The 144179-nt window shown below is 41.0% G+C and overlaps 1 protein-coding gene, 1 non-coding gene and 1 pseudogene across 9 annotated transcripts; 2 read left to right on the top strand and 1 right to left on the bottom strand.

The window, feature by feature from the left end:
- The first annotated feature begins 31198 nt into the window (after nt 1-31198).
- Nucleotides 31199-122555, top strand: LOC106022288. 8 transcript variants are annotated; one of them, XM_040755170.1, is made up of 14 exons: nt 31529-31692; nt 31884-31953; nt 32034-32087; nt 76687-76760; nt 77588-77612; nt 83868-83938; nt 84623-84647; nt 87611-87681; nt 88370-88394; nt 90714-90827; nt 91626-91696; nt 92472-92496; nt 95665-95778; nt 121767-122555. In XM_040755170.1, exons 2-14 carry the CDS (start codon nt 31950-31952, stop codon nt 121814-121816), a joined length of 723 nt encoding a protein of 240 aa, XP_040611104.1. In that variant the 5' UTR covers nt 31529-31692; nt 31884-31949; the 3' UTR covers nt 121817-122555. The 8 variants fall into 8 exon arrangements, with proteins under 8 accessions (XP_040611103.1, XP_040611101.1, XP_040611102.1 ...); XM_040755173.1 differs by having other exon boundaries at nt 31864-31953; XM_040755167.1 differs by lacking the exons at nt 31529-31692; nt 31884-31953 and adding an exon at nt 31201-31516.
- LOC121143380 lies at nt 32637-32708 on the top strand. The gene has a single exon (XR_005880583.1). It is a non-coding gene; the product is annotated as a small nucleolar RNA SNORD50 (small nucleolar RNA).
- A 10650-nt stretch (nt 122556-133205) lies between the features above and the next one.
- LOC101832670 lies at nt 133206-141123 on the bottom strand (annotated as a pseudogene).
- Between the last annotated feature and the right edge of the window lie 3056 nt (nt 141124-144179).

The following is a 144179-nucleotide window of genomic DNA, read 5'->3' as shown; positions in this document are numbered from 1 at the left end:
AGAGATTATGCCTTTGTTTTAGTTTTGGCAGGTGGTGTTGCCTACATGCTGAGTTTTAGTCTGAATGGTACTTCCATCATGGAGTGAGTTGTGCTATGGTCTCAGGGCCTACTAAGGTCTGAGGCTCTGTTGCAATACCTTCTGTGGGCTGTTCAGAGCACTGCTGAATACTTAGTGTTCCCCAAACCTATGAACCACTTCTAACATCACCAGTAAATGGCCAATTCAGCATTCTGATTATACCATTACAGTAATTTTCAAAATTCATGTTGAAATAGAACCACCATTTTGGACCTCTTGATAGAAGGAAATACCAAGAAACTCTGTAGATGGACAAGAGACAAAAGTCAGGGTATTTCCTTTAAGTTGCCAATAAAGTACAGGGGTAATGGGAATTTGAAATTAAAAACAAAAAAATCACTTCCCAGCCCGGCGGTAGTGACACACACCTTTAGTCCCAGCACTTGGGAGGCAGAGACAAGGGGATCTCTGTGAGTTACAAACCAGCCTGGTCTACAAGAGCTAGTTCCAGGACAGACTCCAAAGCCACAGAGAAACCCTGGCTCAAAAAAAAAAAACTAAAACAAAACAAAAAAAACAAAAAAATCACTTCCTGCTGGGCAGTGGTAGTGTATGACTTTAATTCCAGCACTCAGAGGTAGAGTTCAAGGCCAGACTGGTCTACAGAGAGAATTCCAAGACAGCCAGGGCTTCACAGAGAAACCCTAATTCAAAAAATTCACTTCCTAAAATTAAAAAGACTTTCAAAAACTCTTCAAAAGTGAACTAATAAAAGCTGGGGGTGATGGCACCCATTTTTAATCCCAGCAGAGAGATTAAGGGAGGCAAAAGGAGGCAGATCTCTGAGTTCTAAGTCATTCTGGTTTACAGAGCAAGTTCTACAACAGCCAGAACTACATAGAGAAAAGCTACTTCAAAAAAAAAAAAAGGAGAAAGAGGATGCAGAGAAGAAAGAGAACTCAGTAAACCAGACAAACTTGTGAGACAAATCAAACAGAATCTAAAAAATGTAGACATTCCTTGCTCAGAGTTGATTTGATAGATTCCACATTACTAAGATGAATTTTCAACATACTGTAATCTTAATAAAGCTCCCGTGAAAGTGATTCTGTCTGTAAAGTGAAAGACATATGGCCTCAAACTCACAGGGATCCACCTGCCTCTGCCTTCCCAGTGCTAGGATTAAAGCTGAAAGCCACCACCCACTTACCCAGCCAGCACTGCCATTTTAAGGAGCCACATCTGACCTAACAGAGAGCAATCAAGGAAGACACCTGACATAGCTTCTGCCCTCCATACTCATGAGCACTGGCAGCACATATGAACACATATACCCACATGCATACACACACCACACACATACACAAATAGAAAAAATTAAATGAATTGATACAATATGTAAATAAGTAAATTTTCTTGTCCAAACAATGGATGTCTAGTAATGTTTATTAGTTAGTATGATAAATAATTAGTAACTTGATTTCAATAATTATATGATCAATAAAATGGTAATTGAACTTTATTTGTATTTGTTTGTTTGAGACAGGGTCTCTGCATAGCCCTAGTTATACTAGAACTCATGTTTACCAAACTGGCTTCAAGCTGAGAGATCTGCCTGCCTCTGTGCCCTGAGTGCTGGGATTAAAGTCCTATGCCAACATGATCTGCAGGTAATTGAACTTCAAATTATAGAAGCTCTAGAATGATTTACCATAAAGAAAGAAATTGCATTTTGTATAATCTTTAAAAATCCTTTTATAACAAGACATGGCAGGCAGATCTCTGAGTTCAAGGCAGCCTGGTCTATAGAGTGAGTTAGTTCCAGGACTACATAGGGCTATGCAGAAAAACCCTCTTTCCAAAGCCCTAAATAAATAAATAGCCTTTTATGAAATTAATAAATTTGCACAAACAGAACTTCCAGTGCTGTCAAATAATAACTGTCTATTTAACTCCAAATTCATCCTGTGGGTCCAAATCATTCCTCTAGTGTTAATACTTGTTAAATTTCAAACTCCGAACATATCGAAGCAGTGCTGGCCACCAGGTTTTCACAGAATACATCTCTGAGTCCCTACCTGTTACAGGGTATGGCTAGCATCCCCTGGCCTCTAGCCCAGGGACTGGATTGCCATCCCCCACAGCTCTTCCCATACAATGCAGACACGCTTGTTACCTGCCCTTCTTGTGCCTTTGGACTCTTTTCTGCTGCTCTGGGCCCTTTCCTCCTCCCCATGGCCCAGCTCACTCTGGGCTCTTTGAGATGTCCCTGCCCATGCCTCTACCTAGCTCTCCCTTTTATCTACCACAAGCTTTCTACCATACACAGCCAGTAGCCTCATGTCCTGTCCTGTCCTGTCCTGTTCTGTCCTGTCCTGCCCTGTCCTGTTCTGTCCTGTCCTGTCCTGTCCTGTTCTGTACTGTCCTGTCCTGCCCTGTCCTATCCTGTCCTGTCCTGTTCTGTACTATTCTTTCCTGTCCTGTCCTGTCCTGCCCTGTCCTGCCCTGCCCTGTCCTGTCCTGCCCTGTCCTGTCCTGTTCTTTCCTGTCCTGTCCTGTTCTTTCCTGTCCTGTCCTGTCCTGCCCTGTCCTGACCTGCCCTGTCCTGTCCTCCCTGCCCTGTCCTGACCTGCCCTGTCCTGTCCTCCCTGCCCTGTCCTGACCTGTTCTTTCCTGTTCTGTCCTGTCCTGCCCTGTCCTGTCCTGTCCTGTCCTGTCCTGACCTGTTCTTTCCTGTTCTGTCCTGTCCTGCCCTGTCCTGCCCTGTCCTGTCCTGTCCTGTCCTGTCCTGACCTGTTCTTTCCTGTTCTGTCCTGTCCTGCCCTGTCCTGACCTGCCCTGTCCTGTCCTGCCCTGTCCTGTCCTGTCCTGTCCTGTCCTGTTCTTTCCTGTCCTGTCCTGTCCTGTCCTGTCCTGTCCTGCCCTGTCCTGACCTGCCCTGTCCTGTCCTCCCTGCCCTGTCCTGACCTGTTCTTTCCTGTTCTGTCCTGTCCTGCCCTGTCCTGTCCTGTCCTGTCCTGTCCTGCCCTGTCCTGACCTGCCCTGTCCTGTCCTCCCTGCCCTGTCCTGACCTGTTCTTTCCTGTCCTGTCCTCCCTGTCCTGTCCTGACCTGTTCTTTCCTGTTCTGTCCTGTCCTGTCCTTTTTTCCATTCCCTACCCAGAATGGGGCAAGAGTGCCCTCTTGTGGCAGGCTAGGTACATACATCTGTCTGTAATTTTCAGTGTGTGTGAGACAGTTTGAAATCAAATCATTTCACAAACATAAAATGCTCTCCACTGCTAAATCAATTTGTACCAGTACTTTTAACTAAAGGAAGGTCAAAGTCTCAGAGGACCTGCTAGTGTGAACACACAATATGAGTAATTCACAATAAAATGTTCTTCCTTAAATTATTCTGATAGCTCAACCTCAGAATTTTAATAAAAGCATTCACCAAAGTAAAAATATTCACAAAACATCAATTTGTGTATATATACTACAATAAGATGAAATCATTTAGACACTAATTATCTCTTGAATTTCTTCTCCAGGAAAATTTTGATTCATCAACACTGAAAGGTGTTTTAGAGAGAGATTAAAATATGCATGGACAGTGACTATGTCCAGATTCTAAATTAATTTGGGTCCATGTGACCCAAAAGTTTGACTCTCACAAAAGGTCATACAGTAGCATCTGTCACTAACATGTGGAAATATTTGAATTTTTAGATGCATTATGAGGGAGGCACATACCTGGAGTAGTACAGTCTCAAGGGTGGCAGGCTTGCGTACCCTTACCCACAAGCTCACTGGCCCTTTATGAGCATTTGATGCCTGAAAGCACATTATTCTTTGTTTGCCACTACGGGGAGTTGAACCTGGGAGCACGCATGAGTTAAGCACTCTACCACAGAGCTATATCCCTCAGCTGCACTGCAGTGATATTTCTGGTCTCAATGAAACATTCTGGAAGGTTACTTTCTGAATCCTCACCAAAAGAGGGCACCCTATGACTGTGTTAAACAAATCCAAAAGCCTGATCTGCAAGATGGAGCACTGGTCTTCTGGTCAACAAGGTAAGGGATCCTCTGCCTCATTTTTCCACACAGCCAGCCATCTAACTATTTCTGGGGGATTATGACTCTAATGAGTTCAGTGACTGCAAATGACCAATATTTCTCTGAATTACAGCATTTCAAGGGTGTTTTTGTTTTTGTTTTTGTTTTGTTTTGTTTAGTTTTGGGGAGTGCTGTTTGTTTTGGTTTTTGTTTTTTGGAGTTTTTGTTTTGATTTGTTTTTTTTTCTTTCTTTTTTTTTTGGAGACAGGGTTTCTCTGGGTAACAGCCCTAGCTCTCCTGGAACTTGTTTTGTAAACCAGGCTGGCCTTGAACTCACAGAAATCTGCCTGCCTCTGCCTCCTGAGTGCGGGGATTAAAGGCGTGCACCACCACTCTCAACTACATTTAAAGTTTTGAATAGTTACAAAGCTCCTTTCTCCTCCAAATTGATACAGGAGCCTCAGAAATTATCACATTAATTAGCAATTTTTGTTTGTTTGTTTGTTTGTTTTGAGACAGGGTTTCTCTGTGGCTTTAGAGGCTGTCCTGGAACTAGCTCTTATAGACCAGGCTGGTCTTGAACTCACAGAAATCTGCCTGCCTCTGCCTCCCGAGTGCTGGGGATTAAAGGCGTGCACCACCACTGCATGGCAATTAGCAGATTTTTATATGTAACTATCCTTTAGATTCCATGAGACACCGTAAATTGCTAAATTACCAGAATACGTGTATCCAGACATAATTTATTAATAACAATAGGCATCTCCTGCTAGCCAAACCATGAATAAAAATTTAAAAATCCACAAATAGAAAATGAGAGAGGTGAGTGAGAACTATTGGATTGTTGTGCCCAAGTTGCGAAGATCCCCAGGGACCACCAGGGAGACAGACCCACTAAACAGTAAAAGAAAGATTTTAATTGCATTGATTGTTCATCCAACCATGACAGGGATCCCAACTAGCAAGCTGTCACAGCAGCCTACAGAGGGAGTGAAGTTCCCTGTCTACTGCTAGGTTTTAAAGACAACAGTTACAGGATTACATCAGTAGGTACAGGTTGGTTTATGATTGGTTGACATTTGAGAACAATTAGGAGAATTTCTCAGTCATATTTTGGCATGAAATATCTGTGTACCAATTACTTTCATTGGTCACTGTTGAGAGGGAACATTCTGTGGCTTCTGTGACATTGTCTTATTACTTGCAGGTGGCCTGTTGTAAACAGATACCAATAGTTTTCAGAACTAACCCTGGAGAATGCAGGGCAGTTTTTGGTCTCCCCTGGAGTTTCTTTGTGTTCAGTTTTGGCCCTAGGCTTGGAGGCCAGAGGATCCGGAGTTTCCTTGGGTCAGAGACCTACGCGTCCTTTCCACAGCCTGTCATGGCTGCTAAAGCAGGGCGCTGAGTGAGGGTCTGGTCCCTTTATTTTTAAATTATTAGAAGTGAAGCCTTTCATGGATCAGGACTGTAGTTTTAAGTAAGCTAGTCAAAGAAGCCCACATTGAGAAGGTGATTTAGGTCAGAAGGTAAAGGAGATGAAGTCAGCCAGGAAGTGAGAAAAGAGCAGTCTTGACCAGGTATGGAAACAGCAGTGACAAATTCTAATCATAAACCGGATCAGCAGGTGTGAGAACTGACACACAAGATGCAGAGAGCTGTCCCTGCCCGAACCAGCTGCAATACTTGGGAGAGCACCTCATCAGGGAACACTGCAACACTTGGGAGAGCACCTCATCAGGGAACACTGCAACACTTGGGAGAGCACCTCATCAGGGAACACAGTAGACCCAACCTTGTTAGCAGAGGTGTAGGAGAGCCAGCCTGGAACCTATGCAATAAACCCTTCTTGGTGGTGGGGGTGGGGGGAGCCAGAGGGGACTTCCGAATCAACTAAGCAAGGTGCCTACATTCCCAGAGACCCAAGCATCAAGCACAGGCCTACATCGATCTGCTCCTGGTCCTCTGCATATATAGTATAGCTTTGGCCTCAGTAATTTTATGGGACTCCTAAGAGTAAGAAAGAGTGGGTCAGGGCTGGAGAGATGGCTCAGTGGTTAAGAGCACTGACTGCTCTTTCTGAGGACCTGGGTTCAATTCTTAGCACCCACGTGGCAGCTCACAACTGTCTGTAATTCCAGTTCCAGGGAACCTGGCACACATGGCAAAACACCAATGCATTAAAATAAAAACTAATAAATTTTAAAAAAGAAAGAAAGAATGGGTCTCTAATTCTTGTGCCTGTTCTTGGGGCACTTTTCCTTCTGTTGGTTTGCCATGTTCAACTTTGACATGATTGTTTTTGCTTTATCTTCATAGTTTTTACTTTGTCATATTTTGTTATCTCTTAGAAGCCTGTTTTTTCCTTTTAATAAATTAGAAACAATCTTATTTTATATATCAACCCCAGTTCCCTCTCCCTCCCATTCTCCCCTGCTCCCTACTGGCTCCCATCCTACCCCCCATCCACTCCCCATCCACTCCCCAGGGAGGGTGAGGCCTTCCATGGGGGATCATCAGAGTTGGTCACATTATTTGGGACAGGACCCAGGCCCACCCCCACATATTCTTTGCTAATGAGAGACAGAAAGGTAGAGAGGAGGTGGGGAGGAACTTGGAGGAGCCGAGGGAAGGGAAACTATAATCAGGATATGTTGTATGAAAAAGGAGCACTTTCAAGCAGCCCATGGCATAAGCTCTAAAGAGACATGTCATGGTTCATTAACTTTGTCAACTTGACACACCTGGGAAGAGAGAATGAACTGAGGAACTGCCTCTATCACGCTGCCCTGTGTACATGCCTGTGGGGCATTTTCTCCATGCTAGTTGATGTAGGAGGGCCTCGTCCACGGTGAGGGATGCTGTCCCTAGGCAGAAGGACTGGAGCTATGCAAAGAAAGTAGCTGAATGTGAGCCTGGGATCAATCGAATAAGCAGCGGTCCTCTGTGGTCTCTGCTTCAGGCCCAGCCTCCTGGTTTCTGTCTTGAGACCCTGCCTTGGCTTCCTTTCATTTGGATTGGAGCCTGTAAGAAAATTAACTCTTTCATTCCACTATTTGTTTTTGGGCAGTGGTGTTTATCAACAAAAACCAAACTGGAACAAACATAAATGTGGGAAATGCAACATTCTTCCCTTCTAGAGACTCAGTCCTTCCCACCTTGCCATCACTCTGGTACTTACTCTCCCTGACCTGGTGAGACAGTCAGAGGACCCGAGAGAGATCTGGTACAATGTGTGACCTCAGGTTGAAAGTCATGGATGCCTTCACCCACTTCCCCAAATAGACTCAGGGCAAGGTCTGACTCCTCAAATACCCTCAGTGCACGTGCACAATTTAAGTAGTTGCTAGAGCCTGAGGCTGTCAAAGAGAAGAAAAAGAAAATTACTGGATCCCGTTGGGCAGTGGTGGCACATGACTTTAATCCTAGTACTTGGGAAGCAGAGGCAGGTGGATCTCTGAGTTCAAGGCCAGCCTGGTCTACCAAGCAAGTTCCAGGACAGCATGGAATACTACATAGAGAAACCCTGTCTCAAAAAGCTAAAGAAAGAAAGAAAGAAAGAAAGAAAGAAAGAAAGAAAGAAAGAAAGAAGTTACTGGGTCCAAAGATTGAATGTGTTAAAAATGTGTATATGCATGAAAATATCATAATTATGATGTATATAATTAATATATGCTACTAAAATATAAAATGAAAGTTTTTGGCTGAAGAGATGGCTCAGCAGTTAAGAGCACTGACTGCTCTTCCTGAGGTCCTGAGTTCAATTCCCAGCAACCATGTGGTGGCTCACAACCGTCTGTGATGAGATCTGGTGCCCTCTTCTGCCATGCAGAGATACATGCAGGAGGAACTGTATCCATAATAAAAAATATATTTTAGATAAAAAAGAAATGAGCTGGGTGGTGGAGGCATACGACTTTAATTCCAGCACTCTGAAGACAGAGGCAGGTGGATCTCTGAGTTCAAGGCCAGCCTGGTCTACAGAGCGAGTTCCAGGACAGCCAGAGCTAAAAAAAATGAAAAGGAGGGCTAAAGAGTTGGCTCCATGGCTAACAGCACTTGTCATTCAGAAGACCCACATTTGGTTCCCAGCACCCACTTAGTGGGTCAGAATTGTCTGTAACTCCAGTTCTAGGGAATCCAATTCCTTCTTCTGACCTCCTCAGCACCAGGCATGCATGTGGTTTACAGGCATGCATGCAAGCAAAAACACTCACGTGCATAAAAGAAAATAACCCTTAATTTTTAGTTAAAAGGAAAAGACCCAACCAAGCTTCTCTTTGACACTGGCATGCAGAGTGGCTTGGATTGTATGGAACACTGGTTTCACTGTGAGGTGAGTCTGATCCACGGTGCTTGGTAAAGGCCTCTTTTCCTCCTGTCCATTACTATCCTTAACCCCAATAGATGCCAACTGCAGGATGCAGAGGATCTGGCCTTAGGGGTTTTTTAACATGCTGGCCCTAAACATCACTGCATTTGTGTCCCTGGTGTGTCCAGAAATAGATTCCCTGCCTCCCCACAAAAAAGCATTGCACACAGTCAAGGCATAAATTGTGTCTGCTGGAAGAATCCTTCTAGCAATGTCATGAGTAAGCAAAAGTTTAGTTAAAGAGGTCTGAGGTAAAGGGGGATGGAAGGGGAAAATAGTGTCTATTATGTAGATAAGGGAAGTGGCTAGACAAGCCAACAAGACTATTCGAAAGCCTGTTCTTCTGAACCCTGTCCATGTACATCCTATGGCATTCCTTAGACATGCCAGGCTCTATCAGCTTCAGTGTAGATGGTCTTATGCTGAGGTCTCTGATAGCAGTGGAATAAAATGATCGATCAAAAGTTCAAGTTCAGTCTCATCTAGATAGCTAGCTCAAGGCTAGCTTGAAATGTATGCGACTGTCTTTCTCTGATCTGCCAGCCAGATCCCAAATAATGACACTGAGACTATAGATTTCTCTGTGGCTTTGGAGACTGTCCTGGAACTATCTCTTGTAGACCAGGCTGGTCTCGAACTCACAGAGATCTGCCTGCCTCTGCCTCCCGAGTGCTGGGACTAAAGGTGTGCACCACCACCACCCAGCAATTGACCCATTTTTTAAAGCTACATTCTACCCGGTGACTTTTTGCCTTTCTTTTATTCTGTACCTGTGACTTGTTCTGTATCTCTTGGTGTCTCCTCTGTGTGCCTAGATTTATTCCCAATTCTTCCCTTTGCCCAGAAGTCCTGCCTATTCTCCCCGACTAGCTATTGAATGTTTAGCTTTTTATTAAATCAATCACAGTCACACATCTTTACACAGTGCAATCGAATATCTCACAGCAAGTGTGAATTCTTTTGGTTAAGTCAATTAGTTAAGGCAGTAGGTTGGAAGACTGTGTAAGCAGGTAGGCCAAGGTCAGCACTAACAGTAAATCTAATCATTTTCTGAATGGAAATGAGAAATAAATTTTGCACTGAAAAGACTTGTTTCCAAAAAATGTGACTGAGATTCTTGAACTGTTGCCTCCTCTGCTTTAACGTGTTCAATCAAGATATGAAATTTTTGAGAACACCTTGAGAAATTTAATTCTTTCACTTCATGATTATTGTGAGAATGTGTGCGTGCATGTGTGTGAGTGTGTGTCCTGACGATATGCATATGTCCTGACACACACAATCCATGGAGCGTGTATGGAGATCAGAGGTCAGCTTTGTGGAGTCAGTTCTCCCTTTCCACCTTAATGGGTATTCTGGTGACTGAACTCAGGTTGTCCAGCTTGCACAGCAAGTGCTTTTACCTACTGAGACAAATTTCATGAGTCCTGTCTTGAGGATTCTAATAGAAAGGAATGCTGCTACCTAGAGCAGGAGAAATAGTTTAGAACACCATCAAGTAACAATCTGTACTGTAATAGATTATGACCACTGCACTTCTACACAGATAGGAAATATGCTTACTTCTGCATTTTATTTCATAAAAAAGTGTGACAGCTATCATATAATTTCAGTACTCTAGAGGTTGAAGCAGGAGGAACATTAGTCACAGGCTAACCTGAGCTACACAGTAAGTTTCAAGCCAGCCTAATCCACATAGTGAGACCCTATCTCACAAATACAGACTCTAAAAGGGAACACACTTCTATCCTAAAATCATTAATCAAGTGATTTTTTAATGTAAGTTATAGTACCATCTTGTATTGTAAAAATCTAAGGATTCCATATATTCAACACCAACTGAAATTTCCACCTAGCTCTAAATATCATGTTAATATAATAACAAAAGTTTTAACAAGCATAGAAAAGAGAAACAGAGGGGGCCCAAATAAAATATTTCTTTACTTTCATCTGTCATGCTTCTAAATAAATGAATAACTATCATTTATCAAGATCAAATTTGGCTATTTCAAGTTCAACTACATATCTTTAAATCTCATTTCATGGAATTTTTTCTTCCTAGGAAGTGTCTATTTAGTGTACGAGCTTTCTGCATAGATGTGCCATTGATTACCAAGGCAAAGATATTAAGTCACAACTTTACATGAATGACTGACAAATTCTTTTAAAACACTGTTTTGAAGACTCTGCTCCACTGCTAATTTCTTGGATAAATAAATCTCTTAACTTTTCTGTGTCCCTTTTTGCATTTGTTAAAAATGGAAATATCATGTGTCTTTCTGACTACACAGCATATTAGATAATTATGTTAAAAGGTTTTGACCTCTTCACATAAATCAACACATATCACCATAGTATTAGACATCCAAGTATTACCTACCATAACTAAAGCAGTATGACATATGTTTATGAGGAGCTAAGAGCCAATTTATTAAAATAAAACAAAACAAAGAAAACAAAAGAGTAGATGTAATGAAACATCTTGGCTGAGACATAGGGCAATCAGGAATTCAAGATCAGCCTGGGCTACACTGTAGGATCTTATCTAAGAAATGGGGAAGAAGGCTTCTAGTCAAATGGCAGAGTAGAAGCTGCCTCTTTGTGGCCTAGTGAAAAGTGTTAGTATTAGAAAAACTAACTCTAGCCAGGCAGTGGTGGCACACGCCTTTAGTCCCAACACTCAGGAGGTAGAGGCAGGCGGATCTCTGTGAGTTCAAGACCAGCCTAGTCTACAAGAGATAGCTCCAGGACAGCCTCCAAAGCCACAGAGAAACCCTGTCTCCAAAAACCAAAAAGAAAAAAGAAAAGAAAAAAGAAAGAAAAGAAAAAAATAAATAACTCTAATCCCAAAAGAGAAAGAATAGAAGTAGTTCAGAAAATTGCAGAAGTAGTAACTGAACAGCTGAAAAGTTGGGAGACAGACTATGAAGGCATCAAGAAGAAAGTCAAGCCCTCAGCTCCAGCCACGCAGCTCCCACAACGGTAAGAAGCACAAGACTCATCAGAAGGTAGACCAGATGGTCCTAACAAAAAACTGGAAGTGTTACTTTCAGGAAAAGCCTTTTGTCCCCACAAGAGTAAATCCAGTTGCAGATCTTAGTGAGTCAGTGATTCCTCCAATAATATGGGTCATCAGTAAAAAGGATTCTCAGTCACTCTAGATAATTACAGGGCAGTGACCAGGTGCTATCCTCAAGGAATTTATTGCTTAAAACTCAGTTACGTGAAGGCCTGAAGACAGAGAAGTAAGGACACTTAAACTGCCACAACTCCTGGGTGAGAAACAGCCTGGAAGACATGTATAGGGAGCAGGAAAGCTAGATATTGTCAAGCACAAATTGTATGCTGCAGGAGGCTCAGCTCTAACAGTGAAGTCTATCTGGAAAGATAGATCTACCTTCAGTGGCCAGGAACTGACCTCAGTAACAGAATAACTCCAAATAATGAGGTCAGCAGGTTGATCAAATGCTGGAGTCAGTATTCTGCCTGAGGTTTGCTGCTAAGGAGTCCAGGAATTCTGAGGCTCCAGAAGAATACTGAACAGCCAAAGCTGTTCATTGCTTCAACAAGGTGATTAATGCCTAGCGGGTTTCAAAAGTACGAAGAGAGGTGCACTTGGTCAGCTCTCTGTGCTATGGGCATTTTCCTCACTCCACTGCATTAGAAGACATTTCTCAAGTACACTATAGCCACCCTGAGGGTAGGAACTGTGGCAGCTCTGAAGGGTGAGATAATCTGTCCAACTCATAGTTGTAAAACTAAGAGCATTCAGCAGAGAACCCTGGCATTCAAAGAAGGAAAATTATGAAGGGAAGGCAGTTCTGGTAGATATCAAATGCTTGTCAGGTACAAGCTCAGGCCCAGTAAGACCTAAGTAAACAGATTCAGCCCACCCTCCCCAGTTCCCAGAAAGAAAATAGTTCCACGTTTTATTTTTTCTGTTTGTCTCCTCCCCCATATTCCCTTTGTTCATCTTTTTTTCTTACTATAATTTTAGTGGTATTTTTACTTTATTCATTTTTTTAAACTTTCATTTTTCCCCCTTCATACATTTATCTCAGGTTGTTTGTTCTTTTGTTTCTTTGTTATTGGACAGTTTTTTTACTTTTCTTCTGATCCCCTGTTTTCCCTTGCAGTTTTTAAGGGGAAGGGGATTTACTTTGACTGATAATTTTGAGGATACATCCCATTTGTGATAGACAAAACATGAAGATGAGAATTTTGGTCATGCCAGTAGGAGCATAAGGCTGCTTGCTAACATCTGGGCTGACCAGGAGGCACACAAAAAGAAGAGTCAATGCTCACCTGGCTTTCTGCTTATGCCATCTTACTCAGTCTGGACCCTCAGACCATAAAGTGTTGCCATCCACATTCAGGATGTGTCATCACACCTCATTGTGAAAAACCTTTAAGGTTTTCTGTAAGACATGTCCAGAAGTTTATCTACCAGAAGATTCAAAATCCATTTAAAATGATAGTATAGATTAACCACCACAGCCTACACCTTGTCAAATATATCAATTTTAAATCAAGTATTGTATGAACTGAGGTGCCCTGCCTGAGTGCAAAATGCTGCTGCCAGAAGACACATTGAAAAATCTCTGGGGCTAAAGAGATGGGTCAGCAGTTAAGACCACTGGTTGAGGATGGGTGGTGCTGGTGCAGGCTTTTAATCCCAGTACTCAGGAGACAGAAGCAGGCAGATCTCTGTGAGTTTGAGGCCAACCTAGTCTACAAAGCTACACAGAGAAACGCGCACACACACACACACACACACACACACACACACATATACACACTACAGTGGTTGCTCTTTCAAAGGATCCAAATTCAATTCCCATCACCTGTAGGGTGGCTTATAGCCACCTGTAATCCCAGTTCAAGGACATGCAGCACCCTCTTCTGACCTCCACAGGCACCAGGCATATATGTGGTACATAGATATACATGCAGGCAAAACACTCATTCACATAAAGTGAAAATGAAATAAATACTTAAGAAGGACTCTTTTAAACTTTTTTAAAACTAGTTTACTTAAATTTATTTTATGTGCATTGGTGTGAAGGTGTCAGATTTCCTGGAACTGGAGTTACAGACAGTTATGAGCTGCATTTGGGTGCTGGGAATTGAACCTGGGTACTCTGGAAGAGCAGCCAGTGTACTTAACTGCTGAGCCATCTCTCCAGCCTTAAAAAGGATTCTTTACAATTTTATATATACATGTAAAATACAAATGTAGAAAGTCAACTCTGATAGAAGTCTACAGGAAAGGGAAGAGAGGAGCAAGAGAGGCTGTATGGAATGTATATGACATGAAAGCTGAATGGGGGCTTTATTTGGGCTTATTTTGTGTGCAGACATATGTGTTCCATGACACACATGTGGAGACCAGAAGGCAACTTTCAGATTCAGTTCTTGCCTCCACCTTGTTAAAGGAGGGTGTCTTGTTTCTGATGCAGGGTAGCTAGCCTTTCTTCTGTCTCCACTTAGCCAAATCTCAGTAGAACTGCAGGTGCATGGCTCTGTTTACAAGTGGTCCAGAGACAGAACTCAGGACATCAGCCTGGTAAACACTTTTATGAGCTGAGCCAGTTCTCTAAGCCCAGAATGGCAGAGTATTGGAGAGATCAAGAGAAGAAAGGGGACATAGGAAGGACAGTGGGGTGGGAGATGAAAATAAGAACAATGCATAATAATATGTATGAAAATAATCACAATGACACACATTTTTGTATGTCAATCAAAAGAACAATTTAAAAATAATAGCAAAAAGGTATCCAAAACCAAAAATAATAAAACCTGGAAATTATCTCCTCTATCCATGCAATAAGATTAAGATTGGACGAATAAGACTTGCTGTTTGATGGGCTCCAGAGCCCAGGCCACAGGCTGCCTAGTACATATGTCCTGCTCCGGTCATAAATTAAGTATTGTTGTTCTGCTTGTAAGTGCCAACACCTTTCTTAAATGAAGCCAAGAGCTTTCTAAGATTACACATGAAGGAAACCATTAGATCAGAGTTTTTGTTGTTTTGGGCAGTTATTTGGATTTTGTTTTGGTTTGATTTGGTTTTCGCTTTGTTGTTGTTGTTGTTGGGGTTGTTTGGGTTTTTTGTTTGTTGTTTTTGAGAGACAATCTTGCTAAGCATTCCAGCTTGACCAGCAATTCACCTTGTAGCTGTTCTTCCACTAGTTCTCAGTCGGTCCTGTTCCACTCCCCCGGTACTGAGACTACAGATGTTCACATTGCTGATAATGGTGACCTTTGGGAGATTGCTTAAAATACAAAAATTTATCAGGAAACAGTCTTATTATAAAAAAATCACAAGACAGAAGCAGGATGATGGTAGTGTACAGCTTTAATCCCAGCACTCAGGAGGCAGAGGAAAGAGATTCTCTGTGAGTTCAAGGCCAGCCTGGTCTACAGAGTGAGTTCCAGGCTGTCTGGGGGGGAATCCCACAAGATGGGTATTATTCCTTTGGAACCGTTTCTACACTCAGGGGTTATCCTTCACTTATACTTAATAAATCTACATTCTTTCTGCTAAAAAAAAAGAAGTGGAAAGGAGAAAAGATGCATTAGTAAATTAGTAAATGTATTAGTATTCAGGCATCTGTACTGGCCTGTCCTTGGGGTTCTGACAGGACACTCCCTCAGCTGCAGCCACTAAGAGCACCACCTGTACACATTCACTACATCCCTTTTAAAAGGGCCCTGTCCACCCCCATTTTCTCTCTTTCTCTCTCTCTCTGCTTCTCTGCCTCTCTGTCTCTCCTTGTCTCCTTACACCCCTTCTCTTTTGCCTATCCTATGCCCAGAGGTCTGCTTCCCCTCTCCCTTCCCCCCTTTTCCCATTCACTTTCCCCCAATAAGAAAACCTCTCCACCCAAGTTCTGTTGCATGGCGTATTTCTCTCAAGCATCACTTTTCTAAATTACAACAGAGTAGGCAAGAGAAAATTAGGAATAATGAGGAAAAAATAAAATTAGTTTATAGGCTATGCTAGGGCTATAACTAAAACAAAATTTCAAAATAGTGGAAATTCCACTATTTTATGTTGAAAGAAAAAAGTTCAGTGTTTGCCACATTGACCAAGTAGCTTCAGGTCTATAAAACATTCATTGCTACAGTTTGATTCCAGAAACCATTCCCTGGTAGGTCACAAAATTGCAAAATCACGATCCACAGTGTTACTTAACAGAATTTTTCTAGGTTGTAAAAGCATTAATTTTTAAAAATATTTTTCTTCAGATGGGTGTATAAAAGTAATATTAAGATAATTGACTTGTGGGGAGCTTTGATTTTGAGACAGCTTCACTGTGCAGTCCAGGTGGTCCTGAATGCAGTCCTCCTGCCTCAGCTTTCCTGGTACTGGAATTATAGATGTGTGCCACCATATCCAGCTAAAATTGTCTTCCAGATTCTAAGAGTCAGAATACCAGGAAGTCTGCTATAAGACTGCCTCTCCTAGAAATGGCTGCATAGCTGGGAGCACTCGGGAGGCAGAGGTCGGCAGATCTCCGTGAGTTCAAGGCTAGCCTGGTCTACAGAGTGAGTTCCAGGACAGCCTCCAAAGCTACAGAGAAACTCTGTCTGAAGTAAACAAAAAAGAGAGAGTTGAGAGAGAGAGAGGGAGAGAGAGAGAGAGAGGGAGAGAGAGAGAGAGAGAGGGAGGGAGGGAGGGGGGCAGGAAGAAATGGCTACATAAACAAGACTGAACAATGACAGTGTCAATAGACAATGTAGTGGTTTGAATGAGATTAACCCCATAGGCTCACACATTTGCATGCTCAGCCCCCAACTGATGAGCTGTAATGGAAGGACTAGGAGGTGTGGCCTTGTTGGAGGATGTGTGTCACTAAGGGTGGGCTGTGACATTTCAAAAGCTCATGACAGGCCCAATATCCCTTCTCCCTTCTCCCTCTCCTTTTCCCTCTTCTTCTCCCTCTCCTCTCTACTTGCTGCCTCTAAATCAGGATGTAAAGCTCTCAGCTACTAATCCAATACCACAGATGCTGCCATGACAATAAACTAACTCTCTGAAACTATAAGCAAGCCCCCAATCAAATGCATTTTCTTTTTTTATTTATTTGACAAGAGTTGCTTTGGTCATGTGTCTCTTCACAGCAATATAACAATGACTAAAATAGACATACTCATGGCAAAGAAAGGAAATCTCACAGGTCCTACCCCTAGACAAACAACTACAGACAACTAATAACCGCTGAGAGGGAGAATTAGTCTATCCTAGGAGTGAGGCCCTGATTGGTTATCTAATTCAAAGTGGTCAGCCCTGAAACCATATACACACAACAGAAACCGTAGGCTGCATTTACATAGTGTACATCTATATAAATGTGCGTGTGTGTGTACATCTATATAAATGTGTGCGTGTGTGTGTGTATACATCTATATAAATGTGCGTGTGTACATCTATATAAATGTGTGTGTGTGTGTATACATCTATATAAATGTGCGTGTGTGTGTACATCTATATAAATGTGCGTGTGTGTGTACGTGTGTGTGTACATCTATATAAATGTGTGCGTGTGTGTGTACATCTATATAAATGTGCGTGTGTGCATCTATATAAATGTGCGTGTGTGTGTACATCTATATAAATGTGCGTGTGTACATCTATATAAATGTGCGTGTGTGTACATCTATATAAATGTGCGTGTGTGTGTGTGTGTATACATCTATATAAATGTGTGTGTGTACATCTATATAAATGTGTGTGTGTATACATCTATATAAATGTGTGTGTACATCTATATAAATGTGTGTGTGTGTATACATCTATATAAATGTGTGTGTGTACATCTATATAAATGTGCATGTGTGTGTGTGTACATCTATATAAATGTGTGTGTATACATCTATATAAATGTGTGTGTATACATCTATATAAATGTGCGTGTGTGTGTACATCTATATAAATGTGCGTGTGTGTGTGTATACATCTATATAAATGTGTGTGTGTACATCTATATAAATGTGCGTGTGTGTGTACATCTATATAAATGTGTGTGTACATCTATATAAATGTGCGTGTGTGTGTATACATCTATATAAATGTGTGTGTGTACATCTATATAAATGTGCATGTGTGTGTGTACATCTATATAAATGTGCGTGTGTGTGTGTACATCTATATAAATGTGCGTGTGTGTACATCTATATAAATGTGCGTGCATGTGTGTGTGTGTGTGTACATCTATATAAATGTGTGTGTGTGTACATCTATATAAATGTGCGTGTGTGTGTATACATCTATATAAATGTGTGTGTGTGTACATCTATATAAATGTGCATGTGTGTGTGTATACATCTATATAAATGTGCATGTGTGTGTACATCTATATAAATGTGCGTGTGTGTATACATCTATATAAATGTGCGTGTGTGTGTGTGTGTGTACATCTATATAAATGTGCCTGTGTGTGTGTGTATACATCTATATAAATGTGCGTGTGTGTGTGTGTATACATCTATATAAATGTGTGTGTGTGTGTATACATCTATATAAATGTGTGTGTGTGTACATCTATATAAATGTGCATGTGTGTGTATACATCTATATAAATGTGCGTGTGTGTGTACATCTATATAAATGTGCGTGTGTGTATACATCTATATAAATGTGCGTGTGTGTGTGTGTGTACATCTATATAAATGTGCCTGTGTGTGTGTGTATACATCTATATAAATGTGCGTGTGTGTGTGTATACATCTATATAAATGTGTGTGTGTGTACATCTATATAAATGTGCATGTGTGTGTATACATCTATATAAATGTGCGTGTGTGTGTACATCTATATAAATGTGCGTGTGTGTATACATCTATATAAATGTGCGTGTGTGTGTACATCTATATAAATGTGCCTGTGTGTGTGTGTGCCTGTGTGTGTGTGTGTGTGTGTGACAATAATAATAATAAAAAGAGACTATCAGTTTGAGAGTGAGGTGGAGGACATGGGAGGAGTTGTAGGGCAGGAACATGAGTGGGGCTGTAGAGAAGGGGAAAGTGATTTAATTACAAAAAGAACAGTTTGAAAAAATAAGACTTAAATAGAGAAAATAACTTTTAAGTTATAACTTCCTAATAACACAGAGAGATCAAAAGGTCACTATTCAGACACGTGTTTGCTTTCATTGACTTCATGAGCACCGAGTCTCTACCCTTCTCCTGGGACTGCAGGGTTTAGTCATAGTTCCCCATGGTCCTTCCCGCTCATTGCCCTTTCTTCCTGCTGGACTCCATGCCACCAGGCCATGCTCTTTCCTTCCAGAGGTCTATTTGGCTTTCAGTCATTATTTCTTTTGTTTTGACCCATATCATCCCTCAGATTATAAAATCAGCTGTCTTTGCAAAATAAATTTTTCCCAAGTCTGGTCCAGGATGGAATTATTTTATGCAATTAACACTTTCCTTCTAAGAAGAAAAGAACACTTCTGATTTTTAAAAAATGCTTCGCAATTTTCATATAAAATTTAGAATTAAGCATTGTTCTAGGAAAGTCAATTTAGTAAACAGGGAATATGAATCCAAGCAGGAAGTCAGTTGGATAAACACAACTTCTATGCAGGCATAAAGTAGAAACCAACCTAGAACAGGCCAGGGAATGAAGAAGTAAGAAATTGAAGCCATTCGGGCGGTGGTGGCACACGCCTTTAATCCCAGCACTTGGAAGGCAAAGGCAAGTGGATCTCTGTGAATCTGAGGCCAACTTGGTCTACAGAGCAAGTTCCAGGACAGTCAGAACTGTTACACAGCAAACCACATCATAAAAAAAAAGGAGAAAGAAATTGAAGCCCATGAATTCGGGTGGCTGCTTTAAAAAGATTGGTTATCATGTGTGTAATGAATACAAACACACACACACACTCACACACAAACTCTCACACACAGACACACACAACACGTACTCACACACACACTCACACAGACACACACACTCACACCCATACATACACAGACACACATAGACACACACACATACATAAACACTCACACACACAACACACACACACACCACACACACTCTCACATTCATACACATAGACACAGACACACACACATACACACAGACACAGACAAACACATACTCACACACACATACACAGAGACACAGACACTCACACACTCATACACACACACACACAGCAGACACAAAACGACAAAAATAACAAAACCAACTTAGCTGGGCAAAATGGAAAAAGGAATAACAGTTTGGGGTTTTTTTGTTGTTTTGTTTTGTTTGGGATTTGGGGAAGTTGTTTGTTTGTTCATTAGTTCATTTTTTGAGACAGGGTTTCACTATGTATCCCTGTTTGGCCTTGAACTCATAGAGGTCTGCCTGCCTCTGCCTGGAGATTCTGGAATTTAAGGTGTGTGGCAGTTTGTTTTCAAGAAGACAATGGACACTTGGCTTCACGTAGAAGGAAAGGAGGGTCACACATAACTATCTATTGACTTTTTATTTCCTAGAAACTTTAGAAAATTTAGAAGTAAGATAATGGACTCTGATTTCATTTTAAATGTAGATGTTCCTCAGCACTACAAACTACAAAGGTGAAAGTTTATTTTCAGTACTTAGCGTTAGAGAGGTAATGTAGTACAGGACATCGACCAGACTCTGAAAGATCCTGATACAAATGAAGATCCATTGCTAGAGCTGCTGTTTATAAGATTCCATGGCCGGCTAGGTTGCTAGGGTCCTCTGCCCTGGTCACACAGCAGGATGCTGGGATCTTGTGCCCTGGGACGCAGATTACAACCTTGGATGCCCTGGATCCCCTGTCAGGAGTCCAGACCTAGGGGGAAAGAGGCACAGAGAGGTCTTATGGCCAGCTGAACAGAAGTCATGTATGTTTGTGATTTCACCTTTTGAAGCCTCAATTTGTGATTCATAATGGTTTAATCAGAGCAACTTCACAGGGCTGTGAAGAGTTAAATACCACCATATTTGCATTCCATACTAGGCCTGGTAGGCAAAGCACACCCACTGTCTTGATCCCAGACCACTGTATGATGACAAGCAGGGAAGTAGCTTGGATAGTCATGGAATACTCTCAAGCTCCACACACTTTTCTGGACACCAGCCAGATACCCTTGGAGTGGTCACTCCCCCAGCTCCAGAGAAACCCCACAGCCAACCGCTCACCCAGTCAAGCCTTCCAGACAGATCCTGGAGCTTGGCAGTTTCCCAGAAGTTGTCTATCCTGGTTAGTTTTTTTTTTTATCAACTTGACACAAGCTAAAGTTCCTCTGAAACTCAATTGAAAAAATGCTTCCCTCAGATTGCCCTGTAGGCAAGTCTGTGTGGCTTTCTTGATTACTGATTAATGTAGGTCCACGCCCACTGTGGGCCTTAGGCATGTTGGCCTGGATTGCACAAAAAAGGAGGGACAGCTATTTCTCCATGGTCTCTGTGTCAACTCTTACCTCCCGGTTCTGCCTTGAGTGCCTGCCCTAACATTCATTCATGGTGGACTGTAAAACTGTGAGTCAAAATAAATCCTTCCCTCCCCAAATTTCTTCTGGTCATGACGTTTATCACATCAATAGAAAGCAAACTAGGACACTGTCCAAGGATGGGTTAGACACTCTCTGCCCTAAGAATAGGTGGGATATCAAAGTGCCCAAATAAAGACATTTTCTCCTTCCTTTGAATCTTACCATGACTATTTCTAGTGATATTTAAATAAAGCTTTTGGAGCAGGATTTTTAAAAGAAGTACTGACTTTTTACGTATGCTTCAGTATTTTTTGACAGTCTCCTGTTGTCTGGAATATGGACGCCATGACCAGAGCTACAGGAACACACAGACCCACAATGCAATTCAGATCATGCAAACCACACACCAGGATGGTACAGCAGAAAGACAGAAGTCTGCATCAATATCTAATGACAGACAGTCCACCACAACAATCCTGGATGACAAAACAAGTTTTTGTTACATGTAAGACAGACCTAGGTCCTTTTTTTTTAAAGATTTATTTATTATGAATACAGTGTTCTCTCTGCATGGCTGCTTGCAGGCCAGAAGAGGGCACCAGATTTCATTATGGAGTCATCATATGTTTGCTGGGAATTGAACTCAGGAACTTTGGAAGAGCAGTCAGTGCTTTTAACCTCTGAGCCATCGCTCCAGCCCCCACCATCTCTCCAGCCCCCAGACATCTAGTTTTTTTAAGGGACTATCATTTAAAAGTATCCTTACTATGCAACCAAAACTAAAGATAAAGGGAAACCATACTAATAAGATGAAGAGATTTCAGTACAAACAAACTATCAAGGTAAGAATCAGGAAATCTTCATGCAGAAATGCAGTATCTACAGTGAAAAGGTCAAGAACAATGGTGTACGCTGAAACTATTCAGCCGTTCTAAATCCAGATAGAAACAAATCCTATGCTGATGTTTCCTCCCATGTGGTGAGGATCTGGAGAGATAGCTCAGTGGTTCAGAGCATTGGCTGCTCTCCCAGAGGACATGGGTTTGATTCTCAGCACCAACATGGTGGCTCAAGACTATCTGTTACTCTAGTTCCAGGGGATCTGCCACACCCTCTTCTGGTCTCTGTAAGCACTAGGCATGTACATGGTGTGCGTGCACACACGCAAGCCGAATATGCATCCTATGTAGGCAACCGTGACTTGAACTTCAGATCCTTGATTTCAGGGTTGCACCACCAAAACAGGCTATGTGGTGCTGGGGATCCAACCCAGAGCTTCATTCATGCTAAGCAAGCGCTCAGCCTGCTGAACTATATCCTGTTTAGTGTAGCTTGAGATTTTTGTTGTTGTTGTTTGTTCACGTGAGACACATAGCTGAAGCCCTCAACTCACTACATACTCAAGACTGACCTTGAATTCCTGATGTTCCCTCCTCTACCTCCAAAGTGCTGGGAATTACAGCTATGTACTATACTACCATGCTTAGTATTTTGGTTTGGTTTGGTTTGGTTTTTCAAGATAGGGTTTCTCTGTATAACGGCCCTAGCTGTCCTGGAACTCACTCTGTAGACCAGGCTGACTTTAAACTCACAGAGATCTGCCTGACTCTGCCTCCTGAGTGCTAAGATTAAATACACGTGCCATCAGCCCCTGGCTGTATTTTTTTAATGACAAAATTTTGCCCAATTTCAAGGTCTTTACTTATTGAGAACTCAGTTGAGATTTCTCAGTTGGGATTCTCAGTGGGCACCTGTCAAGTGTCAATTAGGGGCCATCTTGGTAAAGTAAGCTGTTACATTTCCTCTTGATGCTTTGAATTTAGATTGTGTGATAGTTAATTTTTTTAAAAAGATTCTGTGTACAACATACAGCATTCTGCCTCCATGTATGCCTGAAGGCCAGAAGAGGACACCAGATTTCATTATAGATGGTTGTGAGCCACCATGTGGTTGCTGAGATCGAACTCAGGACCTCTGGAAGAGCAGCCAGTGCTCTTAACCACTGAACCATCTCTCCAGCCCCGTGATAGTTAATTGTAATTGTCAGCTTGACACAGCCTAGAATTATCTGAGAGGAGAGTTTCAGTGAGAGATTGACCAGCTAGAGCAAATGGGCCTATGGGTTGTAAAATAAAGTGGGGTGTGGTGGTGGTGGTGTGCACCTTCAATCCCAGCACTTGAATGGTAGAGGCAGGCAGATCTCTGAGCTTAAGGCCTATCTGGTCTCTGGTCTACAGATCAAGTTCCAGGACATCCAGGGCTACACGGAGAAACACTGTCTCAAATAAAAGAGAGACAGACAGACAGACAGACAGAGACAGAGACAGAGACAGAGAGGGTTGAGCACAAGCCAGACAGCAAGCAAGCAGTGTTCTTTCATAGTTTCTGCCCTGATTTATACCAGTGATGTATTTTTACTTGGAAGCATGAGACAAATAAATTCTTTCTTTCCTAATTTCTTTAGGTCATGGTGTTCATTTCAGCAACAGAAAGCAAAATGGAACACCGTCTAATGTACCAAGAACATGCCCATAGCCATGTAACCTTGAAGAGCATGCAGGTCTTGACTGGAGTTCTGCTAGGTATTTGAATGCAAGACTGAGTGGTTTTGGATGTAATATGAGAGGTTTCCATATCTACGTGGTACGCTGGAATGACAGTCCGGCATCTGGAATGTGTATGCTTGTCCTGAAGCACTACTGAAACCTTTGTGACAATCAGTCAGGCTCCTGGCTTCATTTGCCATATTCACATGAGGCCTATGTCCCAGTTGTTACACTCTGGATGTTTTTACTATGTCACATGCCTGGGCCTTACTATAGGTATCACATGATTTGTATCTCATTAAGTCCTCATGATTCTGTCCACTTTTGTGCATGGGGTGGATTTTTATGTCATATGCTATAGAGAACTGAACTGGCAACTGTGACCATCCTCTGAGCACTTGATAGCTCAGTTTTGTGAATTTCATGATTCTTTTTTTTTTTTTTTTGAGACAGGGTTTCTCTGTGTAGCTTTGGAGCTTGTCCTGGAACTCTCTCTGTAGATTAGGTTGGCCTGAAATTCACAGAGATCTGCCTGACTCTGGCTCCTGAGTGCTGGGATTAAAGGCATGCACCGCCACAGCACATCATATTGATGTATTATGCATGGATATATTGATGTAGTGGTTTGTCGTTATCAGCTCAAATTCATTTGAGTAAAAGTTTCTGTGCCAGCCGGGCGTTGGTGGTGTACACCTTTAATCCCAGCACTCGGGAGGCAGAGGCAGGCAATCTCTATGAGTTCAAGACCATGCTGGTCTACCAGCAAGTTCCAGGACAGCCTCCAAAACAATACAGAGAAACCCTGTCTTGGAAAAATAGTTGCTGTGGAAATATAACTGAGAAAGCCAACTTTAGAAGAAGAAAGATTTATTTAGGCTCATGGTTTCAGATGATCTGGTTCTCAGTCACTTGGCTTAATTGGGCCTAAACAAAACAGTATCCACATAGTAGAGCATGTGGTAGAGAAAGCTACTCACCTCAAGGCAGCCAGGAAGCAGAGAGAGGGGGGAGTTTCTGCAGGGACAAGATATATCTATCCTTCAAAGGCACACTGCCAGTGACCTCCTTCCTACAACTAGTTTCCTCCTCCTTAACATCCATTCAGCTATAGTGGGGTAACCCATTGGTGAGGTTAGTGCCTCCAACTCCCAATAGCACCAAGAGCTGAGGGCCAGAACCTCAACAACACATGAGATCGGGGAGAGACACCACATATTCAAACCCTAACAGACCCTCATCATGTAAACCAAGCTAACCTTGAACTTCCAGTCCTCTCTTTGCTGTTTGTTCATTTACGTTTTGTTTTTGAGACAGGGTCTCTCCATGTAACCAGGCTGTCCTGGAGCTTGCTGTGTAGATCAAAGTGGGCTGTAATTCACCAAGATCCTTCTGTCTCTGCCTTCTGAGTGGTGCTAGGATTAAAACTGTGTGCCAACACAAACACACACACACACACACAAACACACACACACACCTCCCCTTTGCCCCAGACACACTCCTCCTGTTTCCCTTCAGAAAAGAGCAGGCCTCCCAGGGATATCAACCAAACACAACATACATTACTGTAAGACTAGGAACAAATCCTCATTTCAAAGCTGAATGAAGCAATCCAATAGGAGTGAAAAGGTTCCAAGAGCAGGCAAAAGAATCAGATATACCTCCCTTCCCACTGTTAGGAGTTCCACAAGAACACCAAGCTACACAACCATAACATGTAGGCAGAGGACTTGGCACAGACCCACACAGGCTCAGTGACTGCCGCTTCAGTCTCTCTGAGCCCCTAGCAGCCCTGCCTAGTTTATTCTGTGGACTGTGTTCTCCTGGTGTCCTTGACCCCCCCCCCGACTGTTACAATCCTTCCTCCCCCCTTCCTTGGGGTTCCTGGAGCTCTGCTTAATGTTTGGTGGTGGTTCTCTGGAGGATGTACATTCTTGAAGCAGAATAAAGAAGTGCACATGAACTCTGGAGCAGGGAAAGTTATTTCCAAACACAGGGATATTCACAGCATGGGCTGTGAGGACTACATGACTCTGTGCAAAAAAGAAAACTTTCTATTCTCAGTCAAGCACACTCTTGCATAGCCATGGGATGGAGGACGGACTGCACCTGCCTTCTCTTCTGTTTTAACAGATGAAGTGCTCTTGCTCCAATCAAAGATTCACTTCTGTTCTGGGAAGGAGTTTTTGTTTTGAAGATTTGTCTCCTGAAATCTTAACACTTTCCTGCAGCCTAAGGCCACACAATGTCCATGCCTAGTGTCACCCACGTATAAAAGCAGTCCTTCCACCTGACATTCCTCTCTACCTGCTAATCCATGCCTGCTCTCTCACCTTCACACGTCAGCCCTCTTCAAATGAGCAACCATCACTGCTGCGCTACTGAGGCCGTGGGATGACCCAGTGGCCTTGATGTTGCCAACCCCGATGACTGCTTCTATTATCAAACAACATTTTAGAAGCATGCAATCCATTTGACCTGTTTCTCACGGAAACTCTTCATTTCATTTCTGGAAAGTCACGTTCTCCAACTGCCCCCTCTAGGGGTCTCCTTGGCTAGCTTTCCACCTCCCCTGGAACTCTCAAGTTTCCAGTGTCCCAGGGCCCCTGCCCTGGGCTTTCTCTGTTCTCTATCCATATTCTTTCCCTGACGGTCTCACGCCTGTCACGCCTTAAATTACTCTCTATGCCAGTGACACTGAAGCTCTAACCTCACCTCTGAACTTCAGAATCGTGTATCAAAATGCCTCCTTAGTACTTCCACAAGTATGATACAGTTTCTCCTTGAGTTCAATTGCTTTTTATTTGTTTTTAATTTTCATAGGATTGCCAGGTGTCTGCTTTGCTGTGAAACCTAGCAGTTGAGGGGTAGTTCAGACCAGAGGTGGAGGGGATCACTACACTGACAAGATAGGAGTCTTGAATTTTTAGGATTACTTTTCTGCTTTGAAATAAATGAATTGTGCTAATCATACTTATTTTGGTATACATATTTTCCTATGCTTTTACTGAAAGCTGCAATAGTGACACTTATCTTTTATTACATAACCATCTTATATTATAAGTGCTATGTGTTTCCAAGGCTGGCTAGTGTGTTGTTGTTGTTGTTTTTGGTTTTTTGAGACAGGCTTTCTCTGCCTGCCTCTGCCTCCTGAGTGCTGGGACTAAAAGCATGCGCCACCACCCGGCTAAGGACGGCTATTGTAAGATGTCTGCACACACTGTCGCACTAATCCCAGGCCACTGCTATTATATTAGCCCTTAGCCAGAGACCCTAATCAGCATTTGTCTACTGACCTTTCTATGGTCCCAACTTGCCTCTTGAAGTTCAGTTTTACAGTTCTGATGGTCACTTGGACAAAGGTAGCTAAATGTTCATTAAAAGGACCTGGAAAGCGCTGGGCATCAGTGGCACATGTCTTTAGTTCCAGCACTCGGGAGGCAGAGGCAGGCAGGTATCTGTGACTTAGAGGCCAGCCTGGTCTACAGAATGAGTTCCAGGACAACCTCCAAAGAAATACAGAGAAACCCTGTCTCAAAAACAAAAAAGAAAGAAAGGAAGGAAGGAAGGAAGGAAGGAAGGAAGGAAGGAAGGAAGGAAGGAAGGGAGGAAGGAAGGAAGGAAGGAAGGGAAAAGGGAAGGGAGAAAGGAATTGGAAGGGTAGCTCAGCAGTTAAAAGCACTGGCTACCCTTCCAGAGGACCTAGATTCAATTTCCAGCACCCACATGGTGGCTCACGACCACCTGTAACTCCAGTCCCAGGAGAATCTGACTCCCTCTTCTGGCCTCTGCTGGCACTGCACACAGGGCACACAGACATAAAAACATTCAAATACCCATACACATCCAAATAAATGATTTTTTAAAATTTAACAAAAGCAAAATTGTGTCCTTCTCTTGTCCTTTATCTCCTATTCCCATGAGTCACTGGGGCCGCATTCTCTTCACCACTAGGATCCACTCTGCCTCCTTTCTGCTCCCACAGTTCATCATCGAATCCTACCATTTCCTCAGCATGCTTGACTGGCGTGATTATGAGTCTGCGGTCACAATCATTTGGAAATGTCAGTTAACTCAGATGTCTATGTATCTCTTTCCTCATTTTTAAAGCAGGGTACAATGGTTTGGATCTTAAGTGTCTTCGAACTCACAGAGACCTGCCTGCCTCTGCCTCCTGAGAGCTGGGATTAAAGGCATGGGTCACCACTGCCTGGCTTTGGCTTATATTTGGGGGGTGTAATCCACCATTTAGGAGAAAGAGTGATGGCAAAGATGGCTCAGGTTGTGGCAGCAGGAGTGTGAAGCAACTGGTCCCATTGCTTCCACAGTCAGGAATGAACGCCGATGCTCAGCTCACTTCTCCAGTTCTATTCCGCCTCCCCACCCCACCCTCCTCCGCCATGAGATGATGCCATCTGCATTCAGGGTGCTCTCCTTTCCTTGTTCAACTTCTCTGGAAACATCCTCACAAATACACCCAAAGGCATGGCTCTTGAGTCATCCTCAGTCCTATCAAGTTGACCATAACACCAATCAACCAGCATCTAAGAAACAACCCACCAGGTCTTTAGGTCAGCAGAGGTGCACTCTTGAAGGAGACTCGGGTACTCTGGTTTCTTTCTCTTCCCTTTCATTTCCTGGCCATGAGGTGAGTTTGGTTTTGTTCTGTTAAGTATTTCCAATGTAGCATCCGACCTTGCCATAGGCCCAAAGTGATGGGCTCGAGTCTCCAAATCAAATCATGAACCAAAATAAGCTGCTTCATAACTGTAATTTTACTACTGTTATGAATTGTAATGTAAATATTTTTAGAGAAAGAGATTTGCCAAAGGGGTCGAGACCCACAGGATGAGAGTCACTGATCTAAAGTCTCTTGGTACTGTGGTGAAAACTAACACATAAGGCTAAAAATACATTTTAGAGCTGGGCAGTGGTGGTGCATACCTTTAATCTCAGCACTTGGGAGGCAGAGGCAGGCGGATCTCTGAGTTCCAGGCCAGCCTGCTCTATAGAGTAAGTTCCAGGACAGCCAGAGTTGTTACACAGAGAAACTCCATCCCAAAGAGCCAAAAAATACAAAAACAAACAAACAAAATACTAATTTTGTGTGTGTGGGATTACATTGATCTAATGATCTTAAGAACCTAATAACAAAGCTGTAGAGATAGTTGGATAGGTCTAGCATCTGTTTTGCAAGCCCAAGACCCAAGTTTGAGCCTCAGAACCCCATAAAGAAACGATGCTAGCTGTGACACAGGCTCATAATTTCGGCTCCGGGAGGTGGAAACACAAGGATCCCTAGGACCATATCTCAGCCAAACTAGACAAATGAGTGAGCTCAGGACAAACAAGAGACCCTTCTAAAAGGAAATGGATGTGTTCATGAGGATAACACCTAAGGCTTCCATATGCATGTGCATACCTGAGCACATATATTTAAAAACACAGAACTAATATTACAGGCTGGAAATGGAGCCCAGAGACAAGGCACTTAACTTGAAGCTAACAAGTTCTTAACCATATGTAAATCTATTTCCTACCTTGTTTCTATGGCTAAGATTATTGTGATGTCCCTCACAATCTCTTATACAAATGATTGCATTAGTTTTTACTTATTATCATTACTATTGCAGGTGTGCTGGGGCATGCACAGTGCATATATGATGGTAAGATTTTTTTTAAGACTTCTGCTTGCATGTACACCTGTCCACCAGAAGAGGGCACCAGATCTCATCATAGATGTTTTTGAGCCACCATGTGGTTGCTGGGAATTGAACTCAGGACCTCTGGAAAAACAGTTAGTGCTCTTAACCTCTGAGCCATCTCTCCATCCCCCAGAGAACAAGGTTTTAGAGTTCATTCTCACCTTCCATGTGTGCAGGGATTTCATGGATTGAACTGAAACCGCCAGGCTTTCATGGCAAGGCTTTTATTCACTAAGCCATCCCTGGTTGCACTAATTCTTAAATTGTTCAAAATTGACTGGAAACGTCTTACTAAACCATCCCTTTGGGAAGGTCAAGGACTTCGGTGTTTTCTGTTTACATTCATTTTTTATTTTGATTTATGTATATGCCACGCATGTGCCATTGCCCTCAAAGGCCACAAGAGAATGTGTGATCCACTGGAGCTAGAATCCTGAAATGCACGCTAGGAACGGAATTTGTGTAGCAGCTGTTAAGCAATGTGCTCTTTCCCAGTTTGGCGTTAAGAGTTTCCATTTCAGGCTTGAAGCGCACTGCACACACCAGAACTTAATGAGTATTTATTGAAATAATGATCACAACACAGATCTTACCCAAAAGTTTAGTACAGGAAACGAGCTTTTCAGCTCTTCAAGGACACTCAATTCCAATACTTAACCATCATTTGGTTATTATTAAATCACTTCAAATACTTGGTAGCAAATTGCTTGACTATTTTAAGTGTGAGGGCAATGCTTCCCTCAGTTCACCTTCCTCGATTTCCTTCTGTTTTTTAATTAATTAATTTATTTATTTATTTATTCATTTGTCTATTTTTTAGGCAGGGCTTCTCTATGTATCCCTGGCTATCCTGGAACTCACTCCTTAGACCACTAGAGAGTAGCACTAGGGAGAAGACTGCCAGATACGTGAGGACATTTACTTGTCTACATCCTATGTACAGAAGGTTTTTTAACAGCAATGTGAGGGACAGAGGGTGGTGGCGCTCACCTTTAATCCTAGCCCTCAGGCAGCAGAGGCAGGGGGATCTCTCTGAGTTCCAGGACAGCCTTGTCTACACAGCAAGTTCCAGGGCAGGCTCCAAAGCTACAGAGAAACCCTTTCTTGAAAAACCAAAAGCAACGTGGGGAGCATGTAAGTTTACATTGTACATTAGCCAGTATTGTGGAAAAACATAAAGCTAGTAATTATGTTGTCACGCAGGAGAAATTTCATCTTTACTATTGTCTTTTACTGGAGATCAATCATTCAAGTTTTCTGAGACCATCACACATATTCATTCTCTCATTTAACAATTCCTGACACCTACTCCACCATATGCTCTGCTCTAAGCCAAACAGAGCAATATGCAAAACCAGAGGAGCTCCTCACATACTGTAACGGAAACTGATGGCAATCATCAGTGAAAAATGCAACAAAATAGACTGGAGTTTCCAAATGCTGAAAAATTCAAACATAGCATGTGCATCCATACACTCATACATGACAACTACCGAAGCATAATTTTTGAATATTAACTTTGCCGTTAGAATTGTTCTTTCTAAAGATTTTTTACTATATATAAAGTGTTCTGCATGCATATATATGCATGCATGCCAGAAGAAGAGACACCAGACCACATGGTTGTGAGTCACCATGTGGTTGCTGGGAATTGAACTCAGGGCCTATGAAAGAACAGCTCTTAATGGCTGAGCCGTTTCTCCAGCCCCATATTCTTTCTTTTCCTTTAACTTTTTTTTTTAATTACTATTTAGTAGAAACAGGGAAGGATAGCTGTGTGACCTTAGGCTAACTGGCAGCTTTTGACCTGCTTCCTCCTTTCTGTGAAATGGAGTGTTTAACTTCCCAGGATGGGCACAGAATAACTATCACTAGTGCCACTGTAATGGGGTGGGGGCAGGGGACGGACTGACGGACTGGACACAGCTGGGTGCCTGAACAGGCTTTGGGTGGCGTGAACGCGACAGCGTGGCCTTCTGCCGACACGCGGTACCTGCAGGGGGCACGCAGGATAAACGCAGGGCTTTGCGGGTTTCCCTGGCGTGGTCCTGTCCGCCGAGGTCCATTCTGCTGCGCAGCTAAGGACCCAGCGCTGGCCACCGGGCAGCCAGGCTCCTCCACCGCCGCGCTTAAAGGCTGCTCCCAGGCACTGAGCTTCCCGCCGACCTGGCTCGAAGCAGGCGGTGACCTAGCCTGCAAGTGCAGCTGTCCGCTTGAATCCTGGCGCCACTCCCACGCCACTGAGAGCCTCCGGGCCGGATGCACTCGGAAGAGACAGAGGCAGCGTGCGACGGGGACGCGCGCCGGATGGACGAGTACGCGGCGAGCTGGGGTGGGGAGCGCACATCAAGCCCCACGATGGCCCGGAAGAGAAGAGGTACAGCGCACGCTCCCACGCGTGGCCTCAGGGAAAGGCCACGGCCCCACATGGCTTCACATCCAATAGGGGCGAGAGGGAGGGGCAGCCTCGGTCTGGCTCGCTCCAAGGAGCCTCTAAAGAGAGCTGCAGGCTGCACAGCAAGGCTCCCTTTTTCGGGAAGCTGAGGCTTGTCTGTAAGTGAGTGGGCAGGGCGGGGTGGGGGGGGTGGGGGTGGAGGAATGACCAAGCGAAATAAGGGGTGCAGGATAAAATGGGAGGCTTCTGTTTTGTGGGACAGCCCCGGAGGTTAGAGTACGGTTGAAAATGTATTTGGGGAAATGCATATCTTGCTCTTGCGATGGAAGAAGGCTGAATTGTCGCTTAGGCCCAAGGAGATTGCTGCTTGGTGGCCTGGCTGATGGTCTCCGGGGTCTAGTTCCTCAACCCCAGCATGGGTGAGTTCTGATCCCAAAGGACAAGGGGAGGAAGGTTTTATGAGTTTCATGCGACTGATTACTCATTACTCCTTTCATAGGAACGATGACGCCATCATTTTCTGGATCTTCAAAGCAGTTAGAAAGATGCCCAGGTGAGGGTGATGCAGCTTTGTTTTCTAATTGAACTAGTGGGGGGTGCTGTGGTGCTTAAGTTTTTTTTTTCCCTTTTATTAGGTAGAGGAGAGAGTTCTAAACCGTCCGAGGGAAATCATAACAGGACGTAACATGCTTACGACCTGACAGTTTTTAAAGGTGTGTAGTTTAACTTTTGCGAGCACACAAAACGTAACGTCTACATTGTAAAATATAACTGTAGAAACAGTGATGTTGACCAACCGCTCCATTTATAGACATATATTAATGCACAGTTTATCATATGCCTGCCTTTTTTATTTGGAGTGGCTACAAATTTGATTAAACCATTGTAAGGCATATCTGTTCTAAACAATGGTGAATTACCTCAAAGAGAGACGTGTGAGTGGAAGCATTCTCAGCTATATAAGGTGCTTTGAGTCAATAATTATGTAGTATGTCACCGTACTTTTTCTGCCAGCGGTGAATGCCAGTGCAGTCCCTAGAGCTCCTGGGAGTGCATGTGAGTGGAGTCCTTTTGTCGTTGTTGTACGTACTGTCTTTGCTCTGATCTGTGATGATCCCATCCCGAACCTGAACTCCTGTTGAAACGCTAAAATTTCGGATCTAGCTTCTGAGATGGGCCGTTATAAAGGCGTTGTTGTGTTTTGTTTTAGTATTGCTAGTGTTGTAATTCCCGTGTTTCTTTTCCTAGGGCAGTGACGCAAGGCTTCTTTACTGGTGTGAGAATTGAATGTAGTGAGCATCAGAAAAGGCAGACAGAAGAAGAAAATGCAGTGCTGGCTAGGTGTTTGCAGATGGTCTTTGCATGGCTCTGGCTGACCTCAGACGCATCCGTCTTGGCGTTCAAGTGCTGGGGATCGTGTGCCAAGCAGGCCGGCTATTATGAATAGAGCATGAGGTCGTGTGCTTCTTACAGAAAGTTGTTTGAATTGAATGCAATAAATGGTTGGAAGCACTCAGTCTCTTAATCCTATTGGGTTTAAAACTTTGACTGGATTAAGCCTGGGTTTGGAGTGAACCTTTAGGATTATGGCAAAGTCTGGTGTACAAAATTAGGTGTGGGCAGGGAATTGAGACTGGTGTCTTTTTAAGGGATGCGTGCTAATGGTTGTCTTGTTAACACATGTATGACAGTGTCAATGTGTTTTGATCCTAAGACACTGCCACCTCCCTTCATTTTCGTCCCTGGTCTAACTGGTAATTGCCATCCTGAAAATGGCGGGTGGCATGTTGTAATTGTAATCCACATTTCCTTGTCCAGCAGTGCTCACGGTGAATGCTGAAATAAAGGTTCAATTGCAACAACTATTCAGTTCTTTTTCTTGGGTCAACAGAAACTGACTGCCCCTTAATACTACTACATAGTAATTGAGTCTGCAAGGTTGGTGAACTGTCCTGACAGATGTCCTCACCAAATAGCACTATTGTGCATATTAAAGGATTCCCTGAGAGATTAGCATATTATACAATGTATTGGTGTTTCTCCACTTTGTCTTTGAAGTAGGTCCTCTATTCCTGCCATCTTGTGGCTTGAGCTTAAACTCAGATTCACCTGCTTCTTTAGTGTTATAGGTATGGCCTAGTGTGACCAATTTGCTTTGCCCTAAGTGCCAAGGGTTGAAAATAAGAGTTTTGGGGATTTTGTGTTTTAAGCAAAGGGCAAGTTGGCTCACTGAACCCCCCTTCTTTGCAAGTTCAGGGATTTAGGGCATACAGTACATATTTGGGACAAACAGTCTAGTCAGCTTTGCTTTTTAGTTTGGGGTTGTGCTTTGAGGGATCTAATCCAAACTATCTTAGACCAGTGTCCTAAAAGTGTTAACACCAAAACTAGTTCAAGGTATTGATACTTAAGTGGGTTATCTTAATTTTTATGAGGGCAGAATCTAGTTTTCTTCCACCCCCCCCATTCGTCCGGAGGACTTCCAATTTTCCTTCTATACAGTGAATCCTGCCTTTATTGGGGAAGGAGAAGGCTATCAATATGACCTGAGGTTTCGTGCTGCTGTATTGTCTCACCTTTGCTATCAAATCCTGGATTCTATCCAGTGGCTTTTCTATTTTGAGTCAGCTCAGCTTTTTTGGTTTTTGGTCTTTTAAGTTTTTTTATTGCTGATTTTTTTTGTACATCTTTCACTAGATGCTCTGCCATTTTAAAAATCTTTATAATTTTAAAATATTTTCTCATTTTACATTCCAATTACAGTTCCCACTCCCTCCCATCCTGTTCTCCCCACCTTCTGCCCAACAGGTCCTGACTGTTGTGGAATCAGGCTATCTAACTCAGGGATCCATCTGTCTCTGGGACTAAAGATATAGTTAACCTTGTCTGGGAGTTGTAATGCTGGGAATTGAGCTTAGTGACTTATACATGTTGACTGTTACAAACTTTGTTCCCTGGTACTGCTTTGCTGTGTTATAGGCTATCTGTTGTATCTCCCTTTTTTGATATATTTTTAATTTTCCTGTTAGTTGATTTCCTTGATATTCATAGGCTACTCAAGAGTAAGTTACTGAATTTCCATGTAAAGTACAAAAGGAATACATCTCAGGAAGATCACTTGAACCCAGTTTGGACAACAGTGGGACCCCCAAAAATGCACTTTAGGATTAGTCATGGATAACTGAAATGGGGCAATATTTGAATTTTTGTTGGTTCCCTATTTCTTGGCTTTCTGCTTGAATCTTCCTCTTAATAGGTTTTATAAATTGTCATTACCTTTTGAGGTCTTAAAATTATTAAATGTTTCATTAATTGATAGATCTCAAGTCCAGAACAGGGTCATACTAATAGTACTGTACAGTAAATTATTTTAAAAGGTGTGCCACGTGCCTTTAATCTCAACAAAGGCAGATGGATCTCTGAGTTCCAAAGCCAGCCTATCCTGGAGCTGCAGGACAGTCAAGGCTATACAGAGAAGCCCTGTTAGGGAGGGGGCGGGGACTTAAGAAATTTAAGGCCTTTGCCCTTTCATGCAAACTGGCAAACAGTTAAGTGCAAGGCAGGGTTGTGAAACAGTGTTTTGAAGTCCTCTTACCTCGTTATGCAGTTCCTTCTGTTGATTTCCTTGCCTTCTAATGGGTCATCTAACAAACTCAGTTAGTTGATCTAAGTTATTGTTCATGAGTGTTGGGGACTGCTAGAACCTTGAACAAAATGGAGTCTGTCAACCATTTCTTGGCCTTCTGCCTACGTGACTGCGAGCACACATGCCCTTGAGACAAAGGAAAAGGCTAACCATAAAAGTAAAATTTACACAGGGCAGCCCACCCGCCTAGCCAGGGGGAAGTAACCTTTACAGAGCAATTGTCTTTGTTAACAAAAGGTTAAAGTGCCTTTGAATACTTCCTACCCCTCCCTAATTCCAGCACCTGACTTAAGCTGGCAAGCATTTGTGGAATGCGACTGATGACTGATGGAAAATTATAGCTTTGTCTTTACCGTATTTGGTGTATATTTGAGTTGAGACTTGATTGACATGCTTGTACCACCCCCTGAGGTTCTTCCTCTATAAGTTCCAGCTCGCCCCAAAAATAAACGCTCTTGATCAGCAAAAGTTGTCTTGAGCCTGCTTCCCTTAACCTCTTGAAGTTTACTTTTAAGATCGGATCTGCTCATGAAGGCCCACCAAATTAGTAGCGACCCTCATCACCTCATCCCCGCGGGTCGGGGGTCGCACATGAGGAGCCCAAAGATACACAATTTCTTAATTCCCTATATTAGCAGTGATATAAGATCAAAGAAAAGCCAGGCTGTGGTTGAGCATGCCTTTAATCCCAGCACTCAGGAGGCTGAGGCAGTCAGATCTCTGAGTTCGAAACCAGCCTGGTCTACAGAACTAGTTACAGGACAAGCTCAAAGCAATACAGAAAAACAAAAACAAAAAACAGTTTTTAATCTAACAAGCAGAGGCAGGTGGATCTCTGAAACTTAAAGGTCAGCCGAGGCTATACACAAAAATCCTGTATTTAAAAGGAAAAAAAGAAAATCAAACTTATGGAAATTAGAAACTTTTTGTTGATTGATCGATTTGGAAGAGGGCTTCACTATGTAGACCTGACTAGTTTAGTACTCATTCAGACCAAGCTAGGTTTGCACTTTTGGCAATCCTCCTGCCTCTCAAGTGTAGGGATTATAGGCATGAGCCCCCATGCACAGCAAGGGATTTTCTATCAAAGGATTGAACAGATTGAGTCAAAACCAATCAAGTATAGGGAATATATAGTTAGGCGTAAGGAACACTACATGCATGCATAAAGCATAGTATGATTTAGGATCTCCTCGTGATAAAATTGGGGTTTGTTGGCATGGGTGGGATGAAGAGTGGAATAGATAAGGCTGAGTGTTCAGCACATCACTACAATGTCTGAACAGTAGAGTTGTAAAAAAGTTCTACTTCCTGTAAAATTTTCAGTAGGAAGACATTGGAAGGAATGTGTGTATGGGATGGGCGTTGGGTGGTGGTGAATTCATATGAATGCAATTGCCCTTTTAAATTAGAAGAGTGTCAAATCTCCTAAAGCTGGGATTAGGGACTTTTTTTTTTGGTTTTTCGAGAAAGGGTTTCTCTGTATTGTTTTGGAGACTGTCCTGGAACTCCATCTGTAGATCAGGCTGGCCTCAGACTCCCAGAACTCAGGAAGCAGAGGCAGGTAGATCTCTCTGAAGTCAGCCTGATCTATAGAGCTAGTGCCAGGACAGGCTCCAAAACTGCACAGAGAAACCCTGTCTTAAATAAAAAGCTGACTATCAACAAACCAAGCTAAGGGCAGGTATTTATAACTAAGGAATAAGACCATGTATGATTTATTTGGGAGCTGGGTAGTGGGCCCTCAAAAAACCCAAAGAGCAAAAACAACACACAGCATCTTACTATTTGGTAGAACATGGTGGCATTAGATCAGTGTATTAAGTGAAATAAGCCAGATCATTTCTGGTACGTATACTCCTGTTATTTAGCTTTTTTTTTCTATTCATTTTATGATGAACTAAACGAGCACTTATTACATGGTAAACACATGCTTTGCCATAGAGTTAAATGTCAAGTTCCTGTGTCTCATTTACATGGAGAACCTAAAAAGCTTACTTCATGGAAATTGGGAGTATATTAATAGTTACTGCATCCATGGGGGCTCAGTAAAGAAACTGCTGAAATGGCCATGCCATTAGGGGAAAGGATTTTCTTGTAGAAAATTACTGTATTTATTATAAGAAAGAGAAATTACCCAGAGTCATCTGAAGGAGTCCAGAGTATAGAGAAAAAGAAGTAAACTGGGGACATGACCAGGACTAGGGAAGCAAGAGAGAGAAAGAGAGACAGCAGGAGATGGGGGTACATTTACATACAGAAAAAATGGGTACCTAAGAGCAGGGAAGCCTGGAGAGGTGAGAAGGGCCAGGATGCTGGTGTAGGGGCCTTGAAATGTGTGCCAGGTACTTGTGAATAGGAACTGTAGGAGCCTAAGGGCCAACATGGGACTTGATATGCTACCATAGGTTCATGTCAATGAAGAGCCATACTCCTTCCTGCCAGAGGTAAGAGAAATCACTCCTTTATAGTGACCTATTTCACAAGTTCCTGAAGAATTCTGGTCTTTATCTAACTGCCAGAAGTCCTTCTTATAGACCAGCTTGAGCTTGTTTCCAGATATATGGACTGCCTGAGACCTGATAGTACTCAAGCCCAGAAAGAATGATGAAGGGGAGAAACAGAGAAAGGATGGTTGAGTGGTGCCGTGAGTAGGAGGAGTAACTTCTAATGTTCTATTCTGCACAGTGGGGTAACCACAGTTGACAACAATTGACTGACTGTTTGAGAATAGACATAGATTTTCAATGTTCCCAGAACAAAGAAATGATTTTCTGAGGTGACAGAAAATCACTGTGATTGTCTTAGTTACAGTTTCTATTGCTATGATAAACACCACTGTCAAAAGCAACTCAGCAACTCAGGGAGGAGACGGTTTATTTCCTCTTACAGTTCTGAAGCATGGTCTGTCTCTGTCTATGAAGTAAGCCATATCAAGCTTACTTAATTTATTATTGAGAAAGAATAACAACAGGTTTATTTGAGCAAAGCGACTCCCAGGTGAGCTCTCTAGTCCCAGAGATTGAGCCTGGAAAAGCCACACCCGGAACTAAAGAAGGGAGATTTTATAGGTTGGAGGCATGGAATGATGGCATGTCTGCCACAGGCTGGGTTTGTGCCCAAGTATTGTCAAAAACTAAATGGTTGGGCAGGGATTTGGTCTACTGGCAGCAATAGGGGAGGAAGTTGCCATAGTCATAGTCGCCATAGTCACTAAGAATGCAGAATTAGGATTTTTTGGCCCCTTTTCTTTGTTTGGAGACTCAGTTGAAAATAGGGAGACAAGTCCCAGCACTTAGGAGGCAGAAGCAGGCAGATCTCTGTGAGTTAAAGGCCCACCAGGTCTACAGAGTGAGTTCCAGGACAGCCAGGGTTGTTACACAAAGAAACCCTGTCTCGAAAAGAACCAAACAAAACAAACAAAATAGAAGGGAATGGGTATTTTCAGATCATGTAGGGGCAAGCTAGAGATTCCAGCTGAACAGAAGATAATCAGGTCAGGAACTCACGACAGGGTAAGAACAAGCAGAGGCCATGGAGGACTGGTCACCAGCTTGCTCCCCATAGCCTGCTCAGTCTGCTTTTCTTACAGCACCCAGAACTACTTGCCAGGGTGGCACAGCCCCCAATGAGGTGAGCCCCCCACATCACTCATCAATCAAGAAAATGCACTATAGGCTTGCTCACAGGCCAAACTGGTGTAGGAATTTTCTCATTTTGAAATTCCCTCTTCCAAAATAACTCTAGTTTCCGTCAAGTTGACATAAAAACTATTTAGTATACTCATCTAATCTTTACACATTGTATACATGCATCCCAAAATCACATTTTGCTCACTTAAATGTATATTATCACTAGATATCATCCCCCAATAAAAGTGGCATACACACACTCACACACACACACACATATAGTGTGAGATGAGGTCAGAAAAGTTTTAACTGATCTTGCCTTCTAGCTTATTAAATATAAAATATAATTAATATACATTAAGTCATAAATTTTAAAATATAGAGCTTTCATTCAATTTTCCACATGTATATACCCATGACAATATTACTACATTCAGGGTAATGAGTACATTCATCATGTCCAAATGTGTATTTTGAGGAAGGAATGGCATATAATATCCAAATCAAGATTTTGAGTAGACAGTGAAAATTTGAAGTCTAGACTTCTGGGAAAAGATCTGAACTGTGGAAATAAAATTTAGCATCATTGCTATATGAGTGGGATATTTAGAGGTACAAGATTACACCGGATGGTGGTATAATCCCAGCAATCAAGAGGCAGAGGTAGGCAGATCTCTGTGAGTTTGAAGCTACAGAGGGCCAGGGCTGTTACACAGAGAAACCTTGTTTCAAAAAAAAGTACAAGATGAGACACATGATGGTCGAATGCTCTGCTACTGAGCTACATCCCCCAGAGATTTTTGTTCTTTTTTTCAGATGTTCTTCACCTGCCCCACATGCTAGTTTCAAATTCATGGGTTCAAGTGAATCTCCCAAGTCACTAACGTAGCTAGGACTAGAAAATCTCCTACATCACATATAAAGTCACACAGCCAAATGTTGGGCCCCAGCCCCAAGGGGTCTCTGTGAGTTGTCGGTCAGGATTGGCTTAAATCTCCAGGCCTTCGCCTGATACCAAGGTCAGGAAAGAAAGGGGAACCTGAGAGATCACCCTAGGTTAGAGAGTGGATTGGATTAAATCTCCAGGCCTTCGACTGACACCAAGGTCGGGAAAGAAAGGGGAACCTGAGAGATCATCCTCAGTTGGAGGATGGATTAAAAGTTGGTAAACTAAAAATTGGTAACAGTTAATAAGCGAGGTACTGGTATTAAGTAAAAGAAAAGGAAAAGATAAAAGTATATGGAATGAAAAATACACAGAGAGTCTGGATACTGTGTACAGTTGTGTTGTCTTTAAATTGTTTAATTGCTAAGAAAGAAACAAAAACTGCTAAAAGACATTTGATTATTAATGCTGCTAAATTAATTCAACTTATATATTTTGAAAATGCTTTGACTTCTAAATTTAAATATAAGGACAGGTTACTTGGGAAAAGAATTTCTGCTTTTGTTCCCACAGAACATAAAAAGCTGTGGGTTCCTTCCAGACTAGTATGGTTTGATGAAGCAAGACCCCCTGAAGTAGTGGCCCAGGTGCTCCAACATCTGAAACAGCTGAGATGATACAGCCTTACAGACCACAAAAACAAGAACTTCAACAGGTTTCTGGGTTGTTTTTGTTTGTTTGTTTTTATCATAATCCCCATGGTATTTCAGCGCACCTTAACAGCAGGAAGTAGTTTGGAAAGAATGACCCCACATTCCCAAATATAATTTATAAATGTTTGTTTACATGTATACAGGGTTGGTTATTGATACTAAGATTGACATTAACGTCTTAGTCACCTGAGATAGGTGCTAATTTATATATAAAGAAGGGTCCCAGCCCCACGAGGTCTCTGTGAGTTGCTGGTCAGCCTATAAGTGCAACTTGTTGTCCAGTCCAAGGGCTTCCTGTTTTCTAGTCCTGACTTACTGCCCTGGCCTTGACCCTCTGACATCAACATTCAGTAGGAGGAAAACACGCTCTCTTCTACCTGGTATTTTTCCTGTAAACCTGTATATAAAACTCCTTCCTCAGACAAGAGAGAGACCACTTAGCACTTGGCAATGAAGACACACACACACATATTCTCCCGGCAGCAAAGGCAACACATGCATTCTCTTAGTACAAACAAGTGGACGCCTGGTCTTTCTTTTCCTGATACCTCAGAGTTGCTTGTGGTGCAGGCGCCACAGCTAAATGAGATAACCAGGGCAGTGATGGGAAAGAGAGGTGGTCTACAAATGGAACTCTGAGGCATTCCACAATTAGGACATTTCAGATTTATTTAGTTCAAATTTCAGACATTATTTTGTTGTCAGGTTCAGGTGTGGCATGTGGAACAGAAATGAAGAGAGAGACCTAGAACAACACAAGCAAACAAACAAAAAACAAGGGTGAGAACTACACAAATAATCACGTGGGTGATGGATATTGGGGCTGAAAATTGTCTTGGAATTTCATGCAGAGTGTTTCGGGGGAAGAAAATGGAAGGAGTGACGTTTTGATGACAGATTTGAGGAAAGAATGAGGCAAGGAATTTAACAGCTATAATAAGGGTTTTCATCAGACATTATAGAACTTGGGGAAATGGAGTTGACCTTGAAAAAGTTATAAGTTTGCCTCGCAGTATTAAAATGTCAATGGAGGCTGAAAACTGCTGATTTGAATGAGGTTAACTGCATATTTCTTCATTATTCTCCTACTGTGCTTATCAGCTTGGGAGCACAAAACAGATAACCACTTTAATCGAATTTAGGAATAAATCACCGAGGAGGATGAGAGCAAGGGCTGTCAAGGGTATTGAGGGCACAGAAAAAGTGTTAAAATCATTGGCCTTAAGATCCAGGCTGGTGGATCTAGTATTCTGCTAGAAAACGATCCAAGTAAGAGTAAACATTCGGTGTACCATAGGAAGGAAGGTGCTGGTGAAAACTAGCCATGCTGCAGAGAAACCCACAGCCTATCATTTTGGATCACTGGTTATCTTTCTCTAGCCCTGAAGCTTGAGTTCCTGAAAGCAGAGACTATATCGCTGCTATGTGCTCTATAAGGTCAATGGACAGAGCAGGATAATGACATCTATGGAATATTTTTCTAGTTGAATGAAATTAAGTGTGTGATTTAAGGTGAACAGTGGTTAGGTATGATTTCAACTTTCTGAATCAAGCATAAAAGAAATAAGAAAATTTGGAAGATTTCCAGGATGATAAGTATATATTCTCCTCCAAATTCACATGTTAACATGCCCCCAAAAGAAATGTACTATGGCCTGAAAGTCTTTACCTGTAGTGAAATTCAGAAATCAGAAGCAAGAAGTTCCCTCTTCTTCTTTTTTCCTTTTTTCTTTTTTTCTTTCTTTTTTTTCAAGACAGGGGTTTCTCTGTGTAGCCTTGGCTGTGCTGGAAGTCACTATGTAGACCAGGCTGGCCTCAAACTCAAAGATCTGTCTGCCTCTGCCTCCCAGTGCTGGGATTAAAAGTGTGTGACACCACTGCTCCATGAGATACTCAAATCTAATTTTTAAACACAGGGTTAGTTTTCTTTCTATGTATGGGTGCTTTGCTTGTGTGTATGCCTGTGTACTTGTGCATACAGTGCTGCACAGCCCAAAACACAGTGTGTCATGTCCTCTGGAACTGAGGTTACCAGCAGTTAGGAGTCACTGTGTGCGTGCTGGAAGGACAAACAGCCAGCACCATCGTTGAGTTATCTCTCCAGCCCCAAGAATCACTTCTTGTTACCGGCCCAGAGAACTTTAGTGTTTGGTGCCTCTTCTCTCACTGTTGTAATTACATTTACTAGGTATCAGTGGCAATCCCTGAACCATCGCTTTGTATGTAGATAATGTATTTGGCTTATCTTTTTATTGTTGCTAATATTTATATTGTAATAACTAGAGGCTAATTTATTTATGTATTATATGTAAAATTTTAAAGTGAGCAAGGCATGGTGGTGCACCTTTTAATCCCAATACTTGGGAAGCAGAGGCAAGAGGATCTCTGTCAGTTAAAGGTCCCACTGGTCAACACATTGAGTTCTAAGACAGCCAGGTCTATGTACAGACCCTGTCTTGACACACACACTCCCACACACTCATACCCCCAAGTAAATCCCAGTGTGGTAGTGTACATCTTTAGTCCCAGCAATTGAGGTAGGAGGATCTCTGTGAGTTTAAGGGCAGCCTGGTCTACATAATGAGTTTCAGGACAGCCAAGACTGTTACATAGTAAGACCCTGGCTCAAAAAAATGAAACAAAACAGTAAATAAGCAAGCAAACAAATAAAATTTTAAAATAAATGCAAAAACATTTCTCAGAGAACTGGCAAGATGGTTTAGCTGGAAAAGACACTTGTCTTCAAGCCTAACAACCTGAGTTCCATTCCCAAGGCACAGAAGGAAAGAACCTAATCCCGAAAGTTGTCTATTGATCTCCACACATATGCCCTTGTTCATATCTGTATGTACACACACACACACAGAGACACACACTGTAATTTTTAAAATTTTTGTTGTTTTTGTTTTTCAAGACAGGATTTGTCTGTATAGCTTTGGAGGCTGTCCAGGAACTCGCTCTTGTAGATCAGGCTGGCCTCAAACTCACAAAGATCCACCTGCCTCTGCCCCCTGAGTACAGGAATTAAAGGCGGTGCCACCAATGACCAGCCTTTTGGGGGGCACCATATGCCTTTAGTTCCTGCACTCAGCGAGTTCTAGGACAGTCTCCAAAGCCCTAGAGAAACACTGCCTTGAAAAACCAAAAATAAATAAATAAATAAATAAATAAATAAATAAATAAATAAATAAATCTCAGTTTGGACATCTCAAAATGTCAAAACAGCTTTGAAATTGTGGGTCCATCTAAACATATATGAATGTAGCTCTTTATTGCAGATGGACGTGGAAGGAGGACAGATAGGGATTGTTGAGTCATGGTTTCATGTGTTAGAAGGCTGAACTCTATATAGCTGAGGCCGATCTTTTTTTTTAAGATTTATTTATTTATTTATTTCGTATATGTTGTGCTGTCTGTTTGTATGCGTGCACACCCGAAGAGGGCACCAGATCTCATTACAGATGGTTGTGAGCCACCATGTGGTTGCTGAGAATTGAACTCAGGACCTCGGGAAGAGCAGCCAGCGCTGCTAACTGCTGAGCCATCTTTCCAGTCCCCTGAGGCTGATCTTGAACTCCTAATTGTCCTGCCTCCACTTCCCAAAGGCTGGGATTATAGGTGAACTCCACCATGGTCACCTTTACTTTCTTTAAGGGTGTTTACTTTACATCTGATCAGCTTTTTTGGTATCAAGTCATCTTAACAGGTTAGATGTGTGATGATTCAGAAATACACAAAGGCTTGCACTCATTTGTTCCTTAAATAAACATGTACTCGATGGTTAGTATGTGTAGGGAGTATTCTTCAAAGGCAATGAATCAAACAGATGAGAACTCCTATCTTTGTGGAGCTTATATTTTAGGAGGAGAAGAAGGACACCACCAGTAGGGTAAAGGACTACCAAATGAAGACTGAAAAATAGAATACAGGCTGTTGAAATGGGTTTGAAGAGGTCATTGTTATGGTAACTTTGAGGAATTAAATACAGACTCTGATGCTTGTAAACCACATGATCTACCACTGAGTTAAACCACTAACAAATTATTGCATAATTACAAACTATGGCAATATAGAATGATGTTGACAGGAAAGATTTCCATAAAAAGTTGGGATTAATTAAGCAAAGATGTTAGAGTGTAAAGGATTGAACCATGAACTTATATCAGGGAAAGGGCCATTTCTATGGTCATGCCTTCGAGACAGGAGTGTGCATGGCAAGGGGGAGAGTGGAAACAGGATATGGAGATTAAATAGACCCTTATGGGTCATCCAAAACTTGTAGTGAAATGGGAAGCATTATGAAAGAAAACAGACTCTAAAAATGATTCATACACAGCTAATGTCTGAATACCCCACGACCCAGACAATGACTCCTAAATACCTTTTACTGTTTGAAGAAACCAGAGCTCAAAGTAGAAAGAATGACTACACAGATCTGAAACAAGGACTGTACAAAATGTTCTTTGTAAATCTTTCTCAAGGAGACTCCAAGGAAGCAAAACTGCTGGGACCTTGTTAGAAGAACTCAGGAGCTTGCTTGGAGGATCTCCCACTGACAAAGATGAAACACATTTCAACTGGATGAGTTGAGAAATACCTAGCAGGTCATCTCAGCACATCTCCAATCCCAGCACTCAGGAGCCAGATACAGGTGGATCGCAATGAGTTTGAGGCTACCCTGTCTTGAAAAACCAAAGATAAAAATAAATAAATAAGTAAATGAATATATGCCACAAGTTCAGCCATTGTGTCTCACTGCTACAGGTTAGGGATTTTATTACTTACACCCTTCTTATACAATGGACCGAATGCATGAAACAATAAATCTTTCCTTATTTATTTGAGCATATTAATCACAGTTTATTATAGCAAGACTGAAAGGGGAGAGACAGACAGGAGAGAGAGGGGGAGAGAGAGAGTCAGGTAAGAGAAAAGAGAGGATAAGAGTAAAGGGAGATGAGAGATGAGAGAAATCTTTTCTTTTTAAATCATTTTTCTTGGCACAACAAAAAGCTAACAGAAAAATTGGTGCTGGAAAAGCGGGGTCATTGTAGGGTCCATCATTTTGGGGGATGGGAGCAGAGGGCGTTTGTAGCTAGCCTTGACTGTCCCAGAATTCACCCTGTAGAGTAGGCTGGCATTTGCTTCCAGAGTCCTATAGCCACTATAGCCCGAGTGTAGGGTTTGTTTGTTTGTTTTTGTTTTTGTTTTTTTCTATGTAACAGCCCTGGTTGTCCTGGAACTCAGTCTGTAGATCAGGCTGACCTTGACCTCACAGAGATCCATCTGCCTCCAAAATTCTGGAGTTAAACTTGTATGCCACCGCCACCCCACAGTAGCGTTTATTTTTGCTGGATGTGATTTAAAGGCCTTTGGAATCATTGGGGAACGCTTTGGAAAAGTTTAGATACCCAGCTCAGTAGAGAAACTCTAGAATGTTGCAGGCAGACAGAACTTAATGGGGAGTCTATTGAGGGTCCTGAAAATTAGACTTCTGATAAAAATTCAGACAGAAAAGGCTGCTCATGATGTTTCAAACAAAACAGAGGACTCCATTGGGGGAAATGTGATTAAAGTTTTGTTTTGTTTGGGCCCCAATGTAACATTTTTTGTTTTTATTTTTCCTATTTTGGGTTTTGTGTTTTGTTTCGTTTTTTTGAGACAGGGTTTCTCTGTGGCTTTGGAGGCTGTCCTGGAACAAACTTTTGTAGACCAGGCTGGTCTCGAACTCACAGAGATCTGCCTGCCTCTGCCTCCCTAGTGCTAGGATTAAAGGCATGCACCACTACCACCTGGCCCAAAAGTAACATTTTGTATGTGTTCTTGGCCTAAGATTTTGTGATTGGTTGACTGTAAAAGGAAGCTTTTCCTTGAGAGAGAATGCCTTCCCGCCAGCCTGGTTCCAGAGCCGCATCAGTCCCAAATAAACACACAGGAGGCTATATTAATTATGAAGCTGTTGGCTTTGCTTGTTTCTCACTAGCTAGCTCTGACTTAAGTAATTACCCCATAATTGTTAATCTAAGTATGTCTCTTACCGGAGAATAGTTCTGGGCTTCCTACCCCATGGCGTTACATCTCGAACTCTCCGTGTTCCTCCTTCCCAGAATTCTCCTGGACTCCTAGTCCCACATATCTAGATTCCCTATTGGCCAGACAGTGCTTTATTGACAAATGCACAGGACTTCCCCAACAGTTGACAGATAAATTAGTGAAGAAAATGTTATGGCTTCCAGCATTCTGGCTTTCACATGGCTATTATTGACTGCCTTTAGCTCTTAATTGCACAGGGTCACCTAGGGAAGTATTTCTCCATTTTTAGTTATCTAGTTACTCAAAGCACTGCATCTGTTGTCAAGGGTGGCTGGTTACTGCTCTTTCAGCTGACCTTGGCATGACAGGCACTGCAAGCACACATGATATAAAATTATGGGGTCACCCAGACATGGTGGCATACATGTGTAATACCATCACTAGGGATATGGAGGCAGAAGAATGAAGGACTGAAAGTCATCTACACAGCAACTTTGAGGCTAACATTGGTCCTCCTCAAAATGAATGAATGAATGAATGAATGAAATGTATAGGTGTATAGGGTCATTGAGCTTTCCACCTAGATTTCACAGGAGGGACTGAGAAGCCAGATGATGCATTGTATAGTGAGGATCCTGGTAGGCTTTCCTTGGAAGGATGGTGTGTGGAGCTCTGAAGACAAAGCGAAAGCTGTAGTAGAGACCATGTGAAGTTAGAGATGCCAAGAACGTGGAATGTCTGCTTAGGAAGTTTGCAGGCACCAAACAGTACCAGCCCGAGTGACAGTGTCAAGACCATAGAGGTGGCACTTCCTAAACCCTTGGAATGTATGTCATACCACATGCACTAGGTGCTATGTGATGGGCAACGTCCTTCTGTGTATAAGTTGTTCTATTGGTTGATAAATAAAGAACTATTGGCCAACAGTGCTTTATGGAGCCAAAGGTCAACCTGGTCTATAGAGTGAGTTCCAGGACAGCCAGGGCTACCCAGAGAGACCCTGTCTCACAAAACAATAAAACAAAATAACATAAAAAGAAAAATTGGTTAATAATTAAGTCAGAGCTAGCTGATAAGAAACCATAGCAAATGGCCAACAGCTTCATGATTAATATAGTGTCTTATGTGTTATTTGGGGACTAAAGCAGCAACGGGACCCAGGCAGGAATCCCGCAACAGCTATGCATAGAGCTATATGGTTTCATGTTTGTCATTCTGGCTTCTGGTATGCCTCTGCTCCTCTTTTGTGACAAGAATACTTACTCTGTATCATTGTACTTTAGGGATATGTAACTTCTTTTTTTAACTTTGTGAGAGTTCACATCAAGTATCTGCCTTGAGTCTCAGAGGAGATGTTGGACTTGAACTGTTTTTCTCCCCAAAACAGGGTTTCTCCATGTAACAGCCTGGCTGTCCTGGAATTCACTTTGTAGACCAGGCTGGCCTTAAACTCACAAGAGATCCACCACCTGTGTCTACCTCCCCAGTGCTGGAATTAAAGGCAGGAACCACCAAACCTGGCTGGATGTGAACTTTAGAACAATGTTGAAACTGCTGTGGCTTTGAGACTCTTGAAAAGAGAATAAATCTCATGACAGGAAGTCCATGATTTTCTAGATTCTACTTAAGGGCCACTTTATGAGAAAAATTAATTTTCTCTCTTTCTCTTTTTTTAAATTCATTCTTCTCACATAAAATACATCCCAAATGCAGTCTTCTCTCCCTCCACTCCTTCCAGCATCCCCTTCTGTCTCCCCCAGATCTACTTCTTCATTTCCCTTCAGAAAAGAGCAGGCCTCCCAGGGATATCAATCAAACAGGACATAGGAAGTTACAACAAGATCAGACGCAAACCCTCATATCAGGACTGGATGAGGCAACTCAGTAGGAGGAAAAGGGTCCCAAGAACAGGCGAGTCAGCAACACCCCAACTCCCACTCTTAGGTGTCCCACAAGAACACCAAGCTAACAACCATAGCGTAAGAGGACTTAGCACAGACCCCATGCTCTGTGATTGCCCCTTCCGTCTCTCCAAGCCCCCATGAACCCTGCTTAGTTAATTCTGTAGACCATGCTCTCCTGGTATCCTCGACCCCTCTGGCTCATTCTTCCTCCTCTTTTGCAGGATACCCCAAGTTCCACCAAATGTTTAGCTGTGGGTTTCTCTATCTATAAACATCAGCTGCCAGAGGAAGCCTCTCTGATGACAACTGGGCTAGGCACCAAATCTGTTTTTGTTTTGTTTTGTTCTTTCTTGTTTTCTTTTTTTTTTTTTGAGACAGCCTGTCTTCGAACTCACTATGTAGACCAGGGTGACCTTGAACTCACCGAGATCCACCAGCCTCTGCCTGGGATTAAAGACTTGCACCATCACCGCTCAGGCTCAGTCCAATCTGTTCTTATTCTAAACTTTTCTTTTCTTTCTTTTTTGTTTTTGTTTTTTTGAGACAGGGTTTCTTTATGTAATAGTCCTTGCTGTCCTGGAACTCATTCTGTATCCCAGGCTGGATGACCTCAAACTCACAGAGATCTTTGGGCTTCTACTGGGATTAAAAGTGTGTGACACCACACCTGGCTGGAATTTTTATTCTCATTATTTTTTTGGTTTTTTTCTGAAACAGGGTTTTTCTGTATTGTTTTGGAGGCTGTCCTGGAACTTGCTCTGTGTACCAGGCTGGCCTCAAACTCACAGAGATCCCCCTGCCTCTGCCTCCCGAGTGCTGGGATTAAAGGTGTGTACCATCAACACCCGAAAAAATTTTTATTTTCAATATAAAAAAGTGCAGAGGAAATCAGCACAGAACACCTCTGAGTGTGTCTATGAGAGCCTTGAAGAGAGTAAGAGGTAAAGGCCACCCTTAATGTGAGCTTCCATCCAAGATTGGGTGCCCTACAGGAATAAATAAAAGCCATGAGTGAGTGAAGGTTTTCTTTTTTGTTTTGTCTTGTTTAGTTTTGTTTTCTCAAGACAGAGTTTCTCTGTATTGCTTTGGAGGCTGTCCTGGAACTTGCTCTGGAGACAAGGGTGGCCTTGAACTCACAGAGATCCACCTGCCTCTGCCTCCCAAGTGCTAGGATTAAAGGCGTGCGCCACCAACACCCAGCAAATGAAGGCTTTCTGCCTCTTTGATTTTTTTGGCTACTGAGGTGAGAAACTTGACTCTACGATATCCCTTTGGTCATGATGGACAGAAACCTCTGGCCACAAGCAAATGTCAATTTTCCCTCTTCTAAATCTTTTCTTGCTATTTTATCACAGTGGCAGGAAAGCTAAATATAATGTTCTAATTTAGTTTAAAATATGATACCATCAAACCAATTTATTCATATCAAAATTGTAAATGGAAGGACTTTGCAACACTAAGTATGCTGATGGATAACCAGATAGGCGAGAATGTTTCTTTTATTGATTTATTTCAGGAAATAAATTAAAGTATACTGACATAATCATAATATCACTTTTATCCTCCTCCTCTTTCATGCATATGGGTGGGTTTTTTGCTTGCATGTATACCTGTGCACTACATGTATGTCTGGTGCCCACAGATGCAGGAAGTGTCAGATCACCTGGGATCAGAGTTACAGACAGTTGTGAGCCACCAGATTCCTGGTGGTGAAACTGAATTCTGGTCCTCTGAAAGAACAGTCGGTGCTTTCAACTGAGTCATCTCTTTAGCCCCAATATCACTACTTTTTGGTTTTTTTAAATTAATTTATTTTTTACATTCCAATCCCAGTTGCCTCTTCCTCCTCCTTCTCTCCCCTACATCCCCCGCCCAACATCACATTCACTGCTCAGAGAGGGTAAAGCATCCCCTAGGATGTCAACTAAATCTGTCCCATCACCTTGTGGAGGCAGGATCAAGCATCCCTCCCCATTTCTAGGCGGAGCAAGGTATCTCTCCATAGAGAATAGGCTCCACAAAGTCAGTTTATGCATTATAGTTAGATCTTGGTCCCACTGCCAGTGGCTAAATATACTGCCCAAACCATATCATTGTCACCTGTAGTGAGGGGTCCTAGTTCCTATGCCAGTTCCCCTATTGACAGTATGGAGTCAGTGATCTCTTACTAGTTCTGGTCAGCTGATTCTGTGAGTTTCCCCATCATGGTCTTGAATCCTTTGTTCATATTATCGCTCTTCCCTCACTTTGATTGTATGCTGGGAGGTTATCCCAGTGGTTAGTTATAGATCACCAAGTATGCTTCCATCTGTTTCTGGAAGAGGGATGTAGCTTCTCTGGGGTTGTAGGCTGCAGCCTGGTTATACTTTGCTTTATGTCTGATATTCACTTATGAGTGAGTACATACTATATTTGCCTTTCTGGATATGGGTTATCTCACTCAGGATGGGCTTTTTCTAGTTCTGTCTATTTGCTTGCAAATTTAAAGATGTTATTTGTCACGTCTGCTGCATGGCCTGTGTCCGAGAACGTGCGGAGGGTGTCGGGGATTGACAACACAGAGACTCGTTCAACGATATAAAGAGAACTTTAAACAGGCTCCAAAAAGGTTCAAGAAAACCTCCTAAGAAAAGCTCCCACCAGAGAAGCTTCTGCTCTCTCCTCTACCCTGGCTGGTTCTGCTCTGACACCAGAGGTGGATGTGTGTGGGTTTTTGAAGGTGCGGTTAGTCTCTGGACAAGGTCGAGGTCAGGGCGGTTTCCGTGAGAAGGCCTTTTCCAGGAACTTATTGTATCATTTTTAGTAAACATGTTTTTACTAAACATTGTCTTACAGCTGCCTACTCCCAGGCAGAAGGGGAAGTGGCCAGGAACTTATTGTATCGTTTTTAGTAAACATGTTTTTACTAAGCATTGTCTTACAGCTGCCTACTCCCAGGCAGAAGGGGAAGTGGGTCTCTGCTCAAGGTCTGGTGTTCCCACAGTTATTGTTTTTTATCACTGAGTAGTACTCCATTGTGTAAATGTACCACAATTTCTTTATACATTCTTCGGTTGAGGAGCATCTAGATTGTTTCCAAGTTCTTTTTTTGAGAAAAAAATTAAATTTAATGAGTATAAGCAAAACAAGTTGTTCCATGGGTAGATGTACATACTGTGTTTTCATTTAGCTTATTTTGAAGTATGATTTAGAGACACAGTGAGTACATGAAAGCATTCAGATTGTAATCACAGATTCACTTTCAAACTGAAATTACAGCCCAGCCTCCCTACAGCCCTGATATGTTAGCCCTTTTCTGGTAAGCCCCTCTATATTTCCAAAAGATCCTGGTTCTGACTCTTATGAATAATACTGCTATGAACATAGTTGAGCAAAAATCCTTGTGGTATGAATGTACCTCCTTTGGGTATATGCCCAAAAGTGGTATTGTAGGGTCTTTGAGGTAGATTGATTCTTACTTTTCTGAGAAATCACATACTGATTTCCACAGCAGCTGTACAAGCATGCAATCCCACCAGCAATGCACATCATCTCGACAACATAAACTGTCATCAGTGTTTTTGATTTTACCCATTCTAACAGATATACGATGGAATCTCAGAGTAGTTTTGATTTGGGTTTCCCTGATGACTAAGGATGTTGAACATTTCCTTCAGAGTTTTTCCACCATTTGATTTTCTTCTGTTGAGAATTCTCTGTTTAGGTCTGTACCCCATTTTTTTCTCTTTTTTTTCAAGACAGGGTTTCTCTGTGGCTTTGGAGCCTGTCGTGGAAGTAACTCTGTAGACCAGGCTGGCCTCGAGTCACTGAGATCTGCCTGTGGAGTGCTGGGATTGAAGGCATACGCCACCACTGCCTGGCTGTACACCAATTTTTAATTGGATTATTTGGTAGTTTGGTATCTAGTTTCTTGAGTTCTTTGTATATTTTGGAGATCAGCCCTCTGTCAGATGTGGGGTTGGTGAAGGTCTGTTCCCATCCTGTGGGCTGCCGTTTTGTCCTGTTGACTGTGTCCTTTCCATTACAGAAGCTTCTCAGTGCCTTGCTATTGGTGTTATATTTAGAAAATGGTTTCCTGTACCAAAGCATTCCAGGGTGCTTCCCACTTCTCTCTCTCTCTCTCTCTCTCTCTCTCTCTCTCTCTCTCTCTCTCTCTCTCTCTCTAAAGATTTATTTATTTATTATGTATACAGCCTTTTGCCTGCTTGTATCCCTGCACACCAGAAGAGGGTACCAGATCTCATTACAGATGGTTGTAATGTGGTTGTTGGGAATTGAACTCAGAACCTCTGGAAGAGCAGCAAGTGCTCTTAACCTCTGAGCCATCTGTCCAGCCCCCCACTTCTCTTTTATGGGGTTCAGTGTAGGTGGATCTATGTTGAGGTCTTTGATCCATTTGGACTTGAGTTTTGTGCGTGATGACAGAAATGGATCTTTTTGCATACTTCCACATGTCAACATCCAGTTATGCCAGCACCATTTGTTGAAAATGCTTCCTTCTTTTTTCATTTTATATTTTTAGCTTCTTTGTCAAAAATCAGGTGTTCATAGGTGTGTGGGTTAATATCGGGGTCTTCAATTTGATTTCGTTGATCTACCTCTCTGTTTTTATGCCAATACCAAACTGTTTTCGTGACTATAACTCTATAATAGAGCTTGAAGTCAGGGATGGTGATACCGTCAGATGATCCTTTATTGTACAGGGTTATTTTGGTTAGCCTGGGTCTTTTGTTTTTCCTAATGAAATTTTGTATTGTTCTTTCTTTCTTTCTTTCTTTTTTCTGGTTTTTCGAGACAAGGTTTCTCTGTGGCTTTGGAGGCTGTCCTGGAACTCACTTTGTAGACCAGGCTGGCTTCGAACTCACAGAGATCCGCCTGCCTCTGCCTCCTGAGTGCTGGGATTAAAGATGTGCGCCACCAACGTCCGGCTTTGTATTGTTCTTTCAAAGTCTGTGAATTGTGCTGGGATTTTGATGAGTAATGCTTTTGGTAGGATTGCCATATTTACTGTGTTAATCCTACCTATCCATGAGCATGGGAGATTTTTCCATTTTCTGATATCCTCTTGATTTTCATTCTTCAAGGACTTGAACTTCTTGTCATACAGGTCTTTCACTTGTTAGATATTTTATGTTATTTTTGTGGCTATTGTGAAAGGTGATGTTTCTCTGATTTCTTTCTCAGCTCATTTATCATGTGTATATAGGAGGGGTACTGACTGTTTTGAGTTAATCTTGTATCCCTTCTATATTACTGAAGATATTTATCAGCTATAGGAGTTCCCTGGTAGAATTTTTGGGGTTACTTATGTATACTACTATATCATCCACAAATAGTGAAAGTTTTACTTCTTCCTTTCCAAATTGTATCCCCTTAATCTTCTTTTGTTGCCTTATTGCTCTTGTTAGGATTTCAAGTACTGTACTGAATAGATATGGAGAGAGTGGACAGCTTTGTCTTGTTCCTGGCTTTTGTGAAATTGTTTTGAGTTTCTCTCCATTTAGTTTTATTTTGGATGTTGGCTTGCTATATGTTGCCTTTATTATATTTAAGAATGTTCTTTGTATCACAGAGATCTGCCTGCCTCTGCCTCCCAAATGCTGGGATTGAAGGTGTGTGCCACTGCTGCCTAGCTTAATATCACCACTTTCAAGGTCTAATAAATTAATATATGCAGGCACTGATCCTGTTGACATCAAACAAGAGAAGCAACCAGATAGTATATGTTCCTGTCAACAAGGTAACATTGCCTATGAAGAGCTCTTGCCTAAAAAGAGCAAAAATTTAATAGGGCCAGGTGGTGTTGGTGCACGCCTTTAATCCCAGCACTCAGGAGGCAGAGGCAGGTGGATCTCTGTGAGCTTGAGACCAGCCTGGTCTACAAGAGCTAGTTCCAGGACAGCCCCCAAAGCCACAGAGAAATCCTGCCTTGAAAAACCAAAAAAAAGTTGAATATGAATTTAATAATAAAGCATCTGGATATAACTGCTAATTTAGAGAACACAAAAGCCTATAATAAAAAATACAAACATGGGAAGTAAATATTCTATCTAGCATACTAATCACAAGTTAAAAAAATCAACAACACCCTCCAAAAACATGCCCTACTAGCCAGGTGGTGGCAGCCCACACCTTTCATTCCAGCACTCAAGAAGTAGAGGCAGGCAGATCTCTGTGAGATGGAGGCCAGCCTAGTCTACAGAGTGAGTTCCAGGATAGCCAGGGCTACACAGAGAAACCCTATCTTGTAAAACCAAAATATAACAAAATCCACCCTACCAGATAAGAGATGAATGACTAACTTATAAACTTAAAGACTAGGTAGATATTCCCAATGTTTGTATTTGGAATCTGATTCTACATTGTAGGAAATTAGGACATTTGTGAGATATGTGAACATTGACTTTGTCTTTTATGTCTCTAGGAGATCACAGGGGCTTTTTTGTGTTTTCATGTGTGTGGGGGGACAGACAGATAGACAAAGTGACTGAATGACTGACTCTCATTCACTATGAAGTCCTGGCTGTCCTAACACCTGTTATATAGAACAGTCTGAACTCAGACTCACAGAGATCTACCTGCCACTGCCTCCTGAGTCCTGGGATTAGTGATATATGCCATCATTGCAGTTTTGTTTGGTGTGTTAATGGTGTTGTTTCTGATTTGTTGTTGTTAGACATAAATATTGAATTCTTTATGGATAAACTTGTTTGATGTTTATGGTTTGCTACAGAATAGTACAAAAATCTAAGTAAGTGCTCGAGTAAGTATAAGTAAAGCAAAATTAGTCTTAAACTGGTAAGTGTTGGGGCTGCATAATGGGTTCATGGGAATTTCTTTTTTTTCTGAGACAGAGTTTCTCTGTGTTATAGGCCTGACTGTCCTAGAACTCTCTTTGAAGATCACATTGAAATCCACCTGCCTCTCTTTCCCAAGTGCTGGGATTAAAGGTGTGTGCCACCACCACCTGGCTTTTTAGTTTTAAAATGAAAATCAACTAGAAAAATTTTAAGAGTTTCTTTTTTAAGATTTATTTATTTGTTATGTATACAGTGTTCTGTCTGCATGCATGCCTGCAGACCGGAAGAGGGCACCAGATCTCATTGCAGATGGTTGTGAACCACCATGTGTTTGCTGGGAATTGAACTCAGGACCTCTGGAAGGGCAGCCAGTGCTCTTAACCTCTGAGCCATCTCTCCAGTCCCCTTAAAATATTTTAATATTACTTTTTGTGGTGTTGAGGAGGTATTAATATGCCATAATTCTACCACAGAATTCAGAGGACAACTTGCAATACTTGAGTCTCTTCTTCCAACATGTGGGTCCCAGGGATCAAACTCAGGTCCTCAGATTTATTGGCAAACACCCTTACCTGCTAAGCCATCTTGCCACCCTAAAATCAACTTTTTGAAAACAAAGTTACACATTTTATGAAGTTCTGTTGGGCCAGTGAGTTGGCCAATAGATAAATGGACTTGCTGCCAAGTCTGATGGTCTGAATTCAGTTTCTAGGTCCTACATGTTGAGTCCCAGGACAGCCAGGGCTATACAGAAAAACCCTGTCTTGAAAAAATAAAACCAAACCCAAACCAAACAACACAAAAATCCTAAAAATATTCATTGTTAGCCAGGCATCGATGGTGCACAACTTTAATCACAGCACTTGGGAGGCAGAGGCAGGTGGATTTCTGTGAGATCGAGACCAGCCTGGTCTACAAGAGTGAGTTCCAGGACAGCCTCCAAAACAATACAGAGAACCCCTGTCTCGAAAAAACAAAATACAAACTAAAAAAAAATATTCTTTGTTTCTTGAGCATTTCATTTTACTGTATTCAGAATACTAGGGTGACAGTACAGTTTCCCTGTTGTCACCCCTGTTTGTTCTCATTTGAGTACTTCTGGTGACTCATTTCATGGCATACAGCTCAGAGCAGAGACACTAGATTCTTGTCCATGCTGTGTTAGTTACTTCTCTTGTTATGACAAAATATCTGACAAAAAGCAATGTAAGAAAGGGAAGGCTTTCTTTGACACACAGTTACAGAAAACAGTGCCTCCTGATGGGAAAGTCATGGTAACTGGAACTTGAAGACACTTGTTAGCTTGTGTCTGCAGTCAGAAAAAGACTTCAGAGATTGCTAGTGCTTGATTAAATATGTCCATTATGTCATCTGGGATCCCAACCCCTTGGATGGTAGATACTACATGCATTTATTTATTTATTTATTTATTTAATTGGTTTGGTTTTTTGAGACAGGGTTTCTCTGTGTAATTCTGGCTGTCCTGGAACTTGCTCTGTAGACCAGGCTGACCTCAGAACTCACAGAGATCACCTGCCTCTGCCTCCTGAATGCTGAGACTAAAGGAGTGTACCACCACCGCCCAACTTCCTGAAGCCTTTGCAATATGGAATGCTTCACCTGAAGAATATATCATGTCTTAAATAGCTTCCCTCCAAGATAGGTTTTTGTCTCAGATTGCTACACAACACATGTTGATTTTTTTTAGTTCTGTAAGCAATCTGATACCAGCTCCATCAGCTTTACCTTGTTACACAGGTAACTATGGAAACCTCTCTTCTCATTATAACTGTTGTATCTTTGAAAGATGAATTTGTCTTCTTTGTGTTTAAATTTACTGTCAATTTGGCAGATTGTTAAAATTTACAATTAATAGTGTACTTGGTAGATAGGAGAAATGTATCTCACTAGAAATTATGCATAGTGTCTCAATTCCTTGGTTCAGGAAAATCATTTATTTTTCGTTTTACAAGACAAGGTTTCTCTGTGTAGTGCTGTATGTCCTGGGCCTCACTCTGTAGACCAGGTTGGCCTCAAACTCACAGAGATCCAACTACCTCTACCTGAGAGTGCTGGGATTAAAAGGTGTGTACCACCACTTCCCAGGAAAGTCATTTTGACTAACAGAACAAATGAGGGGCAGCAATAAATTATACTAATATCCTAAATTTCTTGTTCTTTTAGTCTTTTTTTGTTTTTTTGAGACAGAGTTTCTGTGTATCATTTTGGAGCCTGTCCTGGAACTTGCTCTGTAGACCAGGCTGGCCTTGAACTCACAGAGACCCACCTACCTGTGCCAAGTCCTGGGATTAAAGGCATGTGTCACCAATGCCCAGTGACAGCTAATATTCTAATATTCTTTTTCTTATTAGTTATGCCCCATTTCTTCATGATCTCCTCCCAATCCAATAAGCTCTATATCTATCCATCTTCTTGTTATGAGAATTTCAGGCACTATTTTGAAAATTGAAAGAAGAGTGTATTAGATACTTGAAGCCATCAATATCTCTCTCCTTTTCAAGTCATGCTGATTTTCTTAATGTAACTGATTAAAGCTCTATATACTATTCTTTTGCTACATAATTTTTAAAAATCATGTTGACTATCTCCACTGTCTTAGCATCTTGCAGATTTTACAGACCATTACATACTCTAAAACGATTTATTTTATTTGTGTGTTTTGTCTGCAAGCATGTATGTGTACATGTGCATGCTTTGTGCCTGTGGAGGTCAGAAGAGCTTATGTTATCAGATACTTTGGAACAGGAGTAACATCATGTGGGTGTGTGTGTGGGTACCCAAACCAAGTCCTTGGCAAGAGCAACAAGTACTCTTAACTGCTGAGCTGTTTCTTTGGCCCCATGATTGTTTTAAAGGACAAGTTTCTAGAGGTAATAGAAATTTTCAAATATACCACTATGTGTTCTAACAAGTCAGTCACTCTTCATCACTGTGACAAAATGCCAGAAGCAATAGAAAAGAAGAAAACTTTTGTCTTAGCTCACAGTTTCAGAAACTTCAGTCCATGGTTAGCTTGCTCTATACCATCTGGAGTGTTGAGCATCAATGCAATAGGCAATACTATTCTACCAGCCAAGAAGAAGAGAAGAAGATGCCATGAACAAGATAAACTAATCCAGGGAACTCCCATTCTATTAGGCCACACCTCCTAGTTTACACTACCTCCTAAAAGTGCCATCAAGTCATGCATCCATTGTGGATTATTACACCAATGACTACCATAATCCAGCTAGTTCTGAAAGTCCATCACCTGGCAATCCTATCTCTAACCACTGAAATGTTGAAGCTATTTTTACATATAAGAAATAACTCAAAATACCTTTTTTAGTTTTTTGTTATTGTTGTTTGTTTTTCAAGACAGAGTTTCCCTGCATAACAGTCCTGGCTACCATTAACTCTGTAGCTCTGTAAAACAAGCTGGGCTAGTACTCACTAAGATCGGCTTGCCTCTGCCTCCCAAGTGCTGGGATTACAGGCATACACCACCACCACTGGGCTTCAAAATATCTTTTAATACACTGTCATCTCTATCTTATGATATTTTGTGTGAAGTTTTATAAAACATAACTCTAAATGTCTTAAACTATATATATACACAAGTTTCTTAGCTATTGGGAAGGCAAGTGCTGATGTACACAAATTGATTTAGTATCCTGGTTACCTACTGAAAATTCTACCACCAGCCATTTGGTGGTGGCACATGTCTTTAATTCCAGTACTTGGCAGGCAGAGGCAGGTAAAAGTCAGTGAGTTTGAAGCCAGCCTGGCCTACAAATTGAGTTTCAGGACAGGGCTACACAGAGAAACCCTGTCTCAAAAAAATTTAAAAAATTCTACTTCCTTCCATCTAAACATTTTATCCTTAGAAAGATTGTGCTTATCGTCAAGAAATCACAGTTCTAAACTTCAAATTCAGACAAAGGAATGCTTACCTTATCTCTATTTGAGAAGAGGAAATTGCTTCTAGAAATCCCTTGTAATGTTCTTGGGGAGAGAACATCATGGTGGCAGCAGCATGTGTTGGGTGGACAAGATTTTCACCCAAAAGACAAGGAGGAGTGAAGAGAGGGAAGGGAAGAGAGAGAGAGAGAGAGAGAGAGAGAGAGAGAGAGAGAGAGAGAGAGAGAGAGAGAGAGAGAGAGAGAGAGAGAGAAAGATACTCCCAAGGAGTACACCTGTTCCAAAGACTGCTTTGTCCAGGTTGGTTCTACCACCTGAAGTTTCTAGAATAGTCCTAAATAGCACCACCATCTAGTTACTAAGTCCCTAAAACATGAGTCTGTGGTAAACATTTCATATTCAAATCCTAACATAAAATATACATATAAGAACATACAGGAGAGCCAGGCAATGGCGGCACACTGCCTTTAATTCCTGCACTTTGGAGGCAGAGGGAGATGGATCTCTGACTTGGAGGCCAGCCTGATCTACAGAATGTGTTCCAAGACAGTCATGGTGGTTACACAGAGAAACCCTGTCTCAAAAAACCAAAGAAAATAAAAATGGGAAAAAAGAAAAAAAAAGCCCTTGTTACTCATTGTTCTCACTGGACACATTAAGAACATTTTTAAAAAACATTTATTTTGCCGGTGGTGGTGGCAGCACACACCTTTAATCCCAGCACTCGGGAGGCAGAGACAGGTGGATCTCTGTGACATCCAGGCCAGACTGTTCTAAATAGCTAGTTCCAGAACAGGCTCCAAGGCCTTGAAAAAAGACTTGTGTTTTGCCTGTGTGTATGTCTGCATGAGGGTGCATGTTCAATGCCATGTGGGTGTTGGGAATGAGATCTGGATCCTCTGGAAGAATAGGCAGTACTCTTAACCACTGAGCCTGAAAATATTTTAAGTTTATTTTAATTAATTATCAGTAGCTATTTGGCCAATACCTTAGTGTTGAAACTTTAAGTTACTTCGAACATGATCATGATGATTATCATGATCAGTGGATTCTCCAAAGAGTTAACATTTCACTCATGTGTTAGTTACTTTTCTGTTGCTGCAATAGAAATACAAACTTAGTAAGACACCTTTAGAAGAATGAGTTTATTTGGGTTCATGTCTTTAGAGGGATAACAGGCCATAACCAAGGGGAGGTATGGCAGCGAGCAGCAGCTATGGTGGCAGGAACAGGATGCAGAGAGCTCACATCTGTTCCCCCAAGCTTGAAACGGAGAGTGCAAACTGGAAGCAGTAGAGAGTTTACTCTCAAATTCTACCCGCAGACACACACTTCCTTGAACAAGCCCATAGTTCTTAAACTTCCCTGAACAGTGCTGCCAGCATTCAAATACCTGAGTCCAATGGGGGGGGAATTCTCATTTAAAGTGTCACAATCCACCACACCGGTGGCCTCAGAGTCACAGAGACCCCCCCGCCTCTGCTTCCCCAGTGCTGGGATTAAAAGCATGAGCTACTTTGCCCAGCTACATTCTACTTCTTGACCCCCATATTTCCATGACTTTATCACAATGCAAAATGCACTTGGTCCAACTTAGTCCCAGTAGTCTTCCACAGTCTCAACATTGCTTAAAGGCCTAAACTCTTTTCTGAGACTTAAGGCAATCTGGTTTTGTTTGTTTCAACAACACAGGGTTTCTCTATGCTGCCCTGGCTGGTCTGGAACTCACTCCGTAAACCAGGCTGGCTTTGAACTCAGAGGTTAGCCTGTCTCTGCCTCCTGATGCTAGGATTAAAGGCAAGTACCACCACAGCCTGGCTCTAGGAAGTCTTTTAATTGTAACCCATGCAATGTCAACAAGCAGCACTGTGTGTAATAGTTAGAACCTGGAAGCAACCTAAATGCCCTTCAAATGAAGAATGGATAGAGAAAATGTGGTACATTTACACAATGGAGTACTACTCAGCAGAAAAAACAATGGAATCTTGAAATACACAGTCAAATGGATGGAACTAAAGAAACCATCCTGAGTGAGGTAACCCAGTCACAAAAAGACAAATATCATATGTACTCACTCATATATGGTTTTTAGGCATAGCGAAAAGGATTTCCAGTCTACAATCCACGTCACCAGAAGAGCTATAAAACAAGGAGGACCCCAAGAGTAAAACTCATGGTCCCCAGAAGAAGGGAAGGGGAACAAGAACCCCTGAGCAAATTCAGAGCATGGGGGGGGAGGGAGAGAAAGGAGATGGAAAGAAGAGAAGGGGAGATGGGGGAGGAGAACAGGGGAGCTGAGAAGGAATAGAGGAGGGCAAGAAGGGAGATGCCTTCATAAAGGGGGCCACTAGAGGTTTGGAGAGAGGTCTAGCACAGAGGAAATAGTAGAGGATCCACAGGGATAACCCCAACTAAGAATCTAGGCAGTAGTGGAGAGGCTGCCTTTGATGATCTTCCCCTATAATGAGATTGAAGACTACCTTGGTTACCATTCCTAGAGCCTTGACCCAGTAGCTGATCTAAGCAGAAACAAGCACCCACAGCTGAGCACTGACCCATACTCCTGTAATCTAGTTGCAGAGAGGGTGGAGAGATGAACAAATGAACCAAGATGGAACTGGAGATACCTGCAGAAACGGTTGACCTGACCTAATGAGAGCACGCAGACCTTAGTTGTAAAGCAGGGGAACCAGCATTGAACCAAACCAAGCCCTCTGAATGTGGGTACCAGCTAGGAGGTTAGACAGTCTGTGGAACCTCTAACAGTGTAACCAGGGTTTATTCCTAGGACACAAATGGACTTGGGGCATCCATTCAGAATGGAGGGATTCTATTGCAGCCCAGATACGGAAAGGAGGGGCTGGGCCCTCCACCAAGTGATGTGATAGACTTTGATGATCCCCCGTGGAGGGTCTCACTATCCCTAGGGACTGGGTGGTGGATGGGATGGGAGGTGGGAAGCAAGGGAGGATGGGAGAATGAGGGAACTGGGGGGTGGATATGTAAATAAGAGTGTTTCTAAAAATAAAAATTAAAAAAACATACTGGGGGAAGGAACAAGCTAGGACCTTTCTAGAGGACTTGCTTTCTAGAAAGAGACTTAAAATGTATCATATCGTTTTTCAGGAGAGACTGAAACTCAATGGTAATGGGGGTCAGGAAGAAGAGAATCCTTTGAACAGCACTGCTGAGCTACAGATACCTCTAGATTTTCTTTGAAATTAATCCTCTTGATAGTATCCTGAAGATGGTCTTGGTGGAAGAGTCAATAAACCTCTTCCTTCCTCTTCCTAATGGACTATGATAGTCGACATCAACAGGCCTTCATAGTGTGCCATCTTGTGTTGGTGAGTGGAACTACAAGAGAGCAGTCAGGGCAAAATTCATGTAAAGTGGTTTGGTGGAGTTGAAGCAAAGAAGAGAGTTAATTTGTCAGGCTTTCTTTTCTGCCTTTCACTACTAATTGTGTCTTTAATTACTTATGGAATGCCTTATTTGCTTTTCTATTCCTGTGGTAAAATATCACAGCCAAGGTAACTTATAAAAGAAAATAATTTGGGGCTTGCAATTTCAGAGAGTTATAGTCCATGACCATCATGGAGGGAAGCATGGCAGCAGGTAGGTGGGAATACCACTGGAGCAGTAGCTGAGAGCTCACCTTTTGTTCCACAAGTTGGAGGAACACACACACACACACACACACACACACACACACACACACACACACACATATACAGACACACACACACACTCTCTCTCTTTCTCTCTCTCTCTCTCACACACACACACACTCACACACACAATGGCAAAAGTCTTTTGGAACCTCAAAGTTTGCTCCCAGTAACAGCACCTCCTCCAATAAGGCCACACCTCCTAATCCTTCCCAAACAGTTGCAACAACTGCACACCAAGTGTTCCAATATATGAACCTATAGAAGCAGTGTTCACTTGAACTACCAGACTGGGATTCAGTGTCATGGTTTGAACCCTAACTTAGATACCACTTACACATCAAGGATAGGAACTATACATGGAGAATTGTTTACAGCTGAAGAAGCCCTAAAAAGAACTTTCTTTAATCTACTCTACTCTTTTGTTACAACCTGGGTCGGTTAGCAATTCTAAAGAGCTATGCTGATCACCCAAGCTTAGAAAAAGCCTCTTGAGGAAATTCCAGGCTTATTCTGCCAGGACCAAGAGGGGCTGAGCTCCAATACATAGGCAGTCTAATCAAGAGGCTAGCCTTTCTAACCTTATGGCCAACCTTTAGAACATTTGTACTCTTGCCAGGATGGTTGCACTTAAAGCCAGACTCACTACATGGCACATGCTTGCAGACAAACCTTTGGGTGTTATGAAGGACAAAAAGACCAGTCCAAGTTTACCAGATTTTTGTTCCTTTTGTGTTCTAAGAAAAAACACATGAGAAACTTCAACCCAGCTTTGCCTCTTCTCCGTGGTTCTTGTTATCTCTGGTGAGAGAATTCTGATGAGACACCTAGAGTATAGTACACAAAGTGGACAGTCCTTACTGCAGAGTAAAGTGTGGCACTCCCAACAGGGGTAAGTTAACAGTGGCCAAAGATACTTATGTCAAAAATACTTATATTTTAAGCAGGCTCTATTTCAAGACCCTTGGGCGGTGTTTTCCCATGTGCGTGATTGACAGGATCATTCAGATGGACTTTTATAGGAAGAGAGTATGGTATCCCTTGTTCATTATCAGAAGGCCTCCTGCTAGATAGTAATTTTATAAAATGTTTGTAGCAGGCTGGGAATTCTGTTGCTATAGTAGCAGGGAAGGTATGGGTATAGAATTAACAAGTTGCCTCTTTAGTCCAGAACAGGAATAATAGTTTATTGAACAGACTGCAAGAGGCCAGCATGCTGGGGAGTGACTACAGTACCACCTATGCACAGGGCAGTGGGTGTGAAGCAGGTGTTGGGGAGATGTCTCCATTTTAGCAAAGTACATTTATAGTTAGGGTGAGTTTCCTTGTGTGTAGTTTCCTAGCATGTAGCTCATCCCATGCAAACAAATGCTGTTCTAATTAACTAGTCTGGGAGGTCAGTGTAAGCTGCACTACGGCCATGTGAATGGGGCCTGTGCAAATCAGGGCAGTCCTGGTTGGTTAAAGTTTGCTTCTGGTTAAAGTGTGGATCACAGGGAAGCAGTCTGCAGCTCTGTGATAACAAGTTGCAGCAGTCTGTGACTAACAGTTTGAGATTTCAGGCCCACACTTTTGAAGATTCCTTAATAGGGACCAGATCTTAGTAGTAGTAGTAGTAGTAGTAGTAGTAGTAGTAGTAGTAGTAGTAAATATTAAGGTCATTTTCTCCATAACTTGGTTTTAACGGTTACCAGGTTTCTCCAGAACCAGGTTTAGACAGTTATGAATAAAACATTTTCTTAGCAGTCCAAGATGTCATGTTACCTTCTAGGATCAGAGATATGATTCAGGTTCCATTTTACTTGACCATTGATGAGTTGACTGTAGTTCTAGTCCTTGGTTTTAAAAATTGTTAATTATGATGTCTTTCAAGCCTCCTAATTCTCTGGTAGTTATGTAACACATAGGCCTGGGTAACTCAGCTTTTTCTACCACTTCGTAAAAGCCTTGGAAACTGCAGTGTGGAGAAGGTGCCAATATAAGTGGCACTCATTCATCATAATCTAACTGGAAATTTATCTACTGCATTGCTGCCAGATCACAATGGCTGAGCTGAGTGATACAGACAGGTAAGTCTGTATGCCAGGAGGTCATACCAGAATGAGAAACTAGCTATGGGCAGGAGCTATTGAAATGTACAGAACAGTAAGAAGTGTGGTCATTGAAGTCTCTAATCAACATAAGGACTTAAGCCAACAACTCTGCAAATGCCATCAGTGTAACATTTGTGAAAGTTACTACTGATTCCATCACAGAAGATTAATACATGATCCAGAGCTTGATAGATTACATAGGTATGAAGAAGACAAACCAGAATTAAGATCCAGAACGATTCTGACTACAAAATAAACAGATAAAATACTACTCACTCTTTTTTAAATTAACACAGATGAATACAACCATCTGAAAGACCTGTTTATCACAACAAATAAATTGATGGTCAATCTCATCACTGCTTCTGGAATTTGAGATTTTTTTGGTGTTTCTGGGCTGGGCCTATCTAGAAAATTTGTCTACAGCTACTATCAACAGGCCTTTATAGGGTTCCAGCTTATCGTGTTCAGTGGAACTACAGCAGAGCAGTCAGAGCAAAAGTCAAGGGGAAAAGTCCTGTGGGGATGGAGCTGAGGAAAGGTATTTTAGGTATTGATTGAGAGTCACTAAAATATTTGTGACCTTGAAGTCCTGAAGGAAGTTGGAAAGAAAACATGGAGATGGGGTAGAGCAACTTGTACTGTGTAGCTATATCCTTCGGAGTGCAACATACCTGCCTGGACAGGAGATTCACGAGACTCTGAACATAAATGAAACTCACAAGCCTCAGGAAACTCCTGAAAACCTATAAGAGTCACTAACCCCCCTGAAGGTTATATAAATAGTAATCATTGCCAGAAGAGACATGAACAAGCCAAGATGCCTGCAAGATGAACAGAGAGTTCCAGGAATAGTTATTTTGAGTTGTCACTCATGCTGGGATAGTTTATCTGGTGATAGAACTTGCTTCTGAATTACCACACACCTATTAGTAATCCCTCATCTGTGCTCCTATAAATAACCCCAGTAATCTCACTCATTCACTATACTAAACTTGGGTAGAGTTATGTTTCTGCTCCATCACTGTTACCTTCTCAAGCGTGAAAAGATGGTTTTCTGTGACTCCTTTGGTGGTCATACAACAACCATACATGAGTAGTGTAACAATGCCTGATGTTGTCTTCAAACTTCTATGTAGAACATGAACAAGACCAAAAAGTTAGGTCCCCTCCCAAAATAGAAAAAAAACCACAGATATAGTACACAAGTAGAATATATACTTCCAAGTATGTAAAACTTACCAAAGATAGCCAGCTACAGAGCTTTGAGGCAGTTCTTAATTTGTGTAGTCATTTCCTACATATAATTGAAATTTGAGTGAGCTGCTATTTTAAGGTTTGAGTTGGCAGTTTTCTTTGATGGTGTCCTCTTCCATAACCTATGGTCTCCCAAAGATGGTGAACCGCTGCAAATGTGTGATACACTCTAAGGTGCCAAAAGAGATATCAGAATGCAGGTGAGGGTATTGGGAAAATTACTAGACATCAGTCACATAGTCAGCTTGATAGAGCCAACCTAGGAGCTAAGAGTGTAGCTTCATTGCAGAATATTTGCCTACTATTAAGAGGTCTTGGGTTCAGTATCAAGCACTGCAAATGATTATAGTAACCAAAAAATCATCTGATGCATAATTTGGGTTTGGAGGGGGGTTCTGTTTTGGTTGTTTTTGAAAGGATCTCACTATTTAGCAATGACTGGACTAAAACTCTGTGTAGATTGGGCTAGCTTCCACCCCATAGAGATTTATATTAAAGGAGTCTACAAAATGCAATTGAATGTGTTTTGTGTTGACCAGCTACTCCTGGGCATATGGTCAGGGTATAGTTAATATACCCAGTGAGACACCATTGTAGAAAACTGATTTTTACATTACCAGTAGGTTTTGATTGCAAATAGCTTCTTGGTTAGGAGTAGGGACCCTGTCCTCTTCTCTCTCTCTCTCAGAATTGGGATCCTGTCTAGCTTGCACCTCTGAAGGCCCTATGTGTGCTGCCACAGGCGTTGTGAGTTCATATGAGCATCAGTTATGTTGCATGTGGAGCACAGTGTTTCCGTGAAGTCGTTCCTCACCTCTGGCTCTTGAAATGTTTCTCTAATTTCTGCATAGGTCTCTGCCCCATAAAGGGCAGGTTAGACAAAGACATATTATTTAGGACTGAGTTCTGGCACAAGTGAGATTTCCACAGATCTACAAGGATGACACCATCTGGCAAACTAAGCAATTGTGGAGAGACTACTGTAAATGCCCCTCCCTGTAAGGAGTTTGATGAGTACTTTATATGCCATCCTAGAACCTTCATCCAGTGACTGATGGAAGCAGAGGCAGACACCCACAGCTAAACACTGAACTGAACTTCTGTTACCCAGTGACAGAGAGGATTGATGAGAAAAGGGGTCAAGACTAAGCTGGTGAAGCCCACAGAAACAGCTCGTCTGAACAAGGGGGAGCTCTTGGACCCCAGACTGATGGCTGGGAGCCCAGCATGGGACTGATCCAGATCCCCTAAATGTGGGTGTCAGTGAGGAGGACTACGCAATGTAAGGGACCTTGGGTAGTAGATCAGTATTTATCCCTGGCATACAAATGGACTTGGACTTTGGAGATGCTCTCTCAGCCTGGACTCTTGGGGTAGGGCCTAGGCCCTGCTCTGAATGAAATGACAGACTCTGGAGATTCCCCATGGAGGAATTCACCCTCCCTGGGGAATGCAGTACAGATTGGGCAGGGACTGGGGGTGCTGGTGGGCACTGGGGGAGGAGGGGAAGAAGACGGAGCTGGGATTGACATATAAAGCAAGCTTGTTTGTAATTTAAATAAATAAAAAATCCATTTGTTAATGTACCACATTTTCAGGATCCCCTCATGGGTTCGTGGACTTCTAAACTGTTTCCAATTTCTGACCTTTAGACTAGAACAGCAATGAACGTGCATGAGCAAGTGTCTCTATAGGAAGATGTAGAGTCATTTTGGTAGATGCCCAAGAGTGGTATATTTGGATCTTGAAGTAGATCTATTCTCAGCTTCCTGGGGAACCACCATACTGGTTGACATAGTGACTTTACAAATTTAGTCTCCTATCACCAGAAAAATGTGTTCTCCTTTCCCCACATCCTTGCCAGTATGATCTTGTTCGTTCTGACTGGTATAAGGTGAAATCTCAAAGTAGTTTTAATTTGCATTTCTCTGATGGCTAATGGTGTTCAGTGTTTCTTTCAATACTTCTAAATACTCAGCCATTTGTGTTTCATCTCTTGAGAACTCTCGCCTTAGTTCTGTACCCCATTTTGAATTGGGTCATTTTCTTGAATCGCAGTTGCTTTAGTTCTTTACGGGTTTTAGATACTAAGCCGCCAATCGATACATAATTGATAAAGATTTTTTTTCCATCCTGCAGCCTAGTGCTTTGTCTCAATGATGGCACCCTTTGCCATACAGAAACTTTCCAGTTTCATGAGGTCCCAATTATTAATGATGGGTCTTCGCGCCTGTGCCTCTATTGTCCTGCTCAGAAAGTTTTTCATTGTGCCAGTGGGGTCACCTTAACTTCCATCAGATTCAGTGTATCCTGAAGTCTCCAGTCCATTTGCGACTGAGTTTTGTTCATGGTCTTTAGAATGGGCCTATTTGAATTCTACACATAGTTACCCAGTTTAACCAACCGCATTTGTCGGAGATGCTTTGTATTTTCAACTGTGTATTTATGGTTTCTTTATAAAAATCATGTCCCCATAGGTATGTGTACTTCTTTCTGTGTCTTCAATTAAATTCCATTCATCAACATTTCAGTTTTTGTGCCAGTACCATACTGGGAAGTACAATGTGAGGTTGGGGATGATGATATCTCCAGCAGTTCTTTTATCATTCAGGATGGTGTTAGCTATCCTGAGATTTGTGTGTGTGTGAATGTGTGTTTCCATGTGAAGCTGAAAATTATCTTTTCAATTTCTATGAAGAATAGTATTTGAATTTTTGGGAGACTTCCACTGAATCTGTGGATTGCATTTGGCAGTATGGCCATTTTTACATTATTAATCCTACTAATCCTTGAGCATGGGAGATATTTCTATTGTCGAATGTCTTCTTCAGTGTGCTTCTTCAGTGTCTTAAAGTCTCTATTGCATAAGTCTTTCACATGCTTGGTTAGAGTTAATCCCAAGGGTTTTGTTTTTTTATGTGTGCTTGTTTTTGTTTTTTTTTAAGTTTTTTTTGAGGCTACTGTGAAAGGTGTTGTTTTTCTGATTTCCTTCTCAGTCTATTTGAAATTTGTACATAGGAAGGATACTAATGTATGTATGTGTTAATTTGTAATCCTGCTACTTTTCTTAACATGTTTATCAGCTATAGAAGTTTCCTAGTGGGTTTTTATGGTAATTTATGTATACAATCATATTATTTGCAAATAAAGATACTTCAGTTCTTTTCTTATTCATATTTCTTTGGTCTCCTTCACTTGTCTTACTGTTCTAGCTAAGACTTCAAGTAATATATTGAATAGGTATGGATAAAGTGGGCATCTTTGTCCTGTCCTTGATTTTGGTGGAAATGTCTTGGGCTTCTCTACATTTAGGTTGTTGTTGGGTGTGGGCTTTCTGTAAGTCACTTAGTTATGTTGACGTGTGTCTTTTGTATCCTAAGTCTTCATGAAGGAGTGTTGGATTTTATCAAGGGTCTTTTCTGCATCTAATAGAGTGATCATGTGGTTTGACCTTTTAGTTTGTTTATGTGGATGCTTACATTGATTGACTTACACAGGTTGAACCATCACTGCATCTCCAGAATAATGCTAGCTTAATCATGATGGGTAATCTTTTTCATATGTTCTTAACTTTGGTTTTTTAAAGTATTTTGTTGAGAATTTTGCCAGTTATCTTCATAAGGCATGTTGGTCTATAATTTTCTTTTTTGTTGAGTCTTTGTGTGGTTAAGTTACCAGGGTAATATTGGATTTCTGAAAAGAATTATGCTATATTCCTTCAGTTTCTATTTTTTGGAATAATTTGAAGATTAATAGAGGTAATTCTTCTTTAAGGTCTGGTGGGATTCTATGTTGATAGATTTGTATCTATCATCATGCACAAAATTTAAGTCCAAATGAATGAAAGACCTCAATATAAATCCAGCCAAACTGAACTTCTTAGAAGAGAAAGTGGGAATACCCTTGAACGAAGTGGGATAAGAGGTCCGGACCCTTTCTCCAGTAAGAGAAGACCATGTGGAATTACTCAGATTAGCAGTTATGGTTAAAAATTAAGTCAGAGCTAGCCAACAAGAAACCATACCAAATAGCCAACAGCTATATAAGTAATACAGCGCCCTGCATGTTCATTTGGGAGTGACATGGTTCTGGGACCAGGTTGGCGGGAAGAATCTCATTACAGTATGGATTAATATCAGCATTTTTTATTCTATTCCATTGGTCTACCTGTCTATTTTTGTGCCAATACCAAGCTGTTTTCATTAGTATAGCTCTACAATAGAGCTTGAAATATGAGATGGTGATGCCTCCGGGGTTGTTTTGGCTACTCTTGAGTATTTTGTTTTTCCACATAAAGTTGAGTACCAACTCTTTGTTGCATTGATTCCTTGTATCATTTTCTTTGTTTCTACTTTATTGATTTCAGCCCACAATTTGATTATTTCCTGGCATCCACTCCTCCAGGGTGAGTTTGCTTTCTTTATTATATAGCTTTCTGTTGTGCTGTTAGCCTCTAGTGTGACTATTCTCCAGTTTTTTCATGTGGGCACCTTGTGCTATGAACACTCCTTTGAAAGTGTCCCATAAGGTTGGGTATGTCATGTCTTTATTCTTATTGAGTTCTATTAAGTCTTTAATTTCTCATTTCATTTCTTTCTTTACTCAGGAATGGTGCAATTGCTCATTATTCAATATCCATGAGTTTATAGGATTTCTGCAATATGTGTTGTTGTTGAATTCAAACTTTAAAGCATGGTGGTTCGATAAAATACAGGGAGTTATTCCAATTATTTTATATATGTTGAGGTTTGCTATGTGATGGATTTTAGAGAAGGTTCCCTGTCATGCTGAGAAGAAGGCATATTGTTTTGTGTTTGGATTGAATGTTCTATAGATGTCTGTTAAACCCATTCGAGTCATAACTTTTGTAAGTTCCTTTGTTTTTTTGTTAAGTTTCTGTCTGGAAGTCCTGTCTAGTAGTGAGAGTGGGGTGTTGACGTCTCCCACTAAAAGTGTGTGAGGATTTATGTGTGATTTGTGTTTTAGTAATGTTTCTTTTACAAAGTTGCATGCCTTTGTACTTGGGGCATATATGTTTAGAATGGAGACTTCATCTTGATGGATTTTTCCTGTGATGTATATGAAATGTCCTTTGTCATCTCTTTTGATTGATTTTAGTTTGAAGTCTAATTTGTTAGATGTTAAGTTTGCTACACGTGTTTGTTTCTTGAGTCCATTTGGTTGGAAAATCTGTTCCCAACCCTTAACTCTGAGATAATATCGGTCTTTGAAGTTGAGATGTGTTTCTTGTATGCAGCAGAAGGATGGATTCTGTCTTTGTATCCATTCTGGTAGCCTGTGTCTTTTTTATAAGCAAGTCAAGACCATTAATATTGAGGGATATTAATGACCATTGATTGTTAATTCTTGTTTGCTTTGGATTTGAGGTGGCAGTGATACTGAGTGTGGATTTTCCCCCCTTTTTTTATTTTGGCTGTTGGCAAATTGGGATGATCTAGTGCCTATGTTTTTATGAGTGTAGTTAACTTCCTTGGGTTAGAGTTTTCCTTCTTCATTCAATTCTAAAAAGTTTTAATTTCCAGCCGAGCGTTGGTGGCACATGCCTTTAGTTCCAGCACTTGGGTGTCAGAGGTAGGCAGATCTCTGTGAGTTTGAGGCCAGACTGGTTTACAAGAGGTAGTTCCAGGACAGCCTCCAAAGCCACAGAGAAACCCTGTCTCAAAAATAAATAAAAGTTTTAATTTCCTTCTTCATTTCTGTCTTGACTCAATTTCCATTAGTAGTTCGTTGTTTAGTTTCCATGTTTTTGTACACTTTCTGTTGTTTCTGCTGTTGTTGATATCTAGTTTTGGTCCATGGTGTCCAGATAAGATATAGAGTACTATTTCAGTTCTCTTGTGTCTGTTGAAACTTCATGTGCAGTTATATGGTCAAAGCTCCATGAACTGCTGAGAAGAAAATATATTCTTGTATATTTGAGTGAAATATTACCTAGTTATCTACAAGGTACATGTAGTTTGGGGTATTATTTAAAACCATCATATCTCTGACTGGGTTTTGTCTAAACAACCTGTCTATTGAATAGAGTATATTGAAGTCACATTATTGCTGTGTGGGGATCGGTGTGACTTTAGCTGTAGTACTTTTATCAATATGGGTGCCCTTGTGTTCGGTGCATAAATGTTTAGAATTGTAGGGTCCTCTTGGAAGATTTTTCATTTGATGAGTGTGTATGTTTTGGTTTCAGATTTTTGTGGTGTTGTGCGTGTGTGTGCTTTTCTGAGAGAGAGAGAGAGAGAGAGAGAGAGAGAGAGAGAGAGAGAGAGAGAGAGAGAGAGAGAGGACTTGCATTGGGAGGAAGGTGTGGGTATTGACACACTTCTAGCCAGTGAGGCTGTCTCTGCAGATTGAAGGAAATGCCAAAGACATGGTTTGTTGAGAATATTAGTTTAGGCTGTGTTACATTTGTTTATTCTCTGGAATACTTGTTTAATGATTATGTTGCTTTGCTTGCCTAAATCACCTGATTGGTCTAATAAAGAGCTGAATGGCCAATAATTAGGCAAGAGAAAGGATAAGCAGGGCTGGCAGACAGAAAGAATAAATTGGAGGAGTAATCTGGGAAGAGAGATTAAGGGTCAAAATAAGAGGACAGGAGAACCCCCAGGGGTCAGTCACCCAACTGCACAGCAAACCATGGATTAATAAGGAAAGGAAGGTATATAGAATAGAAAAAGATAAAAGTGCAGATTCAAAATGTAGATGGTATAAAGGTTAGGAAAAGCTGGCTAGAAATAAGATGAGATAAGGCTGTGCGTTCTTGCTGGGCATTGGTAGCACATGCCTTTAATCCCAGCACTAGGGCGCTGAGGCCAGCCAGCCTGGCCTACAGAAAGACTTTCAGAACAGCCGCCAAAGCAATACAGAGAAACCTTGTCTTGAAACCTTCCCCACCAAAAAAAGACTATGCATTCTTAAGTATCAGTAAGTCTTTATGCATTTATTTGGGAGGTGCGTGGTGTCCCCAAAAAGCAAGAATTAAAAAAACCTACAGAGATCATTTCTGAAACAAAAAAGCTTAGCAGTATAGAGAAGATAGGAGTTTGGTGAGGAAGGCATGGACATGTATGGTGCACTGCAATTACTCCTGTAGTCACTACAGCATCTTAGCTAGAATTATTCAAGGCTGTCAATGAGGATGTCACCTAGAAAATGATGTGTTCAGACAGTGTTTATAATATTGCCAATGCATCTGGCTGCTGTTCTTGTCATTGTATGGCGAGAACATATCGAGGCTTGGCTAGTCGAAGGGAAGTTTCTCTTCATGCTGAACATCATGTGACAACTCAGCTTTGGGTGACTTTGAATCTGAGTATTTCTAGAAAATATGCAAGCCTTGTTTACCTCTCAATGTGCCCCTATGATCAGAGAATCACTCAGTGAGGGGCACCAGGCAGGTTGAAAGCAGTGGAGAAAGACCTCATATTTCTGTTAAGCGAGGACCTTACTATGGCTTCTTCCATAAACAGTGAATGTAATGAATGAAAATAAATACATTATCTACTCTTGGTTATGTGAGATACCAGCACAAACCTCATGCTACCTGGATTCACTCATATGTAGCTGAGTCTTCTTCCGTTCAACAGATAACCACAGAGCAATTCTGTTGTTTATGTCCATTTTCTTGAGAGCAAGCTTTGTGTGGGATGGGGAAGGTATTTACTTTGGAGTTGGTCATTCTTAGTAAAGTACACTGGCATTCATAATAACCCACCCTGTAATCTTAGAATATATGAGCAGATTTGACTAGATAGCAGCTGTTGGATATCATTGCATGTATTGTATTATGAGTTCACTATGTGAGTTCTATGACACCATGCTGACATGTACTTAGATATATCATGCCTCAGTTCTGAATGCCATTCCACTTTGAAAGTTTCTTCAGACTGTATGGTTATAAATTGTGGAGTGGGCCTAGAGAGATGGCTCAGCCGTTAAAGGCTAGGCTCACAACCAAAAATAAATTGTGGAGTGATAATTGTGTTGGAATTAGAGTATAATGGGGAATTGTTGTAACAGTCAAGGTATGTGATTACTAGTCATTGAGTACTCCTTCAATTAGACTAGCAAATATTTCTCAAAATATCTTCTTTTATAACTTCTGTATTGTTAGGATTATGCCTTAGTATATATTGTATGTATTATATTCTCTATGAAAAAATTGACTTCATAATTTAACCTGTATGTATATGTGATATATATAATACAAATTCATATTCCCTCCCTCAAGCTTGTCCTTAGTAGATATACCTATATATAAATACTGCAATGCTCTTTCATAAATATTATGTACAGTAAATACTTTTTTCTCTGTATTGAAGTTATTCATCTCAGAAAACCAGAGTGACTCACAGTAGTAGAAATATTATGATAAATTTCACACTGTAATGTGATTGTTTTGTCCTGAATGCGTGATCACTATTTCAGCACATGAAATAGAGACTGTGGTGAATTATAAAGACTGATGAACTAATTAGAGTGTTGATATCAATTTACAGTCACCAATGAGTGTAAAGAGTATGTATGTGGTGAACAGAAAGAATTGTTTGAAACACGAATTGTGTTTCTGTGTATGTAGAACCACAGTTCTGAAGAGACATGTTAACTCTTATTTCTGTTTTCATGTGTTATGTGATTCACTTATCCTGACCTGCTTTCAGAAGTCTTTCACAAAGCCAAGCTATAGCTGTCTACATGAATTGATCAAAACCTAAAGGTAGAGATGGTCACAGTTATGGAGAGCTGTTAATTAAGATTTTAGGTTTTCAATGGTCTTATATTTCTAGAAGTTTTAATTTGTAATGTTAATCTGTCAAAGAATCCGGTGTTCATTTCATTAAACAGGGCTTCAATGTCCATGGTAAAGCAGTTAGAATACTCTGGAAAACAATTTTTTTGGCATGGACATTGATTGATACATAGGACAATATAAACATCATTTTAAAATCTGAACTTCTTTTTAATAAAGGTTGGCAAATTTCAAATGTAGGCTCTTAGGACGAGCAACATATATCATTATAAGAAGAGTGACCTAGGCATTTAAAATTTGGGGCATTAGATAGAAGGACATTTTAAAATAACTAGCCTGAGTATTGACACTGCTTAGATTACTGTCATTGAATCACTTAGCAACATCCAAGATACATGTTTTTCTTTATTGGCTATGTGAATTCCCAGGGTGGAATAACACACACACACACACACACACACACACACACACACACACACACACACACACTCAATGGTGAATGTACTCTTAGATGGAAAAGCCATGATGTGAACCCAGACATAATTGCCCACTATCCTGAATCTCTAAAATGTTACCTTAGTCACCAAACAAGAAGCCCTGTCTTCTTTGTACATGTCAGGATATCTGCAAGTCCTAGGCTTTACCTGATTTATGACATGGAGTCCACACATGGTCACTTAGCCCAGGACAGGTATTGCTACATCAGTGTCACATTTCATACTAATCATCATAAGGAAGTACCAGTCTCATCAGTTCACAGATTCTTAGGTTTGGGACACTCAGGTTTTCACACCTGGCCTAAAGGCAATTACAGATGAAGAGATCTTTAATTGGTATCTAATGGCAATACAAATTCGGTCCTTGTCTAACAGCAATACAAATGTGGCTCTCAGAAATGCAGAGACATTTGAGCTACACACCCTGAAAGAGTGCTACGTGGGTGTCTCGAATATCTACCCAGTTTTAAGAGTATACATCACCCCTGAAGCAACTCTCATGTAGAGCTACGTTAAAGGACTTTTGAGTGGTCAAATGGATCCAGAAACTCATTTTCCCCCATCACTTCTGGTTTTAAATTGGATCCCACAAAAACATGAATACAAAAGTTTATAAAATAATAAGTACTGGAAGGAGAAACAAGACACGGCATGCTTATTACTGATTTCCACTCTTCAATAAATTATTGTTCTATGTCAAAGGATGAATAGAGTTACACCATATGCCTTGTACTAAATTCACTTCCCCAGTACAATGTTTGATACCAAAGCTAAAATTCTATGTTCTTTATGATGAATGCAGTATCAGAATATATCAGTTGATGGAGGTTGAAATTGCTTGTGGCATATGCTCAATCACTGTCAGTTCTTCTAGGTTTCAAAATGATCTCAGGAACTGATGATGATATGTGGTTTAATTGTGAGATTTATTTTACTTGGCAGAGTGAGATGGTTCAGTAGGTATTAGTGCTTGTCACTAGACCTGGTATTCTAATTCCAACTCCAGAACCCACATAATGGAAGGAGAGAACTAGACACCAAACATTGTCCTCTTGTGTGCTCCCTCCCAAACTGAATAAGTGTATAAAAGTTTTTGAAACATGCACTCAGTAGTTACATATTGAAACAGATTCTCACATTGATTTGGATTCCCATTCTCTAGAAAGTAGAAAACAATGATCTTTGCCTACATTTGCCATCAGGAAGACAGTCCAGTAATCACCTAACTAATGGCATGTGCTGGCTACATACACTTTTATACAAGTCAAGTAGAGATGGGTTGGGTGAATAAATGTACCATGAGCTGACAGTTATTTTCTGTTCCTCTAGATGTTCCTGTAGAACATGAAATTGTCCTATGTTCCCCAAATGATGAACAAAAGTGTCTAGAGACCTTGGTGGAGGTAAAAAGTTTCTTTGCTTTATGTAAGAAACAAAAGTTAGTTTAATGATTATTCCCTGAGTTTTAGTGGCTATCACACTTGAAAAATTAATTTGATTAGGTTATCACGAGCATGAAATAGTATATTTAGGAAGAAGGGGAAACAGAATTATACCGGATTAGTGATTGGACAGAACATTCACACTTACTTATGTCAAGGAGCATTGATTGGGGGTGTGTCTTTTTGAGAATAATGTTCTGCTTTAGACAAAAGCATGCAAATTTCACTCAGAAGTTGATAGGCTCATCATCCTTGTGGGTTTCAATTTAAAGTAAGGGGAGCCCCTCCCTTTATGACTTCTAGAGCCTCTGGCTTAGGTTGAATTTGGTTATGTTCTCCAAAGAGAGATGTGGTTTGAAGCCTCATATGTCCCAGTATTGGCATGTCTTGGTGCCGAGAACTTTAAGACATGAGAATTTGTGCACATTATTGGAGTGATCCATAAAAGGGAATAAGATCATAATCAACAGATGTAAATTATTCTGTTGTGTGTAATGTAGCTTAACTGAACCGTTAGTGGAGGCCAAACACACAGGGTTGCCAGATATAGCCTGGAGTCAGCAAAAGTAGGAAACATAATAGTTTTTATTTGTTTGTTTTGTTTTGTCACAAATCAGACATGCCATTCTGTGTCAGTATCATGTTACATACTAATCCAGAATCTTCCATCCAAGGGCTTGGCAGTCCTTTGTGTAATAATGCCTGGCAAACAGATGAACCAAAAAGTTGTACAAACAGAACCCACCATAATCCAAGCCTCACAGTGTTTTCTTTCCTATGTATTGCAGATGAAGCCTACAAAACCCCGACATGGTATGTATTCTGGAATCACCGAAGACATGTTTTAGATGTGAATTGTATGAATACTGCTTGTCTTTTGTCTAGTGCACCACAGTATGAAATAACACATCTATCAATTTGCAGCTGGGAGTTTGATTTAAAAACAAAGTGATGCCCCAAAAAAGAAAACATAGTCATCTGTCTAAAGTAGCTGCATCCTGTTATGACCTCCTTAGTTTGAGATTTTGTGTGCCAGGCTGTGTCTAAATTTATTTTATCTAGACAGATATCCATGTCACTAACCCAATTTCCAGGGAAATTGCTGAGAAAAAAATCAGGATTTGAGCCACTTTTTCAGCTAAGGGGATCCCAGCCCAGACTCCATCCTTGTTTTGGGAGACTTTTTTTAACTTAAGAATAAAATTAATATTCACAATTTACCTATAATAGTGTGTTTGAAGCTCACCACAGCCATATGTAGTAGTTTTACTTGTGTTTTCCTAAGCAAGTGAATTAACCAAGGTTCAGAATAAGTGATGAGAGTCTTTACACATGCAGTACAGCCACTGCATTTAACACCACCACGGGCACAATAATCTCCACAGAAGAGTGTCCAGATTTCCAACATCTGGCTGCAATAAATCAAAGTGACAGTAATGTCCTCAGGACTGCCACACCTACCAAAGTGGTCAGAAGGCTGGGAAAGTGAAATTCTCCTGCCTGCACACATTAGCAAGTAGGAAAGAAAACAGCCCACAATGTAGTACAGGTTAGAGACAGTGTGCTAACATTGACATATGATAGTTGTGAACTGGATTTGAGCTAGACTTGGTTAGCTCCTTCCAGTAAAACCTGAAAAGCTTTAAGACATTTAACAACATTGGCATGGGCACATAAAGGAACACAATTTGTGCACTGTGTCCACTAAGAACCCCAGTCTCCTCCTGGATGTTGATCTGTACTATCTGACTTTCTGGACAATATAGGGTTTTGGTTTTTGGATATGGTGGGGTTTTTTTGCTTACTTGCTTGCTTGCTTACTTGTTTGAGACAGGGTCTCACTGTGTATACATGTTTCTCCCAGGACTATCTCTGTATATACCTTTCTGACCTGGAACTCACACAATTCCACCTGCCTCTGCCTACAGACTACTGTTATAAAAGGAGTTCACTACCACACCCAGTGGGACTATACCTCTAAAAATATAGTACACTCTATGCTTCAGGAGTTTTCTTCTCAGTGGTATTTGGTCCCCATATTTTCAGCATGACCACTCAGATACATATGCTCCGTAGTGAACCACATAAGACTCAGTAACATCATGTCGAAAGTATTTTATATGGAGTGCAACTACACTTTCAGTACTTTGGTGTATTGTATTTAGATTAAGGGAAGCTAGTATGCTAATATGGACTGGAGGTTTTGGTCCAGTTCCCTCAGTGCATGCTTAGCATGTCCAGGCCCCAGAGTTTCTTAGTTCTGTTTAAAATGTACCCCAGATGGTTAAGTCCTATTAATCCTTGTCACTGAGAAGTGGAAGAAGGAGAAACATGAGTTCAGTCATTCTTTGCTGTAGAGTAAATTTCAGGCTAGACTAGAATGGAGATCTTTTCTGAAAAAACGAAAACATAACAGTATAGAGACAGTAGGTGTTTGGTGAGGAAGGCATGGACATGTATGGTGCACTGTCATTCCTCCTTAGTCACTACAGCATCTTAGCTAGAATTAATCAAGGCCCTACAGATAGTCAATGAGGATGTCACCTAGAAAATGATGTGTTCAGGCACTGTTTATAATATTACCAATGCATCTGGCTGCTGTTTTTGTCAGTGTATGATGAGAACATATCGAGGCTTGCTTAGTTGAAGGGAAGTTTCTTTTCATGCTAACCATCATGTGACAACTTGGCTTTAAGTGACTTTGAATTTGGATATTTGTAGAAAATATGCAAGTCTTGTTTACCTCTCAATGTGGTTGTCTTATCAGCAAATCACTCAGTGATCGGCACCAGGCAGGTTGAAAACACTGGAGGAAGACCTCATATTTCTGTTAAGCTTGGGCCCTCCTATGGCTTCTTACATAAACATTGAATGTAAAGAGTGAAAATAAATACATTCTCTACTCTTAGTTATGTGAGATACCAACACAAATGTCATGCTGCCTGGATTTACTCATATGTAGCCGACTCTTTTGCTGTTTAATAGATACCACAGAGCAATTCCATAGTGTATGTCTGTAGCACAATAAACAGAAGACCCAGAGACAGATATTGGGGTTCAAGCTTCAAGCTTAAGATCAGAAAATCAAAGCACCCAGCCACTAACTCTTACCTCTACCTCAGACTGAGAGACTATCCTGGCTCCTCCAAAGCTAACACTGCAATCCCAGACTGCTATGCTCTCCTCAACATGGCTGGAGAATCCTGAGAGTGAGTCTACTGTAGACTCTGCTCTTATTTTTTATATCATGCCATCGTTGGGATTAAAGGCACAAGTTCTGGTACTCTTTTATACTGATTTAATCTTGGGTGGCCTTGAATTCAGAGAGATATATCTGCCTTTGTCTCTTGAGACCTAGGATTAAAGGTGTGTACAACCACTGTCTCATATCTGTCTTGACGCTAACTTTGCTTTCATATCTTCAGGCAAACTTTAATAAATAATAAATAACATATTAGCAAATATGTCCATTACCTTGAGGGCAAACTTTCATGGTGACTGTGTGTGTGGGGGTGTATGTGTGTGTGTATTTATGTGTGTGTACATGTGTGTGTGTGTGTATGGATGGATGGATATATGAATGGATGAATATATGCTTTTATATCTATATTTTGGACTGATAAGACTCATAGTATATAGCATCCTAGCTAAGACCACAGAGAAGTGAGGGAGTTTATGAATTGTGCTGTGTTTATGTAACTCTAAAAGAGTTTGGATGCTGCTAATCAGGTACAAAGTCAATGTAACACAGTAAAGTGGGTCTTCTCTAACACAGTCACACTGACATGAATTTATGAATTGCCTACATCATCAGTGTAATACATGATGAAGTATGCAGTGTACTCAGTGATTTTTGTGAAACACCAGCGTGACTCTGATAACAGTGATTGAATATGAGCATGAGGTAGAATGTACAAAAAAAGAATATTACTGGTTACCTCTGTTTTCCTGGAATGAAATTAACAAAACTGTTTGCTGTTAAACATTACCAGTGTCCAATATCGTGGCTAGACACCACCAGAAGCATGCTACTATTGAAGAGATTGATGAAGGATCTCAAGTCCAAGCTGGCACTTCCATAGAAAGGCCAAAGTGAAACAGAATGTGCTGTTGAAAGACAATAATATCATTGGGAGATATATAGCAGTTACAGGCAATTATTGTACAATGGGGGGTTGACAACCTTAGAATTATTTTCTACTTAGATAATGTTAATTTGCATAGTTCATCAGTTGAAACTCAACCACACAATTTAAGAATGAATTTTAACTTCACCTTTTCCAATCATTGAGCAACAAAAAGCATGACAAAGATGAACTCAATCTGTTAGTTTACTTACTGTAGGCAGGAATAGGTAAGCCAACCCATTGCTTTCTCCAACAAACTTTTAATGAGGATGAACAGAATATAAACAAATGGTACATTCATTAAGTAACAATAAACATAGGAGAGGTGAACTCAATCTACTCTCTGTCATTGTCACTTCACCTGCTCCAGGCAGGAATAGATGAACCAACTATCTATTACTTTCTCCCAGAATCCTTTAACGTAGATGAACTGAGTGTAAGCATTCTCAAGATTAACATGGTAATTTTCAAAATTGGAAACAGGACAAAATTTGAAACAGACTACAGCATTTCTGCGCTATCCCAAATGGAGTGGCTCTCTGGAATAGTGTTTCATACCGTGTTCTTATGCAACAGAACAGTACAGACAAGGAAATGGGACAAGGTTGCACTGCTTTTGTCTTCCAAAGGCATCATGGTAGTCTAGATATGTTGTCAGGCTTAAGTACTCTTTGCTTCTGGCTATGTCATTTGAAGGCAGACTTCTAACACTTAATGCATTTCAGCATTTGTCACTACCAAATGTCCAATTGTGCTAAATAGCTCTCCATGGAATTAATGTCTACGGTACTTTACAGTTTGTGTGATGAAATACTATGATCAAAACATGCCAAAGATCATTTTGTCATGCTATCATGAGTGTGGTGCGCATATTTGCTGAGAACCCATAGATCCAGAAGTCTGAGGCACAGGTTCAATGCAACATGAGTCAGGCAAAGGAGGGCTTATGTTCTGCTCACCTTCTCATTATATAGTTGTGCCTATCAGGCCCACTGACAGTGAGACAGTTTACTTTCTCAGTTAACCCTGTCAATATAATGCTCTACTGCCATGGCCCAGAGGTCTGGCCCTTATCATCTTGGCATTTGTAATTAACCATCACTGGGCCCCCCAAAGGTAGTGATCAGTTTTGTGTTTCAAACTATGATAAACTGAGTCTTTCTGGTGGAAGACCTCCTCCTCCTGTACACTCAAATGTATACATATCTAAAATTCTTACTAAGTTCTCCTAGTGGTGCAGAATAAGCAGATACTTTCCCTAGGTCCAGTGGGATGATGTAGTAGTGCCTAATTGTTCTTCTACTGACCATTTAGCCCCTCCTTAAAGGACATCAACAGGCTGATAAACAAATAGTAGGTTACTCTAGTATGACCGCATTGCAACACTATCAATGTCGTGAAAAGTAAAGGCCCATGTGTGTCTGCAGCTTTTAGCAGTCTATGCTCCTTAACTTTAACTAGCATGCTGGGTGACTGAGTCAAGGCAGGTTACAGGCTGATTTCTCTCTTGGACACTTTGAATTAATGAAGGATGATGGGGGAATGGATCTGTACTCAGACCTATCATTAATGCTTTTAGAGGCATCCTTATTTCATCCTCCAAGATTAAGAGACTGAGTTTGTGAATTCCATAGAATACTGCCCATATTCCTCAGATTAAAGGACATAGACATGAGGGGATTAGCTGTGTAGGCAATCATCGGATGTGTCTGTCCCTTGAGCTGTCGGTACTTGAGTCCCACCTGCTTGGCATGGTCTGACATTTCTCATCTTTCCTGGGGACATGAAACTTGATCTAAGCAGTCTCTGACCTCTCAGTGACTTCACTACCATGTCCTCAGTAGGCTCACAAACCAGTTTCATCAGAAGTGTATGTGCTTCTATGGATTCTCTCATTCTGAGGTAGCTTTTGCTCCTTTTCATAGAGTATATCTGTATGTTGAATTCAAAGTTTCTACTTGATTCTGAAATGTGTGTGTCAGAGAAAGGTTTCCACTTCTATCCCCCACCTTTCTGTCTCCCTTCCTATTGCCCCTGCCCCATCCTTCTCAGCTACTTCTCTTTCATTATTACCATGTGTCTTGGTCTGGCATGCCATGGAGGCCTGTGTGATCTAATCAACCGGTTCCCCTATTGGTGGTCCCTGTATATTGGAAGACATTGGCCAGGCAGTGTGGACTAACTCCCAGACATGTTCTTCAGCCTCAGTCCTGGGTGTCCTAGACATTTCATCAATACCCAGATGGCTCACTCTCACATAGCTCATGAGTTTGAAACGATACCTAGGAGAGAACAGCAAAGAACCCTTCTTTGAATCTTGAAAGGCAGTTGGATCTCTAGAAAAGGTGGATCAGGTCCAATTACATGGACATAGGTAATTGTCTACTGGTGGCCAGCTGAGCCTGAAGAGAGTGACAATTACCCTGCACTCAAAATCATCTCAGGGAGTGGCTGCACTGTGTGATTTTTATCATCAGATACGATTTGTGGGGCCAGTGAGATGGCTCAGCATTAAAGGCACTTGTTGTACGACTGAGGACAAGAAATTGAACCTGAAAATGCATGGTGCCCTGAGAGAGTCAGGCATAGAGGGTTTAAATCTGATGCATCCACAGGCAGGGTTGGACCTCCCAAACAAGCAATGTAAGAAGTAAGTTTGGGAAAGATGTATTTCGTTTTCACACCATACGTCACAGTCTTTTACAATGCTACAAATTCCCATTACTTAGAAAGACAAAAATCTGTCAGTGTTCTTCATTTCTTTCCATGTCACCTCTCGGCCTTAATTTCTCTTCTTGGAAGTCCAGCAACATCCCAACCATATTGTTCATTTGGTGTATTAAAATATACTAAGATCATGAGCTTTTATTCATATCAAGCAAAAATCCCATATAAATAATACTAATTTCTGGGAATTGAGAGTCACATTCTTTGTCCCTAGTGTCTCCTGAAACTGCTAGCAGTGCAACTTCACCAAGGGTCCAGAAAGAGCCACCACAGAGGAAGGCGAATGTAAGACTGTTTTTCTCTCTCTAAGGCAGAAAGATTACATCAGCGGTCCCCTAGTGTTTCAGAGGGTATCGCATTTGAATCACAAAAATGGCCTGAGGCATCATGGGCATTAGAGAGTTTATTTAGTTGGAGGAGGGAATGTAACTGTACCACCTTGGTCTTGATTCAAGACAGCATTCATCACAATGTGGCACAAGTTGTGTCCTGTTTTATGAGTGATTCCATCAAGGTGGGTGTCTCTAATGCACTCATGGGTCAATGGTCTAACAAACTGAATACTGAACGTCCTCAAGCTGGACACCCTAAGCTTCCAACACATCAAACTTTGGGTCATATACTCATGCTATTTCCAAACCACAGGCCCTAGAAACAGAGAATATCTTAGAGAAAAATACAACTTTTCGTGGAATGTGATGCTGGATTTACAACCCTCTAGAATCCAGACAAGTGTACCTCAACTGCTTTTGACTCAGAAAAGTATGGAAGTTAAAATTTTTGTCACAAAGTACAAAATCCCAGATCTTCTGTGACATCATCAAATCTTATACCCATTAATATAGTGTTTTCTTTACTGCTCTTCTCTGTTCTGGCTGCAATTACACTGTCAGCAGAAGAACAAATGGCTTTGTAGACATTGCTCAGCATGATCATGGCATTAAATATTTTCTTTCCTATTGAATGCAGGTGGTGTCTACAAAAGTCAGATACGGTATGTATTCTTGGGTCACTTTCCTAAGACACATGTTAACTAGGAATTGTATGAGTACCAGTTGTATTTTCTGTTATGCACCACTGTTATCTAAGATACCTAATCACAGGAGAATTTTGGTTTTAGATTTTTTTAGTGGTTTTTAGGAAAGGGACCTATCAAGTACAAAATCATAAATATGTGTATGTTCCTTGTATGCAACAGCAATCCTTTGATATTTTGAGGTATTGGGCTCCAGTTCTTGTCTCAATGTCCCCCTCCAAAAAATATCACACCATTTACCCATTCAAATTTTCAGTGATAGATATGTAAATTGAAAATCAGAATACAAGTTACCTACAAATATGTATTCAAATCTTATCTCAGTTATATAGAGTCAGTCATATGTTTGTGTGTTCATCCATAAATGAATACATCAGACGTCAGAGATAGTGATGAGGCACCTTAACTTTAAATCTCAAGAGACACTACTTATTCCACCAAAGCACAATAATCCTGTCAAAGAGTTCTGCCTTCTTGCATGTGCCTGCAATAAGGAAAATTAATAGGGATTCCAAATGGCAAAATGACTGCTGTAGTAGGGGTTAGAACTTCTAGGTAGTGTCATTCAGCTGCAACAGGCAGTCTATTCTTTGAAAGGCTAAGAATACACATCCCGGTTTTTAGATGACAGATTCTGAAATATAAATGAATGACATGGGAGAGTGTGGTGCATAGTTCCAAACATGGTTTCTAGGTCATAATGCATTCCAGTATGTTCTGAAGAAAAACATAACAGATTGTACAACATCAGCATGGGCACAAGAGGGACACAATTTAGGGGCAGTGTGCCCTGAGAACTGCAGTCACCAACTGGAGGTTGATCTATACCATCTCATTCTTTGAGAATACAGTGTTTTATTTTGCTTTGTTTTGAGGCAGGGACTTACTGTGTGTCTATACTTGTACTAGAACACCCTAGACATATACCACACTGGGCAGGAACTCACACAACTTCACCTGCCTCTGCCTATAGAGTGCTGTTCTAAAAGGAGTGCTCTCTATACCCAATGAGAATACGTCTTTAAAGGCAGGTACACACTATGCTCCAGAAATTTTTCTCCTCATGAGTGTTTATTCACTAAGATTTGAATGTGAGCGATCATTAGGCAATGCATTCAGGAGGGAAACACAACCCTGTCACACTGACATGAATTTATGAGTACCCTGCACCATGAATGTAATGCATGCTGGAGTGTGCAGTATACTCAGTAATCTCCCTAATCACCACTGTGACTCTGATGAAGGTGCCTGCAGAACACTCATGAGATAGACCTAGAAAAACTGACTGGTTTTCTCTGTTTTCTGCCCTGAACCTGACATTTCTGACTCTGCCGTTAATGTACTCCCAGATTACAAAATGTGTAAAAACATCAATTGGAAAGACCTTTTTGTTCTTTGTTACACTAACGAACCTCAAGTCCAAGCTGGTACTTCCAAAAAAGACCAGGAACTGGAATGGAAGGTACTGTTGAAATGCAATAATTTCAATTGTTGTTATATGATAGTTGTGAACTGCATTATAAGGGGTGAAAATGATCAACTTAGCAGTAATTTCCAATGTAGATGTTAGTTTGCATAGTTTCTCTGTGGAATTCAGCCAAAGAATTAAGGAGGAATTTTAAGTGTTGCAGTCATTAAGTAACAATAAACATAGGAGAGGTGAAGTCAATCTTCTGTCTGTCATTGTCACTTCACCTGCTGCAGGCAGGGATAGGTGAACCACCTCTCTCTTACTTTCTCCCAGAAACCTTTAACATGGATGAACTGAGTGTCAACAGTCTCAAGATTGACACAGTAATTTTCAAAATTGTCAAGAGTTAGAACGAATTTGAATCAGACAACAGCATTTCTGCACTGTCCCAAGTGGAATGGCTCTCTGGAGTAGTGTGTCACATGCTGTCCTTATGGGAACGAACAGTACTGTCAAGGAAATGGGACAAGGTTGCATTGCTTTTCTCTTCCAAAGGCATCATGGTAGTCTAGTTGTGTTCTCGGGCTTAAGTACTCTTTGCTTCTGGCTCTGTCATTTGAAGGCAGACTTAACACTTTATGTTTTTCAGTATTTGTCACCACTCAATATCCAATTGTGCTTAGTAGCACTCCATGGAATTTGTGCCAAAGTACTTTCCCAGTTTGTGTACTGAAATACTATCACCAAAACATTCCAAAGGCATTGTGCCCATTGTACATGCTGTCATGAGTATGGTGTACATATTTCCTGAGAACCCATAGACCCAGGAGTCTGAGGCAGAGGTCCAGGGCAACAAGAATACACCATAGAAGAACTGTTCTCAGAAAAGCTTGCCTGGAAAGGCAGTTGAACTTCTAGTAAAAGCGGATCAGACCTTTACTACGTGGACATTGGTAATCATCTATTGCTGGCCAGCTGAGACTGAAGAGTGGCAATTACCCTGCACTCAAAATCATCTCAGGGACTGGATGCACTGTGTGATTCTTGTCATAAAAATTGTTTTCTGGGGCCAGTGAGATGGCTCACCAGCAAAGGCACTTGCTGTAAGACTGAGGACAATAAATAGAACTTGGAAAATGCATGGTGGACTAAGAGAATCGGGCATAGAAGGTTCTGTTTTACTCTCTGAACAGCCAACTGCTGAGTCTTCCAACCAGAATGAGTATAAAAAGATAGTTTCAAAGATGTATTTCACCATTACACCATATAACATATTCGTTTACAATGCTTTAGTTTCCCATTATCCATAAGGAAAAAATGTCTCTTTACTTTACTCTTGATCTTCTTTCTGCCTTGTATTGCTTCCTCGAAGACTGTCCAGCCACCACCCAACATTATTGTTCAATAGGTTTAGTTGTATGTACCAAATAAATGCACTTTTGCCCACATTAAGAAAAGATTTCCTGTAACTAGAAATTCTGTGGGCTAAGAACACTTTCTTTGTCCCTAGTGTCTCCTGAACCTGGTAGCATTGCAACTTCACCAAGGTTCCATCAAAAGCCTCCATTGAGGATGGTGGAGGTAAGACTTTTCCCTTCTCTAAGGCAGAAAGGTTATATCATTGATCCCCTCATGTTTCAGTGGGTACCACATTTGAATCATGAAACTGGTCTGAGACATCATGGGCATTAGAGAGTTTATTTAGTAGGAGGAGGGAATGTAACTGTACCAACTTGGTCTTGATTCAAGACAGCATTCATCACAATGTTGCACAACTTGTGTCCTGCTTTATGAGTGATTCCATCGAGGTGGGTGCCTCTAGTTGACACTATAGGTTTAAAGATCTGTCCAACTGAACAATGAACGTCCTCTAGGTGGACACCAATTTTCCAACACATCAAACATTGCGTCATATACTCAAGGTATTTCCAAAGCACAGACCCTAGAAACAGAAAATATTTTAGAAAAAATACAAGTTTTCATGGATGGTATGTGATGCAGATTTTGTAACCCTCTAGGGCCAGACAAGTTTGCCTCATCTGGCTTTGAATCAGAAAAAGTATGAAAGATAGTAGTTTTTGTCACAAAGTACAGAGTCCCAGATCTTCTGTGACATCATCAAATAATGTACCCATTTATATAGTCTCCTCTTTACTCTTCTTCTCTGTCCTGATTGCAATTACACCATGTCATTGAACAAACCAAAGTCTTTGAAGACATTACTCAGCATGATCATGTCATTAAATATTGTCTTTCCTATTGATTTCAGATGACTCCTAGAAAATTCATATATGGTATGTAGTTTTTAATCACTTCTACGACACGATTTAAGTAGGAATTATATAAATGCTGTATTTTGTATGATGCATCACTGTAATCTTTTTGTTTGTTTGTTTTATTTTGTTTTTCGAGACAGGGCTTCTCTGCTTCTCTGTATTGCTTTGGAGGCTGTCCTGGAACTCGCTCTGTAGTCCTAGCTGGTCTCAAACTCACAGAGATCCACCTGCCTCTGCCTCCCAAGTGCTGGGATTTAAGGTGTGCACAACCAATGCCCAGTGCACCAATGTAATCTAAGATGCTGTTAATTAGAATTGTGGCTTTAATTGTATGTTTTCTTCTTTAAACAAAAAGTAGAAGAAACCATATACCAAGTAAAAACACATGGATATAACTTTGTTTATTTTGCTCACCAGTGAACCCTTTTGTTTAATTTTGTGTTGTGCTCCAAGATGTGTCTAAACTTTTTCCCCCAAAAAGCACACATGGCATTATTCCCAACCCGGTTTACCATGACATATATGTAACTTGAAAAATCAGAATACAGATTATCTAAAAAATGTGCCCAAACCTCATCACAGCCATGCTTTGTCAGGCATGTGGTTTTGTGCTTATCCCTATGAATAAAGCATAGTTCAGAAGTATTGATGAAGCTCTTTTGCTGTGGATCTCGAGAGCCACTTTTACCGCATCAAACGCACAATAATCCCTACAGAAGACTTCCAGTTTCCAGCATCTGCCTTCAATCAGGCATACATACAGGGATCTCATATACAATCATGACTGTGTTGTCTACATATGGTCATTCAGTAGGCAGAATATAGTCAGTTTGAAAGAGAGAGAAGCACACATACGTCTTTTCAGGTGACCGAACCAAAAATGAAACCCAGTACACTGGAATGTGGGGTAGATATGTTCCAAATGGATTTAGCATAGACATGACTCATTCTTATAATGTCTGGAGAAAAGTTTAAGTGGGTTGGAAATATTAGTATACACAAACAGCAACACAATTTAGGCACAGTGTCAACTAAAAATTCTAGTCATCAGTTGGATACTGAACAGTGTTATCTCATTCTTTAAGGAATTAAGGGTATTGTTTTCTGTTTTGTGTTTTTGTTTTTGAAGCAGGGTCTCACTGTATATTGTGGCTGTACTAGCACTACCTGTATGTATAACTTTATGGCCTGGATATCATACAGCTCTACCTGTCTAAGCCCACAAGTGCTGTTATTGAAGGAATGCATTATACCAAACCCCCCTCCCCATGGGACTACACCGTTAAAGGTTGCATAAACTCTATGCTTCAGGAGTTTTTCCTCTTAGTGATGGTCAGTCTCCATGTTTCGAGGTTCACACTGAAAAGTTACATATTTTCTGCAGTGAATCAAGTGGCTCAGTATATTCTTTCAAGTGTATCCTGCATAATGTGTCTACTTTCAGTACTTTGTAATGTTGTCGTTTGCATAAGGGAAGCTATACGCTAATATGGGCGGGAGCTTTGGCCCTGTTGCCTCAGTCCATGCTTTGTATGTTCAGACCCAGAGTTTCTTAGTGGTGCTTAAAATGGACCCAGGATGGTTCAATCCTGTTAATCCTTGTCTGTAAGAAGTGGAAGAAAGAGTAACACAAGTTCAAGGAATTTCTTTGCTCAATAGTGAATTTCAGGCTAGACTAGACTAGAGATCTTTTCTGAAAAAAAAAAGAATAGAAAACATAACAATACGGAGATGGTAGGCATGAACAGGCATGGTGCACTCTTAGTACTCCTGTCCATGAGTAACTCAAGCTACCTGGGTTCATTCATAGATAATTGACTCTGCTGCCTGTAGCAGACACCACAGAACACTTCTGTGGTGTATGTGTTTTTCCTTGAGAAAGTTTAGTTTCTGTGCTTACATGCATATACATAGATGTATACATACTTGTATATTCATGTGTTTTGAACTGAGAAGTCTCATAGGAAGTCAAATATATAGCTTCCTAGTGAAACTCTCTCAGAAGGTAGGGAGGTATAAAGTTTACTGTGTTCATGTGACTCTAAAAGAGATTTTGATGTTGCTTGTTAGGTACAACTCCAATGTAACATAGTCACGTTGCTGTTCTTTTTGCATTGTCAAGTTGACATGAATTTATGACTTACCTACACCATACATGTAATGCATGCTGGAGAGTACAGTGCACTCAGTGAATTTCCTAAGGCACCACTGTGACTCTGAGGACAGTGTCTGGACAATGTTCATGATATATAGTGCACAAATCAACCATTTTTGATTTCCTCTGTTTTTTATGCCATGAAGCTGACATAACTGTCGCTGTTGTTAATACATTCCCAGGTTCAGATACATTGAGACAAATGTGTTGGAGGTGCCCTGTTGTTCATAAAGTTTTTAAACAACCTGAAATCCAAGCTTCAGCTTCCATAGAGGGACTACAAATTGAAATGGAAGGTACTGTTGAAATGCAACAATTTCATTGCATTGTTTCATAATTATAGATCATACTGTATGATATATGAAAAATCTATGAATGAATTTGCCGTATTCTCTTAAGTAGATACTGCTATTAATTTATTAGGCCTGTAGATTTAATGCACAGTGTTTATTGATTGTAAAGTCAGGCTCCCGTATGTGACAGAGACACAGGATTCCACTTCTAGCCCCTCCCTGTCAGTCTCCCTTATTGCCTCTTGCCCCAATCCTTCTATAGCCACTTCTCCTCTTTCATAATCTCCTCATTGGCTCAGAACCACAGGTCTGGAGATTGAAGGAGGTCTACGTGGTCTCATCTACCTGCTACCTTTCTGTTGATGCTGCATACTGGAACACATTGTTCATGCAATGTGGACAAACACCAGACATGTCTGCAGCCTCGACACTTGATGTACTAGACCGTTTTGTGTTCACTATATGTCTTTACATCACAAAACTCATGAGACTGACAAAATCATCAGAAGAGAAATGAATAGAATTCTTCCTGGGGGCAATACGCCTGGAAAGACATTTGAATCTCAGTAGGTCATCTGGATCAAGCTTTTGTTAGATTTACAAAGGTACATCCTCATTTTTCTCCAAGTCTTCCTGCTGCCTTAGTTTGCTTTATGGAAGGCAGTCTAGCAGCAGCATACCACCTTGTTGATTAGATTTAGTCACATGTACCAATTAAATGCACTTTTACTCACACCAAGTAAAGATCAGTGTAAATTGTAAGCAGTCCTGTAAGCTGACTGTCATTTTCTGTCCCCCTAGCATCCCCTGAACATTCTAACAGCACAGCTTCACCTGTGTGCCAGCAAAATCCACAAGGGATGATAGCGACGGTAAGAGTGTCTTTCCTTTCCCTGAGATAGACAGGTTACCTCAGTGGTTCCCTTAAGTTTCAATGGGCATCACATTTTAATTATTAAAGTGATCTTGTTATTTTTGGTGGTGGTGGGTTTTTTTATGCTTAAATGTGTTGTCTGCATGTGTATATTTGCACCATGCATGTACTTGGTACCAAGGAGGACAGAATCTCCATGTGGGTGCTGGGAGTCAAATCCCAGTATGAGCATATATGTGTGTATGAGTGGAACTGAAGTTTCAGATGGGTGTGAGTTGCCTCGTGGATTCTGGGAATCAAACCTGGTTCCTCTCGAATAGCAGCCAATACTGTTTATATCTGAATCATCTCTCCAGCCTGGTACATCATGTTTTAGAGGTCCTAATGTTGTTGTACACACTAAGCTACTGAAAGATCAAACTTTGGATCATATTATCAAATTATTTCTACCATAGTCCCTAGAAACAGAAAATTTCTTAATGAAAAATACATATTTTTATAGAGGGAATCTGATGTAGGTTAGGGTACCTTCAGTAGAGGCCAAACAGGTTTTCCAGATCTGCCCTTGAATTGGAAAAAATGTGAAGGGTAGTCTTTAGCACAAAGGACAGACCCCCAGATCTTCTGTTACATCATCAAAGCAAGGAGTCCATTAATATAGGCTTCACCTGACTGCTCTTTTCTATACTGATTATGTCAACTATGGAAAGAGCAAAGACCTTTACAGACATTATTCAACATGATCTAAATGTTATTTTTCCTTTCAATTACAGATGATATCTAACAAACGCAGATGTGGTATGTATTATAGACTCACTCTCTAAGACTCATTTTAGGTGGGAATAATATGAATACTGGTTGTCTTTTTGTGATGGACCACTGTGATCTGAGATAAGGAGAATTACAGGTTTTAATATTTTTGTTTGGCTTTTAAAGCCAGTGATTTCCCAAGTAACAAACCATGGCCATATGTCTATGTTTGTCATTTTCAATTATGATTCCTCTAGTTATTTGGGGGATTTGTTCACCAAGTCGTATCTAAAAACATCCCAACTACCCAATCCAATTTCTAGTGATAAGTTTGTAAATTGAAAAACCAGAATATAGTTTACTTACAAACATATGTTCAACCTTCCCCACAACCAGGGAGGGTTGGGTTACATGCTTGTGTTCCTTTATATATGAACAAACCAGAGCATAGACAGAGTCATCACAAGGCTCTTTATCTATGCATGTCAAGAGCCCCTTCTTATCCCATCAAGGGTATCATAATCCCTGTGGGAAAGGTCTTCTTTATTGCATCTGCCTGCAATAAGGCAAATCCACAGGGATCCCAAACACTATAATGACTACAGGAGTGTTTAGAAGTCCTAGGGATTGTCAGTCAGCATTCAGTACATAATGACAATTTTGAAAGGTAAAGAAGCATACATACTTCTTTTCAGGAGACAAGACCTGAAAATGAAATACAGTATATGGGAAAGCTGGGTGGATATTTCCCAACCTGGTTAATCATAGACAAGCTTCATTCCAGTAAATTCTAGCAAAAAAACAAAAACCAAACCCTTTAAAAACAACAATAGCAGATTAGACAACATCAACATGGGCACAAAGAGGCACACAATTTAAGTACAGTGTCTGCTGAGAATTCTAGTCACTTGTTTAATGATCTGTGCTGAATCATTATTCAAGAAATCCATTTATATTTTTATTTCTTTTTAAATTTTTGATAAATTTATGCATTGTATATTGCTTATTTATCTCTCATGACTCTTAAAAATGCACTCTTCCTTTTTACCTTTTCCCAAATTTGTATCCTTAAAAAATGTCTTTCTAGCCCATTTTATGCTAAACATAATCTCAAACACTTAGGGACATCCACTGACACTGGGTTGACTTTCCAGGGTCAACACTTTTAATTCAAACTGTCCCTCCCTCAAATAGAAGTTATAAACTACCAATAGGTTCTCATGTAGGGGTGAGAAGAGATTCCCTACAAGCCACTGCTGACCTCTTTGATCTTGTACAGGTCCTCTGCAAGAAGCCATCAATATACTTTTACAGGAGAGATAGACTCTGAGCAACAAGGCTACTTCCTGTCATGGGTAGTGAGACTCCATGTCGCCAATTACATTTTTAGTCTCAGTGGATTTACATAGTCATCAGGGAAGAATGTCATTGGGTGTCATTCTGTCCACATTGGTGTGTCTGCATGTTAAGGCTTTCACTAGTGAGCTGATGTGTTTAAGTGGAGCTATTAAGGGGATTGACTTAGTACATATCTATCATGTCATAAAAACCTGAGTTTCGTGCCACGCACTCCATAGAATGTACCCATATTTGCACAATCTTTGATTTAGAGTGGTGGATTCAGGAAAGCCATAGGTTCAAGACCAGCCCTTTTTAAATAGTGAATTTTAGCCCAGCCTAGGCTAGAGGCCTTTTTCACCAACAAATTAAACAATTAACCAATAAAAAACAAAATTAATGAAATGAAATAGAAGAGGCCCAAAAAAGATCTCTTTATGGAAAGAGATCAGACTTTGCCCTTAGCGGGATGACTAAATTACAGAGGATAGCCACATGCTCATGAATATATGATCAGTGCAAGTTGATCGTGGTGGGTTTTTAGGGAAAATAAAAATAACACAAAGCTAATAATGAGTGGAGTGACATGAATGGAACCAAGAGACTTAGGGTGATAAGTAGGGATGAATGTGGTTAAAATGCATTTTATGGAATTCCCAAAGAATTAAGTATTTTTAAAATTTGGATGAGCAAATGGTGAGCAGATACGGTCCGCACTCATTACTCATGTAGCCCCTGCCTTTGTCTTATCTACTAGCAGCTAGAGAGGGAGCCATTTCATTACTGAGCACCAAATCCTTTTTCATGTCAGTTCACATTGAGCATTTATACAGAGTTGGCCCATTTAAGAAGATTTTTTTCCAACCTTGATGTGACGATTGCATTTAGAATATCTTGCAGTCTAGTCATCATGGTAGACACACAAGTATAAGTCACTTCTCAGTGTGGGTCCTTGATGATCCGAATGTCTTGCTGGAAGGATGAAGATGCTGGAGAAAGGCTGTGTTTACTAATTAGGGACCTTCTACAACTGATTTTGGAGGAAATTCATAATTTGAATCAGAGATCAAAGTCAGAGCATCTTTCTCTTCGGTTATTTATGTCAAAGAATTTAGTCAGAGCATCGTGGTCATAGCCTAATATGGCAACCAACGTTAAAAAGTTAGAGGCATACACAGATGCTTACCTTCCAAACTCACTTAACTTGATGCCATATGTTCTCCATGAACTGTAAAATATCCTGGATAAGCAAAGGATAAAATGTGAACAACCACTGGTCACTGTCCTGTGGAAAACTAAGCTCTTGCTCATGATTCAGTCATTCCTGTCTAGTCGAGTTGTTTTCACATTTCACAAACAGCATGTAACACTTGTGCAGTTCATGTGCTTTTCCTTATGCTTTAACATTATATATTTTGTTTTACACTTATAAGACTTCTGGGGGTCCCTATGAAACTTTTAGTTCACTGGTGCAAAAATGTGACCACAGAGGGATTGTATGCACTTAGCTGTGTCATGATGCTCTAAATGGGATTTGAATGCTGCCTATAAGACACCACACCAACATAGTCATGCTGCTCTTCATTCTCTGTCAGCAGTCGGTTATTAATTTAGACTTTACCCTATTGTCACATCTATATCAATTTAGACTTTACCTACAACCTCATGTGATCCATAATAGACTTTACCTGTATCATCATGTGAAACATAATTAATTGGACACTGAACTCAGTGATCATCTTGAAACACCATTCTAATTATAGTGACTTACCTGAAAATAAATAAGGAGATCAAATGTACAAACATTCAACTATTAGCAGTTTCCTGTTTATCTGCATGAAGTTGATATAACTCTCCCTGTTGTGAATTCATTCCCAGTTTGTGTCATCGTGAAGGAATTTTATCAAAATCAACATATGGTCCCCCTTAATGAGAACAAACCTCAGGACATCTCTAGTACCTCAAGAGAAACACCCCACATCAAAACAGAAGGTACAGAGGAAATTCAGTAATTATATTCAGTTATGTGTAATAGATGCCCTTTATGCTATGAACTACATGTAAATCTGTGGAGATGTTTTGCTGTAGTTTTTAGGAATGTAGATACTATTTATTTCTCTAGCTCTTCAGTAGAAATATAACCACAGAATTTAAAGATTCACTTAAAGACCACCTTTGCATTTCATTGAGTAGTGGTAAACCATAGGAAAGTTGAGACTTATCTTGTATGAGTGAGTGAAACTTCACTTCAGGTAGACATGAATGACTGAGTCACCCTCACAGTCACTTTGTCCCAGACATAGATGATACAGATGTGGAAAGTCTCACAAGTGATCTGTCAATGTTTTAAGTCTCAAGAATGAGGACTAAGTTGTGTTAGATACAGGCATTCCTACTCAGTCAGGTCCCTCGAGAGAGGGCTCCAGGGGTGGTCATCTTAGACCTTGTGCTTAGAAGGCTAAGGGAGTGTATCAGTAAGGTTTCTGTGTTTTTCCTCTTTGCAATGCATGATAGTTAATAATAGGGTTGAGTATGCTTTGCATCTGTTATTCAGAGTCTGTATTTCCCAGAATACATAACGTTCTTCCTCTTACACACCAGTGCCAAAGATGTTGCCTATTGGTATAGGTTCCTTGGAAATTTTGTTAGAATTGTGTTCCCAGATGCTGGGAGCAAGGAAAGGTTTACTTTGCCATGGAGTTTGAGTTTGGAGTCCATAATTGGGAGCAATAGATAGAAGCAAAATAGATAGAGGGAGAATGACATTTCAACCAGAGACCAGAGTCCAAGAAAAATGAGTGTATATACTGTGCTGATGTTTCTTCCTTTTATACAGTCCGGGATCCCATCCAAGGGAAAGATTTTGCCTACAGGGAATAGGTTTTCCCATCTAAATTAATCTAATCAAGATAAACACCAGGGGAATGCCCAGAGGACACAGGTCTACTTAGTTTCAGCTTCATGGAGCCAATGAAGGGTCGTTTTCACTTTTGAGTATGAACCTGTGTCAGAGCCAACGTAAGGTCTAATCGTGTAATCCCAAAGAAGTGGAGAAGCAGGTTCTCTCCCTTCTTCTCCCAGGTCTGTGGCAGCACTTCGTGATCCTCTCTTCCCTGTGAATCACTGCTTTCCATGGATCCCACATTGGCTTTTTGTTCCATAAAAACCCCAAGGCTGCAACGTCCTGGGAGTAAGGGCTCAGTGTACACCTTTACAGTTGGTGTGCCTCACCTCATACTGGCTACAAGATGGCTGAGACAAGGGAGATTACAGGTCCCACATCCATCTTGGAGCCTCTGACCTGTTAGGTGGGGTGTGATCTGAACTCTAGCACATGCTTGACATCCTTTCAGAAATTCTTGATTCAACCTCCAATATTCAGAACATGGGTTTAGGAGTTCTAGTAAACACTACATTTGTTCCTAGAACTGAAGGACTATAAACACTTGGGTATCTGCTCTCTTGGCACCTGTCTGGGCAGTATCTGTGCTGTCAGTATTTGTGCCTTTACTTGTTATAACCTTACCTGTCTTGTCTTATTTAGGGGAAGGGTTCATGCTTTAGAAATGGCTTTCCTGTGTCTTTCCTGGAGCCTCTTCTTTAGGATGGAGTGTCTTGTTCACTACAAGTGTGTTGGCTTCTCTTGCGTTTTCTAATTGTTTAGCTGTGTTTGGCTCCACCATGGCAGGCAGTATTGGTAGGATTCATGCATTGCTTTACTCACTGTATACTCTCGGTCTCCTGTTTGTGAGTGGTGTGTCCTTCAAAGCCCCAAGACCCCACCTCTAGCCTCATACACTTTAGTATCCCTTCTTGCCTTTTATCTTTCTCCAGAAGTTTCCCCGTTCCCCAAGTCCCATGTTGATTCTGCATTCTTTGCCTAGACAATAATAGATTTTAGGAAGTTCCGTTCCATCAATTTTCTTGTTCTTGATACTGCATGCTAGAACACAGTGTCCACAAAATAAGACTTAACCCTCTGGCATGCCCCCACCCTCAGTCTGGAGAGTTCTTTTCTTTTTCTGTTATCTCTTCATCACCAATCTCACTGGACTGATAAGACCATTGAGAGTAAAGAGTATAGAAACCTGCTTAGGGGCAATGTACCAGATAGTAATTCAAGTCTTAGTAGTTTACATGGTTCAGTCCTTTATCTGGTGGACCAGACTAAAGGGCTCCTGATGACCAACTATGGCATGGATATTTGAAGAGAGAAGGAAGAGCTGAACTCAAAGTTAGTCAGAGGAAATCTCACAATCAGGGCAAGGCTGTGCACATTAGAACAACAACAAACCCAGAAAAGGTTGTTCCAAACTTTAGGGATTGTTAGGAAGAGGTTAAAAGAGTGACTGACAGTGGTCATCACATTGATCCCTTGTGAAACCACTAGTAACATGACACAAATTAGGGCAGTATCTTGGCCGAAACTTGAACGAACACTTCATTATGTCTCCACTAGTAGCTGAGCCTGAGACAGCCTTTCATGTACAGAATGCCTCCTTGACATTGACCTTATGCAAAAAAGATTTTCCTTAAAGATTTGTGTCAGCTGTACCAAGGTTACATGTGCAGTTGATGGCCTAGAAATATTATAAAGTTAAGATAAAACATGTATAAATTATCGGCCATTGTCTTTTTTTACAGTTCATTTACACAAAATACATACAAAGTATGATTAAAATATTAAGTTCTCTCATTGTCTACACACTTATAAGCCATATATTGTGATTTCCATTAGAGAGTTGCAAACAAAATCAACACATCATTTCACATAGCCTCATATGATTAATTTCAGAGTAATAAATGGCTCAGTGGGGAAGAACAATTGCTGGAAAACAGTAGAACTGAGCTTGAGTCTGATCACTCACATAAAAATGTCTAGATAGAGTTGTTCACTCTTGTAGTAATACAATGTTGGGGGAACAGGCAGGAGTATTTCTGGTGCTTGCTGACTGTCGTTCTGTCTCCAATTTCTGTGGGAGATTCTGTCTGAAAGAAAGAAAAGGGACACATGGATTAAAGCCATGAAATCCTGCCTAAAGTTCTGGATTAAAAGCCTGTGTCGCCGGGCAGTGGTGGTGCACGCCTTTAATCCCAGCACTTGGGAGGCAGAGGCAGGCGGATCTCTGTGAGTTCGAGGCCGGGCTGGACCGACAGCCTCCAAAACAATACAGAGAAACACTGTCTCGTAATATCAAAAACAAAAAGCCTGTGTCTTCACACTCTAGTGCTTATCTTTTCCCATCTGAAAAGTCACTGACATGTGGTGGTCAGTTTGGTACAATCACCTGAATCTGTGACGTCAGTAAGCATAATATCTGATTCCTACAACGACCCTATGTCAACTTTATCTGCATTTAGAGACTGATGGAAGCCTCATGCTCATAGGCCCTCATTTTGCATGGAAATGCATCACCTTCACAGAAATGTCTATCCTTTGTGCCTTGTCTTAGAGAAATCTTGTGTTCTTGACATTTACCTTGCCAAAAATGCACAACTCATTATCATTATTTAGGAGTTTTGGTAAGTTTAAAAGGCTTGCAGATATGCATTTCACAAAGGAGAAATGTTAAAATGCCCAGAAACCTGTGTTTCACAAACACACAAATCACATGAAAATTATCCATTTTGCCATGTACTTCCATAAAATATGTACCACATATGATGAATTATTATAATTTACCTCTTATTATTGATACTTAGCTGTTGGGGCCTAGCCCCCACATGGTCTCCTAGTTGTTTGTCAGCTGATAGCTACAGGTGCGTCCTGTTTACTAGTACTGGCTTCCTGTCCCCTTATTACCCCACTGACATCAACATCTAGCACAAGGAAAACACACTCTCTTCCACCTGGGGTTTTTCTATTGTGTTGTAAGATTATATATAAGATTTCTCCCTCCAATAAGAGAGAGACCTCTTAGCACTTGCATAATAAAGACACGAGATAGACATCTTAGCACTTTAAAAATAAAGACACATCTTAGGACAAACAGCTGGACATCTAGTCTTTCTTTTCTTGATACTTCTACTCGCTTGTGGTTTTTGTGCCGCAATTGGAGGTTCCACCGAGACCCAGAGTGACTTAAAAAGACTGGGAAAGATGGGCCAGAAACAAGACTTAGGAGAAGAGAGACTCTAGAAAGAAAAGATTTAACAACAGGTACCTCAGCTTATAACAGTAAAATCGAATGGTCAAATCCCCAGGCTTTTGCTTAAGAAATCACCTTCTACGGAGAAGGTGTATTAATTTAATCTCCAGCCTTTTGCCTGATCCATTGAGGTCAAGAAAGCAAAGGGGAACTAAGAGATCGCCCTCAAAGGTTGGCCAGCAAGTAAGGCTATGAGGGTGTATTGGAAAGGGGTACCAAGTTAGGGGTACCAGGTTAAATCTCCATCTTTTGCCCGCAAGATCAGGAAAGAAAGGGAAACCTTTGAGCCATCATGTGGTTGCTGGGAATTGAACTCAAGACTTCTGGAAGAGCAGCAAGTGCTCTTAACCTCAGAGACATCTCTCCAGCCCCCAAAACAAAGTTTTTAAGAAGTTTATAGGTTCAAACATGGAAATTCATCTGTAGAATGAGCCTCACATATGACCAGAGAGAAATTACTTAACACTATAACAGCCCTGCCGCTCCTGTAAAGTGGAGTACATCTTGCTTGGTACATAGGCATGGTAATTTGTAGATTTCAGTGCTGGGTAAAACTGTTGTTCCTTTCTCTCCTAGAAGCCCAAATAGAATCTTGCTCTTGGAAAAGTAGACAGTAGGGAAATATTCAGTTCAGTCTCAGATTGATTTGTCTGTATATTGTAACCATTGTATGTGTATTCTTTGTCAATAAGGTATTACCAATTTGTCCCATTAGGCATCCAAGCACAGAGAGTCTCCTAAGGACCTTCTTCAATAACAGCTCCCATGGAAGAACCGCATAACTGGCACCAGAATTCTTGGGTGGCTCTGGGAAGAATAATATGTATTCATTCATGCTATCAACTGTCTAATTCTTAATATCTTTTCATTGTGTTATAAGTTAGTATGTTTCCACAATGATTTTGTCAAAGCACATTGGATTTATTGTTTGTTAGTAAAATGAAAAATATAAGAAAAACTCAAGGCTAGAATATATAAGGATTTAACTTACTCCGAAAGGGAAAGAAACCACACTAAAATATGTTAACAGAATTGTTTCTTTACCAAGAAAACTTCTAGAATTCATTCTAATTATATCCTTGGACCTTTTTCTGAAATACATTTGACATTTTTGTCATCAAATTGAAAACTGGAGAAAACATTAAGAATACTTAACTTCCCCACTTAGCTTTGAAAGAGTTAATATTTCCACATACATTCTAGTTTTCTCTACACTCTTGTCTTCAAGGACTTTTCATGTACTGTTGAACAAATGTTTCCTTAGAAAATTTTATGCACATCCCCTATCACAAGAACCACATTTTTCCCTCCCAACAGTTTATTGAACAGAAAAGGACTGTGTTAAACCTTCTGAAAAGCAATTTCTTTCATCTCTGTAATTTGTTATATGAATTAAAAGTAGATTACTACTTTTCAATATCATGTTGACATCAATGACAAGGAGACATTTATTTTGTCTTATTGATAAATAACAACATGGTTATTAAAAATGAAGGGGAAGACTGGAGGGCTCTTCATGAGACTTGAACATTGGTTTGAACATTTTAAAAGATGTTTTTAAGTATTAAAGCTTTTCACTTTCTTTTTTCTTTTTATTTATTTATTTTCATTTTAATTTAAATTAGAAACAAAGTTGCTTCACATGTCAATTCCAGGTCCCTCTCCATTTCCCCCTCCTCCTTCCACGCCTTCCCACAAGCCCCCCAATATCCCCTCTTTTTCCCAGGAAGGGTGAGGCCCTCCATGTGGATGTCCATCGTCAGTCATTTCATCCAGGGCAGGGCCTAGACCCTCCCCCAAGAGTTCAGTGTGAGAGTGCATCTCTCATTGTTGGATGGAAGTCCAAAGTCCATTTGTATATCCGGGATAAATACTGATCTACTACCCAAGGTTCAATAGATTACCTAGGCCTCCTCACTGACATCCACATTCAGGGGGTCTTGATCAGTCCCATGCTGGATACCCAGGCACCAGTCTGGGATTCAAGAGCTAACCCTTGTCAGGTAAGCTGTTTCTGGGGGTTAAACCAGCCCTGTATTAATCCCTTTGGTCATCAGTCCTCCCTGTCACTGGATTTCTTGAGTTCAGCTCAGTGCTTGGTTTGCTGTATATAGCTTTTATTATGTTTAGGTATGTTCCTGTTATCCCAAGACCTTTATCATGAAGGGGTGTTGGATTTTGTCAAAGGGTTTTTCAGCATCTAGTGAGATGATCATGTGATTTTTGTTTTTCAGCTTGTTTATATGGTGGATTACGTTGATGGATTTTTGTATCTTGATCCATCCCTGCATCCCCGGGGATGAAATCTACTTGATCGTGGTGAACGATTGTTTTGATGTGTTTTTGGAGCCGATTTGCCAGTATTTTATTGAGTATTTTTGCATGAATGTTCATGAGGGACATTGGTCTAAAGTTCTCTTTCTTAGTTGTGTCTTTGCGTGGCTTGTGTATCAATGTTATCAAAGCCTCGTAGAAAGAGTTTGGCAAAGACCCTTCTGCTTCTATTGTGTGTAATACTTTGAGAAGAATTGGTATAAGCTGTTCTTTGAATTTCTGGTAGAATTCTGCACTGAGGCCATCTGTACCTGGGCTTTTTTTTCCAACTTACATATTTTTAAAATGATTTGACTTCTTAATTTAAATATAAGCATAGGTAAAAATGATATTCAATGCTATAAGGAAAACAATATATTTATTTACCAGAGAGAGAGTCGCACAAGCTAGGAGTTAGAAGTGTGGCTGTCTTCCAAGAGAAAAGGGAGGCTCCTTTTCCTTTCACTTCCTTTTATATCTACCTGTGTTAATTTACATGTCCCCTCCCTCATGGGCGGATAGCTTTGTGGGGTTCACTCCTACAATTCCCCTTTTAGTCTAACTAGAAGATTTAAATTTGATACAAACTCAAACATATACAACATATATACATAGAGGGTGATAATTAAGTTATAATCTACTTATCCTATGCTAAACATATCCATTCCACCTAAATTCTAAACTTATCTGAAAAGGATGCCTGCGTCTGAACACCTCCTTCCAATCCCAACACTAAAATAATTGCAAATTAACACTAACAGGTATAAACTATCCTCTAATATCAAAAGTAGGGAGAAGGGACGTGGAATTCTCAAATTTACTTCCTGCTGAAGTGGGACGATGACAATCATGCGGACCCATGGGAAGAAATTGTTAGTGTAACAAGAGTCTTAAGTAGGTCAGTTAGTCTCTGTTTGGCAGGAGAGGCTTGACTGAAGTTCGGGATTAGAGTTCTAATTTTGATTGAAGCTCTTGTCTGTATCAGTTCCTTGGTCTGGAGATGTGTCGAGTGATGTAGTTCCAAGCTGGTTTCAGGATTGTGCTTGTCAGGTGGGTTCGATGATGTGGGGCAGTTTAGATGTATCCAGTCGAGTAAGGCGGAATCGGGAAAGTGAATTCACATTCTCTTTCTGAAGCAGTTGAAGATCGCTGTCAAGAAATCCCTTTTTCTCTGGAAAACTGAAATATTAATCTTAGCACGGAAATTTTTAACTTTTATGTGTATGAATACTGGGAAAGCCGACCCTAAGGAAGATAATACAAATGAAGGAGATTAGAGTTTCAGAAAAGAATCAAGTATACACAGATGACAGTCCCTATTTTTGTTTTTTTTTCTGTCTTATATCAATGGCTCTTTGATATAATACAGAAAGTCTGAATTGAATTTTAACAATATGCTTGGGTTTAAAGCAGTAGAGCCAATCCAACCCTAAAGCTGGCGTTAATTAGATGAATTGGGAATCAGGCATATTAAGAAGCTAAGGACATAGAAATTACAATAACAAAATAGAGAGATTTAGACATTGATAACACGTTGTATTATTGCATGTTTGGTGTTCCTCTGGGTAGTTATCCTTTCTTCTTTAGGTATCCATATACCTAGTATTTTTTCCCTGTTCAGAACTAATTTTTCCTGTAACGACACAAACAGAACACTTCTCTTTCCTTTGATGAGGTCTCCTTATACATAGCAGTACATGGTAGAATATGACCTTGTAGATGAGCCGTCATCTTTCCTCCTCCTGATCTGTTCTGATCGAATCTTAATTAATTTAGATGGGACCCAAAGGTTTTCTTCTCCTGTGGAAACAAAAGCAAAACCCCTTCCCCAACGTAACACATATCCTGGTTTCCAGACTGAGGTCATAACATCCTTAAAATACAGTGGTTGGTTTAGTTCCGAAGTTTTCTCTGTAGTCCAGTGTCTTTCTGCTGCAGTTTGTCCTTTTTCATCAGCATTAAGAAAATTTAACGTTAGTAAAGCATTATGTAACATGTGTTTGGAAGTCTTTGTTGTCCCTGGCTGTTTATGAAGCATCTCTTTTAAGGTCTGGTTAGATCTTTCAATCACTGCTTGTCCTGTGGGCTTATAAGGTATACCAGTTACATATTTTATATTATAATATTGGAAAAATTGTTCCAATTTATTGGAGACATATGCTGGAGCATTGTCAGTTTTTATTGTTTTAGGTATACCCATAACAGCCATCACCTCTAAAAGCTGTGTAATAACAGAATCAGCATTTTCAGAGCTGAGGGCAGTAGCCCTTTGGAAGCCTGAGAACGTGTCTATGGGGGTGCACATATTTCAAACTGCCAAATTCTGGGAAGTGAAATACATCCATTTGCAAAAGTTCATTTCTGTGAATACCTCTAGGATTACAACCTGCTGGTAATGGAGTTTGATTGTAGAATGAGCAAGTGGGGCAATTTCTTACTATTTCTTTGGCTTGTTGCCAGGTGATAGAAAAATCCTTCTTTAAACCATTGCTATTAACATGGTGTTTCTTATGAAATTCTGAAGCTTCCAACACATTACCTATTAATAAACAATCAATTTCATCATTGCCTTGTGCCAGAGGAACTGGCAGACCTGTATGGGATCTGATGTGTATTATATATATAGGATGAGGCCTGTTTCTGATGGTTTCCTGTAATTGTAAAAACAATGAGGTTAATTCTGTACTATCAGGAGCAAATTCTGCAGTCTCAATGTGCAAGACAACTCTCTCTGCATACTGAGAATCCATGACTATATTGAGAGGCTCTGTAAAGTCCTTAAGTACCATGAGAATGGCATATAATTCTGCCTTTTGTACAGAGTTGTAAGGGCATTGAACTACTTTACTTATATTTCCTGATTTATACCCTGCCTTACCTGATTTGTTTGCTCTGTGTAGAAGGTAAGAACTCCAGAAATAGGTGTTTGTCTCACGATACGTGGAAGAATCCAGATTGTTTTCTTTATGAATTTGATTCTCTCTGTTTTGGGATAGTTATTACTAATAGTTCCCAAAAAGTCACTGTAATCTATTTGCCAATACTCATTATCCTTCCATAAGGAGGAAATTTCATCATTTGTTAAAGGTACAATAATTTCAGCTGGGTCTTTCTCAGTCAGTTGACGAAGCCTTAACTTACCTTTTAATATCAAATCAGAGATCTTTTCTATATATGTTATCAATTTTTTATTCTGTTTATGTGGCAGAAATACCCATTCTAGTATGATGTCTTCCCTCTGCATTAATATTCCTGAGGCGTATTCTCTAGATGGTAAAATAACTAGAATACAGTCCAGTTTTGGATCCACATGGTCTACATGTACTTCTAATATTCTCTTTTCTATCCATTCTAATTCTTTTTCAGCCTCAGCTGATAATACTTGTGGGCTGTTTAGGTCTTTATCTCCCTTTAAAGCCATTTTCAGGTGTTTTAAATCATGCCCTTCTACACCGATAATTGTCTGTAATTGAGAGATTTCTCCTAATAGTTTTTGAAGATCATTAAGAGTCCGGTAACGATCTCTTCTGATCTGTACTTTCTGCGGTCTAATTTTCTGAGCGTCTATTTTATAACCTAAATAGTTAATAGAATCTCCTATTTGTATTTTTTCTGGGGCAATTTGTAATCCCCAGCGAGGCAAAGTTTCCTTTACTGCTTCAAACACCTTTTCTAAAGTATTCTTATTTGAATCAGACAGTAATATGTCATCCATATAATGATATATTAATGAATGTGGAAATTTTTTGCGAATTATTTCTAGAGGTTTATGCACAAAATATTGACACAAAGTTGGGCTATTTAACATACCTTGAGGCAGTACTTTCCATTGGAATCTCTGTACCAGTTGGGAATTATTATAGGTAGGTACTGTGAAGGCGAACTTTTCTCTGTCGTTTTCTTGTAACGGTGTGGTGAAGAAGCAATCTTTTAAGTTTATAACTATAATTCGCCAATCCTTAGGTATTAGAGAAGGTAACGGCATCCCAGGTTGTAGAGACCCCATAGGCTGAATTACCTTGTTGATGGTTCTAAGATCCGTTACCATTCTCCACTTACCAGACTTCTTCTTCACAACAAAAACAGGTGAATTCCATGCACTAGTTGATTCCTCAATATGTCCAGCATCTAGCTGTTCCTGAACTAACTTCTCCAAAGCCTCTAACTTCTAAGATGGCATAGGCCATTGACCTACCCAGACAGGTTCATCTGTTAGCCATTTTAAGGGCAGAGCTTTCGGTTGCTCTGTAGGTTTGACATTAGCATCCTGTTTTTGTACAGCCTGTATGTTTGGCATCTGCTTTCTGTAATGCCTTACAACATTTCTTCTACCATCTAGAGTTTGTCTACGATTCATATCTGATACAGGAGGAATGTTAATTTGGGTATTCCATTGCTGTAATAAATCACGACCCCAAAGATTCATAGCAATATCTGCGACATATGGTCTCAAACTTCCTCTCTGCCCTCTGGGCCAATACATTCTATGCATCTGACACTTTGTTTCACATGAGATAAGGTCCCGATTCCAAGAAATTGAACATTTATATCTTTAAAGGGCCAACCTACCAGCCAGTTTTTTGTGTTGTTATTGTTAAATCTCCTCAAGTGTCTAAAACCCCATAAAATAATTTATTATTCATTTTTACAGCTAATTTGGGTCTACGATCTTGTACAGAATTTTGCCAGAATATATGTTTTTTGTTTCCTCCAGTATTAACTAGCTCCTTCTCATTAACTAATCTGTTATCCACAGTGCCATTAGTCTTTACGATAGGCTGTGGATTTTCTAATTGTCCTGAGAGAGGCTGTCCTCCACTGTTACAGGGAAAGTTCTAATCACCTTTGATCTTGGGGCCTCTTCATAACCAGTTTGGTCTTGCGGGTCAGAAAATTGCTTCTTCCCAATACTCTTACTTTCGGAAGCTTCAAAGCCATTCTTCAAACCATGAAGTTCAAGGGCCTTGGCTTCCTGTCTCCACAAAGCTTTCCACTGTGTTTGGGAAGACTGGCACTGCAGATATTAAATCATTCCAATCTGAGGGAGTTATCTTATTAGTAGTAGCCCATGTATTTAGTAACTGTTTTACATAAGGGCTGTGGACCCCAAAATACATTATCGCTTGCTTTATAGCTTTCATTTCTTTCATGGGAATAGGTTCCCATTTATGTGTAGTGGAACCAGTTTGGTTCCTCCGCGATGCTGCCTTTTCTACCATGGTTACTGGAAAGGCCACCTTAGGATGTCTAGTAGCCATATTTCGTTTATTTCCTGGTAGCCTAGCATCTGTTGATTCAACATCTGATGTTTCAGATGATGTATCTTCTAAAGATTGAAATTTTGCAACCATGTCATCCTTTAGGCCTGGGATTTCCTCCATTAAAAATTGTTCCAAGTCCTTGGACTGTTCATTGAGGTCTGGAATTTCCTGCATTAAAAATTGTTTTAAGTCTTTGGACTGTTCAGTTAAACGTGATTCCAAGCTTTTCATACCATCCTCCCTAAAAACTCCAAAGGCATCTATTTTTCCTTCCAGAAAACACATTCGGTCAGCTAGATAGTCCTTATTGTCAGACATAGATTAAATTGACCCTGCTAATTTTGAAAATCCCTCCTGGCTAGACTCCATCTTAGCCATAAATGTAGTGGACATTTAAATGAATGTGTCTCGAAGGTTGTCCTGATCAAATTTAACTAAATCCCCTTGTTCCTGAATTTTTTACTCTAATTTTTGATTTGACTATGCCAATTTGGAAAGTTCAACCTGGTTTTACTCACTCTTAGCCATAAATGCAGTAGACAGTGAATTAAATGTGCCTCGAAGATTGTACTGATCAAATCCCAAATTATCTGTTTTGGTAACTAAATCCCCTTGTTCCTGAATTTTTGACTCTAATTTTTTAATTGACTCTGCTAATTTGGAACGTTCCACCTGGTTAGAGTCAGTCTTGGCCATAAATGCAGTAGACATTGAATTAAATGTGCCTCGAAGATTGTTCTGATCAAATTCCAAATTATCTGTTTTGGTAACTAAATCACCTTTTTCCTGAACTTTTGACTCTACTTTTCGATCATATGCACATGTTTCTTCCATGTGATTACATGTATTAATGCACTAATCACAAGCATGGCACACATATACATATGAAAAATATCATAATTGTCTTTTACTGCATAATCCATCACATTGGTAAGGAAATCTCTAAAATTCTGCAGTGTTAAATTACCTGCCATGTTATAATTAGATGTTCCTACCACCAATTGGTGATTCCTAAAATGGAAAAGTCACCTCTTGATTTGTCTCAGATTAAAATACCTGTAGTTACCGCACGTGGCCAGCAGATGGCGGAGGTGTACTGCCAAACACTGCCTCTCTGCGGAAAATCGGATGCTTACCAAGGAACCTGTGAAAACTTAGCGAACAGATTTGGGAACAAAGAGGAGTTGCAGAAGTTGCACTGCAGCGGAGCTTGCAGTGGCTTTAGTAGCTGCTAAGCCCGTGGAAGGGAGAAGTGGGTCAGTGATTGTGCTGCAGGACGGCAAGGGAATCTTCTGGAGGGGGACGGCAGGGGGGAGTGGGCAACAGATGGCCGCGGGCAGCAGAAGGCCGGGGTGCCTCGGCCAGGAGGGCAGTTCTTGCCACAGCCAACGGTGGGGAGCTCATCTTGCTTGGCGGCCGGCCTTTTGTGGTGGTGGCGGCATCCTGCCCCAGGATCCCAAGCAGCAGCAAGAGAAGTGAGGAATGGAATTCGGAAGAAATGGGAGCAAGCACGCACAATGCAGCTGCAGCCATAGCAAGAGGCCAGGAGGCTGGAATGCAGATTAGCACTCAATTCGGGATGCCAAGTCAGGCGGCCACAGGCCACAGAGGCCTGGGCTTCCAATCCACTCAGCTGACACCAGATAAAGAGAATATTCAATGCTATAATGAAAACAATATATTTATTTACCAGAGAGAGAGAGTCGCACAAGTTAGGAGTTAGAAGCATGGCTGGCTTTCAAGAGAAAAGGGAGGCTCCTTTTCCTTTTCCTTCCTTTTTTTTTTTAAATTTTATGAGACAGGGTTTCTCTGTATTGTTTTGGAGGCTGTTGGTCCAGCCCAGCCTCGAACTCACAGAAATCCGCCTGACTCTGCCTCCCGAGTACTGGGATTAAAGGCATGCGCCACCACTGCCCGGCCTTTCACTTCCTTTTATATCTACCTGTGTTAGTTTACATGCCCCGCCCTCATAGGTGGATAGCTTTGTGGGGTTCACTCCTACAGGTATCCTCTTTGATTTCTTTCTTTAGAGACTTAAACTTCTTGATATACATATCTTTCACTTTTTTGGTTAACGTTATTCCCCAGACCTTATGTTTATGGCTAATGTAAAGGGTGATGTTTGCCTGATTTCTTTCTCAGCCACTTTATCATCTGTATATAATAGGACTACTGATTTTTTTGAGTTTACCTTGTATCTTGCCACTTTGCTGAAGGTGTTTATCAGCTCTAGCAGTTCCCTTGCAGAGTTTTTTGGATCACTTATGTAAACTATCATATCATCTATAAATAGTGAAAGTTTGACTTCTTCTTTTCCTATTTGTATCCCCTTTATCTCCTTTTGTTGTCCTATTGCTCTAGCTAGAACTTCAAGTACAATATTGAAGAGATATGGAGAGAGTAGACAGCCTTGTCTTGTTCCTGATTTTAGTGGAATTGCCTTGAATTTCTCTCCATTTATTTTCACGTTAGCTGTTGGTTTACTGTATATAGCTTTCATTATGTTCAGGTATGTTCCTGTTATCCCTGATCTCTCTAGGTGCTTTATCATGAAGGGGTGCTGGATTTTGTCAAAGGCTTTTTCAGCATGTACTACGATGATCATGTGGTTTTTCTTTCGCAGTTTGTTTATATGGTGGACTACATTGATAGATTTTCTAATGTTGAACCATCCCTGCATTCCTGGGATCAAGCCTACTTGATCATGGTGGATGATTTTTCTAATATGTTCTTGAATCAGGTTTGCTAGTATTTTATTGAGTATTTTTGCATCAATGTTCATGAGGGAAATTGGTCTATAGTTCTCTTTCTTAGTTGTGTCTTTGTGTGGCTTGGGTATCAAGGTAGTTGTAGCCTCGTAAAAAGAGTTTGGCAGTGAGCCTCCTGCTTCTATTGTGTGGAATACTTTGAGGAGTATTGGAATTAGCTCTTCTTTGAATTTCTGGTAGAATTCTGCACTGAAGCCATCTGGGCCTGGGATTTTTTTGGTTGGGAGACTTTGATGACTGCTTCTTTTGCATTAAGGGTTATAGGTCTGTTTAGATTGTTTATCTGCTCTTGATTTAGTTTTGGCAAATGATATCTATCCAGGAAATTGACCATTTCCTTTAAATTTTCAAATTTTGTGGAGTACAGATTTTCAAAGTATGCCCTGAGGATTCTCTGGATTTCCTCAGTGTACGTTGTTATGTCTGCCTTTTCATTTCTGATTTTGTTAATTAGCATGCACTCTCTCTGCCTTTTGGTTAGTTTGGACAGAGGTTTGTCTATTTTGTTGATTTTCTCAAAGAACCAACTCTTGGTTTCATTGACTCTTCTCAATGTTTTCCTGGTTTCTACTTGATTGATTTCAGCCCTCAATTTGATTATTTCCTGGCGTCTGCTCATCATAGGTGAGTTTGCTTCTTTTTGTTCTAGAGCATTCAGCTGTGCTATTAATTCTCTAGTATGACTGTTCTCCAGTTTCTTCATGTGGGCAATTAGTGCTATGAACCTTCCTCTCAGCACTGCTGTCAGAGTGTCCCATAAGTTTGAATATGTTGTGTCTTCATTCTCATTGAATTCTAGGAAGTCTTTAATTTCTTTTTTTATTTCTTCCTTTACCCCATGGATGGTGCAATTGTGCATTGTTCAATTTCCATGAGTTTGTAGAGTTTCTGCGATTTGTGTTATTGTTGAATTCTAACTTTAAAACATGGTCGTCTGATAAGACACATGGAGTTATTCCAATTTTTTGTACCTGTTGAGGTTTGCTATGTTGCCAAGTATGTGGTCAATTTTAGAGAAGGTTCCATGTGGCACCAAGAAGAAGGTTTATCCCTTTGTGTTTGGGTGGAATGTTCTATAGATGTCTGTTAAACCCAGTTGGGTCACAACTTCTATTAGTTCTTTTGTTTCTTTGTTAAGCTTCTGTTTGCAGGTCCTGTCTAGCAGTGAGAGTGGAGTGTTGGAGTCTCCTACTATTAGTGTGTGAGATTTTATGTGTGATTTGAGTTTATTAATGTTTTTTTCACGAATGTAGGTGTCTTTGTACTTGGGGCATAGATGTTCAAAATTGAGACTTCATCTTGATGGACTTTTCCTTTGATGAATATGAAATATCCTTCTTCATCTCGTCTAGTTTGTTAGATATTAGGGTTGCTACACCTGCTTGTTTCTTGGGTCTGTTTGATTGGAAAATCTTTTCCCAACCCTTTCCTCTGAGGCAATGTCTGTTGTTGTGCTTGAGATGTGTTTCGTGTATGGATAAGAAGGATGGGTTCTGTCTTCGTATCCATTCTGCTAGTCTGTGTCTTTTTATAGGCAAGTTGAGACCATTGACATTGAGGGATATTAATGACCTTTGATTGATGATTCTTGTTTGTGGTTGATTTATTGGTAGTGGAGTTATTTTGTGTAGGTTCTCCTCCCTTTTTCTTTTGGTGTTTGGTAAAGTGGGATTATCTATTGACTGTGTCTTTGTGAATCTAGATATCTTCGTTGGGTCTAAGTTTTCCTTCTATCACTTTCTGTAGAGCTAGATTCATGGATACGTATTGTTTAAATCTGGCTTTGTCGTGGAATATTTGTTTTCTCCATCTATGGTAATTGAAAGCTTTGCTGGACATAGTAGTCTGGGCTGGCATCCTTGTTCCCTTAGTGTTTGTAGGACATCTGTCCAGGATCTTCTGGCTTTCATCGTTTCCATTGAGAAGTCAGGTGTAATTCGGATAGTTCTGCCTTTATATGTTACTTGGCCTTTTTCTTTAGCTGCTCTTAATATTTTCTCTTTATTCTGTAGGTCTGATGTTTTGATTATTATATGGCGAGGTGTCTTCTTTTTCTGGTCCAGCCTATTTGGTGTTCTGTAAGATTCTTGTATTTCATAGGCATATCGTTCTTTAGGTTAGGGAAGTTTTCTTCTTTGATTTTGTTGAATATGTTTTCTGTACCTTTGAGCTGTATTTCTTTGCCTTCTTCTATACCTATTATTCTCAGGTTTGGCTTCTTCACGGTGTCCCATATTTCCTGGATATTTTGTGTTAGGGATTTGTTGGTTTTGAGATTTTCTCTGGTTGACAACTGTATATCCTCTAATGAGTCTTCAATACCTGAGATTCTCTCTTCTGTCTCTTGTATTCTATTGGTGATACTTGCATCTGTAGTTCCTGATCTTTTACCCAGCTTTTCTATTTCCAGCATCCCCTTGTTCTGTGTTTTCTTTATTGTTTCTATTTCAGCTTTCAATCCTTCAACTGCTTGAATTGTTTCCTTCATTTGTTTGGTTGTTTTTTCTTGGTACTCTTTAGATTCTTTGAGAGATTTGTTTATTTTTTGAAATTTCCCCCCATTTCATAGATTTTTGTTTGTTTGTTTCTTCTATGTCTTTAAGGGATTTCCTCGTTTCCTCTTTGAGGGTCTCTATCATCTTCATAAAATGATTTTTGAGGTCTGTCTCCTCTGCTTCATCTATGTAGTGCTTTTCAGGTCTTGCTGGTGTTGGTTCTTTAGATTCTGGTGGGGTCATGTTGGTCTTTCCATTGCTGAGTGAGCTCTTATTCTGTCTTCTTCCCATCTCTTCCTCCAGTGGGTGCAGATGGGTTATTTCCATCTCTACTAGTCTTCTTTCCTGAAGCTGAAGCTGGAGATGCTGGAGGTTGGGGCCTGCAAGGGCTGATGCCTTTCCTGAAGCTGGGGTCTCTGGAGGTTGAAGCCTGGAAGGGCTGATGCCTTTCCTGTGTGGCGGGGTCTTGTGGATGACAGGGGTCTTTCATCTTCCATAAAATAATTTTTAAGGTTTGTCTCTTCTGCTTCATGTATGTTGTGCTTTTCAGGTCTTGCTGGCATTGGGTGTCTAGAGTTTGGTGGGGTCATGTTGGTCTTTCTATTGCTGAGTGAGCTCTTATTCCATCTTCTTCCCATCTCTTCTTCCAGTGGGTGCAGGTGGGGTCTTTCTGTCTCCACTGGCCTCTTTCTTTCCTGAAGCTGAAGCTGGGGACTCTGGAGGGTGGGGTCTGGAAGGACTGATGCCTTTCTTGTGTGGGCGGGTCCTCTGGATGCCAGGAGCTGGCCCCAGAAGATTGAGGAAGTGGGTGATGGGCAGAGAAGTATTCCCAGAGGGACCCAAACTCACCTGAGGCTGGGAACGCCAGAGGGTGTGGTCTGCTTGTTTATACTTATATTTGGTCTGGACAGATAGTTATGTGTGTGGCATTTGTCTGTAGGTGGGGTGCCTAAAAAGGAAACCTAGGTTTGGTTGTGTGTGTGTGTGTGTGTGTGTGTGTACTTATATAGATGGTCTTGTTGGCTTACGTGTGTGGGATTTGTCTGTACTAGAGGGATGTCTAAAAGGATGACTAGATGTGTGTGTGTATGTGCACACATGTGTGTATGTGTGTTTGTTTATGGGTACTTTAGTTGTTAGATAGGGATAACCTCACATTATCCACCACACTCCAGACTGTAATGAGCCATTCTGGTTTAGGAATGGGGCCAGTGTCCAACATGGCCCAATAACTAGCAGTACAACCTGAGATCCAGCAAGTTGTGCATCATAGGAAGGGGTTCAGCAGAACCTGATGCCTGGCATTGTAGCATGTCTTCAGAAGAATGGTGTCCAGCAATGGTAATTCCTCCCAAGTGTGCACGCCTGATAGGGGGATAAGGTTCCATCATGGTGTGCTAGTTGTCCATTAACGTGCAGTAGGAGGTCAAACATAACTGGGCACCTAGAAGTGGATGAGTGGTGACAGGGGTGGTGGTCTCTTCAATGTGTTTGATGAATATCACTGACTGTCAGAGGGTAGCAGTGGAAGAAGGGCATGTCCAGTTGGGCCCCAATGTTAGCTTATGGATGAACTGGTGTCCATCAAGGTCTGATAAGCATATAGTAGCAGGTTGGCCATGTGGAATGTGATGTCTGGGAGTGTTAGACACTTCTGAGTATGGGTGAGGCAGTTAGGGTGTCAGAAGAGCCTGAGACCTAGCAGTGCCTGATGGGGTATTTATATCTCTGGCCAGTGTATGCCTACATATTGTGCAATCTGTCAAGCTTTGCAGGACACGGCCTAAGTCCCATTTTCATCAAAAAGACCTGATGATTGCAGTGAATATGGGTGGCATCAATGGTGTGTGTATCAGGGCCTCATTCCTACAAGTGTAGAATTGTGCTGGGAATTACGTCCAGCATGCCCTCTTCTAAACTTGTAGTGTAAGACCCTATAACGCATACAATTGATGATAACTAAATTCATTTCTAGGCATCAGGCCTGCTTGATATCCCCTCCCTGACTGTTATAGGCTCACATACACTGACACGGCTTCCATCACACATGCAGTGCATGACTGTAGTAGGGAACAGAACTGTGGGACCCATGAAACATCAGTGGGCACTGAGCATCAATGAGGTGCAGTTTGTGTCCAGTGGGTCCTAAGAAGTAGCTCTGCAGGAGGAATGGTTGAGGGTGTTCTAATAGGATTTGATACAGATTCTATGGAGGGCTCCCTAGTTGGTGTCCAGTAAGGCCTGACATGGAGAAAATCACATGGGGCTGATGCAGAGCTGATTCTAATATGAGCCAACGTATCTGGGGAGGTGTATGGGGATGCCACATCAACAGGTGACAATTACTAGCAAGGATGTTTGAGCATAGCAGATGAATGGGGTCACATCAGGTCTTGACTCCTCCTGGTGTGAGGTGGTTGCAAAGGGGCATCCTGAACTGATATTTAATAATGTATGAAGACTTTGATGCATGAGTGTGTGTGGGTAAAGAAACGTATCAGGTAGGGCCTGATTGCTAATGTATGTGTGGTTTGTGGGTTGCAGGTGTCTATCAGGCCCCGACATCTATAGTTTTGGCAAATGTGGAGTGTTCATCACAGTCTGGGTGTGATGTATTCATTGCAGGGGACCAAGAGGGTGATGTGCTCTGTGTGGTAGACATCTAGTAGTGTGTGTGGAACAGGCATGGGGCGTGTGCAACTCTAGGCTTTCTGGGCTCCAGGAGCAGCAGCATGGAGACTCCCCAGCTCCAGCAAGTCCTATGTATTTCCTATGCTCAATCTCACTCTTATACTGGGCTGAGGTATTTGAAGCCATAAGCAAAGCAGACAGAGCTGGAAGTGGCCCCCAGCTCCGGATAGTGATCACTCTGCTTCTGGTCCTTATCTTCATGCAGCAATCTTGAGCTGCGAATGGGTGTAAAAGAGAGGAGAGCAGAGCCCATCATTCTGTCTGCCTAGCATCCCCTTCACGCTGCCTAGCACTGAACCACCATCTTGTTGTCTTCTGGGGTGTGACAGTGTCCAGCCTTCCTCTAGATGTCGTAGGTTGCAGTGGTCCTCCAGCCATTCTCCAGCTTCTGTCTTTTCTTGACTCAGGCATCAGAGCTCATCTGATCACAATTCATCTTCTCTCTTGTTTCTGGTCTTCTTCCATATGAAGCAGAACTTTTGCAGGTCTCATCTGTAGCTCTTCCATGAACATTGCAGTGTTAGGATCTGGAGTCAGCTGTAATATTTGAGAGTCTTTTCTTTCTTCTAACAGGTTCCTTGTTCCTTGCTTTTGCATACTTGTCCTGCCGTCCTATAGGAGAGACCATTTTCTCTGCCTTGACTTCCTGGGTGCTTCTGACAAAAATCAGCTACATGATCTAGGTGGGTCTGTTACTGGGATTTGGTTCCATGTATCCAGTCTCTGTTCCTCCCCTGTCAAACTTTATGGACATCTGAGAGTTTACATGATGTTATGGAACCAGAAGTACAGAGTCTGCCATATCTCCTAGGATTAACCCCAGTTGCTTGTTTTATTTGTTGTTTGGGCATCAGATGGGCATTTTTCTGAGCCTATGTGAAGAAAGATCTGTCACATTAACAACAGTGACTGCTGTTGAGGAACAGGGGTCTGAAAGCTTATATTCCTTTGGATTCCACAGAAATCGTAAGTGTCTTGAACGCCAATTAGTATAAATTCTGTTAGAGTTCTCCTTCATTTCTTCCGTAATTGCTTCACCTGCACACAGTCTCTATTCAACCCAAGTGAGAAACAGCACAAGTAGATGACCTCAAATGAGCCGTGTCCATGTTACTGGTGACCTAGCCAACAGGGTCCATGGACACTGTGCTTTTTGTGCATTCCAGTCTAGTTGTCATGTAGAAATGCCCACTGGCTTCACAATTCACTGCTTAGAGTTGTTTTTTATCTGTTCAGGCAGGTTTCCTGAGTCATCTGTGAGGAAAGAAAGGCATAAGTATCCTTTTTGCACCGTCAAAATAGACACAGCTCCACAGTGTGGTGGAGATTCCACAATAAAACATCCACTGGGAAACTTTCTTCTTTTAATGTATGTTTTTTTAATTTAAATTAGAGACATGCATGTTTCAAATGTCTATCCTGGCTCCCCCCTTCTCCCTCCACCAGCTCCACCCCCACCCCCCCACCCCCAACCCAATCCCCACATCATTTCCCAAGGAGGGTAAAGCCCTCCTTGGTGGGATCTCCAAAGTCTGCCATTTCATCCAAGGCAGGACCTAGGGCCTTCCCTATGTGTCCAGCTAAGAGAGCATCCCTCCATGTGGAATGGGCTCAGAAAGATCATTTGTATACCATGGTGAACACTAGTCTACTACCCAAAGCCCCTGAGATTTCTGAGGCCTCCTCATTGACACAACATTCATGCAGTCTGGATCAGTCCCCTGTTGGCCTCTTAGTTATCAGCCTGGGGTTCAAGAGCTCCCCCTTGTCCAGTAAGCTGTCTTTGTGGGTTTCACCAGCACGGTCTTGACTGCCTTGCTCATCACTCCTTCAACTCTGTTACTGGGTTCCAGGGGGTCAGTTCAGTGTTTAGTTGTGAGTATCTGTCTCTGCTTCCATCAGTCACAGGAAGAAGGTTCGAGGATGTCACATAAGGTAGTCACCAACCTTATCATCAGGTAGGGGCTATTAAAGTAGTCTCTCCGCTGTTACTTAGTTTTCCCATTGGTATTATCATTGTACATCTCTGGGAATCTTTCCTCAAAGGTATAATGACTCCAACTATTGTGGTATATCCTATCCTGGTCTCCTCTACTCTTACCCTGAATCAGCCTTCATGCTCCCTCATGTCTTCTTCTACCCTCCTCTTATCCCACTCTCTTTTTCCTGTTTCCCTCTCCTCTCCCCCCCCCCCCCCTTGTTACCAATCTGCTCAGGAGATCTTGCCTCTTTCCACTTCTCTGGGGGTATAATGCATATCTCTTGGGAACCTCCCTGTTTTCCAGACTCTCTGGCCTCAGTGTTGTTTTGATTTGCATTTCCCGCATGGCTAAGGATGTTGAGCACTTTGTTAAGCATCTCTCAGCCATTTTAGTTTCCTCTATTGAGAATTCTCTTTTTTAGTTCTGTACCCCATTTTTTGATTGGGTCCTTTGGTGTTTTGGAGACTTGCTTCTTGAGTTTTTTGTAAAATTTGGAGATAGCACTCTTTCAGATGTGGGGTTAGTGAATATCTTTCCCCAATCTGTGGTTTGCCTTTTTGTCTTGCTGACTGTGTCCATTGCCTTACAGAAGCTTTTCAGTTTCAGGAGGTCCCATTTATTAATTGTCGATCTCAGTGTCTGTGCTACTGGTGTTATGCTAAGGAAATGGTCTCCTGTACCAATTTGTTCAAGGGTGCCTCCCACTTTCTGTTCTAAAAGGTTCAGTGTGGCTGGATTTATGTTGAGGTCTTTGATCCATTTGGACTTAAGTTTTGTGCATGGCTATATACATAGATCTATGCACATTCTTCTACATGCCAGCATCCAGTTATGCCAGCACCATTTGTTGAAGATGCTTTCTTTTTTCCATTGTATATTTTTAGCTTCTTTGTTGAAAATCAGATGTTCATACATGTATGGGTTAATATCAGGGTGTTCAATTCGATTACATTGGTCTTCCTGTCTATTTTTGTACCAATACCAAACTGTTTTCAGGACTATAGCTCTTTATTGAGCTCTAAGTCAGGGATGGCGATGCCTCCAGATGTTGCTTTGTTGAATAAGGTTGGTTTGGCTATCCTGGGTCTTTTATATTTCCATACAAAGTTGATTATTGTTCTTTCAAGGTCTGTGAAGAATTGTGCTGAGATTTTAATGGGGATTACGTTAAATCTGTATATTGCTTTCAGTAAGATTGCCATTTTTACTATGTTGATCGTACATATCCAAGAGCATGGAGGATCTTTCCACCTTTTCTTGTCTTTAATTTCTTTCTTTCTTTCTTTCTCTTATTTTTTTTTGGTTTTCTCTGTATTGTTTTGGAGGCTGTCGATCCAGTCCGGCCTGGAACTCCCAGAGATCTGCCTGTCTCTGCCTCCCGAGTGTTGGGATTAAAGGTGTGCACCACCACCGCCCTGCTGTTTAATTTCTTTCTTTAATTACTCAAAGTTTTTGCTAAACAAGTCTTTCACTTGTTTGGTTAGCATTACCCCAAGGTGTTTTATGTTGTTTGTGGCTATTGTAAAGGACGATGTTTCTCTGATTTCTTTCTCAGCTCTTTTCTTGTCTGTATATAATAGGGCTACTGATTTTCTTGAGTTGATCTTATATCCTGCCAATTTGCTGAAAGTATTTATCAGCTGCAGGAGTTCCCTGGTGGAATTTTTTTGGTCACTTATGTAAACTATCATATCATCTGCAAATAGTGAAAGTTTTACCTCTTCCTTTCCAATTTGCGTCCCCTTGATTTACTTTTGTTGTCTTATTGCTCTAGCTAGAACTTCAAGTACAATATTGAAGAGGTATGGAGTGGACAGTCTTGTCTTGTTCCTGATCTTAGAGGAGTTGCATTGAGTTTCTGTCCATTTAGTTTGATGTTGGCTGTTGGTTTGCTGTATGTAGCTTTTATTATGTTGAGGTAAGTTCTTGCTATTACAGATGTCTCCAAGTCCTTTATCATGAAGGGGTGTTGGATTTTGTCAAAGGCTTTTTCAGCATCCAATGAGATGACCATGTGAGTTTTGTTTCTCAGCTTGTTTATATGGTGGATTACATTGATGGATTTTCATATGTTGAACCAACCCTGCATCCCTGGAATGAAACCTACTTGATCATGTTGGATGAGTTTTCTGATGTGTTCGTGTACCAGATTTGCCAGTATTTTATTGAGTATTTTTGCATCAATGCTCATGAGGGATATTGCTCTGAAGTTTTCTTTCTTACTTCTATCTTTGTGTGGCTTGGATATCAGGGTTATTGAAGTTTCATAGAAAGAGTTTGGCAAAGACCCTTCTGTTTCTATTGCGTGGATGCTTTGAGAAGAATTGGTATAAACTGTTCTATGAATTTCTGGTAGAATTTTGCACTGAGGCCATTTGGCCCTGGGCTTTTTTCAGTTGGGAGACTTTTGATGACTGCTTCTAGTTCTTTAGCGGTTATAGGTCTAATTTAAATTGCTTATCTGTTCTTGGTTTAATTTTGGCAAATGATATCTATCCAGAAAATTGCCCATTTCCTTTAGATTTTCAAATTGTGTGAAGTACAGGTTTTCAAAGTATGACCTGATGATTCTCTGGATTTCTTCAGTGTCCGTTATGTTGCCCTTTTTGTTTCTGACTATGTTAATTTGCATGTTCACCCTCTGTAGTTTGGTAAGTTTGGATAAAGGTTTGTCTATCTTGTTGATTTTCTCAAAGAACCAACTCTTCGTTATATTGATTTTTTGTAGTGTTTTCCTAGTCTCTGCTTTATTGATTTCAGCCCTCAAGTTGATTATTTCCTGGCATCTACTCCTCCTGGGTGAATTTGCTTCTTTGTGTTCTAGAGCTTTCAGTTTTTCTGTTAGTTTTCTAGTGTAACTATCCTCCAGTTTCTTCATGTAGGCACTTAGTGCTATGAACTTCCCTCGTGGCACTGCTTTCAAAGTGTCTCATAAGTTTGGGTATGTTGTGTCTTCATTCTCATTGAATTCTAGGAAGTCTTTAATTTCTTGTTTTTATTTCTTCATTGACCTGGGAATGGTGGGTGTAATTGTGCATTATTCAACCTCCATGATTTTGTAGAGTTTCTGCAATTTGTGATGTTGTTGACTTCTAATTTTAACTCATAGTGGTCTGATAAGGTGCATGGAGTTCTTCCAATTTTTTGTACCTGTTGAGATTTGATATGTTGCCAAGTATGTGGTCGATTCTTAAGAAGGTTCCACATGACGTTGAGAAGAAGGTATATTCTTTTTTATTTGAATGGAATGTTCTGTAGATGTCTGTTAACCTCAATTGGGTCATAACTTCTATTAGTTCATTTGCTTCTTTGTTAAGCTTCTTTCTGGAGGTCCTGTCTAACAGTGAAAGCGGGGAGCGAGAGAGAGAGAGAGAGAGAGAGAGAGAGAGAGAGAGAGAGGGGGAGAGAGACAGAGACAGAGAGAGAGAGAGACAGAGAGAGAGACACACAGAGAGAGAGACAGAGAGAGAGAGAGACAGACAGAGAGAGAGACAGACAGAGAGACAGACAGAGAGCGCCAGTACCCACCCCATCCTTCTACACCTTCCTTCTTTCACATACACAGAACCAAAATCACAGCAAAAGGGACTCATAGATCCCTCCCATCTGACTGGCAGGTCTGCTAGAGGCTCTGATTGGCTAATGAGGCCTGAGTGACAAGACCAGGTGAGCAGAGGATACACAGCACAGTGGTTTAAACTGAGAAAAGAATTCTTGTATGTCCCCAGAGTACATAAACCATGAGGTGAATCCTAAGGTGGGGGCTTTTTCTAACCACCGTAGGGGTGGAGTCATCAGTAGCAGGCATTTTAGGGGCAGAGTCTGGATTGAAGTAACGCCAATTGAGCACCCACCATTAGCACCTTAAGGGCAGGGTTTGGAGTGGGTCTACCAAATATTCCAACCTCTTTGCAAAGATATAGAAGCCAGTAGGGCTTCAACCTAAAAACCCAGACTCCCTGGGCATAGGGATATCAGTTTAAGTCTGGCTTCTTCCTGGTGACAAGGGATGATGTGCAGAGGTAGGGAGGGAGTCAGGACTAGGTGGACTCTCTTTCAGCAGGAAGTATGGGTGGAGAAGTTTTCCCTTAGCTGCCACCTCATAGACCTCAGGCATCTCTACCTTCAAGAGGCTGAGAATGCAGGTTGGGTTAACCTTGCACCACAACAGGGAGGTGCAGGTGGAGACAGGCTGCTGTAAGTCCAGGCAGTGTTTGGTAACACTGACCCAATCCCAGCCCTCTGGGTGCCAAGGGCAGGTCCTCCCTGGAACCACCTCAGTTCAGACTAATGGTGGATCTCATCACCTTTTTCCATACAGGGTTTCTCTGTGTGGCTTTGACTGTCCTGGAATTCATTCTACCAGTCTGACCTGGAGCTCACAGAGATCTGCCTGCCTCTGCAGGTGCTGGAGAAGCTAGGTGGGTCTGCAATGTTGAAATGCAGGAACTCTGTCAAGCAGCAATGGTCACCATTTGATCCACGCCATTATTTCACAACATAGCTCCATGTGTTATGGATATGTATATAAGTAATTGTTATTTGAAATTCCATGCCTCTTCATATCCCCATTATTTTCCCATGGGGCACTTCATCTTGAAGTACTGCCTTCAAAGGAGATCATCCAGAGAAGCTTTATAATGTCATGACAATGAGATTTATTACAAACAAAACAAAACAAAATTTGCTGTTGTATGTGTGTGCTTGTAATGTGATTACAGATTTTTAGATCATGACATTTATGTGGAGACTACAAGTCAACATACAGGGGCCTACTTTTGGCCTCCAACTAGTGAAAGAGTAGATTGATAATATTCTAATTTCCCTGGGAATCTCATTGTGGGAAAAGACTTGAGTCTTCCAAATGAGAATGTCTCCATAGGAAAAAATATTTACTTCTTATCTGACCACCTTACAGGATAAACAGGAACTAAGAATGTGGGAGTGTTTTAGAGATGGGGAAAATTCGTTATTGGGTTTCCTTAGATTATTAATTTTTGCATATATTTGCCCTTTAAGCCTGTTAGGATGCCAGGAATGTATCATTTACTGTATATTTTGTTTATTGTTCCAAATTAGTCAAACAGAATAAATATGTTTCAAATTTTTATTACTTTAGTCATTTTCTCCTTTGTAGTATATTTCTTCTCTTCTTTAAGAGCAGTATTACTGTGTCTCCCTGTCTGGCCTAGAGCTCACACTATTGTGTAGGCTTGTCCCAGGGAGGAAAGGCGCACTACCGTATCGTCGCTAATATAAGCGCGCACTCTGGGAGACACTGCAGAGAGAAAAGGGTACAGTATCTTAGACCAAGATCAAGATCTTGGCTGCTAAAGAGACTAAGTCTATTAGCACAAAAAGAAATATACTTCTAAGAAGAATTAATAAAACATGGGGATTCAAGGTAAGTGCCAAGGATTTAAGAATCAGAGACGATAAAGACCAGGCTGCTGAGAGATCCAGGGAAATTACTCAGCACTTAATGATGATGGCTGCATTTTACTGATTCCTCATGGCAACACACTGTGTAGCATTTAATTGTGAATCATCCTACTTTACCCCTTACAAAACAGCTTTATTACTCCCAGCTCTCGGGTGCTTTCAGATATTAAGACATTTTCCCAGCTGGTAAAGAACTGAACCCAGATTGGCACTTGAGAGCCAATGATCTCAGGCACTGGTCTGTAATATTCTCTCCTGAAGAAACGTGGGGCACATTCTAGCCTGGAATACAGCAAGCCGCACTTTCACAGAGCTCCACACGCATGACAACTCGCCCCCAGCAAACCAGCAGCCACAGCAGCAAGGGCACCTTCACTGAGCACCTACTATGCACCTGCTACCTTTCAGACATTATCTCATGAAGTTCCGCAGCAGCCCATGGGTAGGCTTCATGAGCTCCATGTCTGGGGGAGATGTCTGAAACTGGAAGGATTGATGTCACTGATGTCACATGGTTAGAAAGGAGTAAAACTACAGAGCAGTCCTGAATAGCTCACTGTCAACTGCTAGGAAATGCTGTCCTTCAACAGAGCTCTGTGGGAGAGGAAAGCAAGCACACTGCTCTGGGGAGGAGCAGGGAGAATGGGGACAGACTAGCTCAAACAGCAGCCTGCACTTTGGAGTTATCCAACGTCACTGCTTTGGGCCACAACAGATCAGCAGGAAGTACTGACAGCCAGATATAGAGATCATTGCAGTGTACAGGAAAAGACCTAACAGATGGAGGACGTGTGTAAAGACATCTGAGAGGCATTAATATGACCAGGAAACCAGTTTGAAATTCATTCTAGGAGAATAGCTGTACAGATTCAAACACTAGAGACAAAGATGGCTGTGCTTAGAAGCAGGTGGTAAAAATTTTACAAAGAGGGGCTGGGGAAATGTCAAAGTGGTGAAGAATGTTTCTGTATAAATGTGAGGACCTGATTTCAAACCCTAGCACCATGTAAAGGCAGGTGTGTGGTCCACCATGGTGAAGCGGGGGAAACGGGAGGATGGATGGGGCTTGCTGGATTCCAGCCTAGTTCCAGGCTCAGTGAGGGACCACGGCAAAGCAGCAAGAAAGCAATAGAGCAGGTCATTCAACACGCTCCCTTAGCTTCTACTTCTACACATGGTACACACATACACACATACCACACACATGCACTGCATACAAATATATTATAAGAAAGCAATAGAGCAGGTCATGCAACACGCTCCCTTAGCTTCTACTTCTACACATGGTACACACATACACACATACCACACACATGTACACATACCACACACATGCAACCCGCTCCCTTGGCTTCTCCTCCTACACATGGTACACACACCTGTCCACACACATACACACATACCACACACATGCACTGCATACAAATATATTACAAGAAAGCAATAGAGCAGGTCATGCAACACTCTCCCTTAGCTTCTACTCCTACACATGGTACACACCTGTCCACACACATGTACACACACCACACACATGCAACCCGCTCTCTTGGCTTCTACTCCTACACATGGTACACCCACCTGTCCACACACATGTACACATACCACACACATGCAACCCGCTCCCTTGGCTTCTACTCCTACACATGGTACACACACCTGTCCACACACATACACACATACCACACACATGCACTGCATACAAATATATTACAAGAAAGCAATAGAGCAGGTCATGCAACATGCTCCCTTGGCTTCTACTCCTACACACCTGTCCACACACATATACACATACCACACACATGCACTGCATACAAATATATTACAAAGAAAACCCTGGTAGTACTTGATAATTAGATGGTTAACAAGGAGGGACAAGGGTAATTTTATGGGCACAAGCTAGCTACAAACAGAAATACAATAAAAAGAATAAATTTAGAAATGTAGAATTAAGGCGTGGTGGGACATCTTGCTGTTTAACACAAAGCTGAACAGGACAGCTCAAAGAAGAGGAACTATGACAACATGAGAGCAAAACCTGCCTCTGTGAGAACAACAGGCCAGTTAAAGCCACTACTATGGGAATGAGGTCTCCACCACACTTCTCACAGACATTCAGTCATTCTCAGCCTGTGGGTAGTGACCCCCTTTAGGGTCAAATGACCCTTTCACAGGGTTGGCATATCAGATATTTATATTACAGTTCATAAAGTAGCAAAGTTACAGTTATGAAATAGCAATGAAAATAATTCTACGGTTGGGGTCAGCACACCATGAGGAACTGTATTAAAGGCCCACAGCATTAGGAAGGTGACAACATTGGACTAAGTGCTTAATAAATATTTACTAGATAGATGGCTATGAAGGTCTATAACCCTTGAAGGTTGAGGCAGGTGGATTGTGAATTCAAGGCCAGCCTGTGATACACAGTAAAATAACTTCTGTCTTAGTTGCTGTGAAGAGATACCATGGCCACAGCAACTCTTATAAAGGAAAAACATGTGATTGGGGAGGCTTACACTTCCAGAGGTTCAGTCCATATCATCATGGTAGAACATGGCTGCACACAGGCAGATGTGGTGCTGGAGAGGTACCTGAGACTTCTATCTACATCTTGCACAGGCAACAGAAAGTGATCTGAGACATGGGTGTGGGGCCTGAGCATATATAAGATCTCAAAGCCCACATCTATAGTGACGCACTCCTCCAACAAGGCCATACCCACTCCAACAAAGTCACACCTCCTAACAGTACCACTCCCTTTAGGGGCCACTTTCTTTCAAATCACCACAACATCGCCAAAAAAAAAAGATAGAACAATTTCATATTTTTTGTGACACAATTCAAATTTCTTTGATCTACTGTTAAGGGTATCATGACTTTGTGGTGTTTTTTTTAATTGCAAGTGTTCTATAATAAAGTTCTCTCTCTGTGTATGTGTGTGTGTATATATATATAATACACAAACAAAGATTTGGTCAAAGACCTCGATTAAACCCATGCCCACAGTCTTCACCATAATTCTGCAGGTACTCACAGACCTAGTAAAGAAGGGAATGGGACAAATAAATGTGAATTACTCTCAATGAACTAATCCTGCCTCACCCAAAGCTGAGCTGCTCAACCTTGAGGAGTACAGTCAAAGACTTGGCCTTGATGGGGCCTCTTTAATTACTGTAAAGTGTCACAGTGGAGCACTGCAAAATCATTGCAGCCACCTATTTAAGTTGTGTCTTTGGTACTGTTACAAGACATGAATTCTTAAGATGTCTTAAAAAATTCAAACAGTAAAACTATCACTAAAAGTTATAGGCAAGAGTCTGTTCTCTGGGACCTTAGAAATGGCTAATAGTATTAGGAGAGTTTGACTTTTGACATTATGTTATCTATTCTCTTTTTTTCTAGAACAGCACATGTTACTCTCACCTCAGCCCCACAATTCGGCTCAGTGGCTGAGGAGGGCTGGAGAGGTGGCTATAGGTCCTTTCCCTGAACAAAGAAAATCAGTTAGAAATGGTCATGTACAATCCAGGCCTGAGCCAGTAAATCAGTTCTGTGTCTAGCCACAGTGGTTAATTCAGAGAAGACCAATAGGGGCAATGAGAGTTGGGATCAGTTTTATTGAGACTGTTAGAGACTTGCTCTTTTCTGCTAGAATTTCCAGCAGAAAAGGTGATATCTAAGTCCAAGCTGCCATGGGCCACAGTAGGCACAAAGCCATCACAGATACAAACAGAATCACAACAAAGACAGAGGGACTCCAAAGGACACTAACCCAGAGACATTTAAGACCGGTTGTTCTGTGCAGTCTTCAGTTTCTGTACCAGTAGTATCCCAGTTGTGCTTAAGCAAAATTGATTAAGGTTTAATAGAACTATAAATTCTCAATGGAAGGACTCCCAGTTGATCAAATTGTCTAGACAGGTCTCATCTTAAATCCAGTAAAGACACAGCCCCTCTGTTTCATTTACCAGCTGGGTTGTTATGTGAAACAAGAATGCCTTATGTGACATTTTTGCTTGAGAACTTGTCATTGCAACCGAGGGCACACAAGCTTACTGCCTTCTAAACTGAGATAACGTAAGCCAACCAGGAAGATGCATAGACCACATAGGCTGTGGCAAAGACAATCTGAGCTCCAGTCAGCTGGTCTCAGACCCTGTGGAGCTTGACTGATGCTTTAGCACTGAACTCGCTGCATTCTAAACTGCTGAAGCAAGTGAAACTGCACCAGGAGGATGTGGTGTTAGGAGGTAACGGACAACGAGCCTGCCTGCTCAGACATTTCCTCCAACAACAGCAGGGATCTCTGTCTCATACCACGACTGAGAGAATCTACAGTGTCATATTCCACTGCAACTTGGGTTGCAAGTATCATGGGAGCAAAAGCCACCAAGGCCACAAACAAGGTGTGAATAAAGAGCAGAGGATGAAAGTGAATAAACAGGTATTGAGAACGCACATTTTCAAGACCAATCCCTTAATTTTAATGTTTTCAATACTCAATGTCTTTTTATTTGATACTTACATTTGATGTATAGTACAAGTTGGGATACTTCATTTGCACAAAATTTCTGTCTTCACAGACACAGGCACAGGGCCTTATCTTCCTATTCATACAATAGATCTGACATGAAATAGATGAAACTATCTGGGAGAAGTCAGAGAGGTAGTGTATGCCTATGAGCTCATTACTGGAGAGGCAGGAGTTTGAGAGTTAGAAGCCAGACTTGACTACATAGTGAGAACCTGTCTTACACACACATACACACAGGGGGTGAGGAGTTGGGGAGGAAAATATCTGATGAAATTACCAAACATTCAAAGACATTAATTCTCCCAAACTAGCCAAGCCTGACCACACGTAGCATTCAAAATCAGATGAAATAGGATGCATCTAGGTAAGTGTTCTGAGGTGAGTAATGATGCCTTACCAGTGGACAAGGCCTTCTCCGGAACATCTCCCTCGGCGGGCTGATGAATATTCCAGGATGTTTTGGGAAGTAAAGAGATCTCTTCAGGTGATGTTAATCTCACCATGTCCATGTGATTGCTCTGGAACTGGTACCGAAGGAACGGGTACCGAGGGATGAAGCAGATTTTGCCTTGTTTGAAAATGTCCTTGATGGTCTCTTCCATCTCATTTTTATCTTGCATGCTCAAAAAGATGGAAATTCTTCTGTAATTTCGATATTGACTGTGAGCAATCACCTAAGTGGGAAATGACGGCAATTATAACTTTTAAGACTATATTTTTCTTAAACTAGAAACTCCTCTTAGCAATTTTTCCCTTTTGTCACAATGTTCTCGGAGTGATACAGTGAGTTAATGCTATGTCCTGATACTTGGCTTTCATTTCAAGACTCAAGATTTGCACATTCATTCAATGATCCCTTTACCTCTCTGGTAGGCCTATTGCCTGAAGGGAAACTCATTGAAAAGACATAAAGTGGAAAACCTCCAGAATTCCAGATGTGGTCCCAGTTTCCAGTATACATCAGAACTTACTCGAGGATTTTTGGGTTATTTTCTCTTGGAAACGTGAATCTCACCAATGTTCCAGTCCTTGGATTGTTGGGTATTTCTCCCATTAATTTTACCTATGTTAAGGCCAACCAAGACGTAACCTTCTTGATGTCTGCAGAACTAGAGTGAGACACAACTCAGCACTTCAGTCTATATGAGGTGAGTCAGTCACTGCTTATGTGTCCTAAATGAAGGATTCTGCATCAGTCCACAAGCTCCCCCAGAGAACATGCCCTATTACAATCTGTTAGCTCTACCAACGCTATTCCATTCAACTGGATGTTCACAAGGTTCATTGATGTGGAGCCAAGGGGCTCCTCGTGTAAGAATCCTTATTTAGTGGAATCGCTCATCAGGCAAAGGGCTAAGTTTGTTCATAACCCTAGGAACTTACCCAGACACAGAAGTTGGCCCTTAACTTTTTTTCCTCCATTCCTTTTCTGTTCTCCCCTGTCCTTCAAGCTAAGAAGAAAAGAATAATAGAAAGGCAGCTTACAAATATGACTGTCAGAAAAAGATACAGGTAAAGAAAGCCAAGTTACACTTAGTACAAAGGAAAGAGAGAAGCTAAACAAAGCTTACAAACCCAGGCTAAGGAGGAAAGCCAACCCCTGGTTTCTGAAACGCTGTAAAGCTGCTAGGGGCATAAGTGAAGCAAATGGAAAGGGGAAACCCAGATTTGGAGCAGGCCTAGGGCTTTGACAACACTTACTATCTGAGACTATTTCTCTTAATCTCTTTAAAGCAGAGTATAGAAAACCAAGAGCTGAATAGGCAGTAAGGCACAGCTAAAATTCAGTGTGAGACTATGCATATGCATTTGCCTGCCTTCCTTCAAGCCCATTTACATGCTATTTGTTAAAAGGGAGGAAAAAGGAAACCCATCATAATAATGAAGACAATAGGCAGAAATTTGACTAAGTCCTGGTGAGACAGTATTTATAGACAAAACGGCACTAAAACGCAAACACAGGAAGTAGACAGAGCCCATTCTCCTCTTAGAACTCCAACCAGTGTCTACAAAAACAGAGGGAATCTTGTAGCTTGTAGCTAACACACTCATTAATAAACATGTAGACAAGAAGGGCTTCATTGAGTGGTGGAAGCCTTCGCTACCACATACAATGTCATCAGGTGATACCCAATATCCCCAAAGGATATAAATATGAATAGCCAATAAATGATTTTCAACCATTTAGAAAAGCCAAAATACAAAACAGAAAGATTTTTAAAATGACAAATGGTAGGAAAAAATAATTCACCACAAAGCAGATAGTACTAAGAATGGAGATTATTTTTAAACTCTAATTAGTTTTCTCACACAAACTGAAAACAATAACTGAATTGATAAGACATCAATAGACTGCTATGGAAAGGCATGAGTAAGAGACATAAGAAATAGTTATTGGAAACTAAAACCATGGTTAGCAAAATTAAAACAATCTAGTAGGAAATTCTGAGTGGGGAGACAAATTAGGAAAAAAAATGTTAAGAGACACAGAAGATCAATTTACACTTTTTACTATCTAATTAGCAAGAATTCCTGCAAGATCCAAAGGAAAACTGGAATTCAAGATGTGATGGTACGAATGAGAATGGGCATCACAGGCTCACACATCTGAATGTGTTGTTCTGAGATGTGGAACTACTTAGGAGGGACTAGGAGGTATGTACCTTCATGTTGAAAGTGTCACTCAGGGTGGGCTGTAGAGGACAGAGTCCTTGTGCTCACAGATGAGCATGAGGGGAACCAGGAATGTTAAACACTAAGGGCTGTCTCTTCAAAGGAAGAGATGTATCATCTGTTTGCTGCCCAGAAGGTTGGGAATGGATTTGGTTAGTAGCCTAGTGACCGCTCAACTATCTGTATGGCTAGACTACACAAGGTTCTCCCATATTCTTACGTTTGTCTCAGCCATACTAACTAGACCCATATCTTGAGCATGGTTTCTCAGTCAGTAGAGCCTATCTTTGTGGAGATGTCACATGTACTGTACAAATGGGATCTTTGCACTAACTGTGTGACTAACACCACACCATATCTTCCCCCAGACACGTAACATATGAATCCATCTTTATGGGAGAGTACACATGTACTTTGGAAAGAGTTTCAATGTAACCGTGTCTTAAGTTTTGTTGTACACACAGGATTCCCCAAATGTGCTGTGCTTAAATACATCCAAAATAATCTGTTCTGTGTCAGACTCTAGAAGTTTGAACTAACACCAGCCACTGAGTCGTGTTGAGCTGGACTTCCTTCTTGCTTCACACTGATACTCTGCAGGCTTCTATGATCACAGAGACCCCATAGTGGGCTATGAGGTTTCAAAATCTTTCTTTCTGTCCCCATCCCTCCTTCCTTCTCTCCCTCCCTTACGGATAAGGTGTAAGCTCTCAGCTACTTCTCCAGCACCATGCTTGCCTGACTGCCTCCATGCTTCCCACCATGGTGATTACAGGCTAGCCCTTGAAAACTGTAAGCAATTCCCAAATGAAATACTTTTTATAAGTTTCCTTGGTTATGGTGTCTCTTAAACAGAAGGATTGTGGTGTCAGGGTCACCCTAAGATGCACAGGGAGACTGTGTCTTAAAACAAACACAGTTTCATTGTTTGAATGTGAATTTCCCATCTACAGTCTCATGAGTATGAACACTTAGTCCCCATCTGGTGGCACTGTTTTGGGGTACTTTGGAACATTTCTAACAAGCACATCACTGGGCAGCAGAGCTCAAAGATGGAACCTTGTTCTGACTCACCTCAGTAGGATTTAAGTAACTTCCTATCTGGTCTTCTTGCTTATTCCTTTTTGCTCTTCCGGTTTAAAGGTGGTGATAAAATAAAAGAACATGCTGTTTAGGATGAAGCACCATCGCTAGAGTGCTGGCCTTGCATGCACAAAACCTGGGGGTTGGACCTCCAGCACCACACCACACAAACTGAGTGTGGTGATAACCGTATCCATAATCCTAGCCCTCTGGATGTGGAAACAGAAGGATCTGGTGTTAAGGTCTTTAGTGTCTTCATTTCCTCAGTTAGGAATCATACTACAGAGGTAGTATTGACAACCAAGATGGTCTTGGGGGAAAGGGCTCTGTCTATTGGACTTATTACTAGACTCAAGGGAAATCTAATGCAAGTGACATAAACTAAAATAGAGGATTTCTATTTTGCCATCAAACTTGACCTAAAAATTGGAACATGGCCTAACAAAAGACAGTTTTACACACACACACACACACACACACACACACACACACGTTTAAAAATGTCTTGATATTCACTTAACCGTTTTTATTCAAACCACTCCAGTTTCCTGCTGTAGGAGAAGAAAGAGACGTGATCCTTTCCTGGCTGCTAGAAAGCCAGACTGATCATATATAGTCTGACTGTTGACTATGACTTGACTTGGAAAAAGTAAATTCTACTTTTTGGGTCTTGCCTTGGGAGAAAACTGGCTGGGTGGAGTGAGAGAACAGAAGACAAGAGAAGGTCAGAGAGAAAAATGATTTGAGACCTTCCTTTTAGGGCATCATTTATGACCCCAACACTGAATCTCTGACGGTCTTCTCCATGAAGCCCAAATGAAAGGCCAGAGAGAAAAGGTTGAGGAGAGAGCATCAGTGAGGAACGGTAAGCAGCCAGGGACCCTGAGGATAGAAAAGTGTGGATTCAGGAAAGAGTCAGGAAGCAGATTTTAACCCCCATATGGTTTAGCCTAGTGACACAGCATAACTTTGGGTAACAGGCACACCCTTGTGGAAGAGTTTCTACCTCATGGTAGAGGTAGAAAAGACACTACTCTCCAGGTCATCATCAGTCCTTACTTCAGAACCTGTCCTGCCACTGTTTGGGGGGCAACCACCAGCAGCATAGGGCTTTGACAGAAATACACAAAGTTGGTGGCTAAACATTTCCATCTGATTCATAAGCAGAGAGAGAGAGAGGCAGAGAGAGAGAGAGAGAGAGAGAGAGAGAGAGAGAGAGAGAGAGAGAGAGAGAGAGAGAGAGAGAGATTCTGGGGTTGGCATGGACTTTTGAAACCTCAAACCCCATCCCAACTGACTTATTTCCTCCAACTAGCTGGCCTCAGTAGTTAATCCTTAACTTGAGCTGTACAATCCATGAAGCTCCTTAGGTGAAACACATTTTGGCTGTGAAACATAGCCTTGCATTTATTTTTATTCACCAAAACTATGTATAAACTATCATTATTATTATCAAATTAGACAGTACAGATTAGAGAGGTGTCATCTTCTTGACAGTCCACAGGTGAAAATGCCTAGTAGAGCAGGATGTTTCCAAGAGATAAGCTCACTATAGTACATACTAGAGCAGGATGTTTCCAAGAGATAAGCACACTATACTACAGGCAGTGGAGATCTCCCCACATCCACTCACACCATGCTAGATACTCGAGAAAGAGAGCTGCAGCAAACATGGAAAGACACAGCAGAAGCAAAAGACATTCCAGGGTCTGCAGCCCCGTGGCGGTGCCTAAACGAGATTGGCCCATCAGAGGATTCCCTTCTGGTGGGCTGACACCTGGAACTTCAATTGCAACTCGCTGGCATGGCCACTGGAACTGTCCCTGTGTTGAGTATTATGAAGTTCCAGGCAAACTCAGAAACTTAAAGCATGAAACACATACAGAAACAAATATTGGTAATTAATTTATTAAAGTAGGAACAAAACATCTACAATTCTGGAAAGTCAAGTCCTATCAGCTGAGTTGTTTGCAAATGGATGTACTAAGTGATGGTCACCATTGTTGCATGAGCCAGGGTCCTTTCAGGTCAGTAGTGTTGTTTGAGGAGAAAAGAGCATTTCCCAGATATTCCCTGTCGTTTCCAGAAAAGTCACCCAGCCAGACTTAGGTTCAAACTTCTTCATGAAGCCATCCTCCTATGACAACAAAGTGAAAATTTAAGAATCAGTGGGATAATCTCTCTGCTCTCAGTATGTGCAGTCATTTCATTCTCAGCATTGTTCTCTACTCCAGAGCTAAACTCCTTTAGAAACACCGTCCAATATGAATACAGTCTGAGCTACATATGTTAGTTTCAAGGGTTTTGGTTTTTTGTTTTTGTTTTTGTTTTGCTACCATATATTAAGAAATGTCTTTGTCAGTTTTCTGTTGCTGTGAAGAGACACCATGACCAGGGTAGCTCTTAATTTACAGTTTCAGAGGCTTAGTCCATTATCATCATGGCAGAAAGCATGGTGGCATGCAGTAGCTGCTAAGAGCAGCGAACTCTTTGCCTGGACTTGGGTTGAACTACAAACATTACACTTCCTTTCACTCCATATATTTCAAAAGAAGTACTAAAGGACTATAAAATTATTCAAAACATTTATTAGTATTTATTTTATTTGTTCATTTATGCTCATTTTATTTTCTAGTAGCAAGAGATGCCCTTGAACTTTTGAGTCTTCTGTCTCTATCTCCTATCCCTGGGGTTATAGCCATACCCTGTCAACTGGTTCAGGCAGTGCTGGGACCTCATGCAAGCTAAGACAGCACACTACCAACTGCTCTGTGCCCCAGACTGTGCTTGCACACTGTCTGTGCCACAACCCCTGATGCTTTCATGTTCACCTAGTAACATTTGCTCTGCATCTTGTAAGCTCCAGTCTTACACTGTCTCCAAATGTCTGTGCTATAATAGCATTAACCCGGAAAAAGTGAATCAGGTACAGCTTCTTGAGAATCAGAGGACTCTGGAAATCTCTGCAGATCTTAAAATTAATAGTTGTGGGATCATCAGCAAACCAGGCAGCCGCTAGTGAGGGGAACATGTCTGCATGTGATGTGCAGTCAGCTGTGAGGCGCATGATGTCATGTTCCAGAAGAAGGAAGACATTGTTTGGTTTCCCTGTGTCCTCTCCTAACCATACATTCACATGTACTTCCCAGTCGTCTTGGTATGTAGACATTTCTTGTTCTGCTTCCAAGAACTGCCAAAAACTTATAACAGACAGGCACAGTGAGAGCCTCTAAAATGATCTTTTATTAGCAGCGAAATTGATCATTTCTCGGCAGTTAACATGCTAACTAGTTACATATTTTCAACTTCTTTTTTTGTTTTTTATTACATTTTTTATTTTTAAATATAAATTCAAATTAGAAACAAGGTTTCTTCACATGTCAATCTCACATCCCTCTCCCTTTCCTTCCCCTCCTCCCAACCCTCTCACCACCACCCCCAATACCCCCTCCTTTCCCCAGGGAGGGTGAGTTCTTCCATGGGGGTGCCCATAGTCTGTCATTTCATCCAGGACAAGGCCTAGAACCTCCCCCAAGAGTCCAGGGTGAGAGTACATCTCTCACTGTGGGATGGGCACCCAATGTCCATTTGTATGCCAGGAATAAATACTGGTCAACTACCAAAGGCCCATAGATTGCCTAGGCCTCCTCACTGATACCCCCATTTAGGGGGCCTCCAATTATGCCAGCACCATTTGTTGAAGATGTTTTCTTTATTCCATTGTATATTTTTAGCTTCTTTGTCAAAGATCAAATGTTCATACGTGTGTGGTTTAATATCAGGGTTTTCAATTCGATTCCATTGGTCTACCTGTCTATTTTTGTGCCAATACCAAGCTGTTTTCAGGACTATAGCTCTATAATAGAGCTTGAAGTCAGGTATGGTGATGCCTCCTGAAGTTCCTTTATTAGAAACTAAAATTAAAAGAACTGCAAACTTAGGAAAGAGTTCATTCAAATGTAAAAGAAAAACAATTGAGCCTCAATAGTTAAAAAGAAAAGTTCACTGAGATTTAAATAACTAATAAAATATAGGAAAAAATTTTAAATTACCAGCAATTAAAGAATTTTACATTTCAACAAAATCATAGCTTTTTATACCTATAAAAATATTTTCCAGACATATTTCTTTCAAAACTATTTTCTTTATTGATGCAATTTGAATCTCAAGGCCATTATATAAAAATAAATGTATAAATAAGTATTCGTTATCACATTGGTAATATAGTAATAAACAAGAAATGTTCAGGTCTTATTCCTGGGAGTAGTGAAAATTCACTAAATTGGACTACTCTGGCTCTGAGAAAGCATAAAATGATACACCATGCTGCCATGGTTTGTTTATACCTTCCAAAACTCATGTTGAATCTTAATTGCTATTTTAATAAATCTTTAAGAGACAGTTTGGCTATGGGAGCACCACCCCCACCCGACCCCCATGACTGCATCAAGACTGTTATCCAAGGGATAGAATTGTTATCAAAAGATGTCTCCAGCCCTCTAGTCATCTTTTCTCCCTCCTTTGCCTCTCTCCATTTCTGCCTTCCTTCCTAACTTCTGCAGCAAGAAGGCTCTTGCCAGACACTGCCCTTCAATGCTGGTGTCCTTCAGTGCTGGTGCCCTTGGATGCTGGTACTCTCAGACTCCCTAAACAGCTTCCTCTTATTATCATTTACTGTGTGATATCTTATTATAGCATCACAAAGCAGACTGACACATACTGTACCAGTAAGCCAAAGAAAATTAAAACCTCTGATTATTTTAAAGATATATGGATACTACAGCCATTACTCTAGAGATTATTTGTTTAGTTATTCATTTAAGCCCTGTTTTGGTGGTCTTGGGCTATAGCTCGATGATGGAGCATGAACTTAGCACTCAGAGGGCTTGGCCGCTTACACTTTTCGAAATGCCTTCACTGAGATGAATGGTTAATCAATCATCTATACGTCTCTGTGTGCCCACTTTCCCCCTTCCCTTTGCCACCAAACTAACCACACCATTAGAGCAAGAGGAAGGAAGGGAGGAGACGATGAAGTTTGGGAGAAGAGGAGAGGACCTCTTAGCTCAACTCTTACTATTAAGAGTTATTAAATAGTTACTCTTACTTAGCTTAATGCTTACTATTCTGGCCACTTAGAATGGGCCAATTCGGTATATCCCCACTTATAAAGGGATTTCTTTTGTATTTGGAGTAGTTTTAAAATTATATATTTAAATTTCTTGGAATTTCCCATGTAACCCCCATACTTGCCTAATTCTATTTACTTATTCACAAAGTTTTTAAGAGAAACCTTTCTTGGTCTTTGCCTATAGGTATCATTGTCTTCATTTTTATTATGTTTATGCTATATTATCATTGCATTATGGGCATTATATAATGTAATTATTATTACATTATGTTATATTACATTGTCATATGCATTACTTAGGAAACCTGAATTCTGGAGTCCTTCCTAGGTAACTTAACCTAAGTCACATCTCTAATAAGCAGGAAAATTCCAAATTCAGTCCTCAGGTTTCAGTGTCACTTCCTGAGATCTATAGCTATGTGTCAGGTACCTTCTGTGCAATGGCCCTATGCTAAGCGTGAAAGATACAGTGATGCATGTAGAAGATACAGTCCCCCTCTGTGGGGCTAATGACCAAATGTTCTTCTTTATTCCACAAGCCTGGACCCAGAAAAGTGCTCATTAAAGAGCATGGAAGTAGGAAAGTCACCCTAAGCCTAACCCTGAAAGTCACCTTAGTCAAATGATGGTATGATTTCCAAGGGGTAAGACATTGAGTTTCATCTTAAGCACATTCCTTGCTTTTAAAAAGGGTCTTACTGTATGACCCACAGTGGCCTTGAACTTCTCCTGTGCTCAAGCAATGTTCCTTGAGCCTTCACCTCTGTGTAGTGAAACCATAGACAACAGCTACTAAAATGTATTCCAGTGGCTTTAGGAACTATCTTTTCCCCCCAAATATTCATGATCACTAATAGAAAAATCACATTAAATCTTCTACCAGGCATTATAAGTTCAACAGTGCACTTCAAACTGGCAGCGGGAAATGGAGAAAAATAGTAAATGTAGAAGATAAAGAAAAACAGATGGCAAGGGAAACTAAAGGGAAAGAGGAAATATGAGAGGGAGGAAAAGGAAGGGATGGAAGAATGAGGAGGAAAGGGATGGGGAGGGAAGGAGGAAAGATTCAAACTCATTTTTTTAAAAAAAGGAATGAGATTATGCATTCCATTACTAATGCATCAGTCTTACGTTTTTCCCTTTAATTCACCTGAGGTCCAGAGTTATTAATATCTAACTGAAGTGGACCATACAGCTTTTGAAGTCAAAATATACTTAGGTTTATTAAATAGAAATTATGCAATATTACTATTATTTGTACTAATATTAGTGTTTATTAGTAATAATAATGGTCTTAAAATTGTACTGAGTACTCATTTATAGAAGTTACTCTGGATGCTTTGTGTGTAAATAACTCATGATCCTTAAACCAGACTCGGGAGATAGGGTGCAATGTGGCCTAGTTTTAGAGACAAAGAAACAAAGTATAGAGAAGTTACGTAAGTTGTTCTGGTCACATAGATGGTAAGCACTGAGCTCTGAAATAAAGCACCTGGAGTTGGTGCTCCTATTATCTATACTGTACTTCTGTATCATATCTTGGTCCAAAACTTCTCATAAAGTTTCAGGCATATTTCAAATGTAACAAGACCATAAGTTGCATATTTTATGGTCAGTTTAGAGGTTTCTCTTTCAGAAAGGAAAAAGGGAAAATTATAAAATAACCATTTCTCCTTCCTACTGGGACCCCTGACTGCTAGCACAGACAAGTGTGTTTCCTACAAAAGGAATCATTCAAAGTAAATTCATTCATTAAAGCAGACTTGTCAATGGCACTGTGAAAAAAAGCCGTCAGTTTGCTATGCCTGCGTATACTGGATCACTAGAGCACTGTTTGCCATTATCAGAATAAATTATTTCTGTTGGCTGGAATACAGTATTGAGATTGCTTTAAATGTTCTTAAAGAGCGCTTCTAATATGTCTATAGCATAATGTGCCAGGTATAAAAGAAAAAACCTGAGAACCCACATAGGAACTTTATGAAGGGTGTGTGTATGTATGTGTATGTGAGTGTGTGTGTGTGTGTGTCTGTGTGTTGCATGAGATGTGCTTTTATATCTCCATGAAGAAAAGTTTTCCCCACTGTAAACATGCTAATATCTCTATGATTCCCAAGCCAACGTATTTCTAGAAATTCTAAGAGGCCATTCCATACCCTTCATTCATTTTGAATTCTAAGAATTCACTCAATATGTTATGAAGAAGTTATATTTTGAAGTAACATGTATTCTGTGTCTTCCACAAGCTGTGATAGACAATGGGCACATAGAGTAAATCTATAGAGCTTGTAAGACTATTCTCTACAGGCTCATTTGTAGCCTCTGCACTAGAAGACACTTGTCTTCACTTAACATATACATAGTGCATCACAGAGCTTCCTGAGTCCTTCCCACAGCCAACTAGAAGGAACATAACCAAACATTTGACATGGTTCACCTAGACCCAAATCAAGTCAACTTAAAAAGAGAGTTACAGGTAGTTGAAAGCAATAGAAAAGGAGAACTGCTTTACAGCAAGACATGGCACTGGGCAAGCAGACTTTCAACAAAATAGAAATGGAACAAAGTCTGTGTTCAACAAAGTCAATTGCATCAAATTTTTAAACACATAATTATTGAAAACCTCTACAGTCTTAGAGGATAATCATCATGCTGGAAGAAATCTGCCACATATAAAAAATAATTCACATTCAGGTTGTTCAAAGAATTCCTTTGTTAATAACGCAATTGAAAACTGGGCAATAAGCAGGCAATTCTTTCAGTAAAAATTAGTCAATGAACATGAACTTGAGCTCAACATGAAGAGAACTTTAACTGTACTAGTAACCAAGGGCAAAATGATTTAACATAAGATAACTAAGTGTGTGCATTTACTGTAACCAAGTGGAGAAATTGTAATAGATTATAATTTCTTTGTACCCAGGAAACATTGGGTATTCTGACATGCTGCTGACAGAATTATATTTTGGTAGAACCTCTCTGGGACAGAATAATCTAGTAATTTCAAAATGGATACACACCATGAGTGAATAACTCTATGACCAAACATCCACCCTAGAAAACACCTGAACACAGGAGACAATACATACTGGTATAGTCAAAGAAACATTTCTTGCAACAGAAAACTCTGGAAATAACCCACATATACATCAGTCAGAAGAGACCAGCTCTTTGACAGTGTGTATATTCAGCAGAACATATTAAAAACTCTGTCAATTTTTATTTACTTATGGTGCTAGGGATTGAATTAAGAGCCTTTTTCATGCAACACAGGAGTTCCACAACTGATCTTCCTCCTGATTTCCTACCGTATTATCTGAAAATGCTATTTTAAGTACCCTGGGTTGAAAAACATAGTTGCAGAATAAATTCATGTACTATTTGGGGTGGGGAGATTATGCAGGCCTTCATATGACCAGAACTGGCCTTCTACTGGCTTGTTGTGTAGGCTACGATTACCCTGGGCTTTTGGTCCTCTTGTTTTTTGTTCATGACTTCTGTGATTACAGATGTGCACTGCCATGTCTAGTCCAGATACTAATTTGTAAAAATTTTTCAGAAAGAAAAACTACCTTGAGGCTGTGGGTATAGTGCATCGATAAAGCATTGCTCAGATTGTGTTAAACTCTAGGTGTAGTCCCTGTGGCAAAGAACTGGCAAGGCGTGGAGGGGTGCTTGCTAGCTAAGCATGATGGTGTGCATCCAGAGTCCCAAAGACATGGAAGGCCGAGGGTGGTAGAATGACTTTACTCTGGGAGTTGGAGGCTGGCCTGGGCAACATGGTGAGATCTCTTTAAATGCAAGTGGAGGGTGCTACCAGTATTTTCTCTGGGTGTAGTCAATAAAAGTGCTTTGTATATACAATAGTAACAGTGGACGTTGCTTGAGAGAGATAAAAGCTGGGATGGGAGAGAGACTACATGGGGATAGACATGCGTTTTAACTCAGTATTAAGCATATTGGGGCACAAAGTGAAGCCATGTACAAATGACAAGATCTAATACCGGCTCTTTCTGTACTAATTCTCCATTGTCATGAGAACCCTAGCGAAAGACAGATGCTTGAGGGTCTGCACTGCTGATTCTGAAGATGCAGTCAAAAGCTGCTGTTCTCAGCCCCAGACCTCATGACTGCAGTTCACAAAGCAAGGATAAAAGCTGGAGACACAAATGTTTGCCAACTAAAAAGTTGTAAGGTCCACTGGAAATGACCCAGGAGATTTCTTCTTGGCTTACTTTTAATTAAAAGCATCCAAAATAAGAATACAAACAGACTTAAATCTTTTAGTTATTTTTTCATTAGTAAGGAGACTCTCCATTCCAATTTTATAGCAGAGAAGCATAAAAAGAATGCCATCACACATACCCAGCTTCCATTCTGACGTATGTACTCTGCTGTGTTTTTTCAGTATGAATTCAGCCACAAAAATGGAAACTTGCTTGTAAGCACCCACATCCAAGCCAACCTGCTATTGTGGAAGTTTTTTTGAGGAGAACACCCCCAAAGGCAAATGTAGTCACAATCCTTTCCCAGTTAATGATGCCATCTTCAAATTCCTTTTCCATCTCTTGGTTGAATATTGTTCTGGTGGAATCTATGGATCCCACATCAAAATCATCCAAGTATAGTTTCAGATTCTTTTCAACTTCTTCTTGAACTTAGAAAGCAACTCTTTGTAGCACCCTGGATGTTTTGCTTGGAGCTGATTCAAAAGCAGGTACCTGCAGGACATACTGAAGATAGTCCTCAGCCAGAGAGTGGATGCACATGAACTCATAGTCAGTCATTGTCCTTGGCAGGGAGAACTGGAGCTGTTCACCTGGAGGTCAAAGAGGCAGCTAAGCTAAAGACGGTTTGACAGTGAAGTGGTAATCATATGTGGAGGCTGCTGGAATTTCTCTTTACGTAGCTCGCTGTGTGGACTACGTGTGAAAGGAAAAGTTCACACTGTGAAGGAGGAAAATGTTTCAGAGCAACGCCACTACCTCTTATGATGCAGTTTAAGTGTATTTAATGAGAGGATGTGGGGAAATCAGACTCCTGTAAGTTCCTGGGAGCTACAGGCCCATTCAAAGTCGCTCTAGCAATACCACACTTGAGATGTAGATGTAGGTTGGGAGGAGAAAAAGTCAGCCCCTTCCTTCTCATATTTGTAATTTCTGATAGGAAACAATCTGGCTTTAATCCCAACTTAGTGCATATTCTTTTTAAAATATGCATCTATTTTCATTTTATGCCTGTGTCTGAGTGTATGTATATACAGCATGTGCATATAGTGCCTATGGAAATCAGAAGAGGGCATTGGAGCCCTGAGAACTAGAGTTACAGGCAGCCTGGTATGGGTGCTGGAATCTGAACCTGGGATCCCCTGAAACAGCTGCAAGTGCTCTTAACTTCTGAGCCACCTTTCTTGTCCTTAATACGTATTCTTTTTTTTAATTTATTTTTCAGTTTAAATTTAGATAAGAAACAAGGTTGCTTCACAAGTCAGTTCCAGGTCCCTCTCCCTTTCCCTCCCCTCCTCCCGTGCCCTCCCCCAAACCCCCCCAGGGAGGGTGAGGCCCTCCATGGGGGTGTCTATAGTCTGTCATTTCATATACGGCAGGGCCTAGACCCTCCCCCAAGAGTTCAGGGTGAGAGTGCACTTCACATTGTTGGATGGGAGTCCAAAGTCTGTGTATATACTCGGGATGAGTACTGATCTGCTGCCCAAGGCTCAATAGATTACCTAGGCCTCCTCACTGACACCCACATTCAGAGGGTCTTGATCAGTCCCATGCTGGGTTCCCAGGCTGATGCCTGGGATTCAAGAGTTAACCTTTGTCAGGTCAACTGTTTCTGGGGGTTAAACCAGCCCAGTCTTAATCCCTTTGGTCATCAGTCCTCCCTCTCTGTTACTGGCTTTCTTGAGTTCAGCTCAGTGTTTAGCCGTGGGAGTCTGCCTATTCTTCCATCAGCCACTGAATGAAGTTTCTGTTTCCCAGACTCTCTGGCCATGGGATTGTAGGCTGGCACTCCCTAGATCTATGTCTAAAATCCATATATGAGAGAGTACATGCCATGTTTCTCTTTTTGTGACTGGGTTACCTCACTTAGGATGGTTTCTTCTAGTGTCATTCATTTGCCAGCAAATCTCAGGATTCCATTTTTTTTTTCTGCTGAATAGTACTCCATTGTGTAAATGTACCACATTTTCTCTATCCAATCTTTGGTTGAGGGACATCTAGGTTGCTTCGAAGTTCTGGCTATTACAAATAATGCTGCTATGAACATAGTGGAACAGACATCCTTGTTGTATGAATGGGCATCTTTTGGATATATGCCTAAGAGTGGAGTTGCTGGGTCTTATGGTAGGTTTATTCCCATTTTTCTGAGGAATCTCCATACTGATTTCCAAAGTGGCTGAACAAGTTGGCACTCCCACCAGCAATGGAGGAGTGTCCCCCTTTCACCACATCCTCTCCAGCATAAATTGTGTTTGGTGATTTTGATTTTAGCCATTCTGACAGGAGTGAGATGGTATATCTCAGAGTTGTTTTGATTTGCATTTCCCGGATGGCTAAGGATGTTGAGCACTTTCTCAAGTGCCTCTCAGCCATTTTAGACTCCTCTATTGAAAACTCTCTATTTAGTTCTGCAGCCCACTTTTTAATTGGGTCCTTTGCTGTTTTGGAGACTTGCTTCTTGAGTTCTTTGTAAATTTTGGAGATCAACCCTCTGTCAGATGTGGGATTAATGAATATTTTTCCATTCTGTGGGCTGCTTTTTCTTAATACATATTCTTAAATCATATATATTATCCTGTACCCGGGACAGAAATCATGGAAGAATTTAGAAGGAGCAATGGCCTTAGAGTCACAATGCCTGATCTCAGTTATAGACAAGTCTTCTTCCTGTTTACTGGGATATGGTCTGAACTTTGTAAAAGGCAGCTGTCTAGGCTGACTTTTGAGGGTTGAGGTGAAACTAAAGGAGATGGCCTTGTGCCGGTCACCGTGTCTGGTGAGATACAGGAGCTTCATGGTGTTGCGCTTCGTTCTTTTATGATTTGACTTCTCAGTCATCTCCTGACCCAGGAAGCATAGAACTTCAGAAGTCCACAATTTGAAGTTAAGAGCTCATTTTTTGAGCTTTGGTAGCAATTCTAAGGGAAGCTTGGTGGAGATGGTGAAATCAGCGGCTAAAGCAAAGTTGCAGACTTTGGGTTGGAGCTTAAGTGTCTTCACCTAAGTGCAGAGCAGTAAAGGCAGTCGATGTATGCATGGAGATGAGGAACCATGTGTTGATGTTGTTTTTCTTTCTTGTCCTGCCAGGACACATAGCCGCTTCCACCCCAAATAAGCACACAGGCATATTAATTACTAAACTGTTGGCTGATAGTTAGGGCTTCTTATTGGCTAGTTCTGTCTTATTAACCCATGTCTATAAATCTATGTATTTCCACGTGGTCTTGGCTTACCAGAGAAGGGTCCTGACCTGTTAGTCCTTCCTTCACTTCATGGCAACTCCTCCTGGCCTATTTATCTGCCTCTGCCAGAATTCTTGTCTCCCAGCCCCGCCTATACTTCCTGCCTGAACATTCAGTATTTTATTCATCACCAATAAGAGAAACAGAAGGATATCCCCCATCAGCCATGCTTGTCTGACAGCTTCAAACTGAAGAGCCAGCCAGTGGTGGAAACTGAAAACCATACATTTATTATATTACTCAATAAATGTAGACCAAGGAACAATGTACCAGGACTGTTGTGTACTAGGTTTTAAAAGAATTTTTCCAGCCTACAAAGAGGATAAACATAGCATTCCATACATAGTTCAAGAATCTGCTGAAAGTAATGATTAGAAGAGATCATTCTAGGAGGTTCAAATAT

Source organism: Mesocricetus auratus, unplaced genomic scaffold (assembly GCF_017639785.1).
Source record: "Mesocricetus auratus isolate SY011 unplaced genomic scaffold, BCM_Maur_2.0 Super-Scaffold_100011, whole genome shotgun sequence".
Taxonomy (NCBI): domain Eukaryota; kingdom Metazoa; phylum Chordata; class Mammalia; order Rodentia; family Cricetidae; genus Mesocricetus; species Mesocricetus auratus.
The sequence above is the reverse complement of the archived record's forward strand: the minus strand, read 5'-3'. Positions and strand labels throughout refer to the sequence as shown.

Bases quoted from the DNA above. Each gene is read 5' to 3' on its own strand.
- LOC106022288 (XM_040755167.1), top strand. From the start codon at position 31,399: ATGCACTCGGAAGAGACAGAGGCAGCGTGCGACGGGGACGCGCGCCGG. The intron at 88,395-90,713 runs GTATGTAGTTTT...ATACATTCCCAG, and splicing joins TCCTAGAAAATTCATATATG to GTTCAGATACATTGAGACAA. The intron at 92,497-95,664 runs GTATGTATTATA...ATTCATTCCCAG, and splicing joins ATCTAACAAACGCAGATGTG to TTTGTGTCATCGTGAAGGAA.